The sequence below is a fragment of the Hypanus sabinus genome, chromosome 13 (assembly GCF_030144855.1).
Source record: "Hypanus sabinus isolate sHypSab1 chromosome 13, sHypSab1.hap1, whole genome shotgun sequence".
NCBI lineage: Eukaryota > Metazoa > Chordata > Chondrichthyes > Myliobatiformes > Dasyatidae > Hypanus > Hypanus sabinus.
The window spans coordinates 23,027,466-23,166,258 of record NC_082718.1 but is presented as its reverse complement, the minus strand read 5'-3'; the positions used below and the strand labels follow the sequence as shown (position 1 = coordinate 23,166,258).

General features: G+C 41.9%; 1 protein-coding gene across 1 annotated transcript; it reads left to right on the top strand.

Moving 5' to 3' along the window:
• The first annotated feature begins 19,644 nt into the window (after window positions 1-19,644).
• On the top strand, window positions 19,645-72,765 carry itih5 (inter-alpha-trypsin inhibitor heavy chain 5). Its single transcript, XM_059988482.1, has 13 exons — window positions 19,645-19,740; window positions 20,144-20,188; window positions 23,857-24,020; window positions 29,765-29,854; window positions 39,168-39,415; window positions 42,243-42,406; window positions 44,138-44,254; window positions 54,006-54,177; window positions 58,150-58,995; window positions 62,836-62,889; window positions 66,165-66,281; window positions 66,959-67,336; window positions 72,233-72,765. Exons 1-13 carry the CDS (start codon window positions 19,645-19,647, stop codon window positions 72,529-72,531), a joined length of 2,790 nt encoding a protein of 929 aa, XP_059844465.1. The 3' UTR covers window positions 72,532-72,765.
• The last annotated feature ends 66,028 nt before the right edge of the window (window positions 72,766-138,793 follow it).

The window sequence follows — 138,793 nt, the reverse complement described above, 5'->3', positions numbered from 1 at the left end:
TCACTTCCCTTCCCTCACACCCTTCAACACCTGGCACACTGCTAGTGTCTTCCACAGTGAAGAATGGTGCAAAATACTCATTTAGCTCATCTGCTACCTCCTTTTAGCCCCTGTCATTATTTCTCTGGCCTCATTTTCTAGCAGTCCTATATCCACTCTCATCTCTCTTTTATTTTTTCCATACTTGAAAAAGCTTTCACTATCCATTTTGATATTGATTGCTAGCTTGCTTTCACATTTCATCTCTTCACTCCTAATGATTCTTTTAGTTGCCCTCTGTAGGTTTTAAAAGCTTCCCAATCCTCTGTCTTCCCACTAATTTTTGCTTTGTTGTATGCCCTCTCTTTTGCTTTTACATTAGTTTTAAGTACCCTTGTCAGCCATGGTTGTACTATTTTGCCTTTTGAATTTTTCTTTGTTTTTGGAATACATCTATCCTGCACCTTCCTCATTTTTTCCCCAGAAACTCAAGCCATTGCTGCTCTGCTGCCATCCCTGCCAGCATCTGCTTCCAATTTACTTTGGCCAACTCCTCTGTCATACCACTGTAACTTCCTTTATTCTTTACTTTACTTTATTGTCACCAAACAATTGATACTAGAGCGTACAATCAACACATATTTGTTTCTGCGCTTCGCGCTCCCTGAAGTACATATCGAAGTAAATATAATAAAAATTTAAATTATAAATCATAATTAGAAAATAGAAAAGGGAAAGTAAGGTAGTGCAAGTCAGGTCCAGATATTTGGAAGGTACGGCCCAGATCCGGGTCAGGATCCGTTCAGCCGTCTTATCACAGTTGGAAAGAAGCTGTTCCCAAATCTGGCCGTACGAATTTTCAGGCTCCTGAACCTTCTCCCGGGGGGAAGTGGGACAAAAAGTGTGTTGGCTGGGTGGGTGGTGTCCTTGATTATCCTGGCAGCATTGCTCCGACAACGTGCAGTGTAAAGTGAGTCCAAGGATGGAAGATTGGTTTATGTGATGTGCCGGGCTATGTTCACAATCTTCTGCAGCTTCTTCCGGTCTTGGACAGGACAACTTCCATTCCAGGTTGTGATGTACCCTAGAAGAATGCTTTCTACGGTGCACCTATAAAAATTAGTAAGGGTTTTAGAGGACAGGCCAAATTTCTTCAGCTTTCTCAGGAAGTAAAGGCGCTGGTGGGCCTTCTTGGCAGTGGACTCTGCTTGGTATGACCAAGTCAGGTCATTTGTGATATTCACCCCGAAAAACTTAAAGCTTTTGACCTGTTCCACCTGCGCACCACCGATGTAGATAGGGTTGTGCGGTCCGCTACTCCTTTTGAAGTCAACAACCAATTCCTTCGTCTTGCTGATGTTGAGGGATAGGTTATTGTCTTCGCACCATGCCACCAAGTTCTTAATTTCCTCTCTGTACTCAGACTCATCATTACCCAAGATACAGCCTACAATTGTGCTGTCATCAGCAAACTTATATATTTAGTTTGATGGAAACTTGCTACACGATCATGGGTGTACAGTGAGTACAGCAGGGGGCTGAGTCCACAGCCTTGTGGGGCACCGGTGCTCAGAGTGATTGTAGAGGAGAGCTTGTCCCCTATTTTTATAGCCTGGGTCCTGTCTGTGAGGAAGTTGAAGATCCATCAATTCGTCAAAGATTCTGTATCAGACTTTACTTTCTCCCCCATCAGATTTTAAGTTGAACTCAATCAGATTGCGATTACTGCCTCCTAATGGAACATCATCAAAGGCCATCAATCCTGCCACTATCTTAATACATCGTGCTTTCTGCTAATTAATCCATAATATGCAACCATATAGAATGCAAATCACCTTTGAAACGTTTGATTGGCTAGATGACATACTACAATTCACTTAACTCTGGACTTCTGGATATGCTTCCGTAACCTCGGATTAATCCTGACCTCCAGCAGAGTCTAGTAGTCAGTTAACCCTCCAGCTGGCATGTTAGTGGTATGTGGGAGGAAACCAGACTCCCACGAGGTCATGGGGAGAACTTGGAAACTCCACACAGACAGCTCCAAGTCAGCCCTTAAAAAGATTAGTTTCATTTCACTCACCACATCTCACCCTAATCGTAACCTGATTCTCGCAAACTTCTTTAATTAGCCCTCAACAGATGCCTAATTACCCATTGATCTCAAGCCTGCCAAATGACCCGACTGGCCTGCTCGCTTTTTCAAATCTCATGCTCACAATCCAAAAATCAGCAGCTCTTGCATATCCAAGCCCATCAAATGCCTGCCTGACTGGTCCTGCTCACTTCACCTCGATGGATTTCTGGATATTTAGCGAATGAAGAGATCTGGGAACAGGGCAGGAACATGCCGCAGGGATAGAAGATCATTCATCATCTTGATAATGACAGAGTACGCTGGACGGTCCAAATGACTTCCTCTTGCTCCTGTGTCTCAGTTTGTTTTGGGAGACTCACTCAACAGCTTACACAGAGCACGCTAGAAATGCTCAGCACGTCCGGTAGAGTCTCTGGAGAGGGGAAGCGAGAAGGGAGCTGACTTTGGAGGTAGAATGGCATGGCATCCTCAGTGCTGCCCTCTACTGTTCACCTGCTGAAAGACAAGCTGGATTATATTCGTCTGCAGACTGCTGCGGGCTTTCTCTTGTGGGCAACATTCATGGACTCAGGGATTGGGGCTACATTATTTTTTTTCATGTGACTGTATGTTTACTGCTGTCTTCTATGTGCTGTATGTGCCTTGTGCTGTGTATGACTGTTGGTAATGTGTTTAGCACCTTGGCCTGGGAGGAATGCGGTTTCGTTTGCTGTATTCATGTAACATTAGAAGTAGTTAAACCTGAACTTGAACTTTAATAGTTTTCTGGAACAAGGTGAAAGGGATTGCTCTTCCAGCAGCCAGTATTGACACAAGGGGCTGAGTGTTGTCATAGCAACCATCTCTCACTCAATGACATCAAGACTTCGGAACTGACAGTACACCTCAGGAGAGGAAATCCAGGGGTCCAAGAGCCAGCTCTTTTCAGAGGATCAGAGGTGGGGAGGGTCAGTAACTTTCAGTTGCTGGGTGCCACTATCTCAGAGGACCTGTCCTGGACCCGTCATATAAATTTAACTGTAAAGAAAGCACGACAGCGTCTCTACTTTCGCAGGGGTCTGTGGAGATTTGGCATGACATCGAAAACCTTGGCAAACTTCGATCAATGTGTGATGGAAAGTGTATTGAAAGGCTATGTGGTGAACTACATATACCTGTCTGGACACGCCCCCCCCCCCCCCCCCCGCTGACTGATCCTGTGGCTCCTCCCACAGACCCCAGTATAAAGGCGATTGGAGACACAGACCCTTCCTCAGTCTCCAGGATGTTGTGTGGTGGTCACTTGCTGCTTGTGCTTTCTTCCAGCTAATAAAAGCTTACCTTAACTCACGTCTCAGAGTCATTTATGGTGCATCAGGCTGCATTATAGTCTGGTATGGGAACAGCAATGCCTTTGAATGGAAAATCCTACAAAAAGTAGTGGATTCAGCCCAGTACTCATGTGTAAAGCCCTCCCATTCATTGACCACATCTACATGAAACATTGCCATTGAAAAGCATCACCCATTAATCAAGGATCCTCACCACCCAGGCCATGCTACTTTCTCACTGCTACCTTCAGGTAGAAGGTACAGTACCCTCAGGAATCGTGTCACCAGGTTCAAGAACAGTTATCACCCCTCAGCTATCAGGCTCTTGAACAAAAGGGGATAACTACACTCATTCTGCTTCTGATGTTCCCACAACCGATACTCCCAGTTAAAGGACTCTATATCTTGTTATTTCGTGTCTTGAAATTTAAGGCTTTTTATTTCTATTTGCATTTGCACAGTTTGTTGTCTTCTATGCTCTTGCTCTTTCATTGATCCTGTTTATAGTTACTGTTCTATAAATTTGCTAAGTATGTCCACAGAAAAAGAATCCCATGGTTGTATGTGGTGACATGTATGTACTGACAATAAATTTTACTTTGAACTTTGAACCTTGAATGGCCTCTGTCTGATTCTATTAATTCATTCTATAATTTCTGTAGCATGTATCTTACTCTTTCCCATGGTGAAGCTTCACCTGAGTCTCTCAAATAACAGGATAACAGGGAAAGAAATAAACTTAATTCTCCCTCTGTTATGTAGCAAAGGATGAACCTAATGAAGTGGCCACTGAACGTATACCAGAACAGTCTAATCATGTACAGATGGAAGAGTTCAAAGGTCTTAGTGATACAGGCATCAGGCAAACTCAAGTGAATGTTAATGATTTATAAATCAGTCTCTCTGGAAGGTACGCCAAAACAATTTTTGCAAGCAGACCTCAAACCAATTTTTAATCTGATTATGTTTGCTTGGTTACCTACTGATTTTATTTTTAAATATTTTAATGGAAAACTAACATTTATAATTAAAACTATATCTGATCTTATCAGTGGAGCTACTTCCACTTTGGCTGTTTTCCAAACTGTCATTTCATTTCATTCTGCAGATTTGATTAAATTGAGAAAGCTCTTAAATGGACTAAGAATTCATGAATGTGCATGACGATGATTGATCCTGGCTGATGATTTCCCCTGTTGCTTGATTCAGGGAGGACTTGTTGACTTGAAGGAAGGATGACTAAAATGCCAAAATATACTTCAACCAGTCCAGTTATATCTGAACTTTGCTCAGGTTGACCGAATTTGACTACTTTGTAGGTATATAGTCCAATGGGTGATGAAACAGTGTCAATTAAACACGAAATTCAGCACGTTTCTGTTGACTCTTACCAATGTTTATGGATGCACCATAGAAAGCATTCTGGCTGGGTGCATAACAGCTTGGAGAGGTAACTGCTCTACCTGTGACCACAAGAAACTGCAGAGCATTGTGAACACAGCTCAGCACATCATGGGAACCACCTTCGCCTCCATGGAGTTTGTCTGTAATTCCTGCTGCCTCATTAATGCGGTCAGCATAATCAAAGACCCCACCTCACCCACCTGGGACATTCTCTCTTCTCCTCTTTGAGCAGGAGATACAAAAGCCTGAAGGAGCATACCACCAGGCTCAAGGACAGCTTCTATCCCACTGTCATCAGACCTCTTGTATGGAAGGATAAACAATTTACAAACAATTTCATTATGATCATGCACTTTATCATTTACCTGCTCTGCACACTTCCATTAGCTTTTACACTCTATTCTGCATTGTTACTGTTTAATTTTATTCTAGCTCAATACACTGCATCGTGATCTGTATGAACACTGTGTAAGGCAAACTTTTCATTGTCTTTTGGTACATGTAACAATAATAATCCAACACCAAATCAGGTCACTAGTTTTCCGACGCACTTAAGGAGTAAAAGTGAGAGTTACTATCAGTCTGATTGAAGGGTATGTGAAAATCAGATCTCCTCCCTCAGGTACAGTTCTGTGTCAAAGTCTTAGGCACTCTACATTTTTTATACGAATTTTGTTTTAGATGTTTACTTTTCATCTTCTGCATTAGTGGAAAAGAGCAAATTTTAGATTTCTGATCATTCATTTTCCAAAATGTTAAATGATACTGAGAATTTTTTTGAATTTTGTTAAATAAAGTAACATGTTAAGTAATAGACAACTTTTCAAATAAAAACTTGATGCTTTTGTAGATTTATAGCCCAGTGCATGATTAAACAAAGATAACAAATCAACAGCCAACAGTGAAGCACAGGGGAAGTTCCCTGCAGGTTTGGGCTGATTTTCTGCAAATGCAGTTGGTGATCTGGTCAGACTTAATTGAATCCTCAATGCCATGAAGTACAAGCAGGTTCTCATCCATCATAGAGTACCATCAGGGAGGCTGTCTGATTGGTCCCAACTTCATTCTGCAGCAGGACAATGACCCCGAACACACGGCCAAGGTAATAAAGAGCTATCTTCAGTGAAAAGAAGAACAGGGAGTTCTGCAGGAGATGGTTATGGCCTCCACAGAACCCAGATCTCCACATCATTGAGGCTGTCTGAGATTACCTGGAGGGATGGAAGCAAGTCTGGAGAAGAACTGTAGCAAGTTCTCCAAGACGCTTGGAACAACCTAACAGCTGATTTTCTTATAAAACTACACAAAGGTGTACCTAAGAGAAACGATGCAGTTTTAAAGACAAAGGGTGGTCACATCAAATATTAATTTACTTTAGTTTTTTTATTAGTCACTGCTCTTTATAATAAATTTTTGGATATTTAGAAACTTAATTTCATTATTTTTGAAAGCATCTTCACCTTACAGAATATTTTTTACAAGTGCCTAAGACTTTTCCACAGTACTGTAGATCTAAAAGTTCACATAGCAGTGTTCTGAATGGGTGCTGGGAAGTTCTCTCCATGGTCTTGGCTGATGGTTAAGCCTCATTCAGTAGAACTTAGAAGTTGGTGCAGAATCAGCAGGTCATCTAATCTTTGATAATAATAATAGTTGTTCAACAGAGAGTATCCTGACTGGTTGCATCATGGCCTGTTATGGAAACGTCAATGAACAGGAATGGAAAAGCTTATGTGGTGGACACAGCCCAGTTCATCACAGACAAATCTTTCCCTACCATTGACCACATCTGCAAGGAGTGCTACCACAAGAAAGAAGTATCCACCATCGAGGAGCTCCACCATTTAGGCCATGCTTACTTCTTCTGCTGCCATCAGGAAGAAGGTACAGGAGCCTTAGGTCCCTCACCACCAGGCTCAGGAACAGCTATTATCCTTCAACCATCAGACTCCTGAACCAGTGTGAATAATTTTTCAGTATATAGTTGAACCTAAAGTTATTGTCTCACCAATGAAAAATATTAAAGATACATGCAGGTATTGTGTGGCAGATTAGCGTAGCAGTTAGCATAACACTATTACAGTGCCAGTGACCTGGGTTCAATTCCTGATGCCATCTGTAAGGAGTTTGCACATTCTCCCTGTTATTGTGTGGGTTTCCTCCAGCTCCTCCCACGTTCCAAAGCCATCCAGGTTAATTGAACGGAAGGGTGGTGTAAACGTGCATTGTGGGCTCATTGGTCTGGAAGGGCCTGTTACTGTGCTGAATCTCTAAATAAATAAATATTATCCATATTTTGTGTTTTCACTTGTCATTTTCTTGTCCAAAGTGCAAGATCATGACGAGACAGATTGCAAGGCCAAGGGTCCATCTTATCATTCAAGAGGTCTGTTCTGATAACAGTGGGGCAGAAGCTGTCCTTGAGCCTGGTGGTACGTGCTTTCATGTTTCTGTATCTTCGGCCCAGTGTGAGAAGGGCGAAGTGAGAATGTCTGGATTGGGTGAGGCTGGCTGTTTTACCAAGGCAGTAAGAAGAATAGGCAGAGTCCGAGGAGGGAAGGCTGGCTTTGCCCACAACTCTCTGCAATCCTTTGTGGGCTTGGACAGAGCAGTTGCCATACAAGCCATCATGCATCCAGATAGAATGTGAATGCTTTCTATGGTGCATTGATAAAAATTGGTCAGAATTTTCCTAGTCTCCCAAGGAAGTAGAGGCATTGGTGTCTTTTCTTGGCTATGGCATCAACGTGCTTGGACCAGGACAGGCTGCTGGTGATTATATCCCTAGAAACTTGAATCTCTCAACTCTTAACCTCAACACAGTTGATATAGACAGTAGCATGTGCATTGTCCCCCACCTTCCTGAAGTAAGTGACCTGTTCTTTTTTGACATTGAGGGAAAGATCATGACATCATGATAATTTTACTTTCCACATTTAATCCCATGTCTGAAATTGGCGAATTAGAAAAATGGAACTGGTAATAATCTTACAGATTGTTGTATCAACAAATGCCTTGTTCATGAATTGAAATAAATCTGTCCCTGCCTATGTACTGTAATGATGTGATTCCAGAACCACAAAATGTGGTTGACTCCTGGCTGCCCTCCAGTGGCCAAGTAGGGATGTATGATAAATAAATACTGTATCAGCATTGTGAATATCACCAAACTCTGTGAATGAACAAATACAAGTATGGGTTTTGTGGATGATTTTGAAATTCAGAGGGGGGTCTTTTGAAGTATTACAAAGCTCAGGGGCTTGTCACTGTAAGCAAGTACGTTAGTGTTGGAGCAATTTAAATGGGGAGATGTTAAAGCTGAGAATGGAGGTTGCGGGGGTGGGGTGCGGTGTGGACTTTGAAGTCTTGGAGAGTTACACATAACACATATTCGCTACATAACTCTGTTCCAACTGTTGAACACAGCTGTAATCTGTCCTCTGGCTAACTTCTGCAGTTTTTCCTCATGGTTTTAATTTGACTAGGAATTTGGTTTGAGTTGATTAGTCTCCTGCAACCAAGAGTAAACACAGGTGACAAGACACATGCATGGAAGATAATTGGAATAAATGGATTTCAGCTCCTCCATTTTTGCCAACATTTATAAATCCATGCAAAGTGTTTTGCTTCCTTGAGTCTGTTTAGCACAGATTTAAAAAAATAAGAACTACCCTTTGTCTGAAATGATTAATTCCCATGCGATGTCTTTACCAACACATAACAGTTTCAAAGCCTTCGGGCGAAACAAAGTTAATGTTTTAATCCACATTGTAGGAATCTACCAGTGGAAACTTTGTCATTATTCCTTAAAAGAGACTTTGAAATACTTTTATTAGAAGAAGTACCTATTGTAAAACCTGATTAACAGGGAATGGGAGACTTCAAGTAACTAATGTTTAATGCATGGAGTCTTTCTTCTGTATCAGGGACCAGTAAGTTACTTTTAAAAGTCATTTTTATCTACATTGCCTTCAAAGCTTTGTGCTCCCCTTTTACTGGGAGAAGGCGTTCACCAAACTGGATACAGCAGCTGCGGCGAGTGCCAAAGGCTATATGCCACACAGGAGACAAAACTCTCAGTAGCCTCTTTTTAACTGAAGATTTCACTTTGAAAGGAAACTCCACTGTGCAATTTGCAGATTTGCTGTATGCTGAACAGGAAAATGGTGCAAGCTTAAACATGCTTGCCATGTTTGCTATCTGTTAGTCAACAGTAGGTGAACCCCTGACATCGTCAACTGGTGCCTCAAGATTATTACCATACCTCCAAAGTGACGAATGGCTGTTTCCAGATAAAAGCAAGAAAGATTCCTCATTCAGAGCTTCGAATGGAGGACGCTAATAAATAATAATAATGTAGCTAGATTATGTGGATGTCTTAATAAATATTATACAGTTGCTGGTCTTTCTTTTCATTTGAATTAGTGGTAAAGGATAATCAGATATTTTCTTTAATCTTGTTTGTCTAAAAGGGGAAATCTCAGCTGTCAGCGATAGGAAGAATAGATAATTATATGGACAAATAACTGTTTTATGTACATGCCATTAAAGAAAGGAAATGGTAAGCTAAAACCATTTCACAACTTTTTATGCAACACACACAAAATGCTGGTGGAACACAGCAGGCCAGGCAGCATCTATAGGGAGAAGCGATGTCGACGTTTCGTGCCGAGACTCTTCGTCAGGACTAACCGAAAGGTAGTAAGAGATTTGAAAGTAGAGGGGGGAGGGGGAAATGCGAAATGATAGGAGTAGACCAGAGGGAGTGGGATGAAGCTAAGAGCTTATAGGTGCTGCTTGGCCTGCTGTGTTCCACCAGCATTTTCCGTGTGTTGCTTGAATTTCCAGCATCTGCAGATTTCCTCGTGTTTGCTTTCACAACTTTTTATTTTGTTATTTCTTGAGGTGAGGGATCTGGGAACCTCAAGTGAGGAAGGTACTTATATTGCTTGTGGCTGACTGCTCTTAAGTGAGCTAACTCTTTGAACTACCCTTCTGGTGAAGGTGGTCCCACTGTGCTGTTGGGGTGTAGACCCAGCAGTGATACAGTGCCACGTCAGACCAGTCTACTATTTGGAGGGAAACAGTTAGCTGAGGGTGCTCCACACTCCAGAAAATCCTCACCCCTCCCAGTGGTAAAAATTACCTGTTTGTGACGTGCTGTCTGTGTAGTTAAGTGAACAAACTGCAGGATCAGGATCTGGTTTATTATCACTGGCTTATATGACGCAAAATTTGAATCCTGCCAATGGGTGTCAGCCCGAAAATTCGACTGTACTCTTTTCCATAGCTGCTGCCTGGCCTAACGAGTTCCTTCAGCATTTTGTGTCTGTGTTGCTTGGATTTCCAGCATCTGCAGATTTTCTCTTGTTTATGACAAAAAATCATCTGTTTTATAGCAGCAGCATTAAGTTCTAAGATAGAAAATTACTATAAATTACAAAACTAATAAATAATGCAAAATAAATGAATAACGAGGTAGTTCATGGACAGTTTGGAAATATGATAGTGAAGGATAAGGATCATTGATTGTGGGTCTTTATGCTCCTTGTACCTCCTCCCCGATGGCAGTAATGAAAAGAAGACTTGTCCGGGAAGGTGAGCATTCTTATTGATGGATGCTGCCGGCTCTTGAAGGCGTCCTCAGTGGTGGTGGATTTTGCACAGATAGGATTGGCTAAGTCTAAAACTCCCTGCGGCCTCTTGCGATCATGTATATTGGAGCCTCTATAGCAGGCAGTGATGCAGCCAGTCAGACTGCTCGCCACCATACCCTTCCGCCCTAAATTCTCCTCGAGGACTTGAACTGCAGTTGATATTACTCAGTTCACTAATAAAGCAGGAAATGAATAGTTAGAATAATGCACAGGGTAAAAATTAAGCTCACTGATTGCTACAGAATCCGAATACTTGGGTCTTGAATGGTAGGGGAAAGGCTCCTCTGTTAGTTGGCTCACATCGACCTATGCCAGAATGAGGTCAATGTCTTCCTGCTCGCAAGTCAGAGCTCCTTCATTTCCTAAAGAATTGTGAATGGAACTGAACACTGTGAATTCATCGACGGACATCCATGACATTGGCAGGAAGGTCGTGAAGTCACAGAATCACAAAGTCATGGGTTCACAAAGCGCAGAAAAAGGCCATTCAGCCCATCACATCCATTCTGACTATCAATTACCAATCCACTTCCATTGCCTTGTACACTCAGTGACCATTTTATTGGGTATACCTGTACACCAACTCATTAATAGAAATATCTAAACAGGCAATCGTGTGGCAACATCTCGATGCATAAAAACATATGTGGCAGTTCTGTGGGCAAAAAATGCTTTGTAAATGAGAGGGGTCAGAGGAGAATGACAGGACTGGTTCAAGCTGACCAAAAGGCAGCAGTAAATCAAATAACCATACATTACAACAGTGATGTGCAGAAGAGCATCTCTGAATGCACAACATGTTGAACTTTGAAGTGAATGGGCTACAGCAGCAAAAGACCATGAACATACACTCATTGACCACTTTATTAGTACCTAATAGAGTGGCTATTGAATATATACCATGGCAATTAAAATGCTTATTCAGATACCCCTTAATTGTTGTGAAAGTGTCTACAAATCAGGCAAGTTCCCTTCACCCTCTGCGTGAAAATATTTTTCATCAGATCCCTTCCAAACCTATTTTCTCTTATTTTAAGCCTATACTGTATTGATTAAGGTACCTCGGCCTTGAGGAGAAGTTTCCTACCAGCTATGTAACTACAGCGCCTCACATTTGTGAATGCCTTTTCTGAAGCCTCCTCGGTCCCCACTGCTTTGAGGAAAGCAAGCACAACCCCATAACAATGGTGAAGCAGCAGTAGATTGTTGGTCCCAGGACACCTCCCTGAGCAACTCCTGTCGTTTTCAGAATCATTTTTATTATCACTGATATATGTTGCAAAATTTGTTGCTTTGCAGCAGCAGTACGGTGTAACACAGAAGAAATCACTATAGGTCACAGAAATAAATAACTAAATAGTGCGAATGCGGAATAATGAGGCATTGTTCATGGGTTCATGAACCTTTCTGATTATAGAGGGGTATTACGTATTTAATCTTTCTGTAATATTTGTAAATATATTGTTTGACTAAGCATTTTTTGATGTTTAAGTAATTTATAATGGGTTATAATATGTAAAAGTGCATGAATGGCATATATAATTACGCCATCGTGTCATACGCATGTACCTCGCTAAAGTAAAAATGAAACTAGAGTACACACATTATTTTCAGCTCCGTGTCTTTCTTTCAATTAGTTTTATGTTTTGGAGTTATAAAATATAACAGTGGCGACAAGTAAGTTTAAAATAAAAGCTGAGATGACTACTAGCCTGTTGAAGTGCAGTGAGATGTGAATATTAGGTGATAATAATCTTAAGTAAACAAAGCAGAAATGGTCGGCTACATCAGAAAAATAGTTGCATTTGATTGCACAGAAGATATTGTATACTGAGTGAATTGAGCTGTATTTTAATGCAAATGAAATAGCTAATGAAAAGTGAGTGCCAGTTTTGCTGAGTGCATTGGGCTGCAAAGCAGAGAATCTTCTCCAACCAAACCAGCCAAAATGAGCTCTGCTGATATTGTGAAGGTAATGTGGGAACATTTAGAACTAGAACTATTGTTGATTGCAGAATGCTTTAGGTTTCATAAGCAGGATCAAAAGGAATAGGCATCCATTTCAGCTTGTGTGGCTGAATGAAAGAGATTGTCTTAGCATTGTCAGTTCAGAAAAGGGCTTAATGATGCACTGAGAGATTTGTTGGTTCTTGCAAGAAAGCATTCAGAAATGGCCCCAAAATGAACAACATCTCACATCTAAAAGAGTTTTGTCAATGGCCACAGACCTAACTGAGTGGCAGTTAGGAATGAAAGGGAATGTGAACAAAATTGCAAGATCTAATCAGAAAGCTGCCCGGCTGAACGGATTGTGTCACCATTGTGGCAGGGGCTTACATACACCAGAACAATGTAAATACTTTGGTCATGGGGAGGCCAGGCGAGCTAGGGACAGCAGATTTTGTTTTTTGGTGCATTTGTGATCCAGATTGTAATGCCTGTTCTTGATAAAAGACACACTTGCATGGGTAAAAAGCTAACACATTTATTCGGACACTCGAGACATGATGGCTTCCAGCTCCAGCGTGTGCTCCCAGTTCACGAATGCTGCTTCCAGTTCCGGGTGAACTGTTTGCACTACACTCTGGGAATTGAAGTTTTTTATTATGTACATACATAATAACACACAGATAATATTTTGTGACAATGTAGTCTTATTTTGAGATTACTTAACTGAATAGAAACTCCAGTCCAATTGGTGCTGTAGGATTTGAACACACTCTGGTTTCTTTGTCAGGTAATATATGCACTATATCTCTCGCAATCTCACAAATCCTACTTCACCTCTCAATCTACCTCAACTTGGCTCCTGCACATTACTGTATACCTGCACAACACTTTCTCTTCAACTGCAACAATAGCACTATATTCTGTGTTCCATTATTGTTATTGTTATTATTATATTTATGCTTTTAAATAATCTGTATGGACGGCTTATAAAATACTCTCTCTGCATCTCAGCACTTGTGACAATAATAAAACAATTCCAATTCCATTTCCTTGCTCCAGATACTGGTGTTAACACTAAGCACGCACTGTAACGTCCTTGTTCAGGCACTTAGATTGAGAGTGAATGGAGACAATGATCAATTTTGCATTACACTGGGCTGCCCATGATACACGGGTAAGCAGGTAGATACAGTTGGATTAGATATATAGACAGATAGATAGATAAACAAGCTGGTGCAAGAACTCAGTGGGTCAAGCAGCATCTGTGGGAAAAGGGGTTGTCATCATTTTGGGTCAAAAACTATGTATCGGGACCATCACGCCCTGAGGCAGGGTTTTGACCCAAAACATTGAGAATTCCTCTCCTCCCACAGATGCTGCTTGACCCACTGAGTTCTTGCAGCAGCTTGTTTGTTGTTTCAGATTCCAGCATCTGCAGTTCATTGTGTCCAGATAGACTAAGGGGAAAGTTATATAAAATTATGGAAAATCAGAAGTCAGAATTATTTTAGGCGATGCCTGTTAAGAATGGGATGTTTGTTAGGACATTTGCCCAGCATCAATCTTTGTAACTTGCCTTAATGTCTCCATGCTAAAAAACATGCTCAATGGGAATTAGAGGTAGAAATGTGGCCCTATTCCCTACCTGAAGTGCACAATTCTGTGTAGGAGTTGGTCTACAGTAGTTTCAGGCAGCAGACCTCACTTCCAGCAGCAAAACAAGCCTCACGGTACATATTGATACCAATGACATAGGCAGGAGAGGGGTACGGGCCCTGTGGGGGTTTAGGGAGTTAGAAAGTGGCTGAAGAGCAGACCCTCCAGCGTAGTAATTTCTGGATTATTCCTGGGGTCACGAGCTAGGGATTGTCAGAACAAGAAGATAGTGCAGATGAATCAGTGGCTGAGGTGATGGTGCGGGGGGCAGGGTTTCAAGTTCTTGGATCATTGGAATCTTTTCTGGGGAAGGGGTGACCTGTACAAGTGGGACGGGTTGGACCTGAACTGGAGGCAAACCAATACCCTGGGAGGGAGGTTTGCTAATGTTAATTGGGGAGAGTTTAAACTGGATTTGCAGTGGGATGGGAACCAAAGTGAAGAGGCAGAGGATGGGGAGTTTGGCACACAAGTAGGGACAGCTTGTAGGAAGTTTGTGAGGAAGGATAGGCAGATGATCGAGCAAAGATGCACTCAACCAGATAGTTGAAATGTGTCTATTCTAAAGCAAAAAGTATCATAAACATGGTGGATAACTTAGAGTGTGGATCAATACGTGGAACTACAATGTTGTGGCCATTACAGAGACTTGGATGTCTCAGGGGCAGGAGGGGCTGCTGAGTGTGCCAGGCTTTGGATATTTCGAAAAGGACAGAGAGGGAAGCAAAAGAGGAGGGGGCATGGTATTGCTAATCAGGGATAGCATCATGGCTGCAGAAGAGAAGGAAGTCGTGGAGGGATTGTCTACTGAGTCACTGTGGGTAGAAATCAGAAACAGGAATGGGGCAATAACTCTACCGGGTGTTTTTTTATAGACCCTCCAATAGTAACAGAGACATCAAGGAGCAGAGGGAGGCAGATTCCTGACTGGTGCAATAATGACAGGGTTGTTGTAATGGGTGATTTTAACTTACTTAATTTTGACAGAGCGAGGGATTGAGATCGAGTAGAGTTTGTTAGGTGTGTTCAGGGAGGTTTCCTGACACAATATGTAGATAAGCCAACTAGAGGAGAGGCTGTACTTGATCTGGTCAGGTGTCAGATCTCTCAGTGGGAGAGCATTTTGAAGGTAATGATCACAAGTCTATTTCCTTTACCATAGTGCTGGAGAGAGATAGCAGCAGACAATTTGGGAAAACATTTAATTGGAGTAGTATGAAATATGGTGCTATTAGGCAGAAACTTGGGAACATTAATTGGGAGCAGATGTTCTCAGGGAAATGCATGGCTGAAATGTGGCAAATGTTTGGGGAACATTTGCATGGCATTCTGAATAGGTATGTTCCATTGAGGCAGGGAAAGGATGGTAAGGTAAAAGAACCATGGTGCACAAAGTAAGTAGAAAATCTAGTTAAGAAGAAAAGAAAAGCTAACGAAAGGTTCAAGAAACCAGATACTGTTGGAACTCTAGAAAATTACAAGATTGCAAGGAGGGAGCTTAAGAATGAAATTAGGAGAGCTAGAAGGGGCCATGAGAAGGCCTTGGCAAGCAGGATGAAGGAAAACCCCAAGACATCCTCCAAGTATGTGAAGAGCAAGAGGATGAGCCGTGTGAGAATAGGACCAATCAGGTGCGATGGTGGAAATGTGTGCGAGGAGTTGAAGGTACATAATGAATACTTTACTACAGTATTCACTAGGGAAAGGGACCTTGGCAATTATGGGGATGACTTACAGTGGACTGAAACACGTGAGCATATAGACATTAAGAAAGAGGAATTGTTGGAGCTTTCAAAAAGCACTAAGTTATGTAAGTTGCTGGGTCCAGATGAAATATGCCCCAGGCTATGTGGGAAGTGAGATGGGAGATTGCTGAGCCTCTGGCGATGATAGTTGCATCATCAATAGGGGTGGGAGAAGTACCAGAAGATTGGAGGGTTACAAATGCTGTTCCCTTGTTCAAGAAAGGAGTAAAGATAAACTAGGAAATTATAGACCACTGAGTCTAACTTCAACGACGGGCAAGTTGTTGGAGAAAATCCTGAGTGGCAGGATTTATGAGCATTTGGAGAGACATATCTAATTAGGGATAGTCAGCATGGCTTTACCAAGGGCAGGTTGTCCCTTATGAGACTGACTGAATTCTTTGAGGGTGTAACAAAACACATTGATGAAGATAGAGCAGTGGATGTAGTTTATATAGATTTCAGTAAGGCATTTGATAAGGTTCCCCATGCAAGGCTCATTCAGAAAGTAAGGAGGCATGGGTTCCAAGGAGACCTTGCTTTGTGGATCCAGAATTGGCTTGCCCACAGAAAGCAAAGGGTGGTTGTAGATAGTTTATATTCTCCATCTGTTCTGGGACCCCTTCTTTTTGTGATGTTTATAAATAACCTGGATGAAGAAATAGAACAGTGGGTTAGTATGTTTGCTGATGACACAAAGGTTGAGTAGTCTAGAGGGGTGTTGGAGGTTACAGTGGGGCATTGATAGGATGCAGAACTAGGCTGATAAGTGAGAGATGGATTTCAACCCAGATAAGTATGAAGTGGTTCATTTTGGTATGTCAAATTTGAAAACAGAATGTAATATTGATGGTAAGACTCTGGGCAGTGTGGAGAGTTAGAGATATATTGGGGTCTGTGTCCATGGGACACTCCAAGCTGATGTGCAGGTTGATGGTGTATTTAAGAAGACATATCATGTGATGGGCTTCATCAACCATGGGATTGAGTTCAAGAGCTGGGAGGTAACGTTACAGCTATATAGGGCCTTAGTTAGAGCTCACTTGGAATACTGTGTTCAGTTCTGGTCACTTCACTACAGCAGGAAGGATGTGGATACTATAGAAAGAGTGCAGAGGAGATTTACAAGGATGTTACCTGGATTTGAGAGCGTGTCTTATGAGAATAGGTTGAGTGAACTTGGCTTTTTCTTCTTGGAGTGGCAGAGGATGACAGGTGACCTGATGGAGGTGTACAAGATGCAAGAGGCGTTGATCATGTGGATAACCAGAGGCTTTTTTCCCAGGGCTGAAATGGTTAACATGACAGGGATAGTTTTAAGGAAGTAGGTGCAGGGGGATGTCAGAGGTAAGTTTTCCACAGAGAGAGTGGTGGGTTCATGGAATGCACTGCCAGCAAAGGTGATAGAGGCAGATACAATGGGGTCATTAAGAGACTCTTAGATAGGTACATGGAGCTGAGAAAAATGGAGAGCTATGCAGTAGAGAAAGTCTAGGCAGCTTCTAGAGTAGGTTACATGGTTGGCACAGCATTGTGGGCAGAAGGGCTGTAATGTGCTATGTTCTATGAGCTAAATGAATAAGTTTCTATTAAAGGAAATAATACTGTGTCATCAACATTTCTATGCCAGTGTGGGAGTGAATAAGCTAGCCTTGTTTGACTCAGTTCCAGATTCATTTCAATCTGTGTACAGGATGGTGGGAGCCAAACTTCTTTTGACTACTCTCTAGGGTTTCTTTCACTCCTGCTGCTAATGGTACCGAGAGACCAAGGCCAACATTCTGTCAGCCATAGCAAGCACTTGGTGAAGATGCTAATAAGAGGCTCAAGCGGAGAATTGCGAAATCTAGAGCAGCAAACCAAAACCCAGTAACATGTTGAATCAGCCCTGTCAGACCAACCTCAGGGTGATAGCCAAGTGCCAAACACATCCGTCCACAACTGACAGAATCACCGCTTAATTGAAGGTTAGTTTCTTCTCCTGATTCAGTTCTCTCCATCTGTTGACTTTATGATAAAAATAGAGGGATTAGGTTACAGTCAGATCAGCCACAGTCTAATTAAACGACAAATCTACTCCTGCCCGTAATTTGTATGTTACTGTGTCAAATGTATCTAGGCTACATTTGTACTGCCAAAAGTGCCTTTGAGATAACTCAGATTACCAAGTGCACCAGACACAAAGAGCATAGAACAGTACAGGCCCTTCGGCCCACAATGTTGCATCAACCTTTAACCAGGACAATCTAACCTTTCCCTCCTACATAGCCCATTATCCTCCATAAGCCAGTCTAAGAGTCTTTTAAATGTCCCCTATGTATTTTCCTCTAGCAGTGTGGTCCAGGCACCAACCATTCTCTGTGTTTAAAAAAACCTACCTCTGACATCTCTCCTAAATTTCCTCCACTCACCTCTGACCTTAAACTGAAATCCACTAGGATTGGGCATTGTTGTCCTGGAAAGAATGCAAATAATGAAAGCAGTCCACTGTATTGCTGTACTGAGATAGCGATGGGCATGTTAACTTTTAAACCTAATCCATGATCCTTCCCTCCTACATAGCCCACAGCCCTCCATTCACCTCTCACTCATGTGCTTATCTAAGTCTCTTAAATGTCTTTAATGTGACTGCTCTACCAGCACCCCTGGTAGTGAGCTCCAGGCTCCTACCCCTCTCTGTTTAAACAACCCTACCTCTGACACCTCGCCTAAGCTCTCCCGCTATGCTACAATTATACAATATTTTTGACAGCTAACTGGATTCGAAATGCTTACGATGGGCCAAACACAGGCAAATGGGACTAACTCAAGTCTTGATTCATGGTTTTGACCCGGTACGATGATAACTCCTTTCCTCCCGCAGATGCTGTTGTCTCTGCTGTCTTTTCTTTCGTTGCCATGGTCCGCTTGTAGCAAACGGCCTAGCTCCATGACTGCGTAACAGGAGGAAATACCCGAAATACTCAGATTTTGCCCCACCCACAAATCCATGCTGAGCTGTAAGAATGCAATATAACGTCAATCTCCCCCCACCCGCCAAATTCTGTCAATGCCTTTCACTGCAAATGACTTCACGTTCATATCTTCCACTGTCACTTGAAACTGCCCAAATGCTCACAGACAGGCCCTTTGCGGTTGTCCGAGTTTCACCAACGAGCAACGCAATTAACCCTCAGCTCGGCGCTTTCCCCTCACCGCCGGCGCGTTATGATTTTCTTTTCATTTATAAGATTAAGGATCGGCTTTATTTGTCACAACTACATCGAAACACACAGTGAAATGCGTCGTTTGCGTTAATAGCCAATACAGTCCGAAGCTGTGCTGGGGGCACTTCGAGATCAAAGAAACAAGATTCAAGAATCGGGATCGTTGAATGTCTTTTCCAGTACACAAATGTAAAGGAGAACGAAATAATTGTTACTCCGGATCCGGTGCGGCGTATAAACAACACAGTATGATAAAGAGCGCAAGAATAAATGTAGATGCATAAACTAGCTCATATACATAGATTGATTATATGTACAGGAATACGTCCAGGTCTGTACATTGGGTGACTGACATGAAATGATATAGTGGTGCTGGGGGAGTTGTGGTGGAGTGGGTTACTGGTTTAATGTGCAAGTTAACAAAGTGCCTCAAATGTTTTATTAGGGCGGGTTAACTCATCAGTACTGTGTGTACATCAGAGCGGGGGGTGGGGTAGAGAAGAGAGTGAAAGAGAGAGAGAGTTAAGAACGAACCCGGTTGACTCTAGGTTGGACCCACCGCTAGTCCGGCGCTGGTGCGCTGCCGGACCTGACAGCAGACACTTGCAAAAGTATTCGCACCCACAGAACAGCTGGAATATGATCGCTCTCCTTTTATTGGGGGTCTTTCTGACCGTTTGGACGCAGGGCTCTAGGGTCGACCACGACTTTAACAGAGTGTCCCTTCTGAAGCTTGTAAGTTTCATGCTAGCCAATGTGAAACAACTTTCGTTTATGGGATCTTTGCTCAGAAACTAACAGAGAGACTGCGTTAGAAACCGGTCGGTTAATCCACACAGAAAAGAGTAAATGTATTAATCGCACATATATTATTAGTGGATTTTCCACTCTCTAAACTTTCGTGGAATTCAGGTTGAAAGTTCAAAGTAAATTTATGATCAGAGTACTACTTTAAAATTAATTTTCTTGTAGGCACTTACAGGCAACTTTTATTTATTCATTCATTTTTAATCGACCAGTAATCTACTATGTAATAGTTGACTTAAGAAATTGATTTGAGGACTAAATAACCGAATGAAACTGACGGTGATAAGATGGGTACCTGAAAACAAAAGTCTCTTTTTTTTCCCTCCTTCAGGAATCTCAGCGTCCCGCGAGGCAGACAGTTGTTCAGCAGAGACTGGTAAATTGCTTTTTTTAATTTTATGGACAGTGTTTTTTTAAAAAGGGCGCGGGCAGTTACGACTCAGATCTCAATGTTAGGGCACCTTTCAGGAACGGCTTTAAGTTGGGCCGCTGCGGAGGGTTCATTGCCCAGTGCTGATGGCTGATGGAACTCATCGGAGTTGTACATCAGACATCAGTTACTTTCTCTTTGTCGTGCAAATCTCCACCTGAAAGCTTCGTTATCTCCTTGTAAATCCCAGCACTATCTCGTGCATAGCCCTGAAAGGGAGTGAGAGTAATCCATTTTAAGAAACACTTTGCATGCAAGTGTAGTTGCTATTGCTGATTTGGGAAGCTGAAAGGTCTGAAGGTAGATAAGTCACCTGGACCAGATGGACTACACCCCAGGGTCCTGAAAGAGGTGAATGGAGAAATTGCGGAGGCATTAGTAATGATCTTACAAGAATCACTGGATTCTGGAAAATAGCAAATGTCACTCCACTTTTTAAGAAGGGAGGCAGGCAGAAGAAAGGAAATTATAGGCCAGTTAGCCTGACTTCAGTGGTTGGGAAGGTGTTGGAGCCCACTATTAGGGATGAGGTTTCAGAGTACTTGGAGGCACATGACTAAAATAGGCCAAAGTCAGCATGGTTTCCTTAAGAGGAAATCTTGCCTGACAAACCTTTTGGAACTCTTTGAGTAAATAACAGGTAGGGTAGATAAAGGACAGCCAGTGGTTGTCGTTCATTTGGATTTTCAGAAGACCTTTGACAAGGGGCAAGGTGCCTTGATGAGGCTGCTAAACACCATAAGAGCCTATGGTATTACAGGAAAGATATCATATGGACAGAAACATGGCTGACTGGCAAGAGACAAAGAGTGGCATAGCCTAATAATTGAGGGACATCTCTTTAGAATAGAGATGAGGAGGAACTTCTTTGGCCAGAGGGTGATGAATCTGTGGAATTCCTTGCCTCAGTTGGCATTAGAGACCAAGCCATTGGTTATACTTAAAGCAGAATTTGATAGGTTCTTGATTAGTATGGGTGTCAAAGATTCTGGGGAGAAGGCAAGAGTATTGAGATTCAGAGGCATAATAGATTAGCCATGATGGAATAGTAGAGCAGACTCAATGGGCCAAATGGCCTAATTCTGCTCCTATGTCTTATAGTCTTATGATATTTTTCTTTGTTGTCCAAATCACTTAAAGCTTCACTATCTCTTTGTAAAACCCAGCACTATCTGGTGCACAGTCCTGATAAGGAGAGAGACCAATGCATCTCTAGAAACACTTTTCATTTATATGCAATCAATTCTGGTTAATTAACCTATTAGTTATTCAGGGCAGCTGCTTATTTGGGAAAACTCTTAAAAAACAAAAACTAATCAAAAAATGAACTGGGATTCCCTTTGTTTATTTGGGACATTGTGCCGCCTAATTGGGGCAGGAGAAAGTTTTTAACTAGTGTCAGTCATGTGAACTTGTGTGGCCCTTAGGCACTACACTGTACCTGGAGCAAACCGTTTTTAGGTAGCATCAATAACGTCATAGTGCTTGCGTTAAAAAAAAAAGCTGTGATTTTTGCCACTGATAATCGGCGAGAAAGAAATAAGCAGTAAGAAAATTTGGAACTGTTTTGCTGTCTGTGATTTTAAGCATTCAGGATTGAAGAAGCCAGAAATGGCCAGGAGTGTAAATGAAATGATTTCACTGCTTCATCAAGTTAAGAACTACAAAGAATTTGAAGGCATCAACAATCTTTGTGAATGTTACAATGAAAGTGAAGATTTGGAGGATGCAGTTATTGAAAGCATTGTATGAAGTCTATTATTTACACTAGGTGTCTGTGCTGATTTTGTTAACTTACAGTCAGTCAAAACTCAGCAGTGTGCTGGTTGGCTGTCATATCTGGCTATAACAGTGAAACCGTGTGGCAGAGTTTTTAAAGCGGAAAACCCGTACTAGGACAATTCCACTCTCGACTTGGAAGTCTGGGTCCAGTAGTATGAATAGTCACCACAAACCAGGGTCTTCCTGACTTCTTCTGGGCCTTATCGTACCTTTGCTCTCCTTGAAGCTTTGCAGAACCGCCTTCTTGGCCGTTGGATCTCACTGTTGATCTCATCCACTTAGTCTGCTGGAGTGGACTTCACATGCTAGGATCGGTACGTCACTATCTCACTGGGGAACAAGGTCTGCTGGCTACCTTCAGTTGATTCAGCCCACCTATCAGAGTGGTGTACCGGGGTGTAGCCGCTGTTGCATGCAAACGGCAAATGTACTTGGAGCCATGGTGAGAGTTGTGTTTCTGGTGGGGACCAAAGATAAGCGAATTGCCCCAGAACTGCACAACAAGCATCTTCACCTGAGGTACTACCCCTCCCTGGACACCCAATACATGTCAGTATACACCAGGTGAACTCCTCTGTCAATAACAAATATACACTGTTTTTCAGTAGTATAGTAGCATTGGTAGTGTTCTAATTTGTACTTTAAATCCACAATTTATTCTCTGGTTTATCTTTTTTATACCTTTTTAACTATTTCTGTTAAACTTCATCTGGGGCAACTGCTTAACTGGGCCAAAATATACTGATCCTGATGTGTCCCAATTAACTGGAATCCGCTGTATATACGTGATTGTTGATTTACAGAAGGAGAAGGAGGGTGAATGTGCGCTGGTCTAAGTTAGTGGACTGGTGGTGGAGAGGGTTAGCAGCATTAAATTTCTGGGTATTAACATATTAGATGACCTGCCTTAAGCCTAGCACATAGATGCAATCATGTGGAAGGCATACCAACATCGTTACTTTCTTAGGCGGTGAAGGAGAGTCGGCTTATCACTGAACGCTACTGCAGATGTACATTTGAATGTGTCCTTTCTGGTTGTATCATTGCCTGGTACATCGATTTGAATGCAGTGCAACATAAGAAACTGCTGACAGTAGTGGACACAGCTCAATACGTCATGGGTACAGGCCCTTTGACCCATAATGTGGAGCTGACCTCCTAACCTGCTCCAAAATCAATCTAACCCATCCCTCACATGGCACTCCATCTTCTTTCATCCATATGCTTATCTAAGTGTCTCTTAAATGTCCTGAATGTATCAGCCTCTACCACCACCCCTGACAGTGCATTGCATGACTTACCACCCTCTGTGTATAAAACTTGCCACTGATGTCCCCTACTGGACATTCATCCAATCACCTTAAATGAATGTCCTCTTGTATTACGCGTTTCTGCTCTGGATAAATGTCTGTGACTACCCACTGTGCCTCTTATCATCCTATACACCTTTATTAAGTCGCTTCTCAACCTCCTTCACTCCAAAGAGAAAAGTGGTACCTCGCTCAACCTATTCTCCTAAGACATGTTCTCGAATTCAGGGAGCATCCTGGTGAATCTCCTCTGCACTCTCTCTAAAGCTTCCACATCCTTCCTATAAGGAGGAGATCAGGAATGAGCACAGTACTGCAGGTGGAGGGATCTTTGCGATAACATTGAATGTGGGCAGGTTTGAGGAGCCAAGTGGCCTAATCCTGCTCTTACTTTCTTGGGTCATTACTCCTTCAATAAACTCCACCCTGTGGAGCTGTTGCAGCGACCTTTGATGTCCTCGCAATGTGCCATATCAGGATCCTAACTCTTTTCTCCTTTGATGTTCCCTTCCTTTCTTGCAGGACAGTAAACCTCACGTGACAGATTTCATTGTGAAGTCCACCATCTTTTCTCGCTACGCCTTCACAGCTGTTTCCTGCACCATGGTTAATCGGGCTTTTAGAGCCAAGGATGCGGTTTTCCAGATGCAGTTTCCAGCTGCCGCCTTCATTTCCAACTTTACAATGTGGGTATTTATCGGACTCGCTTCCTTCCATGTTGGAGTTTCAATGGTTTATGATAACTTGCAGCTGACTGATTGGAGATCTGGGTCTTACAGTGATCAGAGGAAGTGTGATAGTGCAGGAAACTGGGGCTGAGGTGGAAGCTTGTCCAGGAACTTACTCACTGATGGAACAAGCTTGAAGGGACAAGGGGTTTATTTCCACACCTGTTTCTTGAGTTATGCCATTCTGCAGTGATCAATGAGTAGGAATAATTGGAGTTATTGCATGGACAAACGTGTGTTGTTTTCTCTGGAACGTCAGAGGCTGAGGGGAGGTCTGATAAAAAATTATATCTGAGAGACAATGATAGAGTGGACAGCCAGAATCAAATTCTACCCTGATGTTTCTGGGGTAGATATACCAAACTTTAGAGGATATATATTTAAGATGAGAAGGGAATGTTTAAACGAGGTACGCGGGGCAAATTTTTATACAGTGATGCGTGGAATGGGCTGACAGGACTAGTTGTAAGATTGCCGCCATCTTCTTTCCAGTAAGATAGCGGCGTGGTTAGATGCTGTGGCCTCTGAGGGGCCAACCAAAGGTGTTTTTGCCTTTTTAAAAAATCTTTTTACGATCACAAGACAATGCTGGTCTTTAAGAGCTTTGGGTACTACAGGACTACCTCATCAGTGAGCTGGATGGTGCAGACCGTGTTGCTGCCTGCTACAGGCCATTGCAACAATGGGTGATTGTCTTGGATGTTTCTCCTGCGATTGCAAGACCCTGTTGGACATTGATAATGTTCCTTGCGTGTGGGCATGGCAGTTGACGAGGGAGCTGCGTAGCCTCAGTTGTAGCGAGGACAAGCTGTGGACTTGCCTGTTGCTGCAGCCCAGGAAAGGAGACACAGGAGCCATCATATTACGGTTTGGGGTTTGGTTTCTGCCATGGGTGCTGCCCTCTAGTGTTTGATTAGTGGAATGACAAGCTGGATTGTGCGTGTGTGTGTGTGTGTGTGTGTGTGTGTGTGTGTGTGTGTGTATGTGTGTGCATTCATCTGTGTACTGCTGGGAACTGGTTTTTTGTGCTGATGGCACACGCACACCATCAATTTGTGGGATATGTCACTCAGGGACTTTGGCTATATATATACTTTATTGCATGACTATTTGTTTGCTTGCTATCGTGTATGTGCTGTGTGTGCCTTATGCTGTGTTGTGCTGTGTATAGTTTGCCACTGGGCCCTGGAGAAACGCTGTTTCATTCGCTTTATTCACAAATGGTTGAATGATAATTAAACACTGCTTCAAAATGGCACTGCTGAAATTCAGCGACTTCTTGCTGGTGGAAACTGAAACAAAGAACGCAACAAAATACTTTGTTATGCACACTTTTTCTGGTAAACGATGGCTGCAAATGGTGGCTTGTGGCTTCCCTGCTGAAGCTGAGCGGAATTGCCTGAATGACCTGGAAATTTTGCAGAGTGGCTGGGGTCTCAGAGAGTCAGGATGTCCAGGCTGGAGTTGCTAGGGCGGACTTGGAGGCAACTTGATGTAGTGGAGGCGAGGCGAAGTCGAGAAAAGGTCTGAGGCTGGATCCATTTAAGAACCGGGCTGAACTGGAAAGGTGGGTAATGGCTGAATCAAAGCGTTAAAGCCTGAGTACGACCTGAGGTTTGGGTGATTTAAGCTCCGGGCCAGATTGAAATGGGCAGGGTGTCGGGGGTCAGAGGTGAGGGGTGGTCCAGATTGGCTCACCACTCCACAGGGTTTGATCATCTCTGTGCAGGACTGAGGCTGTGCCTGAGGCGGTGGACTTCTGCATCAGCTGCCTGGCGTTGTGAACCTCAATTCTGAATCTTGTTCGCTTGCTTTCACCGTCTGCACTATTTGTTTTTTCCTCCCTCCCTCTGCACACTGCGTGTTTGACAGTCTTCTTTTGCTTTTAAGGGGTTCAATTAGGTTTCCTTGTTTCTGTGTAAGGAGATGAATCTCGAATGAAGTATACATTCCTTGATAGTATATGTACTTTGAACTTGGTGGAAGTAGCTATGTTAATGGTATACAGGAGGCTTTAAGAAAGGCATGTGTACTGTATATACAGGGACTAGAGGAACGTGGACAATACACACTCAAGAGGGAGTTGATTTGATTCAGCATCATCGTCAGCACAGAGATTATGGTCTGAAGGGCCTGTCCCTGTGTACTAATATAGAACAGAAAGAATGAATATTGGAGACAGGAAAAGGATTCAGCCTCCTAATCCTGCTTTGTTTTTCTGAAGATCATAGTAGATCCTGTAAATGGAAGTCGCAGGCCAGCTGGATTACTGCCAGCCATGGAGTCTGATAGCAGGGAAACAGGCCTTTCAGCCCAACTGTTCCATACTGACCAAGATTCTCATCTATTAGTCCCACTTGCCCATAGAAGGAAACATTAGAAGTTATTATTAATGTCATTATATGGAACAGAACATAGAACTAACAACACTGTACAGGCCTTTCAGCTCATGATGTTGTGTGATCTTTCAACATACTCTAATGCTTTAGTCCCACGTAGTCCTCCATACTTCTTTCTTAATGTCCCTAATGTATCGGCCTCTACCCCCAACAGTACGTTCCATGCACTCACCATTCTCTGCGTAAAACCTATCTCTGACAATCCCCATGTGTGTCCCCCCCCCCTAAAATGATGCCCTCTTGTATTGACCGTTTCCACCCCTGGCTGTCTAGCCTATCAATTCCTTTTATCATCTTCTACACCTCTGTCACTCGCCTCTCATCCTTCTTCACTCCAAAGAGAAAAGCCCTGGCTCACTCATCGTCCCCTCTTCAAAATTTTAAAATCTCAAGGTATTGGAGCAAATTTTATGGGTCTGCTGAAAAGGAAAGTATGCCTGATCATCAGAGTTAGCCAGAACAGAAACAGGCCCTTCAGCTGACTTTGGCCATCATCCACCCATTTACACTAACCCTTCTCTAAACCCATTTTAACCTTCGCACATTTACACCGACTCCCCCAGGCCTCTCCACTCACCTGCACAGAGGAGCAATTTACAGTGGCTAATTAACCCACCAACTCGCACGTTTTTGGGATGTGGGAGAAACCGGAGGGATGTCCATGTTGCTGAGGGAGAACGTGTAATCACACTCGTGGCTTTGTTGTGTTCTGGTTGTCCTGCTGAGCATCATGAGCACACTGTTTTGGTGCTGGAATGTGTGGTGCCATTTGCAGACTGTCCCCAGCATGTCCTGCGGTCATTGGTTTATTAACTTCAAAGTTCAAAGTAAAATATATTATCAGAGTTCATACATGTCATCACATACAGCCATGAGATTCTTTTTCTGCAGGCATACTTAGCAAAACGATAACTGTAAACAGGATCTGTAAACTGTAAACATCAGGCACTGTAAATTGTAAGCAAACTGCACAATGCAGATGATGATGTGATCCTCCGATGATTTCTGGCTCACGGACCCCTGGCTTCCCTTTTGTCACATGTACTGAAATAGGATGAAAATCTTTGTTTGCTTGCCATCTGGTTCGATCAGTCCACACGTAGGTATGTTGAGGGAGTATAAAAGAGAGCCAAAACAGAACGAAGAAGATAACAGTGCAGTTACAGAGGTGCAGTGCGGTAGACAAGGTAAATACAAAGGTCGTGCTGCCTGTTTGTGTGGAGTTTTCCTGTCACCACCTGGGCTTCCCCTGCTGCTGTGATTTCCTCCCACATTCCCAAGATGTGATTGTTGGTAGTGTAATCTGCCACTGTAATTTACCTCTGGATATACAGTTATGTTTTGTGACTTCAAAACGTCAAACAAATTCAAAAGAAGGCTCGGGAGACTGAGATGCAGGATTTAAATAAATTCAAATTCAAATATTAAATACACAGCATATATGTACCTAAAAGACACACTAGGAAGCTTTTGGGATGGTGTGGAGGTTAAAATGGTTTAATGTAGGATTTGTGTCGATTTGTTTGATGGTCAATATGGAGTTGGTGTCCTATATCTATACTCTATGATTCTGACAAAGATGAATGGTAAATAAAACCTAATTTTGCCTATCATTTGCATGGAAATGCATTGGAAGGTTACAGAAGCCAACTTTTACAGGATTGATTGTCATAAAAGCCATCTTAAAAGTTTTTTCCCCCGGGGAATTAATCTGATTCCAGTTAGCCCCTTCTGCCCCCTATCTATCACCCATCATTGTAAACACTTTAAACCACTTTTTATAATGCTTTTTACATTGTAAATACAGGCTGGTATTTCTTATGCACATTGAATTCTACATCTGTCCTTTAATCTCTAACTTTATTAGCTTTTTATGCAGTATTTAATTCTTTATTTTTGATAGTTGTTGAATGCTGTTGCTTTTATGTTACATTTTGCACCAACATCCCACAGCAAATTGCTAATACATGTAAATGTATATGGTGCATTAAATTGACCTTTGATCCTTGCTGATGAAAAATGATGCTAATACCTGAGTACTTTGTACAAGCTTCCTACACTTTCAAGTAATGTGCTAAATAGAACTAAAACATAATCTGGCAACATGGGATCAAAGGTTTAATGTTTTGGCTTTTCGTACAATGGAATGCTGCTTCGCGCCTAATGAGAATTTCAGATATCTGTGAAAGGTTGGCAGTAGTTTAACTGTGAATTGTAGAAATTGGAACATTATGCCTGGAGTCTGTTGTTATTTAATAAACACAAGAGATTCTGCAGGCTCTGGAAATCTTGAGCAACCCGCACAGAATGGTGGAGGAGTTCTACAATTCAGGCAGCATCTACGTAGGGGGTGCAGGATCTCGGCCCGAAACGCCAACTGCTTATTTCCTTCCATAGATGCTGCCTGACTTGCTGAATCCTCCAGAATTGTGTGTGTGTGTGTGTGTGTGTGTGTGTGTGTGTGTGTGTGTGTGTGTGTGTGTGTGAGTGTGTGTGTGTGTGTGTGTGTGAGTGTGTGTGTGTGTGAGAGAGTGAGTGTGTGTGTGTGTGTGAGTGTGTGTGTGTGTGTGTGTGAGAGAGTGAGTGTGTGTGTGTGTGTGTGTGTGAGAGAGAGTGAGTGTGTGTGTGTGTGTGTGAGTGTGTGTGTGTGTGAGAGAGTGAGTGTGTGTGTGTGTGTGTGTGTGTGTGAGAGTGAGTGTGTGTGTGTGTGTGTGTGTGAGAGAGTGAGTGAGTGTGTGTGTGTGTGTGTGTGTGTGTGTGTGTGTGAGTGTGTGTGTGTGTGTGTGTGTGAGTGTGTGTGTGTGTGAGAGAGTGAGTGTGTGTGTGTGTGAGTGTGTGTGTGTGTGTGTGTGAGAGAGTGAGTGTGTGTGTGTGTGTGTGTGTGAGAGAGAGTGAGTGTGTGTGTGTGTGTGTGAGTGTGTGTGTGTGTGTGAGAGAGTGAGTGTGTGTGTGTGTGTGTGTGTGTGTGTGAGAGTGAGTGTGTGTGTGTGTGTGTGTGTGTGAGAGTGAGTGAGTGTGTGTGTGAGGGAATGAGTGTGTGTGTGCGTGTGTGTGTGTGAGAGTGAGTGAGTGAGTGTGCGTGTGTGTGTGAGAGAGTGAGTGTGTGTGTGCATGTGTGTGTGTGTGTGTGTGTGTGTGTGTGTGTGTGTGTGTGTGTGTGTGTGTGTGTGAGAGAGTGTGTGTGTCTCTGTGTGTGAGAGTGAGTGTGTATATGTGTGTGAGAGTGAGTGTGTGTGTGTGTGTGTGAGTGTGTGTTGCTGTTACTTAATGGCTGGTTGACCCCTGCTTTTGCTTTCTGTGCAGGATCATCGGCAAAAGAATACACCAGAGCGAGATTTCAGGAATAGCAAAGCCATCCAGAGAGAAACAGAAAGGCCACTCTGGGCAAAATACGTAAGTCTTTGGTTCCTTAGTGTTATAGAGTCATAGAGCACTACAGCACCGAAACAGACCATTCAGCCCATCTAGTCCATGCCAAACTATTACTCTACCTACTCTTATCAGCCTGTACCTGGGCCATACCCCTCCATATCATTCCCATCCATGTACCTATCCAAATTTATTTTAAAAGTTGCAATCAAACCTCCATCCACCACACTCACAACTCCCTCTGTGTGAAGAAGCTCCCCCTCAGTTTCCACTTAAACATTTCACCTTTCACCCTTAACCCATGACATCTAGCTCTAGTCTCACTCAACTTCAGTGGAAAAAGCCGGCTTGTATTTACCCTACCCATACCCTCATAATTTTCTATACTTCTATCAAATCTCCCCTCATTCTTCTATACTCCAGGGAATAAAGTCCTAATCTATTCAGTCCTTCCCTATAACTCACATGATCAAATCTAGTCAAGGACCTTGTAAATTTTCTCTGCACCCTTTCAATCTTATTGATGTCTTTCCTGTAGGTAGGAGACCAGAATTGTACACGGTAATCCAAATGAGACTTACCAGGGTCTTATACAAATCCAACAACATCCCAACTCCTGTACTCAATACCCTGTTTTACTCTGATTTCTCTTTATGTATAGCAATCCTTTCTCTGAAAGATCTCTGTAGACATTGATTAATTGCTGTGATAAATAGGTTCAATATTACACAAAAGCATAGTGGCGAGATCATCAATGTGGTTCGATTCCCGCTGTAGTCTGTAAGGAGTTTGTACCATACATTCTCCCTGTGACTACTTGGAATTCCTCTGGGTGCTCCAGTTTCCTCCCACGCTCCAGGAAGTATGGTTTAAATTAGAGAGTTTTGGGCATGCTTTGTTGGCACGGAACATGGCGACACTGTGGGCTGCCCCCAGCAGAAGTCTTGCTGGTTTAATTTGACACAAATGACAAATCTTGCTGTGTGTTTCACAGAATGTGTGACAAATTAAGTTAATCTTCCATCTGGTTAATTTGAATGGTTTTCTAAGGTGCTGCCTCATTTCCAGTAATGGTGGCTTAGCACCATAGGCGAACATAGAAAGCCTGGTCTTTATTTACATGTGTGGGAGGCTGCACTACACTGTACATCACCCTTCTTGAAAGCATTGATTGAGGATCTGGAGTCAAATTTTAGGAAGGATGGAGGGGTTGCTGGGGTCAGGAGAAGTTCTTGAAGAGGGGGAGGGCTTTGGGTCTTCAGAACAGATGGGAACCAGGGATCAAGAGAGTTCTTCAGAAAGAATAGATTCCTGGAATTGAAAAAGGTCAATAGAAGTGATTGGGGACTGAGGTCAAGTAGAGTCATTGGGATTGATGTCTAGGGCTGAGAAAGATTATTAGGAGGGAATGTGAGATAGGTTTGAGCAGTGGGATTATTGCCTGATTAAGCAAGATTGCTAGGAGAGGTTCAGGTCTGGGTTTGGGAATGGCCATTGGTTGATCATTGCCTTGGGCTGAAAGGAGACTTTGGGAAGGGTCAGGGCCTGGAGCTGAGTGGGATTGTTGGGAGAGCTTGGGATGGGAGTCTGGAGGGATGATTAGGGGATTGAGATCGGGTAAGAGTTATCAGGTAAGTGGTCAGGGGGGAGTTAACGTTGCTTGCTCGGAAGTGAACCGGGCAAATGGTCAGACATAGAGAAGGTGTGCTGTTGTCCCAGGGGTCTAGGGCGGCACAGTAGCATAACGGTTAGATCGGGGTTCGAGTCCCACCACTGTCTATAAGGAGTTGTGCATTCTCTCCGTGACCATGCGAGTTTCTCTTGGATGCTTTAGGTTTCTTCACGTCCATACAATTGGGGTTAATGAGTTGAAGGGATGTTGCGTTAGCGCGGGAAGGATGGTGGCACTTGCAGGCTGCCCAGCACCATCCTCGCTGATTTAATTTGATGTAAATGACATATTTCACAGTATGTTTTGATCTACATGAGACAAATACAGCTAATGTTAAAATCTAACATTAGATTTTTCTGAAGGTCTTCCAGGGACGGTCAACAATGACTGCTCCTCGGACCAGCGGTCTAAACTCCCTTATGTTACAGCTGCATTGTGAATAAAGGAAGTCATGTTAATTATATAAGGGAGACTCCTGCCAGAAATGTCAGGTCTAATTTATAGTGTTTGGGGAAGGAAGCTGGAGATGGTCATAGTCACAGTTCTACCCGGCTTGTCAGTTCCCAGTCAAAACGCTGGGAAAGGCAGTGTCACATCGTTGGATTGGGGGTTTCTCACTAAAATGCCAACTCGGCAGAACGTTGGGATTTGGGAAGAGATAATTCCATTGTCCACTGATAGAGAAAAGTGAGATAGCAGTTGGTGAGCCAATCATGTCTGCTCGAGTTATTCTTCCAAAGCAGTCGTGAACAGATGTTTGAAAAGGATTGCATTGGCTGCCCTTTCATCTGGTATTGGCTCAGGGATCGCACTGGGCAGATGGTAAATCTTCTGTAAGTTCAGCAAAACTTGCTTTAATAAAGAAGGAAGAGAAATCCCAGTTACAACTCTACTGGAGGCTGTATCAGCAAACCAGTGGGACACCATGAAAGTTCAAGCCTCCAAGAGCTTGGAAATTCCGTCCTTTAGTTGGTGATGCTTTTTTGGGGCTTTCAAAATCCAAGCATTGGTCCTCATTCTTCAAGTGGCCACTTATTTTCTGGTGCCTCAGTTAGTTAAAGTAGGTAACTGTAGAGGGCAATAGAGAATTGGCTTCCCAATGGAATGGAGGAAACAGAGAAGTGGAGATATCTCTGAGGGTTAGAAGGCTGAGGGAGGTTACAGGGGATGCAGGTTGCAGAAAGTGAAAGCAAAGACTTTTAAAATGAGATGCTGTTTCTTTGGGAACTCATATAGATCAACATGGTACTGGTAGACTAACCGCCTTGTATGGAGGCTCCATGGCACAGGATCCCAAGAGGCTGCAAACGGTTGTAGAGTCAGCCAGCTCCATCAAGGGCACAACCCTCCCCACCATCGAGAATACCTTCAAAAGACGGCGCCTCAAGGAGGCGGCATTTATCATTAGGACACTCACCATGCAAGATGTGCCCTCTTCTGATTACTACCATCAAGGTGGAGGTTCAGAAGCTTGAAGACCCGCAATCAGCTCCTTCCCCTCTGCCATCAGATTTATGAATGGTCCACAAACCTCTGAACACGACCAAGCTGTTTCTCTTTTCACTGCGAGGGGTGATTGATAAGTTCGTGGCCCAAGGTAGGAGATGAGTTATTAACTTCAAAATCTCTGCATAATCACTCAAAGAGTTGAACTGCATGTGCATGTAATGAGAGCTGTATAACTCATCTCCTTCTACCTTAGGCCACAGACTTATCAATCACCCATCTGTGGAAACTTTCTGAAGGTCCAAGATCTGTATGCTCCATGACCACTGGACTAAGGAGGGGACTAGGTTGAAAAATAAATTTGCTAGGTTTTCTAAAATTGACTCCTTCTACCTTAGACCATGAACTTATCAATCACCCCTCGTACTTATTAATTTAGTTTTTTGTAGCTTGTAGAAGCTTTTAATGTCTTATGTTGCCACAAAACAAATTTCACAGCATATGTCAGTGATAATAAACCTGATTCTGATTCTCATCTGGCATGCATAAGGTAAACAGACATGTGTAGATGGATATTGACTTTGGGATTGGCTCTGGCTTTGCTTGATTGTCACTTGCACTGAGGTACAGAGAAAGCCTTTGTTTTGCCTTCTTTCTGTTACGGATCATTTCATCACTTCAGTATTTCAAGGTAGTACAAGGGAAAGCAATAACAATGCAGAATAGGGAGTTGCAGTTACACAGTAAGTGCAGACAGACAATAAATTGCAAGGGCCATGTCCAAGTAGATTATGAAGTTAAAAGTTCATGTTTAACTTGAAGAGGTCTGTTTAAGTGTCTACTGCAGTGGGATAGATTGTGGCTTGAGTCTGGTGGTATGCATTTTCAAACTTCTGTATCACCTGCTGAATGGAAGAAAGAGTGTGCGGGATGGAAAGGATCTTTGATAATGCTGGCTGCTTTCTCTTGGCAGCAAGAAGTATAGACATGACGAACCTCTGTTTTTGTGTGCCACAGAGTGAGCATTTGCAAGAATAGTCCACCAAGTGGATGGAGAAGATAAGGATAATATGCCTGTGTTTTTGAACACTATAACTAACAAAGCTTGAGATTTTAGATTAATTATAGTACGGCAGTGCTGCTGCAAAACAATAAATTTCACAACACCTAAGAAGAGAGGATAATCAGTCACTGTTTTGGGTCAATAACCCCTCATCAGAACGAGAAAAATGAGAAACGGATGTGCTTTAACTTAGGGGGATTTGGAGAGAACAGAGGGAATGGTTCAGATGGAGACCAAGGTTATGCAGCTAAAGCAATATTTTTGGAGTCATTTAGTTAACAGTTGAGAGGGAAAATAAATCAGCCATGCTTGAATGGCAGACCAAACTCAATGGGCTGAATGGCCTAATTCTGCTCCTATTCCTTATATTCTTATGGTCTTAATTGACATGGTAGAGTGACCAGAAAGTCTTTGCTAAAAGATACTCCTTTCCTTCTTTGTATCTATGCTCCTTGTTCAAAAGTCAAAGTCAGGTTTGTTGTCATATGCACAAGTACATCTATTGCCCAGGGACAATGAAAACCTTACTTGTAGTAGCCTCACAGGCACATAACATCATATAAGCAGCGTTCACAAAAAAAAACATACATTAAATTCTTCATAATTTTTGCAGGGAAAAAACACAATTAGAACAAAAATGAAGTCAATTGTAGTGCAAAGTGATCAAAATTGTTATAGTATTGATGAGGTGATTAGGGTTGTGCCGGCTGGTTCACGGACTGAGTGGTTGAAGGGGAGTAACTGTTCCTGAATCTTGTGCGGTGGGACTTCAGGTTTCAGTACCGCCTACTTGATAGTAGCTGCAAGAAGACAGCATAGCCCAGATGCTGGGCATTATTGATGACTGATGTTGTTTTCTTGAGGCAATGCCTCATGCAGATGTTACTGATGGTGGGGAGGGATGTGCCCGTAATGTGTTGAGCTGAGTCCAATACTCACTGCAGCTCCCTACGTTCCTGTGCATTCAAATTTCTGTACCAGATCACGTGAAACAATTCGGGATATTTCATCATAATTCAACTGACTTCTTTTTCTCCTAAATTATAACTCAATAACAACGTAGCTGGAAAAAATGGGATATTTCATTACCTCCAGCACATGTTGGAACAGCTGCATGACAATCTTCGCCCACTCTGCTTTCAAACTAATGAAAATCTCATCTCCCTGAGGTATCATTTGTCACTGTCTGGCCTGTGAGACTGCGTTGCAAAGCACTGGACAAACTGCGGGCATCTCTTTAGCTTCCTTTATCTCTTAAACTATTTAAGAGTAAGACTTTTTTTTTAACCAAAGGGGAATTGGTACTTATTTATTGTCACATGTCCAAGATACAGCAAAAATCTCGTCTTGCTTGTTTATGCAGATCAAAGCATTACACAGTGCATTGAGCGAGAGAAAAGTAAAACAAAAACAATGCAGAATAAAGTGCTACCGAGAAAGTGCAATGCAAGTAAGATAAAATGAGAAATCATAAAGATTGTGAGGTCAAGAGTCCATCTTATCTACAAGCGAACCATTCAAGAGTCTGGTGACAGCAGAATAGAAGCCGCCTATGAGCCTGATAGCACATGCTTTCAGGTTTTTGTATCTTCCGTTGGATGGGAGAGGGGAGAAGGGTAAATATCTGGGGTGGGTGGGGTTTTTGATTACACTGGCTGCTTTACCGAGGCAGTGAGAAGAGTAGGCAGAGCCCGTATAGAAAGAAGGCTGGTTCCTGTCATGCGCTGTGCTGCGTCTGCAGTTCTGAACTTTCTTGTGGTCGCATACAGAGCAGCTGTCATAGCAAGTCACTATGCATCCAGACAGGGTGCTTTCTATGGTGCATCGATAAAAATTGGTAAAGGTCGACAGGGACATGCCAAATTTCTTTAGCCTCCTGAGGAAGTAGAGGCATTGATGAGCTTCCTTGGACGTGACATCAATGTGATTGGACCTGGTCAGGCCAATTATAATGTTCATACCTAGAAACTTGCAGCTCTCAACCCTCTCGAGCTGAACACCATTGTTGTCGACTGAAGCAAGTTCACCACCCCCATTTCTGAAGTCATTAGCAGTTCTGTTTTTTTTGTTGTTGATGTTGAGGACAAATGTTACTGACATGACAACGTGTCCCTGACCTCTCTACCTCCTCACCGCACTCTGACTCCTTGTTTTTGAGATGCTCCTTGCGACAGGGGTGCCCTCTGAAAATTTTTAGATGGAGTTTAGAGCAGAATCTGTCCACACAATAATTAGGAAGAGGGGTCTTCAAGGGAATGGGTGGAGAGAAATTGAGGGTGAAACATTTCATTCAATTGCAGGAATAGATGTCACTGTTGATAGGGTTTTTTAGGCAGAAGATCACATTAATATATCAATAAAGCTAATCAGAAAAATATCAGGAAACTATTAGGTTAACAACAAATAAAGAATGTCTCACTTAGGTTTAATATACAAATCTCTGATGCGTTTGTAAATGAGATGTATAGTTTCACCAATATGAGTTTAGCAAATTTATCTAAATCCAGCTGAGTGATATAGCTTTATTAAATTTAAGTTTATATTGGTTGTTTATTTACTTTCCTGGAACACTAAATCTTTGTTGGACACATTGCTGATTGATCTGATACTTCAGCCAACTGGCCTTGAGAATAGGAACTGGCTTGTGTTCTAACCATGTGTTGGAGGCAGAAGATCTTTTCACAGCAGAAATTGACATGGATAGCACATCATGTCTGCATAACAAGAGCTAGGATGTTTAATTAGGCTGGATTCAGTGAGCTAAGAGGCCTGTAAGCTTCTAACTATCAATGACTGGTCAATTAGTAGACTTGTCTACTATTGTCACATGTACTGAGCGTACAGTGAAAAACTTTGCTTTGCTTGTCAACCATACCGATCATTTCATCATATCAGTGTATCGAGATAGTACAAGGGAAAAGAATAACTGAATGCAGAATAATGTGTTACAGCTAGAGAGAAAGTGTAGTGTTAGCAGACGATAAATGTAAGGCTATGACAAATAGATAGTGGGGTCAAGAATCCCTCTAAAAACACAAGGATGCTGTTCAATATTTGAACAGCAGTGGGATTGGAGCTGTCCTTGAGCCTGGTGGTATGTGCCTTCAGGCATTTTATCTTCTGCCTGATGGGAGGGGTGGGGTGAAAGGTAAGTTCTTGTTTTACCTGTCGAACGTACATAATCATTTAAAAATGCAATAAAAAAAGTTTAAAAAAAACATGTAAGTGAAATGCATGGTTTACATCAAATCAAATCAGTGGCTATTGTGCTGGGCAGTTCTTGAGTGTCTCAACGCTTCTGGAGCCAATATACGTAGCATGCCCACGGCTCATTAAACCTCACTGTACATGCGTCTTTGGAATGTGGGAGGAAACCGGAGCCCCTAACGGAAACCCATGTGGTCACGAGGGAAAATGTACAAGCAGCGGTGGAAATGAATCCTGACCTTACAGCCGCCACCTCAGAAACCAGATCACCGGGATGAAACCCACACAGTCAGAGGGAAAGCATGCAAACTCCACAAAGACAGCACCGGAGGTCAGGATTGAACCTGGGCCGGTGGAGCAGTGAAGCACCAGTTTTCCCCACTGCGCCACTGTACAGAGAGTGTCCGGAGTGTGTGGGACCCTTGAATATGTTGGCTATTTTAATGAGGCATTGAGGAGTGTAAACTGACACAAGCTTGCTTGACAATTCAATGAGATTATCTGCTCAGATGTGGTAACCATGAGATACTAGGTTTGATTCCCAGTTGCAGATGGTGGGAGGGACACATTAGGACAGGACAAAATAAATCTTGGCTATGAAACCATTCCCCATGGCTGGAACACAAGCCATTTCCTACACTCAAGGCCAATTGGCTGAAGTACCAGAATGCAATTTAGATCATTCAGCAGAGTGTCCAACTAAGAATTCATGTTTCCAGGAGAGCAAATAAACAACCAATATGAACTTAAATTTATGGAAATTAAATCATTTAGTTTGCTGGATCTTGATAAAATTGCCAATCTCATATTAGTGTTACTCTGTGTCCCACTTACTGGAGCATCCGAGATTAAACACAAGAGATTCTGCAGATGCTGGGAGTCCAGAGCAACATGCACAAAATGCTGGAGGAAATCAGCAGGTCAGGCAGCATCTATGGAAGTGAATAAATAGTCAACAGTTCGGGCCAAGACCCTTCTTCAGGACTGGAGAGGAAGTGGGGAAGATGCCAGAATAAAAAGCTGGGGGGAGGGGAAGGAGGACTAGCTGGAAGGTGATAGGTGAAGGTAGGTGGGTGGAAGAGGTAGAGGGCAGGAGAAGAAGGAATCTGATAGGAGAGGAGAGTGGATCATAAGAGAAAGGAAAGGAGGAGGGGCACTAGGGAGTGATAGGCAGGTGAGAAGTAGGGGTAAGAGGCCAGAGTGAGGAATAGAAGAAGAGAGAAGGAGGAGAGGAAAAAATGACCAGGAAGAGAAGTTAATGTACATGTGTACATCGTACATTTGTGTACATCAGAGATTGCTATATTAAACCTGAGTAAGCTATTCCTTATTTCCAGCTAAACTACTACATTTCTGCCATTTTCTCTGGTAAACTTTATTGATGTATTGATGTGGTTTTGTTGCTGGACTTTCAGAGACCTTTGTGGTTCCACTTCAGATTAACCCATTTCAGAATACCCAACCATTGCAGTCAGAATGTATGGGTCCTTATCCTGGGAATCATCAAGCACAAAGTACAAGTTTTTGTAGAAATACACCGAGAGGTTTTGGCGGATTGGGATGTCTTTTTTGCATGATGATCACTGTGATCTTCCTTCAGTATAATTGATTATTGCATATTGGGGTCCACAGTGTCGTAGCAGTTAGTGCAACACTATTACAATTTGGGGCATCAGAGGTCGGAATTCAGTTCTGACATCCCCTGTGAGAAGATTGTACATCTTCCCATTAATGTGTGGGTTCCTCCAGATACTTTGGTTTCCCCCCACAATTCAAAGATCCAATTAATTGGTCATTGTAAATTGTCTTGTGATCAGGCTAGGATTAAATAGGTGGGTTGCTGGGTGGTGTACCTCATTAGGCCGCCTCAAAATAAAATAAATATTTGCATTACCTGCAAGAGATCGAAGTCAAAGTAATCTAACTTTTGGTGACCTGTTCCCCGACAGAGACAGTGAGGTGGAAACCTTCACTGTAACTACAAAGTTGCCTGCAAGGACCAAGGGATTGTTCCTTCTGACCTACGAGGAACTCCTGGAGAGGCGGCTGGGAAAGTACACACACGTTATCAGTGTCAGACCCAAGCAAATCGTTCCGAGGCTCTTGGTGGAGATCCATTTGATGGAGAATTCTGGGATCACTTTCCTGGAGGTTGCTCCTTTAAGGACGAGCAAGCTGACCAATCACAGTGCTGCAGGTACTTCAGAACGTAGAGGTGGACACCTCTGCAATAAGTTATCATGAGCAAGTTTGCTATGGGAGGTAAATGCAATCGCATTTCATTATTGAGCTTGCAAGCCCCAGCAACTGTATATTTTCTAGTGGTGCCTTTGTCTCTGAGTCAGAGGTTCTGGGTTCAAATCCCCCTGCAGAGATTTGGTCACAAGACAAGGATGACTTTCCAATATAGTAGTTCAAAGTTCAAAGTAAATTTATTATTAAAGTATATTGTTACTATATAGTACTCTGAGATCAATTTTCTTGCAGGCATTTACAGTAGAACAAATAAGTACAATAAAATCAACGAAAAACTACAAGCAAACAAGGACAAGCAACCCATGTGCAAAGGAAGACAATCTGTGCAAATACACCCCTCCCCCAAATAATAAATAAATAAATAGATTTGGGATAATGGATTGAAGAAGGAAATGAGGAGAAAGTGCTTCTTGCCAGAGAGTAGTGAATTCACAGAATCTCTGCTCAGGGGAGCAGTAGAAGCCAACTCATCAAGGAGTCCCATCATCCAAGCCATGCTCTCACTGCTACCATTGGGCAAGAGGTATGTGAGCCTTAGGACCCACACTATCAAGTTCAGGAATAGTTCTTACCAGACTTATGAACCAGTGTAGATAACATCACTCACCACAACTCTAAACTGATTCCACAACTAGTAAACTTACTTCTAAGGATTCTGCAACTCATGTTCTCAGTATTATTTATTTGCTATTATTTTTTCAGTTGCAGTTTGGTTGTTTGTCAGTCTTTGCCTATGTATGGTGTTTTCATAAATTCCAGTGTTTTTCTTTATTTTCCCGCAAATGCCGGCAAGTAAACAAATTGCAAGGTAGTATATGGTGACATGTCTGTACTTTGATGAAAAAAATGTCTTGAGTTACTTTGGGAAAAAAAAGAACAGTCTTGGCTTGAAACATTGATGTGCTTTTTCCTATCTGTAGTTGCTACCTGACTCGCTGAGTTCCTCTAGCATCTTGTGCGTGCTTACAGAAATGCAAGTTGTTTTCTTAAAGCATGGTTTGTTAGTTAGAACGTCAAGTTACTAATTCAAGCTACTTCTGTCTCAGTGATCTGATTCTGGTGCACATTAACAGGGCCCAGTGGGGCAAATTCTGCTGTAAAATCTCAATAACGTGTCCTCATAAATGAGCATAACTGGATTTGATTTGAAGCCTGTCTACCAGGTTCTGATTTATTTATCACATGCACATGGAAGCATACAGTGAGATGTGCCACTTACAGCCAAGGAAGTGCTGGGGCAGCCCGCAACTGTTGCCTCACTTCATGACGCCAACATAGTATACCCACCATTCTCAACAGAACATGACAAAACAGAACATACCAAACGGCAAAGCAACAACAGCAAAATAAGCCTGTTCCTTACTCTCTCCCACTCACCCATGCACATTTAAATCCTAAAACATACTAATTCTGAGCCGTGACCTGGATGGAGGCTGCAGCTCGGTGCCATCTTGACCCAGGCAAATGGGTGGTCAAGATTCCATAATGGCTAAATCATATTTTTCCATCACAAACTCGGTTTTGTTCAGGTCTTCTGGTTAGAGGGAAATAATATGGGCTAATATTATGTACTTGAGCGTTCCAGTTGAATAAAATACTGCGGTAAAATATTTAACCCATTCAAGAGTATTTAAGATTGACTTTTACTTGACAATGCATTATCAAAGCATGATCAACTGTAAGTTCTTAACTCCTGAATTCCACTTACAAGCTAATATCATGTACTGTGCTTTGGTATGGTTTCTACTTGTCACTTGTACCAAGATACAGTGAAAAGCTTGTCTTGCATACTGTTCATATAGATCAAATCATTACAAAGTGCACTGAGGTAGAAAAAAGTTAAGACATTTTTGATAAATAGAACACTTAAGGTTTTAAAAGTATTGAAGATTGGCATTTACAAGGCTATTAACTAACTTAAAATCTGGAAGCTATGCATTTTGTTTTTGTGTTACACACATAAAATACCGGAGGAACTCAGCAGGTCAAGCAACCTCCATGGAGGGGATTGTGAAGTCGACATTTTGGGCCGAGACCCATCATCAGGACATCTGTTGATATTTCAGGCTGAGACCCTTCCGGGCTAATCTCTTCCATTATGCTGCCTGAACCTGCTGAATTCCTCCAGCATTGTGTGTGGGTTGCTCTGAATTTCTATCATCCCTTGTATTTGTCCTTGTGTTAGTTAGTAAAACTCTAATTGTTGTGCAAGCAAGAAAGCAGCATCCATCATCAAGGATCCCCACCACCTAGGCCATTCTATCTTCTCGCTGTTACCACTGAAGGAGGTACAGGTCCCATACCACAAGATTCATGACCAGTTATTACCTTTCATCCATCCAACTCCCGAACAAGCATAGACAACTTCACTGACCACAATACTGAATTGAACACAACCTATGAACTCACTTTCAAGGACTTTACAACTCATGTTCTATCTATCTGCCTATCTATCTATCATCCATCATCCCCCTTCCCACTTTTCTCTTCCCTCTCTCATCCCCTTCATTCCCCATCCATCATTATTATGTTTTTATTTTTGTGTTTGCACAATTTGCCTTCTTTTGCATGCTGGTTATTTGTAGGTCCTTGTGGGTAGCTTTTCATTGATTCTGTTGTATTTTTTTCTATCAATGTCTGCAAAATCACAAATCTCTTTGTAGCATTTGGTGACATATACGTACTTTGATAATATCTTCCTTGAACTTTGAAACATGCATTTCTATTCACCAAAGTGATGTTCAAGTCTTCCAAATTTCTTGTTACAGGTCCACCTCCACCATCGACCAAGATCAACCAAACCAGGACATCAGCCCATGTCAAGTTTGCTCCAACTGTTAAACAGCAAGATGAAATTGCTAAGAATGGTGTTCTGGGTGACTTCATTCTGAGATACGATGTTAACAGAGAATTGGGAGCTGGCGAAGTTCAGGTTTGCTCAATATACCTTCCTACTATACTGTGTCCTAATTTCCTAATTATGAGAACATTTAAATATTCAATTTTTAAACACATTTCAGTATTATTTATTATTATTATTATTATTATCAGTGTGATTACACACAGTTTACACTAGGTATATTCATTTTAACTTGTTCTCACAGATACTTTTTGTTTTCTTTCATTATTTTTATAGTTCTATGTAGTTCGGGCTTGAGTTAGTAACTCAATGGGTTAGGCAGCATTGATGGGGTGTGAGGAAGTAGATCATCAACAATTAAGGTTGAGACCTTAAATATTGACCCAAATTGTTGACTGTCCATTTCCCTCCACAGATACTATCTGACCTGTTGAGTTCTTCCATCATCTTGTCTATTGCTTCAGATTCCAGCAAATGCAGTCTCTTGTGTCTCCTTGAAACAGTAACTGTTTCTATCTCTACAGACGTTGCCTAATGTGCTGTGGTTCCAATATTTTGTGCTTTTATTTCAGAGCTTCAGCTTTCCCCACTTCTGTAAAGTTGGCTTGTGAAAAGCTAAAAGTGCTTTTGAATCCAGGTCCCCATTATTTAATCCAATTCCAATCAGTCAGCATCTTGGAGTTATTCTCAGCTGGTCAAAATCTGATATGGTGAAATGGGGTTATGATACAATACACGAGATCTGCATTGGTGGTGAGAAACAGACTACCTCTACTTGAAGATGACTCATCAGTGGTTTCAAGTATCTTGTTGAGGATGTTCTTAAGCTCTGCATTATTGTCATCAATAGAAAGACTTAAGACTTTGGTAGATAATCACGAGATGAAGACTAATAACTTGTTTCACCAGTATTGATAGCCCATTATACCACTTATAACCATGCAGTGTTTTAAAACAGAAAATAGAACAATGCAACACAATAAAGGCCCTTCTGTCCACAATGTTGTACTGACCTATATAAACATACTCCACGATCAATCTAATTCCTCCTTCCAACACAAACCATAACCCTCCATTTTAGATAAGAATCTCTCAAATGTTCCAATAATATCAGCCTCTACCACCTCCCCTGGCAGTGCATTCCAGGTACCTATCACTGCCTCTGTAAAGAACCTTCCTCTGATACCTCCCCTAAACCTTCCTCCACTCACCTTAAAGTATGTCCTCTGGTATTGGCCATTGCTGCCCTGGGTAAAGGGTGTTGCCTGTCCACTCTATGTCTCTCATAATCTTAGAACCTCCATTGACTCACCTTTCATCTTCCATTGCTCAAAGACAAAAGCCATCGTTTGCTCAATCTTTCCTCATAAGATACTTGTAGGGCTTTTTTCCTTTGAGGTTGGGTGAAACTAGAATTGGAGGTCATAGTTTAAAGGGGAAAGGTGAAATATTTAAAGGGAACCTCTTCACCCAGCGGGAGTTGCCAGTGTGGAACAGGCTGCTGATGGATATGGGTTCGAAGAGAAAATTTAAGAGAAATTTGGATGGGTGTATGGATGGGAGGGATATGGTTCAGATGCAGGTAGATGTGGCTAGGCAGATTAACAGTTCAGCATGGATTAGATGCATCAATGTGCCTATTTCTGTGCTGTAGTCCTCAAAGACTCAATGACATATCCTCTTATCCAGGCAGCATCCTTATAGATCTCCTCTGAACCATCTCTAAACCTTTGACATCCTTCCTATAATGTGACGAGTAGAACTGAATACAATTATACTAAGATTGTTGCTGTTCCTTTACAGGTTCAGAATGGGTATTTTGTTCATTACTTTGCACCCAAGGATCTTCCCCCTGTGCCAAAGAATGTGGTGTTTATAATCGACACAAGTAGATCAATGGCTGGAAACAAAATAAAACAGGTAAACTCCTTCACTTTGATAATGGGGCCAAGTTTATGGAATTCCATTAACAGGTGTTTTCAGATGGTTGTAATGTTAAATGTTATAGTCAAACCCTACATCATACCTTTGGTTAGATAGATAAAATTCATAAAATCTCTCAAACTAGTATCTGCATTGAACTTAGATTCTGAAATCCATTTACTTTGAAGCTATTAGGATGGAATTTCCAAACTAGAGATCACCATGACTTCCTTAACGTATAGGGGAGATCTCATTGAGATTTACTGGATCCTGAAAGGCTTGATTAGAGTGGACATGATGAGAATGTCTCCATCAGTAGATGAGTATAGTTTCAAGGGGCACAGCCAAAGAATAAAAGAAAGTCCCTTTAAAACAGAGAAGAGGAGGAATTTCTTTAGAGGGTGAATCTGTGGAATTTGTTGCCACAGAGGCCAAGTCTTTCACTTATTTTATTTCTTTAGAGATACAGTACACTTATGGCCTCATGAGCCATGTGACCAGTTAACCTGTTAATCTGTACGTCTTTGGAATGTGGGATGAAACCAGAGCACCTGGAGAAAACCCACATGGTCATAGGGAGAACGTACAAACTTCTTACAGTCAGCAGTGGGAACTGAACCTTGATTGCCGTCTCTGTAATAGCGTTGCACTACTGTGCCGTGCCAAGCCAGAGATTAATATGGATGAGAGGTTATTAATGATTGGTAGAGGGTTAAGAGTTAAGGGTGAGAAGGCAGAAGAATAGGTTTGAAAAAATGTAAGCCATGAAATAAAAGGAAGAGCAGACCCAATAGGCTGAATGGCTTGGTTCTCTCCTCTATTTAGGGTCTATGTTGTACAGTTCACACATAGAAGAGAGGGTGAATTTCTGAGCTCTGAAAGCTGCCTCATCACAAGGTGAATGGTTATGAGCCAGTGTTCAGACATGTATAACTTGCTCACTCTGGGCAGATGGACTGGACAAAGGCCAATCATTATTGCTACTGAACACGGCACATCATACTTGTGCTGTGTTTTGCAGATCCAATGACCGATACTTGGTCCAATTTTCCAGAGTTCATAAATGCAACAACTCTTTGACATTTTTGATCTGGTTTTGGCACTGATACATAATGTCAAATATCCCGTAGTGTGCAATGCTTAGTCCAGCTGCTTTCAGTTATTTTTCAGGCAAATTATTAGCATTTGTCCTTTTCTCTACTTGATCCAAATTAACTCAATCATCTGCTGTCTTTGGCAAGTTCCGGTTCCTCGTTAGGAATTAAAAGTAATCAAAGCGAGACAGAGAATGGGCTGATTCATCTGTACTGTTTACATTCCATATAATGCTTTGGAATAGTTTACTGCATTAAAAATTAAAGGGAGCAAATAAGCAATTGCAGACAGACTACAATAGAATGAGAGAGAGTGTTGTTTTGTAACTTCAAGACATTAACTAATTCGAAGGGAGTCCCGGAATGCCGGTCTAACTTACGGAAAGCGAGGCATGCACGTATTGTGGTAGTATGAAAACATTTGTAATTCATGTATTTATACTTATAACTTGTAATTAATTATTTAAACAAACAAGAACACTTCATCAACCAATATATATGCAAGATAACTCAAAAATTTCTTAAATATTAAAACACAATAGGGAGGCTGGTGAATGGTGTGCAGAATTTAGTATGGATTCAAGCAACAGGTAGAATTTGCTTACGTTTAAAAGAGCAACACATAACAGGTTAAAGAAAATTAAGTATTAGGTTTATTTGTCAAATGTAGATGGAATCATACAGAAAGTGAAATGCATTATTTGCTGTCAATGACTAACATTGTCTGAGGATGTGCTGGGGCAGCCCGCACATATCACCAGGCTTTTGACACCAAGATAGCATGCACACAGTTTACTAACCCTTATTAATCCACATGTCTTTGGAATATGGGAGGAAACCAGAGTATCAGAAAAGTACTCACCAAGCGACAAGCAGCACTTGTGGAGAGAGAAACGGTCCATACACCAGAACTAAAACCCTTTAGCAGAACACTTAAACAATCAACACTGAGGTTGGATGGCTCTACAACTAGACATTAGGGGCTAAGGGTGAAAGACAAAAAGATTAAGGGGAGCATGAAAGGAAACTTCTTCACTCAGAGGATCATGAGAATGCGGAATGAGCTGTTTGAACGGTGCATTCATGCTTGATTTCAATGTTTAAGAGAAGTTTGGAGCGGTACATGGATGACAGATGTGGAGGACTATGGTCTGTGTGCAGGTCAATGAGACTGGGCAGTTTCAATGGTTTGGCGCAGACTAAATGGGCTGAAGGGCCTGATTTTGTGTTGTGCATTTCTAAGACTATGTATTTAGGAGCCATGGTAGTGTAGCAATGCAACAGTGCAGTGAAGTGGAATGGTAAGACAGCCATCAGAGATGGGATTTAGAATCAGAAAGAGAGAGCATGAGACTTGGAGTGTGATATATGTCTCTCTGTCTCTTCTGTGGTTCCACATATACTGTGGCCCATTGGACCAGGGCATCTATAGGCAGTGTGGAATTTATTATTTTTTACATCATTCTTTATTATATATAATAGTTGAATGTTGTTTTTTTTTGTTTATTGCACCAACACACCATTGCAAATTTCTGATAGAATGGGCTCCTGTTAATTGGGACACACCAGAACCAGGTCATTTTGGGCCAATTAAGCAGCTGCCCAATTAGCCGAAAGAAATGGAAAGAAAAAGACAAACTAAGTAACTAATTATGTATGTAAATAAAATACAGAATAACTTGGAACACTATTAAAACTACTACAGTACTATAAGACTGTGTATTAGTTCCTAATAGTTATCGACGGAGGACTTCATTTAATGCAAGCTGACGTGTTCATTTGCTTGACTGTAAATGAACAAGTTCAGCGCAGTGACCCAAATAAACAAAGGCAATCCTAGCTATTTTCTCTATTTGTTTTTGTTCTTTAAGTGTTGTCCCAAATCAGTGGCTGACCGGATTAACCAACTGTCCAATTAACCAGAATCCGCTGAAAATACATGAGTAAAGTTGATCCTTGATCCTTGAACAGGGAAACAAGATCATTAAGGCATATGCATGGTTGGGGCACTGCAGTTTCTACATATTTGAAAGAGACAGAAGAACTTACTCTTTAGATAACTTGAATTCCAATAATTTATTTATACTTGCATTGGATTAAATATGAAGAAAGTTCAAAGTAAATTTATTGTCAAAGTATGTATGCCACCATATACAACCCTGAGGTTCATTTTCTTGTAGGCATTCACAGTAACTACAAAGAAACAAAATAGTATCAATGAAAAACTGCACAGAAAAAGACAAACAACTAATATGCGAGAGACAACAAGCTGGGCAAATGCATACATACATACATATATAAATAAACAAACAAACAAATAAACATTAAATATTGAGAACATGAGATGAAGACACCTTGGAAATGGGTCCATAGGTTGCGAGAACAACTCAGTGATGAGGTGAGTGAAGTTGTCTCCACTGGTCCAGAGCCTGATGGTTGAGGCATAATAGCTGTTCTAGCAACTGGTGGTGTCGGTGCTGAAGACAACAGCAAGAAGGGATCATGGCTTGGACAGTGGAGGTCGTTGATGATGGATGCTTCTTTCCTGTGACAGTGCTCTTTGCAGATATACTCAGTGGTGAGGAGGGCTTTACCCATGATGAACTGGGCTGTATCCACTACTTTTTGTAGGTTTAAAAAAAAATCTTTTTATTAATTTTAAACAAACATAAATTAAACATGAATACAGAGAGTTTGAGAGTACATAATTAATAGTTTAAAGTATAAATACAAATAGATAATAATCCATATACAATAACCTCCCAAACTCATAGTAATTACAAAAAATGGAGTAAATAAGAAAAAAAGACCCCCCTCCAAAAAAGAAAAAAAAACCTAACTAACATGGGCCATTGCATTATGTGAAATACACACAGTAGCGTCAATAACTCCGCACCTCCATCCAAATAATTAAGGATAATAAAAGTAAGGTTTAGGAAAAGTCAGTTTAGCTCTTATGAAAATGTTGAATAAATGGTCTCCAAGTTTCTTCAAATTTAACTGAAGGGTCAAAGACAACACTTCAAATTTTTTCTAAACTCAAACAAGAAATAATTTGAGAAAACCACTGAAATATAGTTGGAGGATTAATTTCTTTCCAGTTCAACCGGATAGATCTTCTAGCCATTAATGTAATAAATGCAATCATCCGTCGAGCTGAGGGGGATAAACAACTATTATCCACCATTGGTAAACTGAAAATTGCAGTAATAGAATGCGGTTGCAATTTGATTTTCAGAACTGTTGAAATAGTACCGAAAATATCTTTCCAATAATTTTGCAAACAAGGGCAAGACCAGAACATGTGGTTCAATGAAGCAACTTCAGAATGACATCTGTCACAGGTTGGATTAGCATAAGAATAAAATTGAGCAAGTTTATCCTTGGACATGTGAACTTTTTGTAGGCTTTTAAGGGCATTGGTGTTTCTATACCAGGCCGTGATGCAGCCAGTCATTATGCTCTGCACTGCACACCTATCAAAGTTTGTCCAAGTTTCAGTTGACATGCTGAATCTTCACATACTTTGAAGAAACTAGAAGTGTTGCCATGTCTCCTTTGCAATGGCACTGATATGCTAGTTGCAGGACAGATTTTCTACAGTGATAACACCCAAATCTGGACAATTGGAGATCGACAAAGAGAATCTGGAATTTGAATGCGAAATTGCATAAGTTATAGAAAATAATCAATCATGAAATCCAGACTGCTTGAATGCAGCTGGTGTCATTTCAAAAATTATTGTATGCATTGGAAAATGTTGCTGCACTGAATGTTTCTGATGTTGTACATGCAGCTGAAGTGGGTCAAGTCATGACTAAATTTTTTTCTAATCTGTATGGTGCTTTAAAAAAGATGATTAGCTATCTAAACTTAGTACTGACTGTGTAGGCATCCAATATAGGAGAAGCAGTTCAGTGGTAACAATGCAAAATGGAATTTATCACAGTAAACTTTCTGAATCTAATCCTGTTTTTTTCCTTTATAACTGATAACAGGGATTGCCACAAAGTCCCACAGCAAGATATACTTTCAATTTCCCCCGACCCAAATTCTGCAGAAAACAAAACAAACATATAACTACTCCACTGTTGGTTGGTATTTTTGCATGAGTCTCTCATTTCCCTTTAAATGAAATTCACTCAGAGTTATTATGTGGGTGTCTCCTCACAGGACCCCATTCCTTGAACAACAGCTGTCAGACCAGTGGGGAGAATAAAAAACACTTAATTCACAAAATCAGGAATATGTCATTTATAACAATTGTCACCTCTAAATCATGTATGAATTAAACTGATAGCTTTAATGGGAATACAGTTCTAATGTGAACAGGGACATCTGCAATCAGTAATTTCTGATGCTCGTTAATGAGGATTCTAATGGAGGAATTAGAATTACAGAGTCTTGTAAGTGGTGATAATGTTACGTTATTCTTTGCACTAACATAGTCATAACATGTTTTAATAATTCCCTTGCTACCTTGTAACATAAAAATTCACTTGTCATCCATAATTGAAATGCCACCAGTTCTTAGTCACTCTTGCAATCATATGAATTATCCATGTTCATTGGTATTATCCAAATTTTACCTTAAGTACCCTCGGTGGCTACTTTATTAGGTACACTCATTAATGAAAATATCTAATCAGCCAATCATGTGGCAGCAACTCAATGCATAAAAGCATGCAGAGGTTCAGTTGTTCAGATCGATTGTCAGAATGGGGAAGAAATGTGACTTTGACTGTGGAATGATTGTTGGTGCCAGACAGGGTGGCTTGAAGATCTTAGAAACTGTGGATCTCCTGGGATTCTCATGGAATTACAGTGGGAGATAGAATATGGATGCCAAAAGGGAAATGTTACAATAGTATGCAGTTAGATTGGGAAAATAAAGCTGGTGCTGGATTACAGGAGGGGGAATTTCGAGAGGGCTATGAGATGGCCTTTTAGAGCAGTTTGTGCCTGAGCCCACTACAGGATCAGCTATTCTGGATTGGGTGTTGTGCAATAAACCAGAATTGATTTGAGAGCTTAAGGTAAAAGAAACCTTAGGGAAAATGATCATAATATGATTGAATTCACCCTGAAATTTGAGAATGAGAAGCTAAAGTCATATGTATCAGTATTACAATGGAGTAGAGGAAATTTCAGGGGCATGAGAGCGGAGTTGAATTGATTGGAAAAGAACACTGGCAGGGTTGATGGCAGAGCAGCGATGGCTGGGATTTCTGGAAGCAATTCGGAAGGCACAGGGTATATACATCCGAAAGAGGAAGAAGTGTTTTAAAGGAAAGATGACACAGCCATGACTAACAAGAGAAGTCAAAGCCAACTTAAAATCCAAAGGGAGGACATATAATACAGCAAAAATTAGTGGGAAGTTAGAGGATTGGGAAGCTCTTAAAACCCAACAGAGGGCAATTTTAAAAAGTTGTTAATAAGGTAAAGATAGAGTATTAAAGAGGATACCAAAAATTTCAGATACATAAGGTGTAAAAAAGGTGAGAGTGCACCACTGTTGTAATGAATAGCTATCTGAGGTACTTCCTGACAGCTTGAACCAGTCTGGCTATTCTTCTCTAACCTCTCTCATTAGCAAGGAGCTTTCGCCCACAGAACTGCCACACGATGGATTTTTCCACGCCATTGTCTGTAAACTTTAGAACAGATGTTCCAACCTTTTTCATGTCATAGATCCCTATCATTAATCGAGGGGTCTGTGGACCTGAAGTTGGGAACCCCTGTTCAAAAAACTGTTATAAGGCCATAAGATATAGGAGCAGAATTAGGCCGTTCCGCCTATTGAGTCTGCTCCATCATTTCATCATGGCTGATTCAATTTTCCTCTCAAACCCAATCTCCTGCCTTCTCCCTGTATCCTTCCATGCCCTGATTAATCAAAAATCTATCTGCCTCTGCCTTAAATATAAATAAAAACTTGGCCTCTTTGTCTCTGGCAAAGAATTTCACAGGATTCACCACTCTCTGACTAAGGAAATTCCTTCTCATCTCCATTCTAAAAGGACGCTCCTCTATTCTGAGGCTGTGTCCTCTGGCCTTAGACTCTCCCATCATAGGAAGCATCCTCTCCACATCAAAGCCTTCACAATTTGATTGGTTTCAGTGAGGTCATACCTTAATCTTCTGAATTCCAGTGTATACAAGCCCAGAATCATCAAACACTCTTCATATGACAAGCCATTCAATCCTGGAATTATTCTTGTGAACCTCCTTTAAACTGTCTCCAGTTTCAGCACATCCTTTCAAAGATCAGGGGCCCAAAACTGCTCACAATATACCAAGTGAGACCTCACCAATGCTTTATAAAGTTTCATCATTACATTCCTGCTTTTATATTCTAGTTCTCTTGAAATGAATGCTAATATTGCATTTCCCTTCTTCACCACAGACCCAACCTGCAAATTAACCTTCAGAAAATCCTGTACAAGGACTCCCAAGTCATTTTGCACCTCAGTTTTTTTGTATTTTCTCTTCATTTAGAAAATAGTCAATCCTTCCACTTCTTCTGCCAAAGTGCATGACAGTACACTTCCTGACATTCTATTCCACCTGCTATTTCTTTGACCATTCTCCTAATCTTCTGTAACCTCCCTACTTCCTCAGAATTACCTGCCCCTCCACCTATATTCATATAGTCTGCAAACGTTGAAAGAAAGTAATCAATTTCATCATTCAAGTCATTGACAAATAACGTAAAAGGTATTGGTCCTAACACAGACTCCGGCAGCCAGCCAGAAAGGTCACCCTTTATTCCCACTCTTTGTCTCCTGCCAGTCAGGCACTGCTTTATCCTTGCTAGAATATTTCCTGCAATACCATGGGCTTGTTGCTTGTTAAGCAGACTGATATCTAGCATCATGTCAAAAGCCTTCTGAAAATCCAAGTACACAACATCAACCGATTCTCCTTCATCTATCCTGCTTGTTATATCTTCAAAGAGTTATAATGGATTTGTCAGGCAAGTCTTTTACTTGAGGAAACCATGCTGACTATGACCTATTTTATCATGTGCCTCCAAGTACCCTGTTAGTGCCACATTAACTGTGGACTGCCTGATGCAGAGGGACTCTGGAGCAACACATGATTTCAGTCTGTTCATCAGCATCAAACTGCTTAGAGATAAGATGGTTCTGCACACTTTAGAGGTGAGGGGATTTGAGAAAAACATAATGGGCTAGACCTTGCTGAGATTCCAAGCTTGGCTCCATCCAGGAGGGTTGTGAGCCACTGTGCATGGATCAATATGTTCTGATACCCAAACCTGCTCCCTGCACAGTAGAAGGATGGTGCCACTCAAGTTCAAGTTTATTGTCATCACAGGCATACTTACACCAGTTATAAGTGCCATGAAAATGCCATTATCTTTTTACAGCACTAGTGCAGTGCATTAACAGACAATTTCAATCATAACTTAACATAAATTTAAGTGAACATAAATCATTCATAACTTAGAAGAAAATAAACTTAATGAAATGTGAGTATGTCCGCTATCAAAGATCCCCATCTCATGGGCCATCCATCACCTCACAGCGACTGTCACGCAGAAGGTAGAGGAGCCTGAAGTAAAAGAGAAGGAGAATGCAAGAGAGGTTACAAAGTTTTCAGAACACACAAAAAATTGCAAAAAGTTTAGAAAGGGTGACTAGTTTAACTTCCGGTAACATAGGGGCAAAGTTTGAAAAGGGTGATGAGAATACAGGACTGAAGGTGTTATATTTGAAGGCACACAGTGTACAGAATAAAGTAGTTGATCGTGTAGCTCAGTTAGAGATTGGCAGGTATAACGTTGTGGGTGTCTCTGAGTCGTGGCTAAAAGAAGATTGTAGTTGGGAGCTTAATATCCAATGATACACATTGTATTGAAAGGCCGGGCACATAAGCAGAGGGGGTGGGGTGGCTCTACTGGTACAAAAAATGAAATTAATGGTCTAATACTGGTCCTGTTTTATGGTCCTATATTTAAGGTTTGAGCATTGCTTATACAATGCGTCATTATTGCCCATAACTTGGTCCAACCTGTAATGTCACTGTTTTCCAAGTTTCAGGATATATGCACCCGACTTACGGTGTGAGTACTACCCTTTTTGTAGGTACTTACAATAACAAGTTTACATCTAAAACTTGCTTCCTCCAATCTGTCAGTCCTTCTAAGAATTTTGTCTGCTTGGATGAAATAACTCTTCGAAACTTTAACGAATACAGTCCCAGTCGATCGAATCTCTCCTCTTACAGCAAATCCGCCATCCTTGAGTCAGTTTAGTGAATCTTCACTGCAATTCCTCAATGGCAAATACATCCTTCCTTAGGTAAGGGGAAACAAAGATACACACCCTACTTTAGATATGGTCACCCGAGTAGAGTACAGCTGTATAAGACCTCGTTATTCAAATCTACCCTTAATAAACCCTGATATGTCCTGCTGCTGCTCAGTGACTTATGTCTTTTTGAACAGCCACACTGTCCACTCTTTAACAAATGCACATATTAGGTATAATACGTGGATATCATGTGTGTAGAATGTGAAGGTGCTCTATAAATGACTTCTCTAACCTGGCCAAAATACAGTTTAGAAATGGGGCTTTGATGACTTTGTGTACAAACTCCTTTCACTAAACAACAGATAATGTTTGCAGACTAAAGATGCCCTTTTCACTATCCTCAAAGACCTTCGACCCATTGATCACTTCAACATCATCAATTTCTCTGGGCGCATCAAGGTCTGGAAGCACGGAAGCCTTGTCCCTGTCACCCAGGAGACCCTCCTGGATGCCAGAAAGTACATCTACCTGATGTCACCTTCAGGAGGTAAAAAGTTTTAATGATTTTAACTTAATTTAATTTATGACCTCCCCCTCTCAAAAGCAAAATCTCACTCTTTGGAAAATGGAACTTTGTTTTAATGGGCTTTACAGTTTGATCGTTTCAAATTCAGTAAAATATGAACAAACACGAAAATTCAGGCAGGGAAGTTTGAAAAAGATTGTTGTCTTCCAGAATTATAACCAGTATCAGGTTTATTGTCACTGATTTTGATGTTGTGTCAGCTGAACTGTACATCGCAAAATATTTAATTTACTAAAAATTACCAAATTAAATAAAGGAATAATGAGGCAATGTTCATGGTTCATTCTGGAATCAGATGGCAGTGGTGAAGAAGCAGTTCCTGAATCTTTGAGCGTGGGTTTTACAGGCTCTTGTTCCTCCTCTCCAATGGTAGTAACAAGAAGACATGCCCCGGATACAGGGGATCCTCAGTAATGCATGCCGCCTTCCTGAGGCATCTCCTCTTAAAGATGTCTGTGATAGTGGAGAGGGCTATGCCCATGATAGAACTGGCTGAATCTACAACTCTCTGCAGTCTCTTGAGATTCTGTGCAATGGAGGCCCCATATGTAACCTAACTTTAGTAGACTAGTGCACTAGTGTATAAATTACACTGATGTACAAGTTACCTGTCCTTCCACCAAACTTATTTTTCACCTCTTGCTAATTGGTAATTGATTTACTATTGTCACATGTACTGAGATACAGTGAAAAATTCTTGTTTGTGGCTCATCCAGACAGAACGTTCCATGCGTAAGTGCATTGAGGAAGTCTAAAAGGAAAATAAAACAGCAGAATCAATTCCAATCCCTATTTCCTTTCTGACATGTCAGTCTATGGCCTCCTCTTCCGCTGCAATAAGACCACTCACTCATAGGTTGGAGGAGCAACACCTTGTATTCCGTCTAGGTAGCCCGCAACTTGATGGCATGAGCATCAATTTCTCTGACTTCTAGTAATTTTCCCCCTCCTCCTTCCCTCTTCTTCATGCCCCCACTATGCCCCCCCCCCCTTACCTCCTCTCCTCTCCTGCCTGTCACCTCTCCCTGGTGCCTCTCCACCTTCCCGTTCTTCCATGGTCCACTCTCCTCTCCTAGTGGATTGCTTCTTCTCCAACCATTTACCTTTTCCTCCTATCACCTCCCAGCTTTTAACATCAGCCCTCCTCCCCCCCACCTACCTGGCTTCAATTATCACCTTCTAGCTTGTGCTCCTTTCCCTCCCTCCACCTTCCTATTCCAGCATCTTTCCCCTTCCTTTTCGGTTCTGCCTGACTGGATGTCGGCCCGAAGTGTTGACAATTTATTCATTCCATAGATTCTACTTGACCTGCTGAGTTCCTCCATCATTTTATGTGTGGTGCTCTAAGAAAGGGCAGTGCAGATAGACAAATGAAGAGCAAGGGTCAGTATGGGATGACTGAAAGATCAAGAATTTTTCTTTATTGTATACAAAGATTATTCAAGAGTCTGATAACTAGGGATAGAAGCTGCCCTTGATCCAGGTGGTATGCGCACCCAAGCTTTCTGCCCAATAGGAGACAGAAAGTAGACATATATCAGATTTTGCAATGTCTCCTGTGGTTGCTCTAATGCAATATCCACCTTCCTTTATATCCTCGTGTTTCCCTATCCCACAGGCCTATTGGGATCTTTAACATACATGTAGCAGCCAAAATGCAATCCTTCCTTAAATACCAGATCCACTTCTTCTCAAATGAAGCCTCAATCTTCCCCAATGCCTTCTAAATTCCAACCTCCCCCAGCCACTACAACTTAGAAAATCGATCACATCATAATGCTTTTACTCTGTAATGGTGAACTAACGGGTACATTTTCCCTGAGGGGTGAATTTTTCACACAAAATTTAGTTGATATCTGCAACAAGCTGCCAGAGAAGGTAATAGAGGCAGGAACAGCAACATTATTAAATTTCACAGTCATACAGAATGGAAGCAGGTCCATTGGTCCATTGGTCCGTGCTGACCAAGATGCTCATCTAAACAAGCCTCATTTGCCTGCATTTGGCCCATATCCCTGTAAACCTTTCCTATCCATGTACCTTTTAAATGTTGTTAATGTACTTGCCTCAGTTACTTACTCTTACAGCACCTTCCATATACAGAAAAAGTTGCCCCTCAGATCCCTCTCCCCTCCTCTTAAACCTATGGACTCTAGTTCTTGATTCCCCAACTCTGGTGAAAAGATAGTGTGCATTTAGCCAATCTGTGTCCCTCAAGAAGCATCTGGACAGGTTGTTGATTGAGCTACGCGTAGAGGGATATGAAATTAAGTGGGATTAGTATAAATAGGCATGGTGGTCAGTGATTAAAGCCACTTTTTCTTATTATGTAAAGTTCCTTTCTTGCAAGTTATAGTAGTTTTTATGTCTTGCACTGTACTGCTGCTGCAAACAGCAATTCCACCACAGTGATAAAAGACCTGATTCTGATTCATCGACGCAGTGGGTTGCACAACTCTGCATTGCTGATCGTGGGAACGTGCTCAGCACAGATGGGCTATGTTGTGCTTTGTAACTCTAAAACATAAAAACCAATTGAAAGGATCACAAGGGAGCTGGAAATGCAAGTCTAACTTCGGTTTTACTTTAAGCAGGGCACACGTACGTGTGATTTAGTGGTGTGATGACATATGCCATTCACGTACTTTTACATATAATCCACACTGAATTATTTAACTAAGAATGCTTAATCAAACAAAATACTTAAAATTATTGAACTATCAAATACACAATAGGTTATACATAAACACAAAGAACACTGCAGATGCTGGGGTCAAAGCAACACATACAACAAGCTGGAAGAACTCAGCGGGTCGGGCAGCATCCGTGGAAACGAGCAGTCAATGTTTCGGGCCGAGACCCTTCGTCAGGACTGAAGAGGGAGGGGGCAGGGGCCCTATAAAGAAGGTGGGGGGAGGGTGGGAAGGAGAAGGCTGGTAGATGCCAGGTGAAAAACCAATAAGAGGAAAGATCAAGGGATGGGGAAGGGGATAGGCAGGGAAGGTGAGGAAGGAATGTAAGGGGAAAGCACCATGTGTAGTAAAAAAAGGCAGGATCATGAGAGAGGTGATAGGCAGCTGGAGGAGGAGGCAGAGTGAAACAGGGAAGGGGGAAGAGAGAGGGAGGGAATTTCTGGAAGTTGGAGAATTCAATGTTCATGCCAAGGGGCTGGAGACTACTCAGATGGAAAATGAGGTGTATATGAGGTTAAACATAACTTGTACTATAAGAGGTGACAAACCTTTTATAGAGTGTGAGCTTAAATAAGCAATAATCTAAAAATTCTTTTGTGTGCCATGGTAATTTTGAGCAAAGATTATCATTGATAAATTAATTAGTAAATAATTTTGGACATCTTTTTTTAAAGAAAAAGGGTGAGTCCTGTTGCTTTTTATGTGTATTCATTATTTTACCATTAATAAAAATATGACATTTAGATTGGAATAAGTGAATCATTTTAGAAAAACCTGTTCAAAAATTATTAGTATTAAGCTTCTATGAGGACAATTGAAAAATAACGATTTCTAAATAGTACTGGTATTGTAACCTTTCACTAAAAAAATCTTGAAGTGTACACCAGGTCTGTAAGGATTTCACAGCATATCATCCAACATCAAGTGTTCTTGCAACCATCTAGCTGGCGTAAAGTCACTGTGAGATATTTCCTGTGAAAACATCTCACTGCTCCGGGGTTGTAAAAAAAATTCACTGCTTCGTTTAGCAGTAAAGATAATCATTATGTATCACTTTATTATGGGTGTGGTTTAAGGAATCGAGGATGGCACTGCACGCCGCGTGACAAAAAAAAATGTTTGCGTGTGCCAGAATTCCAATACCAGTTCCATACCCCTTGATCAATAAAATTGTTTTTGTATCTTTTCAGGTACTGAAGGACTTGAGATATCCTCATTTAAATTCTCCTTTGTTTCTTAGGTACTAATATAAATGATGCCATTGAGACTGGATCTAAGTTGCTGAAGGATTATATCGCCCAGCAAGATAAAACTGTTCGAACAATTTCTTTAATCATCTTCTTGACCGATGGGCGTCCAACTATCTCTGAGGTTCAGCCTCAGAAGATTTTGAGCAACACAAGAAAAGCTATTGAGAAAAAGTTCTGTCTCTTCAGTCTGGGGATAGGGAGGGATGTGGACTATAGGCTCCTGGAGCGAATGTCTCTGGAAAACTGTGGGGTGATGCGGAGAATCAGTGAAGACTTAGATGCTGCCGCCCAGCTGAAGGGATTCTTCAATGAAATCGGGACACCGCTCCTTTCGGACATCCGTGTGGATTATTCTGAAGATGCGGTGGAGTACGTGACGCAGAATTTCTTCACAAACTACTTCAACGGGTCAGAGCTTGTGATCGCGGGCAAACTGGTCAATGGCACAGTTGATAAGCTCCATGTAGAAGTAACAGCAAGCACCAGTGACAAGCAACTCACGTTGGAGACGGACGTCCCTGTCGATGAGAGCAGAGAAATGCCAAGCAGTGTCGAAGGGAAGCCGAGCAACGGTAACTTAATCCGGAGGGCATGGGGCTTCCTGGTCATCAAAGATTTGCTGAGGTCACGGCTAAAGAATGGCAACAGCAAAATAAAGGAAATTATTTCGGGGAAAGCAAGAAATCTATCACTGGAATACCATTTTCTCACACCCCTCACAACACTGACAGTGAAGGGGGTAGAAGAACAGAGCAGCCTAAACAAAGAGAAGGAAATCTCTGTCCCTGAGGTGAATGATGAGGGAGTGCAGAGTCCACGCAATGTAAATCAACCAGGTAAAGTCAATTTATACAGCAAGTGCATCACTGCTTATATCAAATTTCTATTTGTCAAATGATGCAGCAAAAATATTTTAAAATTCATTCCTTATTCTGTGATATGCAGCAAGAGGTATCCACAAACAAAGCGATCACTGTAGATGTGTTAAAGGTTATTACTGCACTTTAATAAAGTTAATGAAGTTACTTTAATAAAGTTATATAAATAAGAAAATGCAGAAATAAAGAATGATTAATAAAATAGTAAATGGGACAACATAGTACTTATCAAACAATCAGTAAGTCACGCCACACAATATACTACTGGAACTGCAAGTGCCCATCAGATTGTGCTTTCTCTCATTCTCTCTCTGTGCCCCCTCTCTCTCCCTCTCTCCCCCCTCTCTGTCCCTCCCTTCCTCTATCTCCCTTCCTCCCTCCCCTCCACAGTTTTTATCCCTCTCTCGCCATATAAGCATAATCATTATTATATAAAATTCTGAGATAGGGTAGATAGCCAAAGTCCATTGCAGGGGTGTCTTAAACTAGAGGGCATTGGTTAAAGGGTGAGGGAGGAGGTTTAACTTTTCATACAACAAGTATTTTCAATGAGCTGCTAGAGGAGGTGTTGGAGGCAGGAACTGCAACAACATTTGAGAAGTGTCTGGACAGGTACTTGAATAAACGGGGCAGAGGAGAATATGGAATTAATGTAGGTAAGTGGGAGTGGTATGGATAGGCATGTTGGTCAGCCTGGGCACAGTGGGTTGTACAACTTGGTGACTCTGTTATTGCATTCCTAATCAAAGGACCGGCTACAACAGAAGTATTTAACATAGAACATGACAGGAACAGGCCCTTCATTCCACCCTGTGTGCACCGACCAAGATGCCAGTCTAAAGTAATACTGTCTGCCTGCACGTTCTCCGTGTTCCTCTTTAAATACACCCAATGACTTGAACTGCACAGCCCTCTCTGGCAAAAAGTTCTACAGATTCACCACCCTCTGGCTGAAGAAAATCTTATCTCAGTTTTATTGAGAAGTTCCTTTATTCTGAGGCTTTGCCTTTGGATGCTAGATGCTCCTACCAATGGAAACATCTTTGCCACATCAATCATGCCCAGTCCTTTCAGTATCTGGTAAGTTTCACTGAGATTTCACCCCCCCCCCCCCCCCCACGTTTCATTCTGAACTCCAGTGAGTACAGGCACAGATACATTAAATGAACTCATGTGTCAAGCTTTTTATTCCTGGGATCATTTGCGTGAACCTCCTCTGGACCCTCTTCACAGCCCACACATCCTTACTTAGATACGGGCTCAAAATAGCTTACAATCTACAATTGCGTAAGTTTGTTCATCAGCGTGTGTGTGTGTGTGTGTGTGTGTGTGTGTGTGTATGCATGTGTGTAAAGTAACTAAGTGTTCCGCGACTTTGACAAGGCCAGCATTAGATGAGAAACAGAAAGGAGATATAGGAAGAAATTTGGAGACTTGTGGTTGCGGGAGAAGGAAGAGGTGATGCTATTGTGATTGGATTCACAACCAAACAGATTCAAAGTTCAAAGTAAATTTATTATCAAACTATGTATATGTCACCGTATACTTCCTTGAAATTCATTTTCTTGTGGGAATTCACAGTAGAACAAAGAAGTACGATAGAATTAATGAAAATCTATGCACAGAGACTGACAAACAACCAATATGCAAATAAAGACAAACTACAAATACACAAAAAAAGATAATAATAACATGCTGAATTAAAATACAAACTCAAAAGAAATCATACTTTACTATAAATACAAAAGTGATCCAGTTTTAGTCAGAAAACCATAAATTATATTATGATTGATCAGTTATTACAGATGGGACAATCCATAATAATGTCCAGATATAATAATACAGGATAAACAAGCAAGAACAAATTATTCAGTAGATGTAGCCATCCCAAACACACATAACTTACTGAAATCAAGGAGTGAAAAGAAACAGAAATATGCTGAATTAAAAGAGGAAATTGAAAGACTATGGAACATGAACAAGATATACATTGTCCCAATAGTAATATCTACAACTGGTATCATCCCAAAGGCACTACACAATAGCATTAATCAATTAGGGCTACACAGTAATATTTATGTAAATCTTCAGAAAGCCGCAATACTAGACACCACTGGAATAGTCCAAAACTTCTTAGCAATTGAGAAATTAGTGTGCTTGGCTGGGAAAAAATTCTGATTTAATAATAATAATAACTAAATAGTATATAATATGGAGAGCTTGAGTTGTAGAGCCCTTGAAACTGAGTCTATAGGTTGTTGAATTTGTTCAGTGTTGAGACGAGTGAAGTTATTTGTCCCACTCAGCTAGAAAATAGTGGAAGACATTAAAGGTCGGTGATGAGGCTACTCAATGCAGAGAATGCAGGCAGGTGCAGAAGGGGTGGGGAGCATATTTTCTATTTCTGCTGCAATGATAGTCATTTCCTATCAGATTTCTTTTTCTTCAGCTCTTAAACTTTTCCACCTATCACTTTCCAGCTTCTCACTTCATCTCTCCTTCCCCACCCGCTACCTTTCCCTTTCACCTGGCTTCACCTATCACCTGTCAGCTTGTACTCCTTCCACTCCCACCAATTTCTTATTCTGTGTTCTTCTGCCTTCCTCTCCAGTTCTGACGAAGAGTCTTGGTCCTAAATGTCAACTATTTATTCCTCTGCATTGATGCTGCCTGATCTGCTGAGTTCCTCCAGCATTTTGTGTGTGCTACTCTGGATTTCCAGCATCTGCAGAATATGTTGGACACACTAGAGGCAGGAAGCATGTTCCTGATGTTGGGGGAGTCCAGAACCAGAGGCCACAGTTTAAGAATAAGGGGGTAGGCCATTTAGAACAGAGTTCGGGAAAAACTTTTTCTCCTAGAGAGTTGTGGATCTATGGAATGCTCTGCCTCAGAAGGCAGTGGAAGCCAATTCTCTGGATGCTTTCAAGAAAAAGTTAGATAGAGCTCTTAAAGATAGCGGAGTCAAAGGATATGGGGAGAAGGTAGGAACGGGGTAATGATTGTGGATGATCAGCCATGATCACATTGAATGGCGGTGCTGGCTCAAAGGGCCAAATGGCCTACTCCTGCACCTATTGTCTATTGTGTTTAAGGTATTAATGTCTTTGATAAGAACTGCTGTGTTACTGTAACATTTGTTGGACACTTGACAGAGGAATTGAAATTCAGATAGGACAGTAGGAAATTATATTAAAGTCCTGATGAAGGGTCTTGGCCGGAAACATCGATGGTTTATTCTCCTCCATGGAATCTGCCTGACTTGCTGTGTTTCTCCAGAATTTCAGGTGAAAATTCAAAGTAAATTTATTTTCACCATATATGAGTTGTATATGTTATTAATAATAATAATAATGATGATGAGAATTTGAGTTGTACAACTTGAGCAAAGTGAGTGTTGCTCAAGATTTCCAGCATCTACAGAATCTCATGTTTTTGGAATTAGAGTGGTAATTTTGAGGATTACAGAAGCAAACTCGAAGGAGAAGAGGAGACAGCTGGTGGAAGCGAAGTATACAACATTGGAGCCGCAAAGGGTGACAGAAGTAATGTCTTAGTGAGAAGTTGGTTGTAATAACAGAGATCGGTGTCGAGGGAAGAGGAGGTGGAAAAGACCATGAGGAAAAATGGAAGAGCAATAGAAGAAGCAAAGCGCCGCATAATCAATTACATACAAGCTAACATTTTCGGTAATGGTTATAATTATCCTGCAGAAGTTAACACCAGCCAACTCCCAGATGTTAATTGTGCAAGAATTAAGTTTTAAAACTGATTTAACACTGACCTTTCTTAATCTAGACACTACCTCTTCAAGAAAGAAAAAGAAAACTGTGGTGATTTCAAAAACATCAGGTAGGAGCTAAAACTTTGAACAGCTACATTAAAGACTTATCAGCTTGTAATTTAGAACTGTCGTTTGAAGTTTTGCTGCAGTAGAGATTACAGTGTCAGAACCATCATTTCACCAGAGTGATAATTACCTAAGGTGTGTTAGTTTGAATTCGACTTCAGGAACTCCCTTCTAAGAGAATGCTGAAGAGTGTAGATCTCTTAATCTGTTATTCACTGTATAAAATCAGCTTGATGTGTACAGAAATATTTATTATACCAGCTAAACCAAAATATGTATTCATACTTGACTATTCCTTAAGGAACTACTTAGAGCATAGAACACAGAACAGGTCCTTCAGTCCACAATATTGTACTGAACCAACTAAATTATTAATCAAATGGCAGCCTAGCTAGTCCTTTGTGCCTGCACAATGTCCATGTCCTCCATTTCCTACACATTCATGTGCCACCCCAGGCACCCACTCCTCTTTGTGTAAAAAAACTTGCCCCACACATAGAGTCATAAAGTCATAGAAAAGTACAGCACAGAAACAGGCCATTTGTCCCATCTGGCCCACACCAAGCCATTTAAACTGTTTATTCCCATCGACCTGCAGCAGGATGATAGCCTTCCATACCCCAACCATCCACGTACCTATCCAAACTTCCCTTAGGCATTGAAATTGCGTGTGCATGCACCACTTGTGCTGGCAGCTCGTTCCTCACTCTCATGCCCACTGAGTGAAGAAGGTTCCATTCATGTTCCCCTTAAAACTTTTCACTTTTCATCCTGAACTCATGACCTCTGTTTGCATCCTCCCAACATCAGTGCAAAAAGCCTGCTTGCATTTCCTGTGCCTATATCCCACATAATTTTGTATACAGGTGCCCCCCGCTTTACGAATGTTTGCTTTACGCTACTTCGCTTTTACAAAAGACCTACATTAGTAACTTGTTTTTGCATTACAAAGAGGATTTTCACTTTTTCAAATTTTTTCCCATATAAATGAATGGTTCTTCGCTTTACGCCATTTCAACTTAAGAAAGGTTTCATAGGAACGTTCTACCTTTGTAAAAGGGGGAAGGGGAGACACCTATCAAATCTCCTCACTACATTCCAAAGAATAAATTCCTAACCTATTCAATCTTCCCATATAACCCGGCAACATCCTTGTAAACTTCTCTGTACTCTTCCAACTTTAATTACATCTTTCCTGCAGGTAGGTGAGCAAAACTGCACACAATACTCCAAATTGGGCCTCATCAACATCTTATACAAATTCAACATAACATCCCATCTCCTGATCTCAATTCTTTGATTTATGAAGGCCAATGTGCCAAAAGCTTTCTTTACAACCCTACCTACCTGTGACACCACTTCCATTGAATTATGGACTTTTATTCCCAGATCCCTTTGTTCTACCACACTCCTCAGTGCTCTACCATTTTCTGTGTTGGTCCTACTGAAGTGCAACACCTTGCACTTGTCTGAATTAAATGTCATCTGCCATTTTTACAGCCCATTTTGGGCTGCAAGCCACTATAATCTTCCTTGCTGTCCACCACACACCCCCCCAGTCTTGGTGTCACCTGCAAATTTGCTGATCCAGTTAGCCACATTATCATCTAGATCAAGGGTCGGCAACCCGTGGCTCCGGAGCCGCATGTGACTCTTTGATCTCTGTGCTGCGGCTCCCCGTAGTTTGTTAGTTTTTGAAATGTAATTCGAAATTTGAAGATTATGGTGATCTTGTACAATCTAAAAACGTTGTGGAGACCCCATTTCCTGGCACATCCGAACCGGCTCACAATTAGTCACCGTTCTGGCTAAGGGATATAGCCTACGGGGGTTTGTGAGTACGTGTCTTTTGGAGCATCCGCGCCCACGGGGACGGGTTGAGGGAGGCTTTAAATCAAGGCTGTTTAGTTCGAATAAAGTTACCTTTGACTGCAGTGTCTTTATTTTAGTGCTGCGTGTAGCGCTACAACGTGTTTTTTATCGCTATTAATATACATCACCACTGCCAATGCCTGACACCCACCAGTGCGCGATTTCTTTTAATTCTTCGATCCAAGGTAGGCTACCTATGGAGTAACCTCCAACCCAACATCTTTTTTTTGGAGTTCAAAATGTTTTTGTTGCATGCAGAAATGTAATTTCGTTTTCTCTGCAGGAGTTCATCAATTTCATAAATGCAACACATTATAGTTTGTTTATACATAGCATAAAGGCAAAAAAAAACTGTTGTATGCAGTGTTATTTCATTTTAAATGTCAAACGGGTTTTGTGGCTCCCAGTGTTTTCTTTTCTGTGGGAAATGGGTCCATATTGGCTCTTTCAGTGGTAAACATTGCCGACCCCTGATCTAGATCATTGAAATAGATGACCAATGACAATAGACTCAGCACCCATCCCAATCCACTAGTTACCAGTAAGACAGAGAGGCAACCATCTACTACCACTCTCTGGCTTCTTCCACAAAGTTGTCTAATCTAATTTACTACCTTATCTTGAATGCCAAGCTACTGAACCTTCTTGACCAGTCTCTCATGTGGAACCTTGTCAAATGCCTTGCTAATGTCCACGTAGACAATATCTACTGCCTTGCCTTTTTTCAACTTTCCTGTAACTTCGTTGAAAAATTCGAGGAAGTTACACTGCCAATAGTAAGCTGCCAGAGTCCACTATCCTGGGCTAGTCTTTCAAGTTGTCCCTAGGTGTAGTCCATCGAAGTTCCTTTCCCACCCAGGGGTGAGCTCTTTGGAGTTTCCATTGGTATTTCTGTAGAACTGGGGTTTTTCAAGATGTGGTTAAAAGCTCCATTTCCAATCCTTTTGCCAATGGGCTTGGGACAGTCCGTGGCAAAGTTAGAAAACTTTAGCCTCACTCTTAAATACCCTCTGAAATGGCCCAGTGAGTGACTCAGGTTGGGCAAGTGGTGATGGTGGATAAATGTGGACCTTTTCAGTGATGTCATGAAACATGAGAGGATCAAATCAAATAATTTCTGATGACTAGGTTGAATTGTCCGAATCAGAACTAGAATCAAAATCAGGCTTATTACCACGGACATACAGAATATCATAACATTTAACTGTTCTGCAGCAGCAGTACAGTGCAATATATTTTTAAATAAGCTTTAGATTACAATAAGAAATATATAAAACATAAGTAGTGCGGAAAGATTGCAAAAATATGAGGCAGTGTTGATGTGTTCACATTTGTCCTTTTACTGAACTTACTGTTGTTTGTTCACTGCCACTCATTCAAACTGAAGTGTTTCTTTATCATCCAGCTGATGGGGACCCACATTTTATTGCTGACTTCCCCTTGAGCAAATTGTCGGTGTGCTTTAACATAGATGGTCAGCCGGGAGATGTGCTCAGACTGGTGTCTGATCATGACAACTCAGGTAAGATGTTAGAGAAATCTTAAATGCTTGATTAATTCCTAAGATGGAAAATCATAGAATTATAAAGAAGATTTTCCATGTTATGCCCATAAAAAACCTTTGTTCGACATATCTAACCCTTTTCTTTCCTTCCACATGTCTTCCTATCAAGTGTCTGTCTGATTCTTTTTAATTAACGTTGCTATCAGACTCTTGAATAAACTTCTTGCAAAAACTCTCAAGTGCTACTCAGAGCTCTCAGATGAACTCCTGATCTTCCAATGCACTGCATTGTGACCTTGGACCATATTTGTCTACCTGCACTGGATCGATCAGAATCAGGTTTTCTCATCACTGACACATGTATGCTGTTTTGACACATGGTGGTACAGCGCACATACATTTGATGGCAGAGGGGAAGAAGCTGTTCCCAATATGAGGAGTGTGGGTCTTCAGCTTTCTGTAGCTCCTTCCTGATGGTAGTAATGAGAAGAGGGCATGGCCCAGATAGTGAGGATCCTTAATGATGGATGCTGCCTTCTTGAAACACTGTCAACTGCTTTGTCGCCAACTAACATTGGCGGTGATGTCAAACAGGATTGGCACAATATTTTTCACCTTCTTGATTTCTTTTTGTCATGTCTTGAATTTCAGCATTGCACTGTCTAACAATCGTCTCGCTTTCCTGTTTCCCTAAGGTGTAACAGTCAATGGACAACTAATTGGAGCTCCGGCACCTCCTAGTGGTCATAAGAAACAACGGACCTACTTCAATACCATCACAGTCATTATCAGTAAACCCTCCCGGTCCTACATCCAAATCACACCCCACAAGGTAATCTTTGACAGTCGAGACAGGTTCATCCTATCGTGTGACAGAACAATTGAGGTGGAGAGTGAAGGTTTGGTGGTGTCGGTGACAGCAAAGTCCAATGTCACCGTGACAATAAATGATTACATCTCCTTTGTAATCCTGGTTCATCAGTATAAAAACCCGGCCCCATATCAGAAGGATCACCTTGGGTTCTACATTCTCAACAGCAAAGGACTTTCCTCCAATGCCCACGGTCTCCTGGGTAAGTGACCTCTGAAAAATAAATTATACCATGTCTGTGGCTGTTTGATCCTTACAAAGTTTGTTAAGTTTTTTGGCCCATACTGTTGCAAGTTCCACAACACTTTGAGGAACTAACATCCAGATACAGTGTGTGGGCAAAATATGAGGAACTTAGAATGGGATCCAGGTTGGCATAGACCAGTTGGGCTGAAGGGTCTTTTCCATGTGGTATAACTCTAAGGCTATGTCCACACTAGACTGGATAAATCTGTAACTGAAGCTTTTTCTTTTTGTTTTGACCCTCCATCCACATAAACAGCGTTTACCTCCCCCGAAAACAGAGCTTTTCTAAAACACTCGCCAGAGTGTGTAAATCTGAAAATGCCAATCGGCCAGTGTAGTGTGTACGTGGCAACCAGAACTTTTTAAAAACACTGTCATGACGTGTTGGAACAGATGGTAGCGGCAGTGCGGCATTTCATAGTTTTCTTGAACGCAACCTCCAACACCACAACAACAATGGCGGACGGCTTCAGGAGACTGTCTTTGAGCAGAATGTTACTGCAGCTTTGCAGTATGACAGAGAATTTCAACCCCCCACACAATCTATTCAGAACAGACGACAATGAGACTGAAGCCAGAAGAGTTAGAAAGGTACTAACCAAATACTTTGACCCATAACTTACTGAAAAAATAAGTATACTCACTTTGCTCTGTTTTCTGTCCTTGCTTGTATGAAGGTGGTTTACCTATTTATGAAAGTACTTCTCTGACAATAGATGTGTTACAGCCTAATGTAACATTGTATGGAAATACAAGATAACACTGATGCAGACATGTTTTATACATTGAACAAGATGCTTTATTAATGTATTGCTTGTGCAAACATTCAATAGATGCAATTGTCGCTATTTCCAAAATGTAATTTTTAAGTAGTAGCTTATGTTTGGCATAGACGCGAAAATGTTAAAGCCAAAAAAGGAAAACTGTGAGTTTCACTTTTACTCAGGTTAAAAATAAAATTACTTTTGTCCAGTAACTCATTTTATTGACATGTTGAAAACAGCAAAATGATACAGAAAGACATGACAAAAGTAAAGGCAAACAAATGAGGTAACAGCAAATTTCACTTTTGCCCAGTAACAAGCCTTACTGCATTTAGTTGTAGCTGTCGTCCCTTTTATCAGTGAAGTGACTATGGCTGTAGGAAATGTTTCCAATACTGTCCGTGAACTCACTGTTGGTTGCTTTCATACAGTCCAGTATTTGTTTTTTTTAGTTCTAAGTCCTCCTGCGAAAGAGCCAACAGCTGTCTGTCATTTGGCAATTTCCTTTTAAGTTTTTCTAGTTGGTAACTGGACAAACACGCACCCAGTCTTTCATGGCAAGATTCGACACCAAACCTGTCACTTGTTTTCTGTAGATGTGTCCTGCGCATGCACAGTAGGAGGCGATTAGCCGAAATACCTGCTTTAATGTGGACAGAGGTATTTTCAAAACGCCTGGTGTGGACGCCTATCATTATTATGCGAAACCAGCGTTTTCAAGATTATCCGGTCTGGTGTGGATGTAGGCTAAATTGAACAATTGGTTTATTATTGTCACATGCACTGAGCTGCAATGAGAAGCTTTTGATTTGCATGCCGTCCATGCAAATCATTTCATCACAATCGTGCACTGAGATAGCACAAAGGAAAACAATAACAGAATGCAGAATAAAATGTTACAAAGTGCAGTGCAGGCAGAAAATAAGGTGCAAGGTTACAGTGAGTTAGATTGTAAGATGAAGAGCCCATCTTATCTTACTAGGGGTTGGTTCAATACTCTTATAATATGTGGTAGAAGCTGAACTTGAGCCTGGTAGAATGTGTATCTTCTGACCAATAGGAGAGGGGAGAAGAGAGAATGTCTGGGGTGGGTGGAGCTTTTGATTATGCCATCTGCTTTGACAAGACAATGAGAAGTGTAGACAGAGTCCATGGAGGGGAGGGTGGTTTCCATGATATGCTGAGGTCTGTCTGCATTTCACTGCAGTTTCACGTGGTCTTGGGCAGAGCAGTTGCCAACCCAAGCCCTGATTGTTAGGATGCTTTTTATGGTAGATCAGAAAAATCGGTGAGTGTCAAAGGGGACATGCCCGATTTCTTTAGCGAATGGTGTGATCAGCTGGAGATCTTTGGTTATGTCATCTGCTTTATCAAGGCAGAAGGAACTCTACGACTCTGTTCTAAATGTTCCTAAATGATTAGCAGAGATTGGTTTTGCTCAACCACATCTAACCAGCTCAGGGAGCCAGGGATGTGAACAGTAGTCCTTTGTGCAAATCTTTAATCTGCAGTCTACTGGTACCTCCATTTGGAATGGATTGGTAATTGGTATTTGGCTTATTTTTGTCACATGTTGAGAAACATTGAAGGCTTTTGCTCACACAGATCATTCCATACATAAATACAAAAGGCAATGAATGCAGAATGTAATGTTGCATTTACAGAGAAAACTCAGTGCAGGAGGACAAAATTCAAGAGCCATGACAAGATAGACTGAGAGATTAGGAGTCCATCTTTATCTTGCAAGAGGTCTGCTCAGGACTTTTATAATGGAGGAATTGAAACTGTCCTTGAGGTTGATGGTACGTGCCTTCAAGCTTTCGTGTCTTTGGCCGTATGGGCGTTGAGTGAGGAGAAGACACAATGGCCAGGATGTCAAAGGTCAATGATTACGTTGGCTGCTTTCCTGAGGCAGTGGGAACAGCCTCAGAGTAGGAGGACGTCCCTTTAGAAAAGAGAAGAGGAGGAACTTCTTAAGCCAGAAGATGGGGAATCTGCGGAATTCATTCTTACAGATGGCTGAGGAGGCCAAGTCTTTGGGTATATTTAAAGCATAGGCTGATAGGTTCTTGATTAGTAAGGGTGTCAAAGGTTATGGGTGGAATGCAGGGGAATGGGGTTGAGAGGGAAAATAAATCAGCCATGACTGAATGGTAGAGAAGACTCAATGGGCTGACTGGCCTATTTCTTATGTTCTTATGGTCCAACAACCACACGCTGGTTCCCACCGACGTGTAGTGTTTGTGGGATAGTACTGGTCACTGTGCAGTCAGACATGGCATCCTGAACTGGTTTGTTGTGTGGGCAATAATTTGCACGTAAAATCATGGATCACCTTTGGACACCGTAGTGTGCACTCGACTGTGTGGTTTGCTTTGTCGCTGGTATAAGAAAGTAGAAGGAGTAAACCAAGGAAAAATAACATCTATTAGCAAATTATAGAGAGAGCAAATTAACCTTTGCTTTAAACCATCACCCCACAATAAGCTGTTCTCTTTCATCTTCGTAGATTTGGGTGACAAAGTGGATAAGTTACTGGACCACAAAAAACAAAAATATATTAATTAAGAACATAAAAAGAACAGGAGGGTTTAAAAAGTAAGCAGGAGGAAATCTGCAGATGCTGGAAATTCAAGCAACACACTCAAGATGCTGGTGGAACGCAGCAGGCCAGGCAGCATCTATAGGGAGAAGCACTGTCGATGTTTTGGGCTGAGACCCTTCGTCGGCCTGAAACATCAACAGTGCTTCTCTCTATAGATGCTGCCTAGCCTGCTGCATTCCATCAGCATTTTGTGTGTGTTGCAAAGAACAGGGGGTATTCTTTATAGCTGTTCCATCATTTAAGAGTATCTTTTACCTCAGGGGGCACCTCCTGTTTTAATCCCTGATCATTCAACGATTTTCAATTCCCGTTATTGTCTATAAGGAGTTTGTACCTTCTCCCCGTGACTGCAAAGATTTCCTCTGTGTGCTCCAGTTTCTTCCCACGGTCCAAAGGTGTACAGTTAGGGTTAGAGTTAGTAGGTTGTACACTGGAAGCACAGCGACACACATGGGCTGGTCGCAGCTCATCCTTGGGCAGTGATGGTTGTCGATGCAAAACAACATATTTCACGATATGTTTCTAAGTAAGTGTGACAAATCAAGCTAATCTTTAGCTCCTGCTGGAAATACTCAGCGGGCCAGGCTGAGGCTGCACTGATGGAAGGGGAAACTGTGGGATAAGAGGGGGGAACACCAAGGGTGAGGCAGAGGGATGAGGGAGGGAGAGGTAGGATAAGAAGCGCTGTGACAAGGGAGGGGCAACAGTCAGGGAGTGGAGGGATGAGCTGGTGGCAGGGCAGAGCAGAGGGATGAGAAGTGTACACACAGAGGGAGAGAAGGAATGAGGAAGGGACACAGAGATGAGGGATTGAGGGATGGATGAGGGAAGGTGACACAGAAGGAGAGGGGGAATGTGGGAGAGGTGCAGAGATGAGGGATGAGAGAGGGTCACAGAGGAAGAGGAGGGTTGAGGGAAGGTCACACATATAGAGAGGTGGGATGGGAGGGTTGCACAGAGGGAGAGAAGGGTGAGGGATGGACACAGAGGGAGAAGAGGGAGGTACATACAGAGGGGTGAGGAGGGACATAGAGCGAGAGGGCAGTTGAGGGAGGGACTCAGTGGAAGAAGAGGGATGAGGGAGAGTCACTCAGAGAGAGAAGAGGGATGATGATATACTACCCTGAGGTTCATTTTCTTGCAGGAGTACATAGTAGAACAAAGAAACACAAAAGAATCAATGAAAAGCTACACTCAAAGACTGACTGCAGAAGAAGACAAACTGTGCAAAAACAACCATAATAAATAAATAAGCAAACAATGCTGAGAACCTGAGTTGTAGAGTCCTTGATAGTCAGTGTAGGTTGTGGAATAAGTTGAGGTGAGTGAAGTTACTCAGGAGCCCGATGGCTGTAGTGTAATAACTGTTCCTGAACCTGGTGGTGCGGGACCTTGGCTCCTGTAGGTGCCATAGGTCCTACGTCCATGCTTCTTTGCTCTCTGAATCTATGGCTGACATATTTTGTCACTGTTCCTTCCACAGGCCAGTTCTTGTACAGCCATATCCAGATCACAAATGCAGCCAGACCTCCAAGTTGGCAAAATCAGGCTCTAATCCCGTCAGGAGAAAGTGAGGCGACCACAGGACCCGGAGCTTCGCTGAGCATCAAAGGCCGACTGGTTCCAGTGGTGAGGAAACAGCGGTGGATTTACAATGGGCAGCACCGTGTTGACTGTTGGTTTGCAAAGAACAATGCTGCCCGTTTGATTGATGGATCATATGGAGATTACCTTGTGTCACATCTCTTTGACACAACTACAGGCAAATCCAATCAACTCTAACTTCACCAGCTGGAGGGGAATATGAAGTATAATTTTCTCCACTGCTCCTCATTGGGTTCAATATATTTTAGGCTCTTGCACCATCATGAACGTTATGCTTTGTTGTCCTGGTAACAACATAGTTTGCAAAATTGCATGAAAGGTGTTTTGAGATTTCATTAAAATCTCAGCCTCTAAGCTGTTTTGAGGTCTGGAAAACCTTTCTCTCAAATAAAGAGTCTTGTTTTTTTCCAGGATGGGTACACATTGTAATTTCTGTCAATAAAATCAATCTGCTTCCTAATTAAGAATATAGCGTTCACCACGAATGTTTAACTCCACATATCCCCATTCCCACACCCACTGCAGTCAGGCTTGGCAAGATCGGACACTTCCCTCAGTGAAGTCTTCCATGAGACAAGTGCAGTCATTTCAGAGGCTAATGTTGCTGCCGAATATCCAAAATTAAATAATGGAATGTGTGAATTAGAAGTAGCAGCAGGCAATTTGACTTATTGGGTCTGTTTTGCTGTTGAGTAAGATCAATCCATCTTCTCTCACGTTCAATTTATGCTGTTAATTTTAAACTTCCCACCATCGCAATATAACTGTGACCATTGGCAGTACCTATACCCAACTCTGCTGTGAAAAAATATCAAAGACTTTGCCTCCCTCTCCCATTGATGGTGGTAAGCTCAGTTCCGCTGAGTATGAAAGTCAGGGTGCGATGTGGTGCCACGGGAGCTCAGTGGTTGGCACGATGCTACTAGAGTTTGGGGGGGTTTCCAGAGTTCAGAGTTCAATTCTGGCACCATTTTATCAGGAGTCACTGTACATCCTCCCCATAGAATGCAAGGGTTTTCTCCGGTCCTCTGTTTTCCTCCCACAGTCCAAAGATGTACTGCATAGGTGGTCATTGTAAGTTGTCCTGTGATTAGTTATGGGTTAATTGGGCTTGTTGGGGGGGGGGTGGCTCGAAAGGCCAGAAAGGCCTATTCTGCTCAGGATTGCTAAATAAATAAATAAACACACACAAATAAATAGACACACAAATAAATAAATAAACACACACACACACACACACACACACACACACACACACACACAAATAAATAAACACGCGCGCACACACACACACACACACACACACACACACACACACACACACACACACAAATAAATAAAAGTAAATTTATTATTAAAGTACGTATATGTTACCATATGCTACCTTGGGATTCTTTTACTTGCAGGTACTAAAAAGGCAGTATATGGTAACATGTACAGCATATACTTTTCAAAGTAAAAATAATAATAGAATTTATGAAAAACTATAAATAAAGGAAGACTGACAAACAACCGATGTGCAAAAGAAGATAGATTGTGCACCCAATCTCCATTAGCTCCACTCACTGGACCCTCCCCCACCCCCTCATCGCCCCACTTTCTGTATTCCTTTATCTGTCTGGATATGAAAGGGTTAACTGTTAATGTTTGCTCAGTGAGTCCAACCAACAGCAAACTGCATAGAGCCTGTCCGTGTTGCTGGAGGATTTCCCACTTACACGAAAAAATGGTTCATTTTAGAAACGAATCTACCTGCAGTAAACTTGCACCCGGTGGCCAGCCATAGAGTTATACAGCATGGAAATGCCCTTTGGCCCATCTCACCAATGCTGATCAAGTTGCCAACCTGAGCTTGTCCCACTTGCCGGCATTTGGCTCTCATCTTTTTTAACCTTTCCTACCCATGTACCTGCTTAAACTTTGTAGGTGTAGCCACCTCCACAAATGAAAGAAGTGAAAGAAAAAGACAAACAGAGACTGTGGAAGGGAAGCATTAGATTAATCTTGGACTAGCTTAAATGTCAGCACAATATTGTGAGCCAAAAAGGCCTGTACTGTACTGTTGTGTTCCATGTTCAGAATTCTACTCTCTCCTCTGGCAGCCTATTCCATAAACCCACCAACTTCTGTGTAAATGAGACTTACTCCGCAGGTCCCTTTTAAATGTTATCCCTCTCACCTTAAATCCATGCCTTTAAAAATTAGACCCCCCCCCCACCCCGCAAATACGAATGTGACCATTCACTGTATCTATACTTTGCCTTGCTGCAAAAAAAGATGTTGCTTCTTTAAATAATAAGGTGATTGGAGGAAAGTTTAATAGGAGTGTCAGAGGTAAGTGAGAGCAGTGGGAGTGTCAAATGCCCTGCCAGGGATAATGGTCGAGGCAGATATATAAGGGACATCTGAGAAACTCCTAGATAAGCACATGGATGATTGGAAAATGTAGAGCTATGGAGGAGGGAAGGGTTAAATTGATCTTAGAGTAGGTTGAAAGGTCGACACAGCATTGTGGGTTGAAGGGTCTGCACTGTGCTACATTGTTCTATCACAAGCAAGAGAAAATCTGCAGATGCTGGACATCCAAGCAACAGATACAGAATGCCAGAGGAACTTAGCAGGCCAGGCAGCATCTACAAAAAAGAGTACAGTCAACACATTGGGCCAAGACCCTTCTTCAGAACTCAATTGTTCCATGTTCTCTCTTGCCTTGATGAGAGCAATTGCAATAAGGAGAGGTTGAACAAATCTTGGCTTTGAGGTGGCAGAGCCTAAAGGGAGATTTTATAAGATTATGAGAAGCATAGGTAAAGTAGCCAGCCTGTATCTTTTTCCTAGAGATTAAATGTTTAATACCAGAAGGCATGTATTTAACATTATAAGGGTAAGTTCAAAGGAGATGTAAATGTTCTCAGCCTGAAATGTCAACTGTTACCTCCCCTGCATAGATGCTGCCTGACCTGTTTGGTTCCTCGATCACTTTCTGTGAGTTCAAGATTCCCAGCATCTGCAGAATTTATTGTGTTTGTACTGGGCAGGTTTTCTACACAGAGAGTGGTGTGCCTGGGGTGATGATCGAGGCAGATACAATACAAGCATTTAAGAGGCTTTGGGATAGACACACAAGTGTTCAGAAAATGGAAGGTTATAGACACTGTAGACAGAAGGAAGTATTTAGTTGGGCACTAGATTACTATTTTAATTAGTTCAACATGCCATAATGAACTAAAGTGTGTGTTCCTGTGTTGTACTGTAGTTTCAAAGATTAGCGGCCATCTGTGAGGAAAGGTTGAGTGAGATAGGGCTTTTCTCTTTGGAGTGAAGGCGTATGAGAGGTGTGTGTGAGATATAAGATTGAGTGGACAACTAGAACATTTTTCCCATGGCAGCAGGCAGCAACCAGCAACAGCTAATACCCGTCCATTTAAAGTGAGTGAAGGAAGGTATAGGGGGATGTCAGAGGTGGGTTTTTACACAGAGAGTGGTGGGTATGTGGAATGCACAACCGGGGTGATACATTCAAGAGTCTCTTAGATAGACACATGGATGATAGAAAAATGGAGGGTTATTGGCTGTGTACGAGGGAAGGGTTAGATTGATCTTGGAGGAGGTTAGAAGGTCAGTACAACATCGTGGGCTGAAGGGCCTGTATTGTTCAATGTTTTCAGGAGGGAAAGCTTCATGTCATCTGACTTGCTACAAGAAATCACTTAGCCTTTTGCATCCATAGCAATTCCCAGTAGAGCAGATTCCATCAGCCACATTCCTTGCTTCCTTACTGCTTACGGAGAGCGGATCCAAACATTCATGACCATCTGAGGGAGAGAAGCTTTGCCTCAGTATCGTTTTAATTGGGCGATTTTCAAACAGTGACTCTGAGTTCTGCTATAGAAACAAAAAAAAAATGGAAACTCTCAGCAGGTCAGGGAGCATTTGGAAAGGGACAAAAAAAACAGGAAATAATGTTTCAGATCGAAAATGATTTGGCGGAATGAGAAAGAATGGAAATGAGTCAGTTTTGATCGAGATTGTCCCATAAGAGGAATTATTCTCCTAGTCAGCATTCCTCATGGACTTAATGTTCCCATCAACAGAACACACAGCCTTGATTTAGCAGGAAGATGTACTAGGAATAGCACATGATATCAGCTTCAGTTGCAGTTGGTCAAAGGCCATTCAGCCCATCACATCCTTGCTGAGCTTTTTATCCATCTATACTAATCCAACTTGCCTACATTAGGAGAGTATCCTGCTATGCCTTGGTTGTTTAACTGTCTGTCTTAATATCTCTTAAGTGAAGTAATTCATCTGATGTTGTCACATTTCAATTATCAAGCACTTTATTTAAATGCAAACACCCCTCTGTCCCCTTTAAAACTCCTTCCTCTATCTGGAATATAAACAGAGCTGGTTTTCTTACCGAGGGTTGGCCTACATTTGTGCTAAAAAGTGTCCAACCAAGATGAAATCAAATAGATTCCTGGGATGTGCGGCCTTATCCAATGAGGAAGTGTTAAGCAGACTGGCCATTTGCTCTCTAGTGTTTCGAAGACTGGGATATGATCTCATTGAAAAGTACAGAATTCTCCAAATATAATTTGGGCTCCAAACAGCCTTTCCAGGTGAGTTGACACTTCACCAGTGACTCTATCGGAGCATCTGATGTTCTTGATGTGGTCTCCTCTACATCGGTCAGACCCAACATAGACTGAGGGACTGCTTCTCCAAGCACCTTCATCCACTACAAAAGGCCAGCTTTCCCAGTGGCCACCCATTTTAATTCCACTCACCTGTCCCATTCCAACGTGTTAGTTCATGGCCTCCTCTACTGCCACGATGAGGTTGCACTCAGTTTGGAGGAGTAACACCCTACATTCAGCCTGGGTAGCCTCCAATCTGATGTCATAATCATAAATTTCTCTAATTTCCAGTAATTCTTCCCCCCCCCCCACCTTCTCACTTTTTCCATTCCCCATTTTAGCTCCTCCTTACCTTTTCTCTTCTCGCCTTTCTATCACCATCCTCTGGTGCCCCTCCTCCTTTCTTTTCTCCCATGGTCCACTCTCCACTCCTATCAGATTCCTTCTTCTCAGCCCTTTACCTCTTCTACCTTTCACCTCCCAGCTTGTCACTTCATCCTCCCCTTCCTGCTCACTGAGACTTACATCTCACCTGCCAGCTTGTACTCCTCTCCCTCTTCTTCTTCTGGCTTCTTTCCCCTTCCTTCCTAGTCCTGACGAAGGGTCTCAGCCTGAAACGCCAACTGTTTATTCCTCTCCATAGATGCTGCTTGACCTGCTGAGTTCCTCCAGTATTTTGTCTGTGTGTGCGCCTGTGTTGTATAGAATTCTTGTAGGACTTGATAGCATAGATGCAGTGCTATTGCTTCCACTATCTATTTTCTAAAGTCTCGTGTGCTTCCTCCCCAATGGTAGTAACGTGAAGAGCGCATGTCCCATGTGTGAGGCACCATCTCTTGAAGATGTCCTTGATGGTGTTGAGGGTTGTGCCCTTAATGGAGCTGGCTGAGTCTACACCCTCTGCAGCCTCTTACAATCCTGTGCATTGGAGCCTCCATTGCAGGCTGTGATGTAACCAGTCGGAGTGCTCTCCACAGTCCATCTGTGGAAATTTACTTGAGTCCTTGGTGACATTCCAGATTTCCTATGGCTCTTTAGCAAAGCAGATGTGCCGTCTTTGTGATTGCACCAATATGTTGGGCCTGGAATAGATCTGCTGAGGAGTTGACACCCAGGAACTTGAAGCTGCTCACCTCTTTCGCTGATGACCACTCCATGAAGGTTGGTGTGCGCTATCCTGACTTTCCCTTCCCAAAGTCCACACCAGATCCTTGATCTTGCTGCTGTTGAATGAAGGTTGCTGTTGTGACACCACACAACCAGCTGTCTCACTCTTGTAAGCCTCCTCATTGTCATCTGTCAGAATAGAGAAAGTTAATATGGGATTTATTGAGTTCAAAATCATGGATGTTATTTACTCAGTAATAATAAAAACCAGAGACTTTCTAGAGGCTTTCAGGTCACCTATATAAGCTGATTCACCAAAAATAATAGCATTAAGAGGAACTGTTCTAGACAAGGTTTTCTTACATCTAGAATGGACTATTTGAAAGAAGGTTGAAGAACTTTAGTAACTTTAGTAAGGCAATTGTTAGGCTTTGAATGGAAAGTAACAACTCATTGAGAAAAGTAAGGGGATTGGTATTTTAAAGAATTCAATTTGAACTAAGGGGCCAACAAAGAGACATTAGGACAACTGGTTTCCATCTGTAGAGCATTGTGGACTGATACTATGTTTATAAGTCCCATTCATTCAAAATTGTTGCATGCTACATCTGGAACATTTAATACCATAGGGTCATACAGACTGGAACAGAGCCTTGAATTTGCCATTCCATTCCAATCATCAAACACCCTTTTATACTAATCCTGCACTAATCTCTGGTATTCAACACTTGTCTCACAGACATTGGTGAACAGATTCATTTTCCTCGGTCTAAATGTACCATTGTGCAACTGGGTGTTGGACTTCCTATCAAACAAATCTCAAATGCACAACTGCCCCTCCTTCCCCTTCATCCTCAACATGGTGCCAACCAGGGCTGTGTGCTGAGCCCATTGCTGTACACTCTTCTCACACATGACTAAATGGCCAAACACCCGAACATTTGCATTGTCAAGTTCACCGATGAAACGACATTGGTGGGGCTTATCACCAACAATGATTAGACCATCTACAGAGAATTGGTGGAAGAGCTGGAGGCCTGGTGCCAGGCAAATAACCTCTTCCTTAATGTCAACAAGACAACTTCAGAAAAACTCACACAACTTAGAGCCCCCTTTACATCGGCGGCTCGGCAGTGGAAACTGCAAGCAGTTTCAAACTGCTGGGAATGCTCATCACACAGAACTCTCAAGAAACTCAACAGTCAAGAAACTTCACTAGTGCTTCTACTTTCTGAGGAGGCTAGAGAGAGCTGGACTTGGCGCATCTGTCCTCATTTCATTCTACTGCATAGAGGGCATCACTAGCACCAGCCTACCCGCCATCAAGGACGTGCATACAGAAAGGTGCTGGAAAAGGGCCAGTAACACCATGAAGAAGCCCACACATCCTGCTCAAAGACTGGTCATCCCACTTCAATTGGGGAGGAGGTTACATCGCATCCATGCCAGGACCACTGACTCAAAAATATTTACTTTTCCCAAACAATAAGGCTGAGCCCACCTCCAGTAACTCCACCACCACTTTATTATTTTGTGTCTGTCACATTATGTACAGCTGAGTGTCACTTTATGGCTGCAATCAATTTATGTATATAAGCTGACTATTTATTTTTTGAGTGTTTTTTTAATATTATTGTTGTTATGTTCTTTATCTTTTATGTTTCTTTGTACTGCACTGGACCTGGAATAACAATTATTTTGTTCTCCTTACACTTGTGTTTAGGAAGTGACATTAAACAAGCAGGCGGGCAGCATCTGTGAAGAAGAGTAAACAGTTGACGTTTCAGTCTGGCCTAAAAGGTCAACTGTTTACTCTTTTCCATAGGTGCTGCCTGGCCTGCTGAGCTCCTCCAGCATTTTGTTTGTGTTGCTTTCGATTTCCAGCACCTGCAGAGTCTCTTGGTTTTTAAGCCATCAAGCAATCTTGAATGCAGTCTCTTGAATCATTTTTATTCTTTCCACATTCCGATCAACTCCCCCAAGATTCTACCACCCATTCACGCATTTACAGCAGCCAGCTAACGTACTAATCCTCGCATCTTTAGGTTGTGTGAGTAAACTGGAACCCCCAAGAGGAGAGCAGTAAGATTACAGAGAGAGCGTGTAAGCTCCACGCAGGCAGGACCAGAAATCAGAACCAAACCTGCGTTGCTGGAACAGAACTGCTTTTAAAGGAGTTTTTTTGTATCAATTGAAGTAACACTCCATTAAATTGACAGTAAAGCCAGGAACTTAATGATGTATGAAGAACTTCTGTAATATAACTACCTGCCATAAAAACAAAACAATAACATCAAATTTTCTCCAAAGGGAACTTAATGGTGTTGTCAAAGTGCCAGACATTTCTGACCGACAGTCAGAATAGCTCAGTAATTCAGATCATATAGTTCAACAGAGTGTACTGCACTTCTGAAGGAAGCATAGGTAAATGTCAAGGAGAGGAGAGTCATTTCATCCTCCGTGGCTTAAGAATGACTGTGGATATTTTAAACCTCCCTTCCAAAACAAGGGTGGGAAAGTGCTCAAAGAGAATATAAAGAAATATATGTTCTATACTACTTTAGACAGATAGAAACTCATATTCGAAACAGCCTTTCCCCTTAAGACAAATAGATGCTCTAAATAAAGGCCTACTATATACTGTAGGTATGCTGTCTACAGGACAGTAGATGTACTTATGCTGACTAAATACCACCCACAAGGTACACTGTCTACAAGACTAGTACATGTAGTATTACATATGAAGCCAACTTCTGAGCATAATTGAAAGAATAGTGGGTACAGGCAGAAGTTTTAAAAGGGAAAATGTGATAGGAATGAAACTCAAGTCAAAGATACAATGGTTGTTGAAATCAATTAATAGTAGCAAAATACTGTTAACATTAATTCAGTGGCAGAAAGGTTATAACACAGAATGTCCACCATATGACATACCGTATGCCATTTTAGACTGATGAGCTATTTCTATGATAGCTGGTCAATAAAGCACCAATTCTAACTATTAAGGTGATGACCCAAAGTTTTGACAAGCACGCCCACCCAAGGCAACAGCCAATTTTGCTTTGTCCCTGTAGAAATGGACCGCTGTGAGGTTTTAAGGTTTTTGAACACTCACAAGGAAATCTGCAGATGCTAGAAATTCAAACAACACACACAAAATGCTGGTGGAACACAGCAGGCCAGGCAGCATCTATAGGGAGAAGCGCTGTCGACGTTTTGGGCCGAGACCCTTCGTCAGGACTAACCGAAAGGAAAGATAGTAAAGCGCTAACCGTCCTGACGAAGGGTCTCGGCCCGAAACGTTGACAGCGCTTCTCCCTATAGATGCTGCCTGGCCTGCTGTGTTCCACCAGCATTTTGTGTGTGTTGTTTTTTGAACACTGTTGGCTTTGAACACTGCAGAAGTGCATGGATAAAAGCATGTAAGTGACTCAAGTGATAACATGTTGGAGGATAACAGATGCATCACCCATAGCTAAAGCAGATGGTAGATAGTGGATTCTTATAGATGTACTACTGAGGCTGGTATTTAGTCAGTGTGCCTATGCATTGGGTCCTGTAGGTAGTGTACCTATATAGCTGGCCTATATAGGCCTACACTAACCTATATAGTTAGTGTATCTATTTGTCTTATAAGGAAAGATTGAAAAAGCCTAGGCTTTTCTCTTTGGAGTCAAGGAGGATGAGAGGTGACAATAGGAGGAAGCAAGATGATAAGAGGCATAGATCGGGTGGACAGCCAGTAACTTTTTCCCAGGGTAGCACTGGAAATGCCAGACGAACTTAATAAGTATTTTCCGTTAGTCTTCACTGCAGAAGACACCCAATAGTATACCAGAAATTCAAGAGTGTCAGAAGACAGAAGTGATTGTAGTTGCTATTACTAAGGAGAAAGTGCTTGGGAAGCTGAAAGACTTGAAGGTAAATAAGTCACCTGGACCAGATGAACTACAACCCAGGTTCCTGAACAACATAGTTTAAGAGATTATGGAGGCATTAGTAATGATCATTCAAGAATCACTGGATTCTGGAATGGTTCTAGAAGACTGGAAAATTGCAAATGTCACTCCACTCTTTAAAAAGGGAGGGAGGCAGAAGAAAAGAAATCATAGGCCAGTTATCCTGACCTCAGTGGTTGGGAAGCTATTAGAGTCCATTATTAAGGATAAGGTTTTGGGGTACTTTGAAATGCATGATAAAGTAGACTAAAGTCAGCATGGTTTCCTTCAGGGGAAATCTTGCTTGACAAATTTGTTGAAACTCTTTGAGGGAATAGTAGGCAGGATGGAGAAAAGAGAGTCAGTGAATATCATTTACATGGATTTTCAGAAGGCCTTTGACAGGGTGCACACATAAGGCTGCTTAACATGATGAGCCCATGGTGTTACAGGAAAGATACCAGCATGAACAGAAGATTGGCTGACCGGCAGGACCCAAAAAGGGGCGATAAAGGGGACCTATTCTAACTGGCTGCTGATGACGAGTGGTGTTTTGCAGGGGTCGGTATAGGGGCCACTTCTTTTCACATCACATGTCAACAATTTGGATGACAGAACTGCTGGCTTTGTGACCAAGCTCGCAAATGATACAAAGATAAATGAAGGTGAAGGTAGTGTTGAGGAAGCAGTGAGTCTGCAGAATGTCTTAGACAGATTGGGAGAATGGGCAAAGAGGTAGCAGATGGAATATTGTGTAGGGAAATGTATGGTCGTGCACCTTGGTAGAAGGAATTATAGGCTTAGTTGATTTTCTAAATGGGGAGAAAATTCAAAAATCAGATATGCAAAGGGAGTAGGGCGATCTTGTGCAGGATTCCTTAAAGGTTAATTTGCAGGTTGAGTCAGGAAGGCAAAAGCAATGTTAGCGTTCTCTTTGAGAGGACTAGGATATGAGTAAGGATGTGATGCTGGGTCTTTATAAGGCATTGGTCAGAGCACAGATGGAGTATTGTGAGCAGCTTTAGTCCCTTATCTAGAAAAGATGTGCTGGCATTGGACAGGGTCCAGAGGAGGTTTATGAGAATGACTCCAGGAATGTAAGGATTAATATAGGAGAAGCGTTCCGTCTCTTGGCCTGTACTTACTGGAGTTTAGAAGAATCTCACTGAAACCTAACAAACATTGAAAGGCCTAGACAGAGTGGATATGGAGAGGATGTTTCCTATAGTGGGGGAGTTAGGGACTAGAGGGCACAGCCTCAGAATTGAAGGGTGTCCATTTAGAACAGAGATGAAAAGGAATTTGTTTAGCCAGAGGGTGGTGAATCTGTAGAATTCTTTACCATGGATGGTTGTGGAGGCCAAGTCATTGAGTATATTTGAAGCAGAGGTTGACAGGTTCTTGGCTAGTCAGAGTCTCAGAGGTTACAGGGTGAAGGCAGGAGAGTTGGGATAAGAGGGATAATAAATTAGCCATGCTGGAATGACTTGATGGCCTGATTGGCCTAATTCTCCTCCTAGATATCATATGGTCTTATTGGTTTATAGTGTGTATTCTACTTGCTGAAACACATATCTCTTTCAGTTAAATTTTTTGTTTCCCAATTTTGAAATACATTATTTAAAAAAGCATTTGGTCAAACCACTTGGACAATCATAGCTTTCAATGATTTTCTCCACTATTGAAGATTGAAAAAACATTTGCAATAGGGGCTATTAATCACAAAATAAAAGGACACTTTGACAGAGTTAACCCATTGTCTGTTTATGCAGAGGTACTGAGTGAATTTTCAGAGCTGACACTCCTGTCAGCTTCCAACAATACTTCAGCTTCTGAAGTCACATCATATTAAATGAGGAAAAAATGTGTGAACAGACCTTTAAACCGCTGTGTTTTCTGTCTTTCTCACTAAATACTGGACCCTACCCCTAAATGCCCTCCCCTCAAAATCATAGAGGTTCTGCAGATGCTGGAAATCTTGAGCAACATGCACAAAATACTGGATGAATCCAGCAAGTCAGGTATTGTCTATAGAGGATATTAAACAGTTGATATTTTCGTCTTAACTTTAAATAGACTTTTAAATATACAGAATGATGAATAAAATTTAAAATATACTTATATATTTAAAGTAGAATCTGAAACATAGAACAATATAGCACAGGAACACAGTGTTTGGCCTATCAAAAACCGTAGAGTTGTAGACACAGCTCAGCACATCTCAGGAACCAGCCTCCGCTGTATGAACTTTGTCAACGCTTCCTGCTGCTTCAGTAAACAGCCAGCATAATCATAGATCCCATCCACCTAACCTTCTCTCTTCTTCCCTCTCCCAGAGGGCAGAAGACACAAAAGCCTGAAAGCATGTAGCACCAGGTTCAAGGACAGTTTCTACCCTGCTATTCTAAGACTGTTGAATGGTTCCCTGGTAAAATAATATGAGTTAGAAAAGAGACCTTGAAATTGAGACTATAGGCTGTAGAACCAATCCAATGTCGAGGTGAGTGAATTTATCCACACCGGTTGAGGAGCCTGATGGCTGTAGGGCAGTAACTGTTCCTGAACCTTGTTGATGTGGGACCCAGTGCTTTTATGCCTCCTGCCAGATGGTAGTAACTGACAAGATGGCATGGCTTGGACGGTGGAGTTTCTTTCAGCCGTGCTCCTTGTAGGTGTGCTCAATAGATGTGCTTTGACTTTGCACACGTGGTTTGCCTGTGATGGACTGGGCCATATCCAGCACTTTCTATTTTTCCTATTCCTGGGTATTGGTATTTCCGTATGAGGTCATGACACAACCAGTTAGGATACTCTCCACTGTGCATCAATAGAAGTTTGTCAAAGTTTCTGGTGATATGCTGAATCTACACAAGCTTTTAAGAAAGTAGAGGTGCTGTCATGCCTTTACTTTCTTAGAAACATAGAAAATCTACAGCACATACAGGCTCTTTGGCCCACGACATTCTTACGACCATGTAAACTACTCTAACGGCTGCATAGAATTTCCCTCTCACATATCCCTCTATGTACTTATCTGAGAGTCTCTTAAAAGACCCTACTGTATCTGCCTTTATCACCTTTGCTGGCAGTGCATTCCACACACCCACCACTCTCTGTGTGAAAAACTTACCTCAGACATCCTCCTTGTACCTACTTCCAAACACCTTAAAACCATGCCCTCTTGTGTTAGCTATTTCAGCCCTTGGAAAAAGCCTCTGGTTATCCACATGATCAATGCTTATCATCATCTTATACACCTCTATCAGGTCACCTCTCATCCTTCGTCGCTTCAAGGAGAAAAGGCCAAGTTCACTCAACCTATTCTCATAAGGCATGCTCTCCATTCCAGGCAACATCCTTATGAGTCTCCTCCACCCTCTTTCTATAGTATACTACAGGAAGGATGTGTATTGAGGTGACCAGAGCTGAACACAGTACTTCATGTGGGGTTAGTACTTTCATTTGGGTTTACTCTACAAAACCAAAAGCCAGTGGTTAAACACTAATTCACTGTGGCCTTACACTGCAAATCAGTCAGTTTTTCCATCTGGGAAGACCATTATGAAAGCTGATTAAAACTGAGTGGTGTTTTGCACCCATGAAGTGAAGTTTTGCTCTTTCAGATTCACAAGCAGCAAAATACATATTCTACGGCACCTCAGATATTGAGCAACGTGACGTGTTAGGCAGCATCTGTGGAGGGAAGTAAAGAGTTGACGTTTCTGGTCAAGATCCTTTATCTGTACCTCAAATATTAAAATAGGCAAAGAAATCAGCAAAATAACATCATATTCAAAGCCTCCTTTCTGTTTCATTAGACATTTAGTCAACAGATTGCTACTTTCAATCAAGACAATGATTATGTTGGGTTGATTCAATGCTTGCCATGTTATCATGGTGGTTTTGTTACCGAGACAGCATGTGAACCATATACTCAGCGCTATGGATTGAAATCACACTGTGGCAACTGTAAATTTCTGTTTTGCTAGTTAAATAAATTTGAAATGAAAAGCTGTTTGTGAGAACGGTGACCAAACAGCAAGCAGGGTGCTTATGACAGCTCTAGGGGAGGCGATTTCCAAGGGATCTGTGGAAACCTGGCTGTGTGGATTCAGAATTGGCTTGTCAACAGAAACCAGAGGGTAGTAGTAGACAGAACATATCCTGCCTGGAGGTAGGTGCTCTACAGGGATCTGTTCTTGTCAGGCCTGCTCCCATTAATACCTTTCAATCTGTACATGCAGGCATCTCCTAGCCTCCACTTAGCTAATGGGATTCACCTGCCTCTCATTCCAGACTCATCGCCTGCAGCCTATTTAACCCCAGTTTTCATCCACAGTTCTTGTTCACTGATCAAACCAGCCAGCTCAACCTTTTGTTCCTCGCCTTCATTCTCCCTGCCTAAAGTTTACCTTGTTGCTTGTTGAGTTTAGTTTTGTCCTCTCTCTTGTTTGGAGGCCTCTCATTTTGCGGTCTGTTGTTAAAGTGCTGGATCATCTCCACTGCTCTACTGTTGCGTCAAGCCTCCTCTATAATTCCTGATGGTAGCATAGCTCCTGCTCTTTGTGATTTTTATGAATGACTTTGATGACGAAGTTTTGCTGAGTAGTAGATGACACAAAGGTTGTGATGTTGTTGGGTTGTCGTAGGTTACAACAGGATATGGAAAAGATGCAAAGCTGGGCTGAGAAGTGGCAGATGGAGTTCAGTCCAGAAAAATGCAAAGTGATACACTTTTGGAGGTCCTATTTGAAGGCACAGTTCAAAGCACACTAGGATTTTCAGCAGTGTGGAAGAACAAAGGATCTTGGGATCCATGTCCATACACCCCTCAAAGTTGCAGTGCAGCTTGATAGGTTGTTTATGAAGGTGTATTGGTGTATTAGCCGCCTTTAGTTTGGGAAATCAGTTCCAGAGCCGTCAGCTAATGCTGTAGCTTTGTCAGACACTGATAAGACCATACTTGGAATATTGTGTTCGTTTCTGGTCACTTCATTATAGGATTATGTGGAAGCTTTTAGAGAGGGTGCAGATGAGACTTACCAGGATGCTGTCTGGATTAGAGAACATGTCTTACGAGGAAAAGTTGAGCGAACCTGTGCTTTTCTCTTTGGAGTGAAGAAGGGTGATAGGTGACTTGGTAGAGGTGCCCAGATTATGAGAGACATGGATAAAGTGGACAGCCAGCACTGTAATTTTGGGATGGCAATGGCCATATACTAGAGGACGCCTTCATAAACTGGGTGGACTAAGGTTCAGGGGAGATGCTGGAGGGAGGTTAATTTACACTGAGAATGGTGGGTGACCGGAACACACAGTTGAGGGTGATGGTATAGGCTGATATAATAGAGACATTTAAGATTCTCTTAGATTGACACATGGATGTAATGCAGGGTTTTAAGCTGTGTAGGAGTACGTGAATTAAAACAGCACACCACAGGAGGACTGTTGAAAGAACATCAAAAATAAAGCTACAAATGCAAGAAAATTGAAATTAAAACAGAAAACGTTGGAACCACTCTGGAAGTTTGGAGTGACAGAGAGAGATTGGGTTAATGCTCAGGTCCAGGACCATTCATTAGGAATCTCTCTTCCATGCCAGACTCTGCCATCTGTTCCACAGAGCACAAAGGAGAAACATACTTGTCCATTTCACGTTACTGACATCATCTATTCTTCTGCTGCCCTACAATTCTTCATTTCAAAATGGCATCTTAAGTTCGAACTTTAGAGGTAAGAAGAAGCTTGTAGCTTCATTTAACCTTCATAGAGCCAACTTCTGCATTACCTGTGCCCCAAGGAAATGATCCATATTGTGATTTTTCAGAATGTGAAGCTGCATTATTGCACATGCATCAGGGAACTCAAGTTCACAATAAACTTAGTTTTTCTCACAGATTCCATGAGGTTGAAAAACATGAGTTCCTGCAAATGTTGGAAGTCCAGGGCGACACACAAAATGTTGGAAGAACTCAGCAGGTTAAGCAACAGCCATGGAGAGTAATAAACAGTCGAAATTTCAGGCCGAGACCTTTCATCAAGCTTCATGTCCTGATGTAGGGTTTTGGACTAAAATGTTGATCGTTTACTCTCCTCTGTTGGTGTTGCCTGGGCAACACACACAAAATGCTGGAGGAACTCAGGTCAGGCAGTGTCTATGGACAAGAATAAACCATCATCGTTTTGGGCTGAGGACCTTCATCGGGAGTCCTGATAAATGGTCTTGGCCTGAAACATCGACTGTTTATTCCTTTCCATACTATAGATGCTGCCTGACCTGCTGAGTTCCTCTAGCATGTTGTGTGTAGCTCCATGAGAATGAACTTTAATCCTTACCTCAAAACTTTTGGTAGTGGGTTTGTGAGTTCTGCAATGGCAAATTTCTGTAATTTCTTGGGAGTCTTCAACAATGGCTCCAGTCCCCATGAGGCCTCTTGTCATCAAGTCAAGCAATGGCAAAAAAATTCCTTAATTACACTCACACTCCTCCTTTAGTTGAAAACTCAAGCACTCCTCCATGTTGTACAATACTTGGGAGAAGCATTGAAAGGCTCAGGAGCTTTGTACTCTGGGTGAGGGAATTTTACCAGTGCCTTGACTTCCTCAGGTGGGTAAAGAAATTTGGCATGTCCATGTTGTCCCTCACCAGTTTTTATAGACGCACCATAGAAAGCATCCAATCCAGATGCATCATGACTGGGTGTGGCAGCAAGAAACCGCAGGGATTTAAGGACATGGCTCAGTACATCAAGGGAATCAGCCTACCCTCCATAGACTCTGCCTACATTTCTCATTACCTCAGTAAAGAAGCCAACATAATCAAAGACCTCTCCTACTCCAGACATTCTCTCTTCTTCCCCCCTCCTCCCTTGCACTAGAAGATACAAAAAACTTGAAAGCTTGAAGCACCATGCTCAAGGACAGCTTGCTCACCGTTACAATACTATTGTACCATAAGAAAGACTCCAGATCATAGCCTTGGACTTTATTGTCTATCCGCCCTGCACGAGTCAGCATGGATTTATGAAGGGAAAATCATGCTTGACTAATCTTCTGGAGGTTTTTGAGGATGTAACTATGAAAATGGACAAGGGAGAGCCAGTGGATGTAATGTACCTAGACTTCCAGAAAGCTTTTGATAAAGTCCCACATAGGAGATTAGTGGGCAAAATTAGGGCACATGGTATTGGGGGCAGAGTACTGACATGGATTGAAAATTGGCTGGCTGACAGGAAACAAAGAGTAGTGATTAACCGGTCCCTTTCAGAATGGCAGGCTGTGACCAGTGGGGTACCGCAAGGTTCGGTGCTGGGACCGCGGCTATTTACAATATACATTAATGATTTAGATGAAGGGATTAAAAGTAACATTAGCAAATTTGCTGATGACACATAGCTGGGTGGCAGTGTGAAATGTCAGGAGGATGTTATGAGAATGCAGGGTGACTTGGACAGGTTGGGTGAACAGATGCATTTTATGTGGATAAATGTGAGGTTATCCACTTTGGTGGCAAGAACAGGAAGGCAGATTACTATCTAAATGGAGTCAAGTTAGGAAAAGGGGAAGTACAACGAGATCTAGATGTTCTTGTACATCAGTCAATGAAAGCAAGCACGCAGGTACAGCAGGCAGTGAAGAAAACTAATGGCATGCTGGCTTTTATAACAAGAGAAATTGAGTATAGGAGTAAAGAGGTCCTTCTGCAGCTGTACAGGGCCCTGGTGAGACCCCACCTGGAGTATTGTGTGCAGTTTTGGTCTCCAAATTTGAGGAAGGACATTCTTGCTATTGAGGGAGTGCAGCGTAGGTTCACAAGGTTAATTCCTGGAATGGTGGGACTGTCATATGTTGAAAGATTGGAGCAACTGGGCTTGTATACACTGGAATTTAGAAGGATGAGAGGGGATCTGATTGAAACGTATAAGATTATTAAGGGATTGGACACTCTGGAGGCAGGAAGCATGTTCCCGCTGATGGGTGAGTCCAGAACTAAAGGCCACAGTTTAAGAATAAGGGGTAGGCCATTTAGAACTGAGATGCGGAAAAACTTTCTCACTCAGAGAGTGGTGGATATGTGGAATGCTCTGCCCCAGAAGGCAGTGGAGGCCAAGTCTCTGGATGCATTCAAGAGAGCGTTAGATAGAGCTCTTATAGATAGCGGGGTCAAGGGATACGGGGAGAGGGCAGGAATGGGGTACTGATTGTGTATGGTCAGCCATGATCACAGTGAATGGCGGTGCTGGCTAGAAGGGCTGAATGGGCTACTCCTGCACCTATTGTCTATTGTCTATTGTCTCTATAACACTATGTCTTGCTGCATTTCCCTTGAACTACCTTGGTGTATTGATGTATGGGATCAACTGGACTACTTGCTCGGTGAAATAGACTCCTTCCATTCTGTAACGATTCTGTTGGTGCTTGATCAGGAATGAAACAGAATCCTTTGATGCAAATTGCCTCTTTCACTCTGATCTGGACAAAGTCTACCACTTAGTGCAAGATTCTACTGAAACAATTATCAAGCCTATTGACAGGACATTTTATTTGGTTAACAGCTCTCCCATTCAGTTCTCTTTTCTGTCTTTCAATGAACAAAAAATCAATGTGACAACTTTGTTCTCTATATCCACTGAGTTCTTTTGGAAACAGACTTCGACATCAAAGCTCAGCTACTGAAGACAAAATCTTAAACAAAACTACTTTCAGCCACAATGTACGAAATGGAAGAAGGAGGCCAGGCCATTCAGCCCATCAACACTGGTCTGTCATTGAACAGAGTCCTGGGTATATTTAAGAAGAGGTTTACTCTTACTGTAAAGAAGTAGAGGAAATCCACACAGTGTGAACAAGATGGATACCAAAACTTTGTAAAACTGTGACATGGTGGCATAGATAGACAGAGAAAGAGAGACATAGACAGAGAGAGAGAGAGAGAGAGAGAGAGAGAGAGATTATAGAGCAATAGCAGTCAGAAACTTCTGGTGAAATAATAATGGAAATTGAACTTTATTCATGGAGTGTAGCAGGGTTGGAAGGAGATGAGGAGTGAGGGGGTGTCTATTACTGTTAGGGATATTGAAGGAGAGGGAAAAGAATTTAGGATTGCTCCAAGCACTCTTCTCCATGACTGTATCATCCTTTGAGTATAAAAATGTGATCATGCTTTTGTCAGTTTTTACCAAAATAACGGTGCTTCTCACTCAGAGCATAACCGTTGACAAATAATTTCTGTCCCTCAGGCTGTCCCTTCCAAATTTAGTGACGTTCCTTTCCTCTGCAGAGCCCTTGGCAAAGTTCTGAGCACATTTTCTGTTGAGTGCAAGTTGAGTGAACCGTTCGGAAGAGGGAAGGCAAACAGCACACGTGTTCTTCATATACCGTGCCTATGAAAAGTATTCACCCTGCCTTGGAAGTTTTCATGTTTTATTGTTTTACAGAATTGAATCACAGTGGATTTAATTTGGCTTTTTTGACACTGATCAACAGAAAATAATCTTCTGTGTCAAAATGAAAACAAATTTTTACAAATTGGTCCACATTTATTACAATGATTAAACACACAATAAACGATTGCATAATTACTCACCCCCTTCAAGTGAGTATTTAGTAGACTAACTTTTGGCAGCAATTATAGGTTTGAGTCTGTGTGGATAGGTCTCTACCAGCTTTGCACATCTGGACACTGCAATCTTCCACTATTCTTTTTTACAGTTCTCTTGCAGACTGCATCGCGTTTTCTCCAGGATATCCCTATAGTTTGCTGCATTCATTTTACCCTCTGCCTTCACAAGCCTTCCAGGGCCTGCTGCGGAGAAGCATTCCCACAGCACGATGCAGTCACCACCATGCTTGAAGGCAGGAATGGTGTGTTTTTGATGATGTGTGATGTTTGGCTTATGCCAAATATAGTGTTTAGTCAGATGGGCAAAAAGCTCAATTTTGGTTTCATCAGACCATAGAACCTTCTTCCAGCTGACTTCAGAATCCAGCTGAGATCTTAATTTAGTGTTTTTCAACAGTGGCTTTGTCTTTGCCACTCTCCCATTATGCTGTGACTGGTGAAGCACCCGGGCAACAGTTGTTGTATATGGAGTCTCTTCCATCTAAGCCACCAAAACTTGTAACTCCTCCAAAGTTGTCATAGGTCTCTTGATAGCTTTCCTCACTAGTACCCTACTTGCAGGGTCATTCATGTTTTTGAAGATGGCCTGCCCTAGGCAGATTTACAGCTGTGCCATATTCTTTCCATTTTTTGATGATTGATTTAACTGTAAGCCAAAGGACATATAGTGACTTGGAAATTTTCTTGTATCTATCTCCTGACTTGTGCTTTTCAATAACCTTTTCATGGAGTTGCTTGGCTTCATGGTGTAGCTTTTGCCAGGATACTGACTCACCAGCTGTTGGACCTCCCAGATACGGGTGAATTTTCACTACAGTCAATTGAACTGCACACAGCTCTCCAAAAACTGATCTCCATTTAACTATAATTATATGACTTCTAAAATCATTTGGCTTACTGCTGATGGTTTGATGTGTCATATTAAAGAGGGTGAATACTTATGCAATTGATTATTTTGTGTTTTATTTTTGTTATTAATTTAGATCACTTTATAGAGATCTGTTTTCACTTTGACAAGAAAGCCTTTTTTTGATGGTCAGAGTCAAAAAAACCAAATTAAATGCACTGTGATTCAATGATGTGAAACAACAAAACATGAAAACCTTTGAAGTGGTGAATACCTCCTGTAAGCACTTGAACAATTTCTCAAATTACCACTGCGCTTGATCGAACTATTTCAACTGAGCATGGTAGATGTTTGGAAAGGAATTAAAAAATTTAATATTCTGAAAAAATGCATTTAGAATAAATGCATTCACAAGCCCCGGGGTTGATGTTAAAGAGGGTTAAAACTTAGAATAGGTAATGCCGCTAAGACTGATATACTCAGTGGCCACTTTATTAGATACACCTCTACACCTGCTCGATAATGAAAATAACTCAGCAATCCGTGTGGGAGCAGTTCAATGCATAAAAGCATGCAGACATTGTCAAGAAGTTAAATTGTTGTTCAGACCAAACACCAGAGTGGGGAAGAAATATGGTCAAAGTGATTTTGTCCATGGAGTGATTGTTGGTGCCAGAGGGGGTGGTTTGAGTATCTCAGTAAGTGCTGATCTCCTGGGATGATCACATACAACAGTCTCTAGAGTTTTAGAGAATGGTGCAAAAAACAAAAAAACATCCAGTGAGCAGAGGTTCTGTGGGCAAAGATGCCTTGTTAATGAAAGAGGTCAGAGAATAGTGGCCAGATTGGTTCAAACTGTCAGGTAGGTGATGGCAACACAAATAACTACGTATTGTAACAATGGTGTGCAGAAGAGCATTTTTAAATGTACAATATGTCAAACCTTGAAATGAATGGGCTACAGCAACAGAAATCCACAAACATACACTCAGTGGCCACTTTATTAGGTACAGGAAGTAATGTTTATTATTTAAAAGAAAATGTATAGAGAAATGAATAGGCAATAAAATACAAACTTCTGTAAATATTGTTCCTGTCCATGATAAGTTTGTTAAAGGAATGTTCAATCACCATCTTCCATCTGTTCATCTGTTACAGTGAGGCTGGCATACAGGGGAAAAGATTTTCAATGGAAGCACTATTAGAAATTAAGGGTTGTTGAATAAAGTTCAGATCTCAGCTCATTTACATATCTTTGCCATTTAGAATACAAGAAACATACTGTCTTAAGTTATCTGGCAGGAAAATTGGAAATTATATGAGGACAATTCAAATGCGAAAAAGATTTACCTTATGAAACTGTCACCAGAATTTCCTAACTTCAATAATGTTGAAAGTGCAAAGCTTGAAAGCCATCTTTCAATGTGCAATTCTTTCACTATCTTGCTTAACATATCGTAAGGTCAACACAATTACAGTCTTGGTCATCTACACAGCAGAATCTATTTAAAGTTTCTGGTTAATGAAGTGTGTGGGTTTTGGCTATTCAGATTAATACGTAATTGCATAGAAGCACGGACAAGTGATTTGTTTGTCTATCCCTCAGAAATGATGAATTAAAGATTTAAAGATTTGCTTTATTTGTCACATATACATTGGAACATGGAGTGAAATGTGCTGTTTACGTTAACGGCCAACATACTCTGAGGATGTGCTGGGGGCAGCCCGCAAGTGTCACCATGCTTCCAGTGCCAATGTAACATGCCCACAACTCACTAACCATTACTAACATACCTCTTTGGAATGTGGGAGGAAAACCGAGCAACCTGAAGAAATGCACATTGTCACCGGGAGAATGTACAAACTCCTTACAGACAGCTGTGGGAAATGAACCCTGATCGTTGATTACTGATGCTGTAATAGTATTATGCTGTGAAGACATTAAAGCTTTTTATTTTTGAGTATTAAATTGCTGACAGAGTGATTATCCTTCCACATGGAAGTTCATTAGGTCAGATTATGGTGGGGGTGTTCACCTCCCACAGTCAGAATTTGAATCAGGTTTGTTGTCACTAATGAAATTATATAATGAAATGTGCTGTTGTCTGTCAGCGGCACAGTGCAATACATAAAAAATGAGTTTGTTACAATAAGAAACATAAAAAATAAATAACCAGCGTAAAAAGAGACTATTTCCTCAATAGTGAGGAGGCTTGTGCTCATGATGGAGCTCCCTGCCTGCACTTTACCTGAGTTTGGCTTGAAGGAATCAGAAGATGAGGTAGCTGGGTCACAGATGTGCTCATCTCCAACCTGACACAGGGCAAATCTGGATCTGGAGCTTTGCCTACTGTCAAAGGCACTTACCTTCTAAACATTTGAATTTAGATACACTTAGAAAGCTGAACTTCAACATTTAAAAAAAAGTTATGTAAAAACATGGAAGAAAGTTTAGAGATAGTTAAACACCTCAAAGTTAAACAAAACAACGTGAAAAGTAACAACTTCCCGGTTGCATCTAAAATTATTCCTTGATACTCAAAGCATTGTGGGTAGCATGATGTTGTTACAGACCAGAGTGTTTCGGAGTTTGGAGTTCAATTCTGGCGCCGTCTGTTAGGAGATTGTTCATTCTCCTCAATGTGGTAAACTATGTGTATACCTGTTTGGACACACCCCCCTGCTGACTGCTCCTGTGGCTCCTCCCACAGACCCCTGTATAAAGGCGATTGGAGGCAATGTTCCTCCCTCAGTCTCCAAGACGTTGTGGTCATGTTTGCAGCTAATAAAAGCCAATCTTTTGCCTCCTGTCTCTGAGAGTTATTGATGGTGCATCAATTTTATTAGCTGATTCTGGAGCTTGAGGATCAATGTCCAACCGGTCCGGTCGTAAAATGTTCTCCATGGTTTAAAATTGCAGCTAATAAAATTGATGCACCATCAATAACTCTCAGAGACGGGAGGCAAAAGATAGGCTTTTATTAGCTGCAAACATGACCACAACATCTTGGAGACTGAGGGAGGAGCAGTGCCTCCAATCGCCTTTATCCCCGGGAGGAATGGACAGGTGGAGAGGGAGAATGCCATTGTGTGGAAGGCCACACTCTTAGCCCTTAGGTCAAAGGGATTGCCGGTCTCTCGTTGGCAGGAGGTCCTCCCAGAGGCACTCCACTCCATCCACTCCCTGTTATGCACATCCACTAATGCCACCCCTCATGAGCGACTCTTTTCTTTTCTTAGTAAGTCTACCACTGGGACCACCCTACTGGTTTGGCTGACGTCCCCAGGGCCAGTGCTGCTCCGGAAACGTGCAAGGAGCAATAAATACTCCCCGATACTGCATGTGTTTCCTGCAGGCGCTCTGCCTTACTCCCACGGTCCAAAGATGTACCAGTCAGTCAGTTAATTAGTCATTGCAAGTCGCCTGTCATTAGACTAGTGTTAAATAGGTGGGTTGATCCTCGATGGGCCAAAAGGGGCTGTTATATTTCTAAATAAAACAAATAATTGAAGTGGTCTTCTATTTGATAATATTAGTGTGAATTACCTTGGGGTGTTCTGCTCTATCAATGTCAGACGTTGCTGTTGCTAAATGGGGATTCTTACTGTCATTCTTTCCTTTCTGCTCACTGGAAATACAACCCTGTAGTTACTGCCTCTCTGGAAACAGGTTGATGGTAAACTGGGGAAGTTGCCTGTTTAGTCTGAGACTGATTAAAATGATATATCTGCCTCAACTCCTAGTAATTGGGGGTAGGAGGCAGCATAAGAGTACTATAAATTAGCAAGGATTTTATTCATTTTAACTGTTCTGCTAAGAATGCTATCCCTCATGCTTGAAGTTGAATGAATCTTATATGGGTGAAATTTAATCTGCCCTATCACACTTCAATAAACTTTGCAAAATATTCCGCAGTTGTTTCTTTCAGGAATGTTAGATTAGGGTCTAAATTTGTCATTTTTCTTGTAATTTAATCTTCTTTGTACTTGCTTAATCAGATAATCGCCTGTTTGTAAATATTCAGAGGAGTTTTAGATTCAGATTTATTTACCACATGTACATTGAAATGTACAGTAAATTTTGTTGTTTGCATTAACAACCAACTCAACCAAGATGTGCCTGGGAAAACCCACAAATGTTGACACACACTCGAGCACCAAAATAGCGTGCCTACATTGCTCAGGAGAATAATACAGAACGCAACAAAATAGAACAAGCAACAGAACATCATCAACAAAGCAAGTCCTGTTCATTTTGACTGTCCACCCAGCCACACATGCACATACACAGTCCAGCAACCCCAACACAGAGAATCTTCAGACTTGGATTCACAGACATAGGGTCTTTGACTTCCCCAGAGGACTGACAGAGATTCCTACACAGGGCTCTGACTAACAGGCCTCAATTTCCAGACTTCTGATTAGCCCTCGGCCTCTATCCTTGGTATAGACCCCAGGAGCGCCACCGACCACTGACCACTATTATCTCAAACTCCAGACTTTATTTATTTATTGATATACAGCGCAGAATAGGCCCTTCCGGCCCTTTGAGCTGTACCGTCCAGCAACTCCTGATTTAACCCTAGCCTAATCATGGGACAATTTATAATGACCAACTAACCTACCAACTGCCACATCTTAGGACTGTGAGAGGAAGTAGAAGCACCTGGATACCCAAGTGGTCATAGGGAGAGCATACAAACTTCTTATAGACACCAGCAGTGAATGAACCCAGCTTTCTGGTACAATATAGAGTAACGCTAACCTTGATGTACCATGCCAATGTTGGGACGCTAATTACTAAGTCTCGGACTTCATTATGATGACACTGCTGAGATTAAAGTGGAGAAGAAAACATGAGTTACGTTTCAACAGTGGGGAGCGTATTTTTAATGAGCCACATTATTGACTTCTGTTAATGTCTGTTCTGATACCACTGAGGAGGTTAAATGTCATTCAGTTTCTTCTTGGGAATAAATCTGTTTTAAAAAACATAACAGAACTTGACAGCGTTGCCTGTGCAAGCAGAAATAGGAAATGAAATATGAGAAGGCCCCAGTTGCAGAATTGTATAAAAAATAATTTGATGGCAAATTTCAAGCCAAAAAATTTGATTCCCATCATCCAATATGTCCAGTTAACATCTGTTCTAGTCTTACAGTTGATAATCGCTAGGCAACTGGCAAATCACAGAAAGCTGACTCATGGCAAATCATTCCCATTACTTTAGGTTTGAAGAATTTTTACTGTGCATTTGCCAGATCCATTGATTGATATTTTGTGTTTTGATTGGTAACAGCCAGCATTTACTGCTTACTGTGGAACTTCAGGTCAATGGCGACATTTCTCAACCATATTGACAGAACTGGGATCACCATGGTCAGAACCAACTAGGATGAAACAGATGGCATCAATAGAGGGAGCGATTTGCACTTGGAGACTTGCTTTTTCCTCAGGCAAGAGGAACTTTTTCTGTCATCATAATTTAACTGGCGCTGTAGCAGTGAAATAAAATACCAAAAGATCCTGCATGGATTCCATCAATTTCCATCCTGCAGTGCTCCAACTTACCTCTTGCCAATTTTATTACAAACTGCAACTCGTACCAAGAAAAATTGTCCATCAATAACAGGAAATTACTTACCACTGCAAAAAACTGTCCTTCAAAACAGCAACTCAGAAAAATTTCAAATGTGTTTTCATAACCAGATTGGATCAACAACAAATTCATGTCATATTAGTGATAATAAACCTGAATCTCATGCTTCTTCCTCGTAGGCCGTTTCAAGATTAATATATTGGAATGTGGACTGAATGGGTCACTGCTAAGCAGTATGATCAGCTATCGTCTTACCGAATGGTGACACAGTTCGAGGGGCTGAAAGGCCTCCTCTTACTCTGATTTCATACGTTCTGACATTTAAATGAAAATGCATCGAAACAATAAATAGCAATTATGGGTAATTTTTTTGCCCGGTTTAGAAGGAGACTGACCCTATTGTTAGGTAGGACAGTTAATCAATTCTCCAGAAATAACGTAAACTCATTGGAGTACAGTGTTGACCACCTTGCGTGTTATTATGTGTGTACATAATAAAGAACTTCCTTTCCCAGTGGGCAATGTGGGTGGTTCACCTGAAACCGGAAATGACGTTGGTGAGCGGTTGCTCACGCTCAGGTGGAGCTGAAGCTATTTTGTAAATAAAATGTTCCAGCATTAAAGTCTTTATTAAAAGCAACTATAACATGGAGTCAGAAGTCTAAACATGAAGAGTAAGTAGCAGTGAGTGAGGTCGGATGGCCAGCGAGGCATTGCTCTTTCACCAGTCCAAATGCTGATGGGTCAAAATATACACACTAACCTTCCAGTGCCCAAAAACCTGCTGACACCTAAAGGAGCACTCAAGGTCAAATTGGCTAAAGTGAAAGGGAAAGAGAAACGCAACGGTATCATGACAAGACTGCGATAAGCCTACCAGTCCTAAAGCCTGAGGATCGAGTTTGAATCCAGGATCATGATTCTGCCACATGGTCCGTGCAAAGATGTGTGAAAGAAGAAGTAGCTCCACATTTTTACCGCATCCAGACAGAGCAAGGGACACCTCTGAGAAGGAATCATGTGGATTTACGATCAAAGCAAAACCCAAGAGCATGAATAGCAGCGATGCTTCACTGCCAAATGAACTCAACGCCTTTTATGCATGCTTTGAAAGGGAGAACACAACTACAGCTGTGAAGATCCCCGATGACCCTGTGAACTCCATCTCAGAGGCCAATGTTAGGCATGTTTTTAAAGAGGTTGAACCCTCGCAAGGTGGAAGGTCCAGATGGAGTACCTGGTAAGGTTCTGAAAACCTGTGCCAACCAACTAGCAGGAGTACTCAAGGGTATTTTCAACCTCTCACTGCTACGGGTGGAAGTTTCCACTTGCTTCAAAAAGGCAACAATTATACCAATGTCGAAGAAGAATAATGTGGGCTGCCTTAATGACTAACGCTCAGTAGCACTCACAATGACAGTGATGAAATGCTTTGAGAGATTGGTCATGATGAGACTGAACTGCCTCAGCAAGGACCTACATCCATTGCCATTTGCCTATCACCACAATGGGTCAACGGCAGATGCAATCTCAATGGTTCTTCACACGGCTTTAGACCACTTGGACAACACAAACACCTACATCAGGATGCTGTTCATCGACTACAGCTCAGCATTTAATACTATCATTCCCACAAACCTGATTGAGAAGTTGCAGAACCTGGGCCTCTGTACCTCTGTCTGCAATTGGATCCTCAACTTCCTAACTAGAAGACCACAATCTGTGCAGATTGGTGATAACATATCCTCCTCACTTACGATCAACACTGGGGCACCTCAGAGGTGTGTGCTTAGCCCACTGCTCTACCGTTTATATACACATGACTGTGTGGCTAGGCATAGCTCAAATACTATCTATAAATTTGCTGACAATACAAACATTGTTGGTAGAATCTCAGGTGGTGACAAGAGGGCATACAGGAGTGAGATATGCCAACTAGTGGAATGGTGCCACAGCAAAAACCTGGCACTCAATGTCAGTAAGATGAAAGAGCTGATTGTGGACTTCAGTAAGGGTAAGATGAAGGAACACATACCAATCCTCATAGAGGGATCAGAATTGGAGAGAGTGAGCAGCTTCACCAACATATCGATACAGTTATAAAGAAGTCAAGACTGTGGTTATGCTTTATTATGAGTTTGAAGAGATTTGGCATGTCAACAAATACACTCAAAAACTTCTATAGTTGTACCATGGAGAGCATTCTGACAGGCTGCATCACTGTCTGGTGTGGTGGGGCTACTGCACAAGACCGAAAGAAGCTGCAGAAGGTTGTAAATCTAGTCAGCTCCATCTTGGTTATTAGCCTACAAAGTACCCAGGACATCTTCAGGGAGGGGTGTCTCAGGAAGGCAGCTTCCATTAAGGACTTCCAGCACCCAGGACATACCCATTTCTCACTGTTACCATCAGGTAGGAGGTACAGAAGTCTGAAGGTACACACTCAGTGATTCAGAAACATCTTCTTGCCCTCTGCCAGCCGATTACTAAATGGACTGAATATTTGGACACTACCTCATTTTTTAAAAATTTACAGTATTTCTGTTTTTGCACATTTAAAAAAATCTATTCAATATACATATACTGTACCATAATTGATTTACTCATTTATTATTATTAGTTTTTATTTTATTTACTATTATTATTATTATTATTATTTCTCTTCTATATTATGTATTGACATTGAACTGCTGTTGCTAATTTAACAAATTTCACATCGCCTGCTGGTGATAATAAACCTGCTTCTGATTCTGACAAGCTCTAACACATAGCTGTGCCACATCACCCATCAGTAAACCAGGGGTGGGGCCAACAGATGCAAAAAACGAAACACATACAAGACGCTGGAGGAACTCAGCAGGTCGGGCAGCATCCGTGGAAATGAGCAGTCAATGGTTCAGGTTGAGACCCTTCGTCAGGACTCAACATGTTGATCAGAGTTCTTAGAAAGACACTAATGTTAATTCAGCAAATGAAAGCAATACACCTGTGAAAAAAAATCATCAAACCACTTCAGAGATTGATTGAAAGTTGATGACTGAACATGGGATTGTATTTGTTCATTACAATTGAAGTTAATGTAGATATGTTTGTTGGAAAGGATTATTGTTCCTTGCATGTTTAAGAGGATATAGCATCATCTATGTATTTTTAAAGAGGTAAGATGTGTTATTATGTGTATATAATAAAGATCTTCAGTTCCTAGTGGGCAATGTGGAGGGTCGGGGGTCACCTGGAACTGGAAATGATGTTGATGAGCTGGTCACATGCTCTCAGGTGGAACTGATGCCATTCCATAAATAAGATATTCTAGCATTAAACCCATGCTAGCTTTGTCCTTATTGAGACAAACATAATACCTTATACTTAAATTTCCCCAATTGGTTCTCTAACATGTTACACTAAAACTATATATATGCATGGTGTCTATAGAAGGGTGTGAATGAAATTGTTTACTAAAAATCAAAGAATGACTTAACTACAAGCCCATCACTCCAGAATTTATGACTGCATAAGGGCCACCAGTTGCACTGACAGAGGCTACTGACATAAGGAGGCAGTGTAGCATAGTGGTTAGCACACCACCATTACAGTACCAGTGGTCACTGAGCAGGGTTCAATTCCCAACACCGTCAGTAAGGAGTTTGTCGTCATCCCTGTTGCTGTGTTGGTTTCCTATGGGGGCTCCATTTTCTTCCCACATTCCAAAGATGTCTGGGATAGGGTGCATGAATTGCAAGCATGATATGCTAACGTCAGAAGTGTTGCAATACTTGTGGGTTACCCAGCATAATCCTTGCTGATATAATTTGATGAAAATGACTCTTCGGAAATCTAAAGCAGCTTGAAACGTTGACTTTTTATTCCTCTCCGTAGATGCTGCCTGACCTACTGAATTCCCCCAGTATTTTGTGTGCATACCCCGGATTTTCAACATCCGCAGAATCTCTGTTATTAAAATGTAGTTTTACTGGTATTCTTGTTGACTGAAAATGTAAAAGCAGTACCGAATTCATGTTCTGGTAGTTCAGCTTTGCACCGGTTTTTTAATAAGCCGCATGTTATTTTGGACACCAGCCTGTGGCCTTTCTGTTTTCCTTTGCAGTATCAGTGCTTGAACTGTTCAAGTGAAGGAGATAGCACAACTTAAACACTGTAAATCTCCTCTTCGGGTTATTCTCTAACATATTTGATGCCAATTGACATTGGTTAGCATTGATGTTCGGTTGAACATCGAACTTGGGGGGGGATAAGGTTTCACTGAGAGCTAACATTGTCTCAGTGGGCTGACCGTTCTCCTTATTTCATAGAGAAATAAAGGGTATTGATAAGGTAAATGCAATCAAACTGTTTCCACTGAGGTTGGGTGAGACTAGAACTAGAGGTCATAGGTTAAGGGTGAAAGGTGAAACCCGAGGGAAAACTTCTTCACTCAGCATGTAGAACGAGCTTCGAATGGAAGTGGTGGATGCGGGTTCAACTGCAACATTTAAGACAAGTTTGGATAAGTACATGGTTGGGAGGGTATGAAAGGCGATGGTCCAGGTGCGGGTTGATGGGCCTAGGCAGAACAACAAGTATGAGAAAATCTGCAGATGCTGGAGATCCAAAACAACACACACAAAATGCTGGAGGAACTCAGGCAGCATCTATGGAAAAAAATAAACAGTCGATGTTTTGGGCCAAGACTCTCCTAGAGGACTCAGTCCACTGATGGACTAAATCCTGAAGAAGGGTCTCAGCATGAAACTTTGATTGTTTTCTCTTTTCAATAGGTGCTGCCTAGCCTTCTGAGTTCATCCAGCATATTGAGTTTGTTGCTTAGGCAGAATGACTGCTTGGCATGGACTAGATGGGCCAAAGGGCCTCTCTCTATGCTGCAGTGTTCTATGACTACATGACTCTATGATGTAGTGGTAGTGAGATCTCTATAGATAGACTGCTTTCCAACCAGACACCTAGTTATTTGTTACTGCCTTGGTCAAAACAAGTTTTGGTCTTTAATTCCACAGATAGTAAATTGATATAATGGCTCAACATGCATCTTTGACAAGGTTTAGTATACCATGAACCTCATAGCACAGCTGAGGTAAGTAGAACAGAATGCTGTGTGGGTGGGATACTGCGTATGTACTTTGATAATAAATGTACTTTGAACTTTGACCTTTAATCCTCTTATTCAGATGCTGTGAAGCAACAAAAGAAACTTCATTAACTCATTTTATCTACTCTCCATAAAGACAATCCAAGTCAGTGTGACTGTTGCCCTTTTCCAAACGAGTGAAGGAAAATGTTCATCGGAAAGCGTTCATTGTTCCTACACAACTTTGTGATGCAGTGGGCTGAAAAGTCCATGGTCTGAATATGACCCATCAGCTTTATCATTCAGCTCATGTCAGTACGGAAAGCTTCACACGGGAAGAGGATGCTCAGCCCATCTTGTTAATGCCGGCTGGTGCTCTAGTAGCTTGCATGACTGTGCCCTGGTTCGAATTCCAGTCAGGGTATTGCCCCTTGACGTCTCTAGAGGGAGAGGCTCAGATGGAGGGGGGGTCAGGTATAGCTACAACATAAGGGAGTCATTATATAAAATTGAAGTGTGTAGGGATTTAATCAGGCAGAAGAAGGTGGATCTGTGGAATTCTCTGCTTCTGAGGAAAGATCAATGGAACTACTAAAGCATACTTTGATAATAAATATACTTTGAATTTGAACAGAGCTTTAAGAAGGAAATACGAGTGTGCACGTAGGGGCCTATGAGTCAATATACCTATATTCATAATGTGGGCACACACATCCATATGATTGTGTAAATCCTGTGTGCTGGTGTGTATTCTACATGTATGTGTCCATGTGTGTACACATACATACATGCATATACAAATGTAAACATGTGTAAGTGTACGTGAAGTTGTGTTTATGTGTGTGTTTAAGTAAGAGAGTACTACAGCACAGAACTAGGCTCTTTGGTCCATCTAGTCCATGCTGACTTGATATTCTGGCTAGTCCCATATACCTGCACCCAGATAATATCCCTTAAGCTCCTCTCATCCATGTACCAATCCAAACTTCTCTTAGATGTTACAATTTAAACTACTTCTCCTTTCATTGCTGCTTAAAATTGTTCCCTATCATTCCCCATTTCCTCTTGTCTGTATGCTTGCTTTATTATTATTATTACAAGCTCTCAGGCCTTTATCCATCAGTCTCTTAAATTTAAGTAATCTCCCTCAGAAGAAAATTGGTAGGTCAGCTTTTGTTTTAACTACGCTTCTAAACTGTGAACTCCTTACCTAAATGCAATTGACAGTTACAAACCAGTTTAAAATCTATTTATTTAACCTTGCTTTTGGCTGACATAATTTTATTTTTGTGTTTGCACTTTAACCAATTGTAAAGCACTTTAAATTACATTGTCTGTATGAAAACTGCTCTATAAATTAGTTATTACTATTATTACATTTGCATGTTGGTTTTGATCATTTTCCTTCAGTTTTCGATAACTACCTGATAAGGAAAACCAAAGAATTCTAAGATACAGAAGTTAAAATGATTGGAGTATGTCACTGAGTCAACACTAGAATTAAACAACCTAACTGCAAAGGGAATTGTGTTGGGGAGCAGGATACCAACAGATCCCTTTGTTCCATAAATGCCATCTGATTGTAACACACAATTTTAGGAGGGAAAAAAGGGCATTTAATAAGATGCATATTGGAAGTTCATTAAGTGAACAAAACAAATTGATCTGAAATGACAAACGGTGATCATCTGGCATTCAGAATTCCCCACTCTGCGTGCGTAGAGTGACTTGCCATTTATTACAATGATTAAATGCTTTGATTAAATGTGTGGCCCATGTGCCAAAACCTCTTGGTATTTGTAATTTGTTTTTTATGCCTAAAAACAAACAATTACAGAGCTTAAAATTCTATTTAACTTCTGATTAAGAGAAAAAAATACCCTTTTAAGTGTTTGCATTTTCAGCATCGCATCGAACATAATTATAAGACAGAGAAGCAGAATTAGGCTATTCATCCCATCGAGTCTGCTCCACCATTCCATCATGGCTGATTCATTACTCTCTCAACCCCATTGTCCTTCATTCTCCACGCTTCCTTTGACGCACTGACTAATCAGATTCAGACTCAGAATCAGGTTTATTGCAACTGACACATTAAATGTTGTGAAATTTATTGCTTTGTGGCAGAAGTACGTGCAAAGACATAAAGTACTGATTTACAAACATAAATAAATAGTAAAAAAGACGAATGGAAAGTAGTGTTCTTGAGTTAATATGCCATAGAGAAATCTGAAAGGAAGAAACTGTTCTTAAACTCCTGCATGTGTGAATTCAGGTTCCTATACCATGTCCCTGAATCTCAGGGTAGTATATGGTGATACACACTTATTGACCATTTTATTAGTTATCTCTTGTACCTGATAAAGTGGCCACTGAGTGTAAGTTTGTGGTCTTCTGCTGCTGTGGCCCATCCACTTTTAGGTTTGACATGTTGTGCATTCAGAGATGCTCTTCCGCACACCACTGATACAACACATGGTTATTTGAGTTACTGTCACCTTCCTGTCAGCTTGGAGCAGCCTAGCTATTATCTTTCGACCTCTCTCATTAACAAAATGCTTTTGCCCACAAAACCACTTTCGCAATATTCTCTGTGAACTCTAGAGACTGTTTTGCATGAAAATCCCAGGAGATCAGCAGTTTCTGAGATATCTAACCACCCTGTCTGGTACCAACGATCATCCCTCAGTTAAGGTCAGTGGGATGAAATTTCTTCCTCATTCCCATATTTGGGCTGAACAACTGAACCTCTTGACCATGTCTGCATGCTTTTATAAATTGAGTTGTTGTCACATGATGTGCCTATTAAATATCTGCATTAATGTACTTACACACTATAGTGACCAATGAATGCATGTGTACTGTGCCAAAATACGGTATTTACTTTGAACTTTGAGCCAACAGTAGTGATGTGAAGAGAGCATGTGTTGATGGTGAGGGTCTTTAATGGTGCTCCATCAACTTGAAGCCAACCATGGCTGATGCAATCATTTCAGATACACTTCCAGAACATGCAAGGTTGATTCTATTTTCCTATTTTTCATTTAAAATTATTTTAATGTCCTTTGTTAACTTTAAATGAGTTGGATGTTAAAAATGAACCAAATGATATAGGATCAGAATTAGACTATTGGGTCCATCTAATCTACTCACTTTTTATTTATATCTAATTTTTATTTTCTCAAACCTTCTCTGCCACCTTTTTTCCATAAATCTCAACCACCTTACAAATCAACCCTTAACCCTTAACCTATAAGCCTTAACTCCCTTGCCACTCCCTTGGAGTGAATGTGGCAAAGATGTTTTCACTAGTTTCAATCTTTGACTTAAATATCCCCAATAATTTGGCCCCCAGAGACCTCTATGGCAAAAAAATTCCACAGATTCACCACTTTCTGGCTGAAGAAATTCCTCCTTATCTCAGTTTTAAAGATCCATCCCTTTATTTTGAGACTCTGCCCTTGGATCCTAGATTCTCAGACTAAAGTAACCATTCCACCTTGCTATTTGTTTTTCGTTTTTCGTTTGCTATTTATTTTTGTAACTTATGTCTTTGGTGATACACACTCATTGACCACTTATTAGTTACCTCTTGTACTTAATAAAGTGGCCACTGAGTGTATGTTTGTACTACTGCCACAAAACAACAAATTTCATAACATATATCAGGTGATACTCAACCTAATTTTGAAGAACAGGCTCCTGATTTTGATCCTCTGTACATCCAATATATCCAGGCCTTTTGAGATGGTGTTTCAGTAGGCCAGATTATGCTGTTAGAAAGAAGAAATCCTGAGGCAAAATGATGACAAATCTTAGCAGGACCTGAAACATTTGCCAATAAATCAAACAATGAAGTTATCCTATTTTCTAGAACTTTATTAATGTTAGCAATGGTCAAATTGTTTGGTTATTTGAATATCTTTATGATAAAATTATTTTCCAAATAAGGTCTGTTCTTACAATGACAAACTATGGCTATTATGAAAAGGGCTTGGATCACACAATCTGATTAAATCGATTGTTGTGAACAGTCTGAGTATTTAATGAGGCATTGTTCTGCATGAAGTCAGCTTTATGCAAATTGATGGCAGAATTTTATAATGCCAGAGTTTGCTCTCTGAATGCTCCCAATAATCTTTCCTTCTGAAAGGTCGTTCTTAAACAATTCTGAGTAAGAACAATTACTGCACAAATTTATCCAAAGGCAAATTCCAGTTTTGGTTACAGAGGATGATCTATGCAATTCAGACATTCTGGCTGGTGTGTGTGTGTGTGTGTGTGTGTGTGTGTGTGTGTGTGTGTGTGTGTGTGTGTGTGTGTGTGTGTGTGTGTGTGTGTGTGTGTGTGTGTGTGTGTGTGTGTGTGTGTGTGTGTGTGTGTGTGTGTGTGTGTGTGTGTATAGTATACACAAATATATTCCTTATTGTATTTTACAGCTTTTAAAAATTTATTTTCTCTACTTCTGCTGCAAAATAACAAATTTCATGACATATGTCAGTGATATTAAACCTGATTCTGATTCTGATTTGGATACCCATAGGAGTATATTATCTCACTGAGTATCAGCACAAACTGTATGAAAAACTTACCCCTCAGCCCTCTTTAATTTCTCCCTTATCATCTAAAAACCTGTGCCCTCTAACGCTAGACTCCCCTGCATGGGGAAAAAGACTCAATCCTCTTCAAGCCCCTCATAATTTATAAACCTTTGTAAAGTCAGCCCTCGGCCTCCTACATTTCAGTGAGAAGAAAACCGGCCCATCCAATCTCTTTTCAATGATAGCAGAATCAAAGATCGGAGGGCACAGCCTCAGAATATAGATACATCCTTTTAAAACTGAAGTGAGGGTAATCTCTTCAACTAGAAGGTGCTGAATTTGTAGAATTCGTTGCCATGAAAGGCTGTGGAGGCCATGTCATTGAGCATATTTAAGGCAGAGATTGATAAGTTCTTGATTGTTAAGGGGTTTATAGGTTACTGAGAGAAGGCAAGAAAATCGGTCATCATTGAATGGTGGAGCAGACATGAAGGGCTAAATGACAATTCTGCTCCTATTTCTTATGGTTTGATGGTCTAAATGTGGAAGAGAGATGTCAGAGTGAATTACACTGCGTGTCTGCACATGAAGCAATGTGTTGGGTTTAGAGTTGAGTTTATTGTCGTATTGTCAAGTAAATGTACACACATATGCAAAGAAAAGTGTATCTGGCACATAGCATCAGATACACAGCATTCATAAGAACAATATTAATTAATCATAAGTTATACACAATTAGGACAAAGTGAAGCCCATTTTAGTACAAGGCAATCAAAGTGTGGCCGAGCTGTGGAGATTATGGCTTTGCATTCTGGTTTAAGAACCACAGAGAAGTAACTTTTCCTGAACCTGGTGGTGTGGAAGTTCAGGCTAACTGAGCCCAGGATTAGCCGGGAAAACTAGCATGACTCAGAAACACAAATACACACAAGACACACAGTCAGGTGCAGAAAAACAGAAACACATTCATAGCACATACCCTCATATCAACAACTGCTGACTCACAAACACACACACACACACACACACACACACACACACACACACACACACACACACACACACACACACACACACACTCACACACACACACACATATTGTGCATTGAATGTTTAAGTAATATTTCAGTAATCTTGTAAATATAAATATAAGTTGCTTAGCATTCTTCTTAAATAATTAATTATGGGTTATATGTAAAAGCATGTTAATTACATATGTCTTCACGCTACCATGTGATACATGCACACCTCATTTAAAGTAAACCTGGTTAGAGCTGCATTTCAGACTCCTGCGTCTTAGTTTGAATTACTTTAATGATTTGAAGTTACAAAACATAACATAGGTGACGAGGTATTTTTAAAACAAACCCAAGATGGCTACTGACCTGTTCGAATGTGGTGAGACATTTGAACTAAAATAAGAATACGGTGAGTTAAAAATGCAGCCCAGCGTGTGCAGAGACATCGAGTTAAAGAAGGTCATAAATGGAAGAATCCAGGGTTCATTAAGATTGAGTACCGAGTGATAATCATTAAAAATGATCAGAAATGGCTGGCTACATCAGGAAGATTGACGAGTTTCGTTACACAACAGGTAATTGGATTTACACTAGAGGAGGGTTTGAGAAGCGTCAGGAAAGTTGTGAATATAAAAAACACGAATCTACTCTCCACGCTTTAAGGTTATTGCATGAACTTCAAGTGGGAGACAAAAAGCTGCTCGTAAAAGTAGATGCAAAGGCCAAAGCACAGATGGTCAAAAGGCCAAAAACAAAAGAGTCAATGGAGATACGAAAAGAGAAGATTTGTCACATGATGTTGTGGGTGAGGAAACCAAGAAAAGGGGGTCAGATTGTAAAGGGAGAAATAGAAGAATTAATAACAGGACTAAATGGGATCTTCACAAGATCTAGATGCACAAACTAGAAGAAAAAAAGGAAGAGATGGAGAAGGTACGTAAACGAGAAACAGAAATGTATGTGTAACACTCTGGGAAAGGTTTCACTGCTAATGAAATGGTCTTTCTGCAGAAGCAGTGTCTGGGTTATGGTTAGAGATAATGGGTGCTTTGGAATGTGAGCTAGATTCTTTGTTTGGTGGGAGACGAAGAGAGAAGACACTGGCGAAAACCAGTCATAAGATTCAACCCAGTTGGGGGACCGTAATTCGATGGTGCAAGGTGCCAATTTCATCTGCAGATGGGTGAATGTGCATGACGTTTGGAAGAGTTGAGCTCCAACTTGTGCACATTTGACCGTTTAATTATAATGGGCCCCTTTTGTTTTTTTCTTTCTTTTCTTTACTAACCCTTCAGTTAAGATTCATCAATATAATTCCTCTAATCGCATGCAGTGTGCTGTCTGTAATTTCTCGGCACTGAGTTGTAAAAGGGTAGCAAGTTACACAGCATCCAGACAAACTGGTGTTTGGGGTGCGAGACCTGTCTCAATCTCACGAGTTTGGTGGAACTGGAGAGTGGATTCCCTAGATTTATGCGGCTAAGGAAACCAGGGAGGTTTCGTTTGAAAGTGAGCAGGAATGTGAGAAAGAAAAAGAAAGGCATAAGGTAGACTCAGAGAAGAAAAGGAGAAGAAAGGTGCTGGTGCTTTCGGAACCACTTCCTACATTCTCGGAGTCAAGTCCTTCAACCACCATGGGGCAGGCCAGAAAACTTGAGATTCTTTTCACAGCCATAAGTCTCACTTGCCAAGCAGGAGGAAAGGCGTTATCCCACAAGAATAAGAAAGCCTCCACGTTGATGAAGTCTTTTAGCCTGAATGGGACAATTTATAATTTACTATGCTGTGGATGTCAATAGATAGTATTTGCTTTATGTAATATACTGAGTACTGTAAATAGTTGATTGGAGTTTATAGCTAAGCAGGGTAGAGTGTTGTGTATTTAATATTTAAGTAATATTTGTGTAATCTTGTATATATACTAGCTGATTAAACATTCTTGTTCATTTAGATAATTAATTATAGATTATGTTTAAAAATAAGTTAATTGCATATGTCATCACACTACCACTGCTAAGTGTGTACCTCGTTTAAAGTAAACCCAAAGTTAGACTCATGTTTCTGACTTTCGTGTCTTTGTTTGAATTAGTTTAATATTTTGATGTTACAGGGCATAACAACCCATGCATACGCCTTGCATGTTAAAAGGCAAACCTGATTCTGATGAATGCTTACAATGAGAGAAACACACAGAAAATGCAGGAGGAAATCAGCAGGCCAGGCAACATCTATGGAGGGAAGTAAAACGACTGAAGTTTCAGACCAAGACCTTTTATCACTACTCAGCCCAAAGCCTGCACTGTTCGTTCTTCTCCATAGACGCTGCCTGACTTGCTGAGTTTCTCCAGCATTCTGTGTGTATTTCTCAAGATTTCCAGCATCTGCAGAATCCCTTGTGTTTATAATGACCAGAGAAAGGTGGTGTGGTGTTTCATGGTAAATCACCTGCTTAATGACGACAGGCACTGGGAGATAGGAGGAAAATATTCAGGCCAACTACTCACAATACACAGGCTCGTGTACCCGTATTATCTTCAGTCACAGAAACTGTGTCACCTTCCATTAGAATGCACACTCACCGTAGGAACGAGAGTTCAGGCAAGTAATCATTTACAATGATAAAGTAACCAGAGGGGCCAATAAGTTAATGGAAAGCTGCCCACTATCTTGAGCTCTCTCATGGCTCATTAGACTTCCAAGGATCTATTGAAGACCATGTAATTGGCGTTTATTGAGACAGAGGACCTGTTGTGCAGGAGACACAGGCTGGCCTGATGCAGAACGAATTAACAGTCAAACTCTCTCAAAACGCAAGCACACAGGGCCATTGCTTTGAGGACATCTTCAAAAGGTGATGCCTTGAGAAGCCAGCATTCATCATTAAGGACCTTCACCACCCAGGACATGTCCTCTTCTCATTATTACCATTAGGGAGGAGGTGCACTCAATGTTTTAAGAACATCTTACTCCCCTCCACCATCAGATTTTTGAACAGTCCATGAACTCATTAACAATACCTCACAACGTTTGCTATTTTTGCACTCCTTAAGTAATTTTTATATGCACCTGTATATTTCTTGTTATAGTTTATTGACTATTTATGTCTGTACTGTACTGCTGCTGCAAAGCAACACATTTCACAGCATATGCCAGTGATAATAAACCTGATTCTGATGAAGAGTCTTGACCTGAGACGTTGACTGTTTATTCTTTTCTATGTTTCTTGTTGGATGTTGCTTGGCCTGCTGAGTTCCTCCAGCATTTTCTATGTGTAGCTTCCGATTCTGATCTCTGCAAGTGTTGGACCGTGATTTCCATGCTGAATTAAAACATGTCCAATATCATTCTGATCACCCAGAAACCCTGCAGCCCACTCAGCAGTGCAATTTGAAAAAAAAAACCTGCTAAACCGGAAACATTTAATTTTTGTTTTGTTAATACTTTCTCAGGCCCCCATTGTAATCAAGCAATTTGACTGCATCATGATCAATGAGTCTCAAAGATGACTGCTTGTACCTCACACTTGCTTCATTATTGCTTATTATGTTAACCTGGCAAAATGTGGCTTCATCTCCTGCACAGTGGAAGGTGAGCGTATTATCGAGCTGTATTGTGAGAGCTACCTTAATGTTTCTGCACCCAGTTCACTGAAGAGAGATGACCTATTCCGTTGCTAGAGAGAATATTTTTCATTTCCTGACAAGAATCTATTACAACCCAACAATTCACACTTGGCAGCTAAATGCCCTCAAATATCAGAGCTGTTCTCTGTCATGGCTTCCAGCTTTTCACAACTCGGTCGTCTGTTTAAAGTGTTTTTTTCAGCATTCAGCAGCCTGTCTGGCAGGTTTTGCAGAATATAAACAAAAGGGGAATCAGGTGCACCCCATTATAACTCTAATTTTTTCTGTTGTTGGCCTCTCAACTTTTCTATTTGCTCTATTTTATAAGTGAATACCTGGTGGGAATTACTCTGACACCATCACAATTCATAACTCTGTCTCTCTCTTGCTACGTCTCTTTCTTCTCCTCTTTGTCTCTCCTTCCTCTCCCTCTTTCTTTTTATCTTTCTTTTTCATCTTTTCTCCTTCTCTCTCTTCCCTCTTTATCTCTCTATACACTCTCTCTTTCCTCTCTTTTCTCCTTGTCTCTCTCTTTTTCCTCTCTTGCTTCTTTAGCTCCTTTCTTTCTTTCCTCCTCTCTCTTTCTCTCCTCTGTCTTTCTCTTTGCTTCTATCTCTCTTCCTCATCCTCCTCTTTCCTTTCCCTCCCTCTAAAAGTTTCTCCATCTGATTTCTTTGAGACTCATCCTACCATCTTACCTCTCCCCGGTGTGGATTCTGCACTCCTCATTTTGATTGGTACGTCAATTGTCAACATTTAAGATTCTCACTACTGCTTGAACTGGGACAACAAATTTTCATGACATTAGTACTCTGAGCATTCCTATGATGAGAGACCTGAACTTGAGAATTTCTGATTTCATTTATTGCAAGTGAAATTTAGCATAAATATGTGAGAGGTTATCTTAGTTATACCGGCCAATGGGGAGATCACATCTAGAGTGCTGTGTACAGTTCCAGTATCCTTGTTGAGTGACTGCATATCATCTACAACTTTGAAAAATTTCTATAGATGCGCAAACTGGAAGCTGGAATGTCCTCCTCTGAACTTACTAAGAGAGTTCCCCTCTGTGATCCTGACCACATTTTACATATAACCAAAGGCCAATGTTAAGCAAGCACTCAGTGTTGTGATTAGCAAACTAGAAACTGCTTAGCCCGACTAATTGCTAGGGATTTCAGTCAAGCTTGCTTGAAGAAATCTCTGCCCAATTATCATCAATATATTACCTGCAGCACCAGGGTTCCCAATTCATTTGACCACTGCTATACTACTATAAGGAATGCTCGCCATTCCATCCCTAGACCCGCATTTCAGGAAATCGGCTCATCCGGTTGTCCTCCTCGGCCATGCATTTTTCAATCACGGACAAGTGTGTTTCCACAAAACCATTTTACAGTCTTCCCCAACCAAAAGCTGTGGATGAACCAAAAGTTCCACAATTTTCTGAGGGCCAGATTAGTGGCATTCAAGTCTGGTGACCAAGTGAAATATAAGACCTCCTGAGAGCCAGCTCTCATTTGAAGTGGCAATTTTGGACCAAAATGGAATCACAGAAGGGTGCTTGACAGCTGTGGCAGGGCTTGAATGGTATCTCCACCTACAAAGTAAAACCTAGCAACATATGTGACAGCAAGGTTTCACTCCCAGAAGCGCTCAATGCCTTTTATACATGTTCGACCAACAATACATGGAGGCACCTTCACAAGCCCCCAATAGGCCTATGATTTCAGTCTCTGAGGCTAGCAGGAGAGCATCCTTCAGGAAGATAAATCCATGGAAAGCTTTCACTCAACCTTGGAACATTTGGATATCTGGAATTGAATTGACTTTATTACATACATCATATACATGAGGAATAAAAATCTTCACATTTAATCTCTGTGTAAATGTGCAATTTATAAAAATTTATAATAAATATTATTTACAACAGGGCAGTAAATATAACATAGAAATACAGTTGTGTCAGCATGAATTAATGGCCTGATGGAAAAAGCTATTCTGGGGCCTGTTGGTCCTGGCTTTTATGCTGCGGTACTGTTTCCCAGATGGAAGCAGCTGGAAGAGTTTATGGTTGGGGTGACTCAGGTCCCCAGTGATCCTTTCAGGCCCTTTTTACACACTTGTCTTGGTAAATTTCCTGAGTAGTGTGAAGTTCACAACTACAGGTACGTTGGGCAGTCCGTACCACTCTCTGCAGAGTCCTGCGATTGAAGGAAGTACAGTTCCCATACCAGGCAATGATGCAGCCAGTCAGGTGCTTTCAATTGTGCCCCTCTAGAAATTTCTTAGGATCTGGGAGACCATACCAAACTTCTTCAACCGCCTGAGGTGAAAGAGTCGTTGTTGTACCTTTTTCACTACACAGCCGGTATGTACAGTCTACGTGAGATCCTCACGTTTATGCAGAGGAACTTAAAGCTGATCGCCCTCTCAACCCCAGATCCATTGATGTCAATAGGGGTTAGCCTGTCTTCATTCCTCCTGTAGTCCACAACTAGCTCTGTTTTTACAGCATTGAGGAGAGGTTGTTTTCATGACACCACTGTGACAGGGCGATGACTTCTTCTCTGTAGGTTGCCTCATTATTATTTGTGTTTAGGCCAATCAGTGCAGTTATCTCAGCAAATTTAATTAGCAGTTTGGAACTGTGGGTGGCGACACAGTCATGAGTATACAGACAATAAGGGAGAGGGCTTAGGACACAGCTATGAGGGGTACTTGTGTTGAATGTCAGAGGGGCAGAGGTGAGGGAGCACAGTCTTACCAACTTTCGGCGATCTGACAGAAAGTCCAGGATTCAGCTGCACAAGACTGGGCAAAGGCCAAGATCTCTGAACTTTTTGTCAAGCCTGGAGGGAATTATGGCATTGAATGCTGAACTGTAGTCCAAGAACAACTTTTTCACATAAGCATCCTTCTTCTCCAGATGTGTAAGGACGGTGTGTAGAGCAATGGCTATTATGTCATCTGCCGATCAGTACTTCCCTACAGCAATTCAGTTCTTAAACCAACCAGCAAACCCCTCATCACTTCAGTTTAGCAACACTTTGTACAAAAATGGATTTTTTGGTTCAAATTGTGTTCTTTCTTGCAAAGATTGTGTGTAATTCATGTTTTGTTGTGAATGTTGTTTGTTCAAAAGTTTGAAGTATATTTATTACCTATGTATGTATGTATACTGTATATAGGCACTGTGCAATGAACCGGATTTGATCAAGGACCTCAAGGTAAAGGAACCATTAGGAGGTAGTGACCATAATATGATATGTTTTAACCTACAATTTGAGAAGGAGAAGGGAAAATCAGATGTGTCAGTATTACAGTTGAACAAAGGGAACTATGGAGCTATGAGGGAGGAGCTGGCCAAAGTTCAATGGAAAAATACCCTAGTAGAGAAGACAGTGGAACAAAAATGGCAGGTATTTCTGGGAATAATGCAGAAGGTGCAGGATCGGTTCATTCCAAAGAGGAAGAAAGATCCTAAGGGGAGTAAGGGGTGGCCGTGGCTGACGAGGGAAGTAAAGGGCAGTATAACATAGCAAAGATGAGTGGGAAACCGGAGGACTGGGAAGCTTTTAAAGAGCAACAGAAGATAACAAAAAAGGCAATACGCCAAGAAAAAATGAGATACCAAAGTAAACTAGCCAAGAATATAAAGGAGGATAGTAAAAGCTTCTTTAGGTATGTGAATAACAAAAAAATAGTTAAGACCAAAATTGGGCCATTGAAGACAGAAACGGGTGAATTTATTATGGGGAACAAAGAAATGGCAGATGAGTTGAACAGGTACTTTGGATCTGTCTTCACTAGGGAAGACACAAACAATCTCCCAGATGTAATAGTGGCCAAAGGAACTAGGGTAAAGGATGAACTGAAGGAAATTTATATTAGGCAAGAAACGGTGTTGGATAGACTGTTGAGTCTGAAGGCTGATAAGTCCCCGGGACCTGATGGTCTGCATCCCAGGGTACTTAAAGAGATGGCTCTAGAAATCGTGGATGCATTGGTAATAATTTTCCAATGTTATATAGATTCAGGAACAGTTCCTGCTGATTGGAGGGTGGCTAATGTTGTCCCACTTTTCAAGAAAGGAGGGAGAGAGAAAACAGGGAATTATAGACTGGTTAGCCTGACACCAGTGGTGGGAAAGATGCTGGAGTCAATTATAAAAGAAGAAATTATGACACATTTGGATAGCAGTAGAAGGATAGCATGGATTTATAAAGGGAAAATCATGCTTGACTAATCTTCTGGAGGTTTTTGAGGATGTAACTATGAAAATGGACAAGGGAGAGCCAGTGGATGTAGTGTACCTGGACTTCCCGAAAGCTTTTGATAAAGTCCCACATAGGAGATTAGTGGGCAAGGTTCAGTGCTGGGACTGCAGCTGTTTACAATATACATTAATGATTTAGATGAAGGGATTAAAAGTAACATTAGCAAATTTGCTGATGACACAAAGCTGGGTGGCAGTGTGAAATGTCAGGAGGATGTTATGAAAATGCAGGTTGACTTGGACAGGTTGGGTGAGTGAGCAAATGTATGGCAGATGCAGTTTAATGTGGATAACTGTGAGGTTATCCACTTTGATGGCAAGAACAGGAAGACAGATTACTATCTAAATGGAGTCAAGTTAGGAAAAGGGGAAGTACAATGAGATCTAGGTGTTCTTGTACATCAGTCAATGAAAGCAAGCATGCAGGTACAGCAGGCAATGAAGAAAGCTAATGGCATGCTGGCTTTTGTAACAAGAGGAATTGAGTATAGGAGTAAAGAGGTCCTTTTGCAGCTGTACAGGGCCCTGGTAAGACCCCACCTGGAGTATTGTGTGCAGTTTTGGTCTCCAAATTTGAGGAAGGACATTCTTGCTATTGAGGGAGTGCAGCGTAGGTTCACAAGGTTAATTCCCGGAATGGCAGGACTGTCATATGCTGAAAGATTGGAGGGACTGGGCTTGTATACACTGGAATTTAGAAGGATGAGAGGGGATCTGATTGAAACATATAAGATTATTAAGGGTTTGGACACGCTGGAGGCAGGAAGCATGTTTCCGCTGATGGGTGAGTCCAAAACTAGAGGCCACAGTCTAAGAATAAGGGGTAGGCCATTTAGAACAGAGATGCAGAAAAACTTTTCCACCCAGAGAGTGGTGGATATGTGGAATGCTCTGCCCCAGAAGGCAGTGGAGGCCAAGTCTCTGGATGCATTCAAGAGAGAATTAGATAGAGCACATAGATAGTGGGGTCAAGGGATATGGGGAGAGAGCAGGAACGGGGTACTGATTGTGTATGATCAGCCATGATCACAGTGAATGGCGGTGCTGGCTAGAAGGGCCAAATGGCCTACTCCTGCACCGACTGTCTATTGTCTATTGTCACTCGCAAAGCAAAGAAACACAACAGAATCCTCAACAAACCACACACAACAAAGACCAATAAACATCCCCTGAGCTAAGAAGAACAAATCATGTAAATAATAACAAAGGTAAATAAATGATACATAGAACCTGAGCTGCAGAGTGCCCAAAAGTCAGTTCAGAGTCAGTTCAGCATTAAGGTAAGAGATGGCTGCAGGGTAACAAATGGGACACAAGACTCCTGCACATCCCATCCGATGGTAGTATCAAGAAGAAAGGGAGATGGGTTAAACAAAGTCAGATGTTATAGTTTATCTGTTCTTTTTGTGCTTTTGGGCCTCAACGTTTTAATCTGGCTTGGTGATTTAATGGGCACAAAGTAGTGGAACAAAACGTCAGTTTAATTTCCGCTCTCGGGCCTCCAACCCAGCGATAACTGTACCTATGCTCTCAAGAGTCAAGTTCTCTGAATTCTTCAAGAGGCGGTAAAATTGCTAACTCATTCAGACGGTTCAGAAGAACATTTCTTAAAAAGAAATTGCAGGCTGTGGATTGCAGTGATTATAGTCCAGAAGGTGTGTCTAGCAGAAGATCTAGTAGTTTAGTGAGCTGCCCACAAAATGTCGCCGTATATCGTCAGCGCCATCTTGCCAGTGTATGATGCTCTGTATCTGTGGTGCTGCTGCAAGTGAGTTTTTTCATTGCAACTGTGCATACATGGACTTGTACTTAATTTCCACACACACACACACACACTCATGAATGAACATAAAAGCAGAGGCTTTGAATGTAAAATAGCGATAACTTCGAAGATTCACCATCGCAAGGCAGAGCATTGAACATAAGACATAGAAATCTACAGCACATTACAGGCCCTTTGACCCACAATATTGTGCCGACCATGTAACCTACACTAGAAATGACATAGAATTTACCTACCACATAGCCCTCTACTTTTCTAAGCTCTGTCTACTTTTCTAAGAGCCTATTGTGCCCGCCCCCACCAGCGATGCTGGCAGGGCATTCCATGAGCCCCCCCACTCTCTGTGTAAGCCCCCCGTCCGTGCCAGGAGCTGGGAGAAGGAAGATCAAACAACTGGCCAATTGATGGTCCCCTATATCAGTGTTATAAATTGGAAAAGTGGTCTGACTGAGTATCGGTACAAGGGGAACAGTACAATGAATGTTTTATGTAGTTGGCCTGGTGTCAATATAGTTATGTTGTTGTTTGTACAATAAAATGAGAGCTTCAGTTAATTAAAAGTTGCATCCTGAGTCTCCTAACCTAGTTTCATGGATGAAAGGCGAACAGGTATGGTATAGACACACACACGGAGCATGCATGAAGCATGGGTGCACACGGTCACTGGGGCTGCACAGCAGCGTAACACTATCACAGTGTCAGCAACCTGGGATCAATTCCATTGCTGCCCGTAAGGAGTTTGTACGTTCTCCCTGTAACCATGTGGGTTTCTTCCGGCTGCTCTGGTTTCCTCCCACATTCCAAAGATGTATAGACTAGTAGGTTTCAGTTGTAATCAGATGGCATGGGATTATTGGGCTGTTAGGGGCCTGTTACCTTGCCATATCTCTAAAATAAAATAAAGTACACGCATCTGCACACACAGACAGATTTCAATATATGTTGATGGAAACACATATCAGGCAGGAATGTTGTGATAACATTCATTACACTGAAATATTGGCCTTTGTGACAAGCCTTCTGCAAATGAATAATGATAAATCACCACTGTAACAAGAACTGTAGCTCCATCCAGTGATCCACAGGTATCTTTCCTCTCGCCTCCGTTACGTGCAGAGTTTACACTAATCCATCCAAGTAATAAACTGTCACTCAACATTAGTCATGTTCACGCAGGTTCAGCACATAAAGAACTGCAAACCCTGACCTCATCAGTAATAGAATCACAGCTATGACATCCCCTGAAACAGGTTTTTCTCCCCACCCCAGCAATATTATTAGTAGAAACCATTTGGAACGTGTGTCAAAATACTCCATTACCAAGTACACACTGTAGTGTGTTATAAAGCTCGAGCAATTCATTTATAAAACTTACTTATACAACATGAGATCAAGGCAGTGTTATGATTTGCTCAATATGTCTTCATTTGAACATTGGTTGTTTGTCAGTCTTTATGTATAGTTCATTTTTGTAAATTCCATTGCATTTCTTTACCTTCCTGTAAATGCCAACAAGAAAAAGAATCTCAAGGTATTTCACAGTGACATATCCAGTATGTACGTAATTTGACAATATATGTTATTTTGACCTTGCAAGGTCTCAGAATTCCCAAGTAGGTTTGCAGGCATCACATTCTATGCTGACAGAAATCAGCATTTTCCATTTTACTGAGATGCACCAACTTACAGACTCAAACTGCTCCCTGGTGGCCACTGAGGCAGCCCACAACTTCCCAATACAGAGCATGTTCTGGAATAGTAGGTACCTGGTTGTAGGGAAACGAGGGCAATTATAGAAAAAAGTTGAGAGAAACTTTGAAAATTAACCATTGGAGTCTTAAGAAGATATATCAAGTGTTGCATGGAGTTGATTAGAAAACTGAAAACATTTTAAAATATGTAACATATTTAAGCTTGCTGACTACATCGCTGTTGTGGGCCAAATCAGCATATTGGAGGGAGATTGAAAACCTGGCTGAGTGGTGCCACAACAACAACCTCTCACTCAATGTCAGCAAGACCAAGAAGCTGATTATTGACTTCAGGAGCAAGAAATCGGAGGGCCGTGAGCCAGTCTTCATTTTTTTAATGCAAGTTATCTTTAATACAAATTCAGTACTCCCCCCCCACCCATGGAGCCCAACAGTCCCGGAACGCCTCTGTGGTTGCCGTGGACAGCGCGTGTTCCTTCTCAATATTTACTCTTGCATGAACATACCCCTAAACATTGCCAGACAGTCTGCCCGGGCAGATCCTCCTGCAACCCATTTCCAAAACCCATATGGTTAGGGTCATGAATTGCGGCCATAATATGTGGACTCGGAAGTGTGGATATGATTGTGGGCTGTCACCAGTACAATGCGTTGGCTGTTGATGCAAAGTGACATATTTCATTATATGTTTTGATGCGCTTGTGACAAGTAAAGCTAATCTTTCTTTCTAATCTTCACGGTATTCCAAGTGCAGTCTTGCCAAAAATGATCTACACTCAGCTGGATTGGAACAACCATGGAGTTGCTCGGACACACTAGGAGGGAATTCAAGTTCTTTATATCCAAGGGCAGCATGACATTGAGTGCCAGGAATAACAATGCATTGAACACAAAAATCAGGTCTCGGACCCACAATCAAATAACCAAGAAACAGGGGAACGTCAATTGAGGGGAGCACATTTGTGTAGCAGTTAGCGTAATGCTTTACAGTGCCAGAGATGGGAAGGTCAAGGTTAAATTCACACTGTGCAGTGAATCCCAGCAGCGTCTCCACTTTCTGTGAAGGCTGAGGAAAGTCCATCTCCCCTCCCCCATCCTCATCACATTCTACAGGGGTTGTATTGAGAGCATCCTGAGCAGCTTCGTCACTGCCTGGTCTGGAAAGCGCACCATCTCAGATCACAAGACCCTGTAGTGGATAGTGAGGTCAGCTGAGAAGATCATCGGGGTCTCTCTTCCAGCCCATCACGGACATTTACATTACACGCTGCATCCGCAAAGCAAACAGCATTATGAAGGACCCCATGCACCCCTCATACAAACTCTTCTCCCACCTGCCATCTGGGAAAAGGCACCGAAGCATTCAGGCTCTCACAACCAGACTATGTAACAGTTTCTTCCCCCAAGCTATCAGACTCCTCAATACCCAGAGTCTGGACTGATACCAACTTACTGCCCTCTACCGTGCCTATTGTCTTGTTTATTATTTATTGTAATGCCTGCACTGTTTTGTGCACTTTATTCAGTCCTGGGTAGGTCTGTAGTCTAGTGTAGTTTTTTGTGTTGTTTTACATAGTTCAATGTAGATTTTGTATTGTTTCATGTAGCACCATGATCCTGAAAAACATTGTCTCATTTTTACAGTGTACTATGCCAGCAGTTATGGTCAGATGACAATAAAAAGTGACAACTTGACTTGATCTTGCCTGTGACTCCTCACCTTACGGTATGAGTGCAGTCATATCACATGTCATGTGATGGACGTGAACGCCTCATAGCCTTTGCATCAAAAATGTTTTAGCCAGTATTTTTTATTGGAGAGTGGTTACCCTCATTACTGATCATCCATGATTAGTGTCGATCTTCATTCCACAGAAGGATGTTCCACTGACAGCAGCACAAATGCAGAGATGGGCTCTGTTTCTTGGAGGACACTATTACACGATTGAATTCAAGAGGAAGACTAATCATGGAAATGTTGACGGATTGTCCCGTTCACCTCAGAAAAGGAAATAACCTGAAAAATTTACAAAATGGGACAGTCCTCTTGACATATTTTCCCTATTGTAAATCGAAAGTCTCCCTATTATGGCAGGGATGATCCAAAGGGAAATCAGGAAAAAAACCTCACACTGTCTCAGGTTAAAACATCTACCCAAAATGAATAGAAAGTCTAACAGAAGTTCCAGACCACTGTTTTTACCAGTTCTGGGATGGACTTGCTCTTGATGGGGATTGCATTATGTGGGGATTGAGAGTTGCATCATCCAAGTTGAAAGCCCAAGTGTTGGAAGATCTATATGTTGGTCATCTAGGCATGGGCAAAATGAAAGCATTGGCTGAAAGCTTTGCCTGGTGACCTGGGGTAGATCAGCAGATCAATCATCTTGCCATGCACAGTTCAGGATGCAAACATGTCCAGAAGATGCCAAGGGCAGCACCTCTCCATCCCTAGGAATGGCCTGCACTGCCCTTGCAGAGGCTTCATGTGGATTTTGCCAGCCCATTCAGGGGCACAAATTTCACGGTAGTAGTGGATGCAGCTACAAAGTGGCCAGTAGTGTTCCCACTATCCTCACGCACTGCTGATGTATTGAGAAGCCTCCTCACAAGGTCTGAATTTTCAGTGACAATGGACCACAGTTAGTGATGGAACAGCTTCAGTCCTGGAACCAAGCGGAATAAGGCATACAACATCTGCACTGTACCAGCCAGCCACAAATGGCTTGTTGGAAAGGTTTGTCCAGAATCTAAAGAACATGTTGTAAATAGTTGCAATGGAGCACACTCCACAACCAACAACTCACTGGCTATGCTGTTCCTGGGTTGTCCCTTGCACTCGTGTCTGGATCTCCTCAACCCAATCCCAAAAGGGGTAAAATTGAAGGTTCCTTAAGAAAGAGAGGTTCGAGATTTCACTCCGGGACAAGCAGTCCTGGCAAGGAACGATGCAGATGATCAAAATATTATGGACAGAACTGCACCATTCTCCACCAGTGAAGTTGCATCTGATGTCATCTGGAGATAACACATCAATCAGTTGACGAGAACAGTTAACTGTCAGAGAAGAGTCCAGACCTGTCAGAACCACTTCCTGCAGTCTCAGAGTCAATTCCTACAACCACCAAGGCAACGGTCCAAGAACATGAGATTGTTTCGCAGCTACAGTTATCATCAGTCAAGCAGAGTAACCCCCTTGTCAGGAAAGACATGATCCCACAAGAGTAAGAAACACTTCACAGCGATTAAATCTTTAGGCCTGAATTGGACAATTTAGAATGTACTATGCTGTGGATATCTATACAGTAGTTGTATTATATAGTGTGTTGTATATATATGACTAGAGGGCAATATGTCACATATTTGAGTTGAGATACATTCTATATTGAGTCAGAATTTATAGCTATGCAATGAGGAATGTCAAGTATTTAATATTTCAGTAATATTTGATCGATTGTAAATATATTGTTTGATTAAGCATTCTTTGTGTGCTTACATAATTCATTATGGGTTCTATATAAAAGTATGTGAATGGCACACGTCATCACGCCACCACGTCATATTTGCGCACCTCACTAAAGTAAAATGGAATAGGCAAATTTACCTCTGGAGCCCATGTTTTGCTTTCAATTAGTTTCTGGAGCTACAAAACATAATGAACCTCTCCACATTTGATTCCCCGATGCGTCCTGCTTCACAGGCCTCTGGTTTTGAAGTTCAAAGTACATACATATATGTCACCATATACAATCCTGAGATTTATTTTCTTGTGGGCATACACAGCAAATCCGAGAAACACAATGTAATCAATAGAAGACCGTACCCAACAGGACAGACGGCAACCTATGTGCAAATACGAAAGGAAAAAATAACATTGATAAATAAACAAGCAATAAATATCAAGAACATGAGATGAAGTGTCCTTGAAAGCGAGTCTGTAGGTTGTGGGAACAGTTCAGGGATAGGGCAAGTAGAGTAAAGTTATCCCCTGTTTCCAGAGCCTGATGGTTGAGGGGTAATAACTGTTCCTAAACATGGTGGTGTGGCTCCTGAACCTGTTGCACCTTCTTCCTGATGGCAGCAGTGAGAAGAGGGCATGGCCTGACTGGTGGGAGTCCTTGATGATAGAGTTTGCTTTCCTGCTATAGTGCTCTTTGTAGGTGTGTTCAATGGTGGTGAGGGTTTACCTGTGATGGACTGGGCTGTATCAACTCCTTTTTGACTATTTTCCCTTCAAGGGCATTAGTGTTCCCATACTAGGTAGTGATGCAACCAGTCAAAGTACTCTCCACCACACAGTTCTCGAAGTTCTCGATGTCATGCCAAATTTCGCAGGCTTCTAAGGGAGCAGAGAAGTGGAGGCACTGCTGTGCTTTCTTCACGATTTCAATCTCCCTCCCGTTTGCTGACTCACCACCACCTTTGATTTGACCAACTGCAGCGGTGTCGTGAGCAAACTTAGATGTGGCATTGGAGCTGTTCTCAGTCACAAGTATAAAGCGATTGGAGCAGGGGGCTAAGCACGCAGCATTGCGGTGCTCCTATGCTGATTTCAGGAGGAAATCTCCATCAGCAGAGCTTTCTTCCTCCTAAAGTCAATAATCATCTGTTGTTGGAACAACCACAGAGTTCACTCTGACTCAGCAGAAGGAGAATACGTTCCAATGAATCTAAGGGGAAAATGGCTTTGTAGTGCCAGGACTGACAATGCATTGAACGGAAATATTGGGTCTGGAACCTACAATCAAATAGCCAAGAGAAAGGGGGAATGTCCACTGAGGGCAACACAGCTGTGTAGCATTTACAGAGCCTGGAAGATCAGGGTTAGGTTCCTCCTGTTCTTTGTAAGGAGTTTGCAGGTAAATTGGTCACAAGGGTATATGGATGTAAATGTGCAGAGAATGAAGGGATATGGGCTTTGTGTAGGCAGAATGGATTAGTTCAGTTAGGCATTTAGTTTGTAGTTGAATTAATTCAGCCAAACTAATTAGGGCAGAATGTTAGTATAGTGCTTTACTGTGCCAGTGACCCGGATTGAATTCTACTGCTGTCTGTAGGGAACTTGCACATTCTCCCCCATGACTGGGTGGGTTTCCCTCCAGGGGCTTCAATTTCCTCCACATTCCAAAGACATATTGTTAGGGTTGGTGAGTTGGGGGCATGATATGGTTCAGGCCAGAAGCACAGTGCCACTTGTGGACAGTCCCCAGACGATCATTGGCCATTGGCACAAAACGATGCATTTCATAAAATAATCTTTCTTTCTAATCTTTACAGTACTCCATGTGCAGTCTCAACAAATGAATCCATACTCAGCTGGATTGGAACAACCATAGCACAATAGGAGCTGATTCACTTACACTGAATCTGAGGGCAAAATGACATTGAAGTGCCTGGATTGATAATACATTGAAACCAAAGCTGGGTCTAGAACACACAAGCAAATAACTAAGAGACAGGGGGAATGTCAATAAAATAGCTTTCAGATTATTTTGTGAGCAGTGGTCATTTGAGCACAAAATTGTTGCAGGCTTACCATAAAAGGAACAAATATATTTTTCCCTGAAGTGCATCAAATTTAATAGCTATCTAAATAACACAAAAATAAAAAATCATTATGGCTAGGAGAAACATTGATTACTGCAAGAAAATAATTAATGGGAGTCAAGCTGTCTCTGTCAACACAGTTAAATGAGATATGGGTTCCAGCATTGTTCAGCAAAGAAATATTCTTCCAGTCAGGGATAATTGGAAGACATTATATTTAGACAGAGCTGTCAACACTGGACATCTGAGAGGTGTGAGACTTTCAATTACATGCTCTGTATCTGAGATGTAAACATAGCCAAAAGCTGCAAACTTCATCTCTCAAACAGATAACACAACACGGCATGACATTAATGCATTGCCTTGTGCCTCCTGTAATATTTGAAACATCTTTGTCTCCTTTTATCTGCCGTCTTTCTTTATCATTCTGTGTTTTCCTTTCTACCATTTTACTCACCCGGCTGTGGCCACTTCTCAGGCCCTTTTCTATTTATCCTTTGTTTCCTGCCATTCCCATAATGCACAGGATAACAAGAGGCTGTAGACTGAGTCAGTTCCATCGCTGACACAACCCTCCCTACTATCAAGGACAATTTCAAGGGACAGTGCCTCAGGAAGGCGGTATCCGTCATGAAAAAAGCCACATCATCCAGGTCCTGCCAAACCATCATAGGAAAGGCCATCCCCACCATTGAGCACACTGTTTCTACAAGGATCACTGCCACAAGAAAGCAGCATCCTTCATCAAGAGCCCCAACCACCCAGGCCATGTTCTCTTCTCATTGCTGCTATCAGGAAGAAGCTACAAGAGCCTGAGATCTCACAGAGCCAGGAACAGTTATTACCTTTCAAACATCAGGCTCTTGAACCAGAGGGGATAACTTCACTCAACTCAACACTGAACTGGTTTTACAACCTGTGGACGCACTTTTCAGAATGCTACAATTTATGGTCTCAGTGTTTATTTATTTATTTAGTTAGTTAGTTATTGATTTTATAGTAGGCTACAAGGTTAGCATAGCATCATGGTCCAAATAGCCTGTCATCGTTCTGGACTCTCCTATGTTCTAAATCCTGGAAATCTTTTACTCAACATTATTGTGGAAATAGCTTGACCCACACACTTTTTATTAGTTTGAGGATAACTTACCAGCATCACCTCAAGCACCATTCAATATGGGCAATCAATGCTGATATATGAGTGAATCCTTGGTACCAAGCAAGGCCAGTGCCTTTGTGTTGTACAACACCGATACTTCAAGATTCAATTTAAACAAAGGAAAGTGGTTTGAAACAGATGGTGGTACTTCACCCACTGCCAATATTCCTGAAATGATCTTGTACTACTATCAGAGAAATGGAACAAGGGCTAGAAGGCCACAGTCGATGAATCAGAAACAGCTTCCATCCCTCCATCAGAGTTCTGAATGGTCCATGCACCCGTGTACACCTCCTCACTGTCATGTTTTTTTGCACTATTTATTTTGTAATTTTATGTCCTTGCACTGTACTGCTGCTACAAAGCAACAAATTAAAGATGTAAGATCAGCTTTACTTGTCGTATGTACATCAAAGCATAGATCGAAGTGTGTTGCTTGATTCAAGGCTGTGCTGGGGGCCACAGGGGCTGTAATGCCTCCAGCACCAACATAGGATGCCTCCAACTTGCTCACCCTGCACCTTCGGAATGTGGGAGGGAGCCGGAGCACCCGGAGAAAACCCGTATGCTCACACGGAGGACGTACAAACTCCTCACAGACAGTGTGGGAATCAAACACAGATCTCACAGTTGGTGCTGTAAAGCATTGTACTGACTGATACATTACTGTCCCCACCCCAGTTTTGGTCACCCTGTTATAGGAAAGATGCCATTAAGCTGAAAGAATGCAGAGGAGACCCACGAGGATATTGCCAGGACTTGGGGGATTGATATAGGGAGACCGGTTGAGCAGGTTGGGCTTTTCCATTGGTGCACAGGGCAACGAGAGGTGATCTTATACAGGGGTAAAACATTATGAGGAGAATAGAAAGTGTGAATATATAGTCTTCTTTTCCACCCCCCCCCCCAAGAATTGGAATGGAGAACTAAAGGACGTGGGTTTAAGGTGAGAAAGGAGAGATTTGATAGAAACCTGAGGGGCAATCTTTTTTACCCAGGGTGTGGTCCATATGTGGAATGAGCTGCTGGGGGAAGAGAACAACATTTTAAAGGTTCCTGGACATCTACATGGATGGGAAAGGTTTAGAGGGATATGGATCAAACCGCAAGCAAATAGGTCTGGCATAGATGGGAATCCTGCTTGGCACGGATCCATTTGTCTGGAGGGCCGTTTCCGTGCTGTGTGACTCGATGGTTCAAATCTTGTATTCCCATGGACTCTGCTCCCTGCCTCCCCCTGGTGGCTCTTTGCATGTCAACCCAGGCCTGATGGCTGCATTCACCATTGCACCTCATGTGATGCAGGGTCTCAATCCAAAACGTTAATTAACTTTCTGCTGCTTAACCCACTAATTCTTCCATCAGTTTATACATTTTTCTCCAGATTCTATTATTCTGCTTACATTTCCTCCTAATCCCTTCTCTTTAGCGGTTTGCCCTTTAACCAATCTACGACTCATTCCTCGCAGCCCCGTGAGGCCTTATATATCTAACATTTACTTACCTAGAACTGAGCCAAATTTTAAAAAATAAGCAGCTACATCTCATTCGTATTTGGTCAGAAGTCTAAGAGAATTTGGTTTGTCCCTATTGAGGCTCACCAATGTTTAGGGATTCTCCACTGAAAGCATCCTGTCTGGATGCATCACAGCTTGGTATGGAAACGGTTCCTCACAAAACCACAAGCAATTGCAGAGAGTTGTGGACTCACCTCTGTCACTGCAAAAACTAACCTCCCCTCCACAGATTCTGTCTACGCTTTCTGCTGCCTTGGTAAAGCAGACTAACTCATCAAAGGCATCCACCCACCCCGAGCTTTCTCATTTCTCCGACCTTCCATTGGGTAGGAGGTACTAAAGTCTGAAGGCACATACCACCAGGCTCAGGGACAGCGTCTATTCCACTGTTATCAGACTATTGCATGATAAAGGTTCTCCAAGAGAACCGCAACCTTGTCGTGGTTTGGAGGCTTGCGTGCTTCAACGACCCGGAGAACTACGTTGGCTGGAGTCGGGGGCTCGTGCTTTGGCTCTTGGTCGGGTCGCTCATGCCAAACATGTCAAAGGGTAGGGGCCAGACTAAGAGTGGTTTCACCAGTCCTCTAGGTTTGGGGGTTCACCCCAGGACTGACGACCCTGGCAAGTAAAACAAAATTGTTACTGAAACAGCAATGAAGAATTCTTCATCATCTGAGTGCGATGGTATTCCTGAGCCTCCACGTGGGACTTGCATCACTGACAGAAGTGAAAGCTGAGAAGAAGCTAATTGCACAATGAAGGAAGCCCTGAACTCCGCTGGAGATGGAGGACCTTCCCTGCTGCCCTAAGTGACAGGGGCATTACAGGCATTAAGTAAGTAAGGATGATAAAGGTGGACCCTTGACCTCCCAATCTACCTTATTGTAGCCCTTGCACCTTATTGTCTACCTGTACTGCACTTTCTCTGTATATGTAACACTGTAACCTACAATCTGTTATTGCTTTTCCCTTGTACATATGTTCTGAAGCAATATGTATGAATGGCATGCAGAACAACATTTTCAATGTATCTCGGTACATGTGACAATAATAAACCAATCACCACTGCGGAGCTGTTATGTAGGCTCCAGGCAAAATGAACACTTTCGGGGAAGTGCAATCCCCATTCATCAGGTAACCTCTCCATTCACAAGAGATCGATTTTAAATAAATCCTGAGAGGCTGTGTCCCAAAAGTTACCTTTCCACATATACTCCATCTAGGCCTTTCAATATTTGAAAGGTTTCAATGAGATCCCCCACTCATCCTGAATTCCCGAGAGTCCAGACCCAGAGCCATCAAACATTCCTCATATGATAATCCTTTCATTCCTGAAATCATGTTGAACCAGAAGTCGCACCTTCCAGACTCACTGAATACAACCTTCAGACTTCAGCATTTTTGTTACTATTCTGATGTTCATTGCTAGTAGAATTGGATATAAATTAAGGGAGGTTAGACCTCAATGTGGGTGTTAAATATAAACGTCTGGAACCGTACTGAAGCTGTATAAAACTTCAGCTGGGCCTCACTTACATTTCTGGTTGCCACCTTACAGCAAGTATGTGGATCAAAGAGTTTAAAGATTAGCTTAATTTATCACATGTACATTGAAACATACAGTGAAATGTGTTATTCGTGTCTATTCATCGTCTGGACCAACACAGTCCAAGAATGTGCTGGGGGCAGCCCACAAGAGTTGCCATGCTTCCCGCACCAATTCAACATGCCTACAACTCGCTAATCTGCACAACACTGGAATGTGGATGGAAACAGGAGCGCCTGGAGGAAAGCATTCCAAACATGGACAGAGTGTACAAACTCCTTACTGACAGTTGCAGCAACTGAGCCTGGCACTAATTTATGGGAATTGGGAATTAAATCCCGATCGCTAATCGCTGACCCTACAAAGCCTTGTACTAAGGCTGGATCAGCTGCGATCATACTGAACGCAGAAACAAGCCGCGTGTCCTATTTAACATTCCCTTATGTTTCTATGTTCTCCATAGCTGCTGTCTGACCTTCTTGTTCCCAGCATTTTCTATTTTTAGATTTGAATTAGATTTGAAGGATTACCTCTGAAACCTTCACTCTCCTCATCTCTCCACAGAAATAATCCATCCCACTAGAATTTCCAGATTTCTGTTTGTGCCTCAGCACTTGTTATTCCTGCCTCTTTAATCAAACTGACCTGCCAAAGAACAACAGCCTAGTTTCCAGAGATCATTTCAAGAATGTTGGCAGTGGGTGAGGTATCGCCATCTGTTTCAAACCACTTTCCTCTGTTTAAATTGAATCTTGAAGTATGGGTATTGTACAACACAAAGGCACTAGCCTTGCTTGGTACAAAGGATTCACTCATATATAAGTATTTTTATTGCCCAGATTTAATGGTGCTTGAGGTGATGCTGGTAAGTTGTCTTCTTCAACTACTAAAGAGTGTGTGGGTGAAGCTATTTTCACAACAACATTGAGTCAAGGGGATCCAGGATTTAGAACATAGAAGAGTCCAGAATGGTGCAGGCCACTTGCCCCGTGATGTAATTTTAACCTACTCTAACATCAATCTAACCCCTTCCTCCCACATAGCCCTCCATTCAGTAGTGATGGAAGCAGATATGATAGTGGTGCTTAAGAGTCATTTACACAGACTCCTTAGTAAGATGGGAACAGAGGGAATATGGATCATATTCAGGTAGATAGGGTTAATTGCATTTGCAATTATGCCCGGCACAGACATCAAGGGCCAAAGGACCTGCCCCTAGGCTCTACTGTTCTATACAACCAGCCTGGTGGATCAGAATAACTGCTCAGTGGTTCCCTATGAGAGGAAAAATATTTGTGAAATCTAGCCTTCCTCTTGCGTCTATCTTCTTCTTCCTCTCCGTATTTCATCTTAGAATTGTTCAACCTATTTAGGTCAACAGGTCTTGCCAGCTCCTGGTGAAGTACCCCCACTGCTCTTACTTTCCCATGGCCTTGTGAATAATTCTCTCTCCTGGACCCATCCAATATCATCGTGAAAGCCTTTATTGATTCCCTTTCCACCGTCCTCACCGACAGTGAGTGTTCTGCTTCATTACCGCACTCTGTCTAAAAAGATTTTCCTACTGTCTCTTTGGCACTTCATTTAAATTCTTTTCCTTGTTGCTCTTGAACCATTTAATTTATATAAAATCATTATTAATTCTGGCAAAGTATAATTTTTCGCACCTCTGTATCAACTTCCATCTGTCATTTACTATACAGGGCTTTTCCAACCTGATGTCATCTGTAATTTTGGAAATGCTACTCTGCACATAAATGCAAATTACCAGCAATATTAATGATCAAATGCACCACATTTCCTAAGCCATCCATACGATAAATCTCATTAGCTTTGAAAGTGAAGACCTATAATGCTGGATGTGAAAACAGAAAGTACTGGAAATACCCTGCAAGACAGACAGCACCCGTGGGGAGAGAAGCATGGTTAATGTTTCAGGTCAACAACCTTACCATCAAGGAAATCTTAAAAGCTGGTGCCTTAAGAAGACTAATCACCTCTTTCTCACCCCCCGCCCCCGTTGATGCTGACTCATTCATGGACCTTTAATTCTACCGTTCTTATTTATTCCATTATTGTCACATTAGCATTATTTTTGCACTACTTCAGTTTGGACGATAATATTTTGCACCATTCTGTCGTTTCATGTTTTTATTTTTACCATGTACATTATTTGTTTTCTGAACCGCACGGGAGCAAGGAATTTCATTGCACTGTGGTGTATATGACAGTAAACTAACCTCAATCTACAATAAAAACAGAAAGTGCTAGCGGTACACACGTTACGATACGCACTCGACCGCACCAGCCTCCGGGATTTAGATGCTCCCACTCTCCGACGAGAGGTTCTGATACCCCCCTGGGTCCCCTTAAAGATTTAGACCCACCCCACTAATTGGCAGCCATGTTTTAACACCAGGATTTCAATATTTAAGAGCACCTGAACTGAGGTCAGCTCAAGTTTGGATTGTCATCTAGTGTCTAGTTTAAAACCCTGTCTTCGTTTCAATCTCATATCGTGTCTCAGATACTTCAGCACTTGGGTCTTAACCATTCTTGCCTGGGTCTCTTTTCACTGTACATTTGAGCCTAACATGGACCCAGCAGGATATCAGAGCCTCTTGTCAGCTCTAGGGAGCTACAGCAAGAAAACTTCAGGACGTAGCTGGGAGATACACGACTACCAGGTCGCCGTGCTCCAATTGTCATTAGGAGGAGGCCAGAATCACTCGGCTATTCTGCAGAGTCAGTTCATCTTCACACCCCGCAGAGATTCAGTGGTGACGTGAGTTCTTGCTGCGGCTTCCTCACTCGTGTGTTCATTGATGTTTGAACTAGAGCCGACCTGGCTCCCTATGGAGTGCAGAAAGGTGGCCTTCATAATCTCCCTCCTGACTGGGAGAGCCCTGCTTGGGCCACAGCACATTGGGAGCACGTTACAAGCAGCGGATGTGAAAGGGGTAATTGGTTTTCTGAGGACTCCGCACTGGGACTGGAGGTCGAAGATTTGCTCGGCTTCGGAGGAATTCATGGCCGCCGTGAAGAGGGTGTTCCATCATCCCATTAGAGCAAACACAGCCTCAGAACATTTGATGAAGGTGCGTTAGGGCAGTCGGTCAGTAGACAATCACGCCTTTTAGTTTCGGACTTTGCCTGAGGAGAGTGCCCAGAATGGGGAGGCGTTGGACGTTCTGTACACCACAGACTCCAAGGCGAACTAAAGGATGCCCTTGCCTTAGGAGGGTCAGTAGAGGACTTAGAGGCTCTGATTGATCAGTCCATCTGCCTCGATAATCACCCGGCTGAGCAAAAGTGGGACTACCTCAAGAGGTCGAAGAGGGCTAGCTTGAGCCCAGCCTCAACACATCGCAATTCCACTTCTCGGACTCTGACAATGACCAGCCCATCTGCTGCTCAAGATCCTGCCATGCCCATGCGTATTGGCTGCACAAGACTCTCCGCCGATGAGAGGTCCTGGCGTCAGAGCTGAGGTGGCTGCTATTACTGTGGGCAGGCAGGTCACCTGAGGATCGAATGTCTAAAGCTGCAGCCGTCAGCAGGACAGCTAAGACCATCCAGCAACGGGAGGACCACGACAGTAGTAGCCATTACTCCCAGCCCTACTCACCCTGGAGTCACACTGAAGGTGGAGACCACCTGGGGAAAGAGCGGGTGAGAGGAGAATGCCTTTGCGGACTCTGGGGCAACTGGTAATTTCCTGGACTTGGAGACCACTCGTTGGCTGAACATACTGCTGCAGGACTAGACTCAGCCTGTTCCTGCAACTGCCCTGGATGGTCATCCTCTTAGTTCCAGGCAGATCCTGCAGCAGACATAGGTTTTGCAGGTGAGGATCGAGGAGCTTGCAGAGGGCATTTGTTCCTATATCACCAATTGTCCTCACATTCCCCTGATCCTCAGATACCCTTGGCTGTCCCAGCACAGCCCTTCCATGAACTGGAAGGAAGGGAGGATCATTGAATAGTCCAGCCATTGCAGGAAGCTATGTTTTCAGTTTGGACTCTTCCGAGACCGGCGGCCAACGAGGAGGAAGACTTTTTTTGGGATAACCTGGAGTCTTTGGGAGACCCAGTCCTGCCTTCAAGGTCAGTCAAGCTGTTTCCAGCCAACACGACCATGAGAGTCCTGATTCTTTCTAGTCGGGGACATGCTGGAACTCGAGAAAGAAGGTATCTAATTCAAGAGCAAGTTAGGGAATTGCCCAAACAAGATGAAACTCCAGCAACTAAACCTCAGAGTTTCAGTCACCAGGTCCTGTCCAAGGGAAAGGCTCCTAAATGTAGACCTTTGGAGTCTGGTCAATGGAGCACAAAGGCCATGCGTAGAGCTTTGTTGCCATTGTCTGTGGATACGGATGAGGATTTGGACTCTTACTTGGTCTCTATTCCAGCTAAAGACTCTAGTCAATCTATGGAGGAGACTGAGCTCTGCTGAATCTCTCTCACTACCTAAGAAGCACCAGGGGTCATGCTCTGAACGCCCAAGCCAGTCAAAATCCTTTCCATCTACGAGGATTTGGAAGAGGTTTTCAGCAAGGGAAAGGTCCTGACTCTTCCACTGCACTGACCCCAAATGTGCTCTAGATCTACTGCCTGGTACCTGTCAAGATGGAGAAATTCGAAATTCATGTAACCATCATTTCTTGTTTGGGTTTTCTCATCTTTAATGGCAATCTCAAGATAGACTTTACTAAGACACAGGCAGTCAGAGGTTGGCCACAACCATCCAATGTAAAACAAGTCCAAGTATTCATGGGATTTTCCTACTTTTACAGAAAGTTCATCAGGATCTTTAGCTCAGTGGCAGCTCTGCTGGCAGAACTAACTAAGAGATCCACGGCCCCTTTTGTTTGGACTTCCGAAGCAGAGTCTCCTTTTGCAGAGCTCAAACAGTGGTTCATTACTGCTCCCATTCTGGTTTCACCTAACACAGACCATCCCTTCAATATGGAGGTGGATGCCTCAGACATCAGCCTGGGTACCATATTGTCTCAATGGACACCTACGGACAATAAACTGCACTTGTATGCAAACTTCTCCAGGATGCTATCCCTGGCAGAGGTGAACTATGACATCTAAAATAAAAAATCTTTGATAAAATAAAAAGTTGACTTTGGAAGAATGCCATTACTGGCTTGAGAAGGGCAAGAATCCTTTCATTGTATGGACAGACCACAGGAACCTGGCTTATATTCATGAGACCCAAAGACTCTTCAATGAACCAGAATTGATTAGAGATCTCAAGGTAAAAGTACCCTTAGGGGAAGTGATCATAATATGATCAAACTCTCCCTGAGAGCTGAGGAGAGGCTAAAGTCAGATGTATCAGTATTACAGTGGAGTAAATGGAATTACAGAGGCATGAGAGAGAAGATGGTCAGAAATGATTGGAAAAGAACACTGGCAGGGATGATGGCAGAGCAGCAATAACTGGATTTTCTGGAAGGAATCCGGAAGGCCCAGGATACATATATCCCAAAGAAGAAGAAGTATTTTAAAGAAAAGATGACACACCCATGGCTTACAAGAGAAGTCAAAGCCAACTTAAAAGCCAGGAAGGGGTATAATAGAGCAAATGTTAGTGGGAAGTTAGAGGATTGGTAAGCTTTTAAAAACGGAAAAAAATCATTAAGAAGGTGAAGATGGAATGCGAAAGTACACCAGCTAATAAAATTAAAGAAGATACCAAAAGTTTCTTCAGATACATAAAGTGTAAAAGAGAGGAGAGAGTGAATATCCGACTGCTGAAAAATCATGCTGGAGAGGTAGTAATGAGGAGAAGTAAATGGCGGATGAATTGAATAAGTATTTTGCATCAGTCTTCACTGTGGAAGATATTAGCAGTATGATATAAATCCCAGGTGTCGGGCATGGGAAACTGAAAGGTCTGAAGATGGATAAGTCACCTGAACCAGATAGTGTCCACTTCAGGATTTGGAAAGGAGTGGCTGAAGTTATTGTGGAGGTATTAGTAATGATCTTTCAAGAATCACTAGATTCTGGAATGGTTCCAGAAGACTGGAAAATTGCGAATGTCACTCCACTCTTCAAGAAGGGAGACAGGCAGAAGAAAGAAAACTGTAGGCCAGTTAGTCTTACTTCAGTGGATGGGAAGATGTTGGGGTCGATTATTAAGGATGAGGTCTCAGGGTACTTGGAGGCACATGATAAAACAGGCCATAGTCAGCAAGATTTCCTCAAGGGAAAATCTTGCCTAACAGATATGTTGGAATTCTTTGAGATATAACAAGCAAAATAGACAAAGGAGTATTGGTTGATGTTGTGTACTTGGATTTTCAGAAGGCTTTTGACAAGTTGCCACACATGAGGCTGCTTAACAAGCTACAAGCCATTGATATTACAGGAAAGATTCTAAGATGGATAAAGCAGTGACTGATTGACAGGAGACAAAGAGTGGGAATAAAGGAAGCTTTTTCTGGCTGGCTGCCAGTGACTAGTGCTGTTCTACACAGGGCTGTGTTGAGACCGATTCTTTTTACGCTATATGTCAATAATTTGGATGATGGAATTGATAGCTTTGTTGCAAATTTTGAAGATAAGTGGAGGGGCAGGTAGTTTTGAGGAAGTAGAGAGGCTACAGAAGGACTTAGATTAGGAGTAAGGGTAAAGAAATGGCAGATGGAATAGAGTGTCAGGAAGTGAAATGAAAGGGTACACTATTTTCTAAATGGAGAGAAAATACTAAGAACTGAGGTGCAAAGGAACTTGGGACTCCTTGCACAAGATTCCTTAAGTTAGTTTGTAGGTTGAGTCTGTGGTGAGGAAAGCAAATGCAGTGTTAGCATTCATTTCAAGAGGACTAGAATATTAAAGCAAAGACGTAATGCTGAGGCTTTATAAAGCACTGGTGTGGCCTCATTTGGAGTATTGTGAGCAGGTTTGGGCCCCTTATCTTAGAAAGGATGCGTTGAAACTGGAGAGGGTTCAAAGGAGGTTCATGAAAGTGACACTAGGATTGAATGGCTTGTCGTATGAAGAGTGTTTGATGGCTCTGGGCCTGAATTCACTGGAATTTCGAAGAATATTGGGTGACCACTTGAAACCTATCAAATAGTGAAAGGCTTTGAAAGAGTGGATGTAGAGAGGATGTTTCCTATGGTAGGAGTGTCTAACACCAGTGGACACAGCCATAGAAAAGAGGGCATCCTTTTAGAACAGAGATGAGGTGAAATTTTTTTAGCCAGAGAGTGGTGTGTCTGTGCCACAGGCAGCTGTGGAAACCAAGTCTTTAGGTATATTTAAGACAGTGGCTGATAGATTCTTGATTATGGAAGGATATGGGAAGAAGGCAGGAGATTGGAGCTGAGAGGAAAATTGGATCAGCCATGATGAAATGGCGGAGCAGACTTGATGGACCAAATGGCCTAATTCTGATCCTATATCTGGTGGTCTTATTGATGAATTCCAGGCAGGCCTGGTGATCTCTTTACTTTAACCATTTTAATTTTGTCCTGACCTATTGACTGAGGTCAAAGAATTAGAAACTGGATGCTTTGTCTTGTCACTTCAACAAAACCGAAATAGAGGAGCAAATTAGCACCATTTTTCCGCAAGCCAAGGTGATAGTGCCAGTTCATTGGGGAATCAACATAATTGTTTGCAAGGGCCAGGCAGAAAAGGAGATTCCGAAGAACCGTTCTCCAAGTCATCTGTTTACCCCAAATTCTTTCAGGTCTCAGGTACTTTAATGGGCCACACATCGAGAATGACAGCTCATCCAAGGATTGGCAGGGCCCTCGACTTCTTCAAGAGAAGATACAGGTATCCTGGAAGGGTTAAAGAAGTCCGCAAATACGAGGCATGTGAGGAGTGCGCCCGGAACAAGGAAACTCGCGCCCAACTTCAAGAGCTCCTTCACCCTCTACCCATTCCAGACAGATCATGGGCACACAGCTTCATGGACTTTGTCACAGGTTTTCTGCCGTCCAAGAGGAAGGCCACCATCATGGTAATTGTAAATCTACAGATGCTGGAAATCCGAGCAACACACGCACACAAAGTGCTGGAGGAACTCAGCAGACCAGGCAGCATGTATGGAAAAGAGTACAGTCAACATTTCAGGCCGAAACCATTCGCAGGACTGGAGAAAAAAAGCTGAGGAGTATGAGGATTAGATTTAAAGGTGGAGGGAAGGGAGACAGAACCACCAGGTGATAGGTGAAATCTGGAGGGGGAGGGATGAAGTAAAGAGCTGGGAACTGTTGTGATGAGGCCACACTTAGGTTGGAGGAACAGCACCTTATATTCTGTTTGGACAGCCTCCAACCTGATGGCATGAACATCGATTTCTCAAACTTCTGGTAATGCTGCCACAACCACCCCGCCCCTCTCCATTTCCCATCCCCTTTTCTCTCTCTCACCACCCAACCCATCACCTCCCTCTGGTGCTCCTTCCCCCTTTTTCTTTCCTCTATGGTCTTCTGTCCCTTTCACTGAGCAACTTCCCAGCTCTTTACCCCACCAGCGACATCAATCCTTCTCTCCCCCTCCCCATCTCCCAGCAGCTTTGCAAGCTTCTTTTGTTTCCTTCTTCTCAGGTCTGGTCAGGGTTTTGACCTGAAACATTGACCCCATTTCTCTGCCTGCAGATGCTGCCTGATCTGCTGAATAGTGCCAGCATTATCTGTCTTCGTATGGACAATCTCCAGTGGATTTCTCATCCCTTCCAGAGTGCTGTTGGATTATAGTGTAAAATTGTTATTTTTTCTTGTAGTTTAACTTTCCTATAGTTGCTTTATATTTTTTATATATTTGCAATTGTTCAGTGAATATTCTAGCAATTGTAATTCAGCTGTTTCTGTATTGTCTAGAATCTTCTCATTTTTTCTGCAGTATG

Coding starts and splice junctions, on each gene's coding strand:
- itih5 (XM_059988482.1), top strand. CDS start 19,645: ATGATCGCTCTCCTTTTATTGGGGGTCTTTCTGACCGTTTGGACGCAG. Junction 19,741..20,143: donor GAGTGTCCCTTCTGAAGCTT/GTAAGTTTCATG, acceptor TCCCTCCTTCAG/GAATCTCAGCGTCCCGCGAG. Junction 39,416..42,242: donor GACCAATCACAGTGCTGCAG/GTACTTCAGAAC, acceptor TTCTTGTTACAG/GTCCACCTCCACCATCGACC.